The sequence below is a fragment of the Manis javanica genome, chromosome 14 (assembly GCF_040802235.1).
Source record: "Manis javanica isolate MJ-LG chromosome 14, MJ_LKY, whole genome shotgun sequence".
In the NCBI taxonomy this organism is placed as follows: Eukaryota; Metazoa; Chordata; class Mammalia; order Pholidota; family Manidae; genus Manis; species Manis javanica.
The window spans coordinates 74184376-74295491 of record NC_133169.1 but is presented as its reverse complement, the minus strand read 5'-3'; the positions used below and the strand labels follow the sequence as shown (position 1 = coordinate 74295491).

General features: G+C 40.5%; 1 protein-coding gene and 2 long non-coding RNA genes across 3 annotated transcripts; 2 read left to right on the top strand and 1 right to left on the bottom strand.

The window, feature by feature from the left end:
* Positions 1-23611: 23611 nt before the first annotated feature.
* LOC118967507 (uncharacterized) lies at positions 23612-47470 on the top strand. Its single transcript, XR_005054600.2, has 3 exons — positions 23612-23803; positions 38569-38687; positions 43828-47470. It is a non-coding gene; the product is annotated as an uncharacterized lncRNA (long non-coding RNA).
* Positions 47471-47480: 10 nt separating this feature from the next.
* Positions 47481-84559, bottom strand: LOC118967508 (uncharacterized). Its single transcript, XR_005054602.2, has 5 exons — positions 79194-84559; positions 59487-59614; positions 58108-58148; positions 56504-56556; positions 47481-55703 (listed from the first exon to the last, which is right to left on the bottom strand). It is a non-coding gene; the product is annotated as an uncharacterized lncRNA (long non-coding RNA).
* Positions 84560-84742: 183 nt separating this feature from the next.
* On the top strand, positions 84743-94419 carry TMED7 (transmembrane p24 trafficking protein 7). The gene is made up of 3 exons (XM_017643290.3): positions 84743-85170; positions 90118-90363; positions 93640-94419. The coding sequence occupies exons 1-3, from the start codon at positions 84979-84981 to the stop codon at positions 93874-93876; spliced, it is 675 nt and encodes a 224-aa protein (XP_017498779.2). The 5' UTR covers positions 84743-84978; the 3' UTR covers positions 93877-94419.
* Positions 94420-111116: the final 16697 nt, after the last annotated feature.

Genomic DNA, 111116 nt, shown 5'->3' with positions numbered 1-111116 from the left:
TTGCTAAAATTTGCTAATGTTTCTGAACTCTTCTTATCTGGAAGGGATTTTACTCCTAATGGCCTTGTAAGCAAGCGTGTTTCACAAGAAAAATATTGCACAAGCAAAAGGAAAAATGTTTTCCAATTGTGATCATTTGCATGATCCAGGAGCTGCTGACCCAGGAGCGGGAAAAGAGCTCTTGCGGAAGACTCTTGTGGGAGCAGCTCCTCCCGGACACGTGGTCCGCCCCGCCCCGCCCCGCAATCCCTCGAGGCAAACTGCAGTCAACAGAAGCCAAACCCACCGACATGTACACACAGAGCCACAGATAGAAAGGATAAGCACACACCCAAGAATCACCACGGAGAGATACCAACCCCAAGAACAAAAACAAAAACACACAAAGGAACAGTTACTTGAACAAACAGAAAAGACCCTGAAATCATTATAATTAACATCCTTGCATGATAAAAGAGAAATCTAGGTATCTATTCATATCTAACAAGATAGGCAATTAGGAAAAAAGCCCCAAATTCTTACAAATTAAAAACGTAATCACAGAAAAATTTAAAGCTCAGTAAATAAGCTTACTAGAAGAATGGACAGAACTGAAGATCAAACATTGGCTGGATGATCTAGGTGAAGAATTTGCTTATGACCTGGCGCAGCCCAGAAGTTCTGATGTCTGCCTGGGGAAGGGCCGGAAGGAGGGAAGAGGGGTGGCCGTGGGAGAGGGAGGGAGGCTCTAAAAATTAAACATTTTTTTAAAAGATTTAAGTAAGGAATTAAGAGAAGTGAAATGACTTTATGAAATAAAAGGTCTTTAGTAGATATTAGTGTATATTAACACATTTTATATATTTATTTATGGACTTCATGTAACAAGGTATTTTTCTTCTCGGACAAATGAGTCAAAAATGACCATTCCTACGTGTGAACTATTTATAATTATCCAAAAATAAAACATTTTGGATAAGTATGAGCAGATTCTATCAAACTGTGCCTGTAAGACTTGTTGATGGACATTGAAGTCTAAATACATGTGGGGAATGCTTTATCTGAATGGGGAACATACACAGATCAGATGAAATGAGTCATGTGCTCTGTGAGAACAGATCCGAGAGCTCTGAACGCGCACAGACGCGACCGTTACTTGGACGCTTTACCCTTCCATGTCAGCTACCTGCTTCCGGTGCTTCTATTGGATGAATTCCAACACCTTCTTCTATCTAATTTTGCCCCCCTCTTTCTTCAGGATTCTCTTGCCCACCTCCATTACTGAAGCATTTCATTCTAATTTACAGTCTGTTAATTCTGTTAATTTCCCTTGAATGTTTCATTTTCATTTGTTCTAGTTTCTAACTTCTTATCTGTAGTTCAGCCATTTTTTGAGAAATGAAAACTTCTAGATCCAGGTAAAACCACCATAAAAATACAGTTTTTATAAACATTTTATTATCTTGAATTTAGTTCAATATGATGAGTTTAACATCATGTGCTTCAGAAACTCAATGACTAATTTATAAAAGATTAAATAATTAAGTGATCAAAACTGCTGTAATCCCTATGCATATTATATAACCCATCACCTCTCACTGACAACATAAGTTAACAAGCATAGTTCATACTATTGGTGAAACACATTTACTGGATAAAGTGATCAGATAAAACAAGGTCCAGATGTTCCTTGGGGAAAAACAAACTTTTATTTATTTGTTTTGTTTTGCTTTTTAGTGGGCATACAAATGAGAGAGAGAGAGGGAAAAAAAAACGAAAACAAAAATACAACTTTGAAAAATCTGGTAAAGAAAAGAATGTATAGAAATAAGGTATGAAACTATTATATATATATAAAGGATATATATATCTTATAAAGTTTACATATAATTTTAAATCTAGTTTTTTAAAATAGAAACAGTAGATGGTAGAGAATACAAAATATGTTAGAAAAATAGAAAAATCTGTATAAACCAACATCTATAGGAAAAATAGAAAAAACATTTCAAGAGCCGAACATCCACAAAAAGGTCACCACGCCCCATTATTGTGTGCGAAAATCTCCCAAGCCTTCAAGGAAGGGAACATTACGTTGTAGAAAGTGTTCCAGGCGTACACAGAGAAAAGGTGTCCTGCCTCATTCTGCTAGGCTAGAATACCACCACCGCCACCAACAGGAACACATAAAACTATAGCCCAACCTCAGTTGGTTATCCAACTGTAAAAAGTGCAATTAAAATATTCGAAAATGAAACTCAACAGTGCATTAGCAAGTAGAGTTTATCTCAGGAATGAAAGGATAATTACATATTAGAAAATACATTAATGTTATCTACAACAGTGAGGGATCATAGAGAATACATTTTATGATCTTGAGTTGAGAAAGACATCACTTAAGCAAGGCTCAAAGAAACCATGAAGGTTAAAAAGGATATAAATCAGATTTAAACTGTAAACATTTACAACTCTATATGACAAAAGTCACCATAAACAAGTAAAAGACAACAATCAACAGATATTTCAGAAAATATCTGAAACATAGGGCTAATATCTCATATATAGAGAGTTCCTAAAATAAATTTTTAAAAAGACAAGGGTCATAGACGGTCAACAGGCACATGAAAAGATGCTCCACATCACTGAGCACCAAGGAAATGCAAATCAAAACCACCATGAGATACCGCCTCACACCAGTCAGAGTGCCCACTGTCCAAAAGACAAGAAATAACAAGTGTTGGTGAGGATGTGGAGAAAAGGGAAACTTCGTACATTTTTGATGGGAATGTAAATTGGTACAGACACTGTGGAAAGCAGTGTGGTGGTTCCTCAAAAAACTTAAAATAGAAATACCATAGGATTTGTAATTCCCCTTCTGGAAACTTACCTGAAGGAAACAAAATCTCTGATTAAAAAAGATATATGCACCCCCATGTTTATCCCTGCATTATTTACAATAGCCAAGATATGGAAGCAATCTAAGTGTCCATTAATAGATGAATGAAGTTGCGGTAAATATAAATACAATTGAACATTACTCAGCCATAAAAAAGAAAGAAATCCTGCCATTTGTTACAGCATGGATGGACCTAGAGGTTATTATGCTAAGTGAAATAAGCCAGGCAGAGAAAGATAAATACCATATAATTTCACTTATTTGTAGAATCTAAAAACAAAGCAAAACAAATGAGCAAAATAGCAGTAGACTCATAGACATTGAGACTTGACTGGTGGTTGCCATGGGGGAGGGATTGGGGTGGGTGGGTGGGGAGAGTGAAGGGGATAAAGGGGCACAAAAATTCTTAATCATAAGTTAGTCACAGGGATAGTAATACAGCACAGAAAATATAGCCAGTGACTCTGTAACATTTTTCTGTTGACAGATAGTAACTGCACTAATTGGAGTGAGGATTTAATACTGTGGTTAATGGGTAAACCACTGTGTTGTATACTTGATACCAATATAAAAGATTGTATATCAACTATACTTCAATTAAAAAAAAGACAAGGGTCATATGGGAAAAAGAAACTCAATTAGCAAGTCACAGAAAAAATTCAAGTAATTAAGAGAAAAATCAAAAGATGCTCAAATTCACCAATAATCAGCAAAACGTCTATTAAAACTGATATATTCTTCACTCTCCAGACTGACAGAAAGTTGGAAAAGGACCATTTTTGCAAGTATGGAGTAAGAGGTATCCTTTCATCCTTTCTGTGAGAATTCAAATTGATTCAGTCTTTGGTGTTTGTTGTCTGGGGGTCAATCTGGCTGAATCTATCAACATATTAAATGTGCACACCTTTTAAACCACCAGCTGCACTTACAGGAATTTCTCCTGTGGAAATTCTAATTGTACAGGTTCTCAAAGATGTAGGAACAATTTGAACAGCTTGGGGTAACAATCTGAAAACTCGGACATTTTGCCGCACTTTTTACAGTGTCTATTCCTTCTCTCTGATGTTGAAAGTGGCAGGGCAATGTGGGGGAACAGACCTGAGTGCCAGCAGTGGGCCTGAATGCTCTAAGGGTAATCCCAACCCCATTGCCATTGTTGGTTCAGAATTAGGCATGTGACCCACATTTAACAAATGAAATGTGAGGAATCTTTAGTGCCCGCTTCTGGGAAAGTTCTTTCTCCCTCTTCAGAGAGAACGGGTGGAAGCAAATCTCCTTCTTCATTTTGTTATATAAATAAGAAAGCCTATGGTTCTGGCCACTACTGTCACTCATTTTATATCCAGATGTGAACCATCCTTGGGATGAAATGGATGCTGAGAATGGGAGGGCAGAGAGATGGAAAGTACCCTGCTCCATGATGGCATTGTTGCGCCATGAATCAATTAGCAATAAAGTCTGCTTTGTGTCTGGCATCCTAATTATGTGAGCTAAAAACTTATTTATTGTTAAAGCAGTTTGAGTCAGAGTTTCTCCTCCTTTCAGCCAAATGCATCCTAACCAATGCATGTACACTGCAGCACCGTTGCTAACAGAGAAAAGCAGCCAACCCACTGAAGGCCTACACAGCAGCGAGCTACAAAATACCTGTAGCCCCCAACAGAAGGCTCTGTCAGGGACTTCTTCATCCCAGATCCTAAGAAATAGAATATCTTTTTATCAGATTGTTCTTAATCCTTGGGAATTTGGTAACCAATTTTCATTTTCTTTACATCAATAATTACTATTAAAGTCAATTTAAACGTAAAAAAAAAAAACTGTAGCTCCGTACTGTGTATGCGTCTGTACTGTAGAATATGAAGCAGTCACTAAAATAAAAGAGGTAGATCTGAGGGCATGGATTTGTGAAATTCTTCAAGACATTGATAAATGAATAAAATATATCTTGAAACAATACATAAGGTACATTGATGTTTTAAAAATTACATATGCAAATATCTGTATCCAAACGCATCAAAATAGAGAAAGGATACACTGAGCAACAAAGTAGAAGCATGCAGGTGGAAGTGAAAGAGCTCTATTTTATGTTTTATTTTATGTAATTATTCTTGAATATTTTACAATGTGAAGGAAGCCATATATTAATCTTGTGTTTACAAAAATGTACAGTACCCTGTACTACACAAAGCTGCATGATAAATCCTTCTTGCAATTTTATTTCTTTTGTAACTTTCACATGTGACCTCCTAAGTCTGTAAGAAGAACCATTTATTTTTTTCCCTTTCTTTTAATAAGTGGTGATGGAGAATGCTTCAAAGTGGTCCCATGTAATTGACAATCACTAATACTAGTCTCCAAGAAAGATTCTGTATTTTCTATAAACACTAGTCTCTGATAATAAGATCTGTCTTCGCTGGCTTTGACCCTAATGTATAATCCTATAGGCAAGGAAGATGTGGCTCCCACCCTTAGGGACTCTCACTGGTCGGTGGTGTGAACAAAACCAGAAAACATGCACCAAACTTATCCCAGAAAATGTTTACAGCAAGTTAAAGTCTCTAGCTGATTCTAAGACTAAGTAAATTTCAATTTCCCCTGACACCAGTTGGAGTTTTTGCTAACCTCAAAGCTGATTAAATGTGAACGAACTAGCATGGCAGCTTAAATATATGAAATTCTTTTTGGTCCCTATTCAGTGGCACTGAGTTTATCCCTTAAAACATCATCGTTGTCTTGGTCTTGTGCAGTAGTCTATTTACATGTTCATGTAAAGCAATCTCCTGTGAGATTATTTGCTCCCTGACAGCAGAGACTCATTCATTCATCCAATAAATGAATTATTGCATGTTGAGGGGATTAGTTTCATGGGTCACCTTGGCTAGGCTATAGTACCCAGTTTTTCAATCCAAAACGAATCCAGGTGTTGCTATGAAGGTATTTTGTAGATGTGATTAACTTCTATAATCTGTTACCCTTAAATCAAGAGAATTATCCTCAATAATCTGGGTCGACCTCATCCAATCAGTCGAAAGACCCCCAGAAGCAAAACTGAGATTTCCTGAGGAAAGAGAAATTCTGCTTGTAGACTGCAACTTCAGCACCTGCCAGAGAGTGTCTGGTCTGCTGTCCTGCCCTGTGCAATTCAGAGTGGCCTAAAGGGCTCTCACAATGCATAAGCCAGTTATTTGCAGTAACTTTTACATATATATGATATGTAATTTCCTACGTATTCTATTCTCTGGTAGAAACCTGAGTGACACACACGTCCATGATATGATGGGCACTAAATATTCGATGATAAAATAAAGATGGAATTTACAGTTTAGTATTGGGGAAACAATAAATAGACAAGCAATATATATTTGCAAGTATTTATGGAAAAGGAAAATAAATAGGTTATTGAGTGGAAATTATAGGAGGGACTTAATTTAAATCAGGTGATCAGAGATGGTCACTTTAATGAGGTGACATAAAGCAAAGTGTAAAAGTGTGAAAAGGAATTTACCAACTTGCAAAATGTAAAGAAAAGAGGGAAGCAGGCAGAGGGAATAGTATGTACAGAGGTCCTGGGAGCCAGTGAGTGCTTGACCTGTTCCTGGAATTGCCAGAAGACTGAAATATAGTGTGTCCTGACTCCCCCTTGGCACACCACCACTACGTCAAGTACCTGTTTGACACACATTTATTTGTATAATCGGTTGTCTGTCTCCTCTCCGCTAGAAGAAAGTTCCTTAAAGGCAGGGGTTCTGTCTCTCTGGTTTCCCTTCTCTGTCTGCTAAATGCTGAAAAGTTCCTGGTACTTAGCAGGTACTCATAAATATTAAATGAACAAACAGGACAGTTAGGAACAATTGCAGGAGTGCAGGCAAAAGGAGATGGTGGCTTGGTCACAGTGGAGGTCATGGGGGTAGGGAAGGGTCAACGGGCTTGAGGTATCTTTGAAGTTAGAGTCAATAGCACTGACTGATAGATGAGAAGTGGGTGTAAAGGAAAGGAAGAAGTTGAGGGGCTCACAGGTTTCCAGTCTGAATAACTAAGTAGATGGTGGTGCCTGTGGCAGAAATGAGAGAGCCGATAGAACAAATATATTGATATTTCCAGGACCTAGGATGCGAGCTTGATTACTATTTGATAAATCAACGAATGAAATGGTGGATTTAGCTGCCATGACTGTGTTTTGCAAAAGACAGGTACCTTAATGTTCATTGATTTTCCAAGTCCTTATTTTGAAATGTTTACTTTTTCTTACTGTGTGTGTTTTAGTAAGCTTTAATGATATCTTTAGCTCCTTCTGGAAAAAAACATTTTGTTTTTTTACTTTCATGATATTAAGTAAATATCTTATTAGTAGGTTGAAGAAGTGTGTTTGGATGACTTTAAGGGACTTTTAGCTATTGTGAAAGCCAGCTGACAGACAATTCCACATGCTGCTTGCTTCTGAGAACAAAGTCTTGGTACAATAACCACAGAATGAACCCATGGGTATCACAAGAAATGAGTCTCCCTTTTCTTGGTCTCTCCCTCTGTTTTAGGTCAGATATTTGCTTTCACTTCAAATTTAAAATGTTCATCTCACTTAAATGTGTTTCAGTTTTGCAAAACATGTAAGTTGTATCTTTTGCTCTAGAACAGTTTCTTTTCAAACAATTCACTGTGGAATAGGATTACCTGGGGGTGGAGAAACTCGAGTGGGGGCTTGTTAAAAAGTGCACATTCCTTCCTGAAAATTAGTGCATCAGCAACTTTGGGGATCAAAGCCCAGAATCAGCATTTTAAATAGCATGTAAGGGATTCTTAAGTATATGCGCTAAAAGTTAAGGAACACAGCTAAAAGAAGATGAAAATATATTTTCAGATTGAAACTCAGAACATAGTTTACTTTCATTTCCTTGTTTTTTGATATGAATTTATGGCTCTTGGAATGAACTAACAGTTCTCAAAGTGTGGTCCAAGGGACCCCTGCAATCCCCAAGAGATTTGCATAGAATCCACAGATCAAAACTACTTTCATCATAATATTAAGATGTTGACTTTTTTTATATTCATTCTCTCATGGATGTACAGTGGAGTTTTCCAGAGACTAAATGATGCATGATAACAGTGAACTGAGTGCAGAAGCAGATAGAAGGATCTAGCTTTCATCTACTAAGCTAGACATTAAAGAGATTTGCAAAATGTAAAACAATGCCACTCTTCTCATAATGTGTTTGTGTTTGTTTATTTTTCACAAAAATTTTATTTATGTTAACATACAATGCATCTTGTATCATTATTTTAAAATAATATGTTTAAAATTACTTAGTTTAGATTCTAAAACAGTAAATGTCAATAGGTATAATTCACACAAACAGAAGCTGTTTGGGATGTTCAATAATTTTTAAGATGGTTGTCCTGAGCTGAAAACTTTGAGAACTATTGTCTCAGATTTGGTTTTCCTCTGCAAAAGAATCTTAAGGGATCACAACAGGAATGTTTTCCTGGTCCTTGATCTGCTACACACTCTGAATCCTTGTGATTTGTGACTAACCAACTGTTTGACCAGGTGAACAAATACACTGTTGGGACTTTGGTGAAGCCTTTTTGTCTATTCAAGAGTAAACAGTGATGGTTTCCATGAAGACAAATAAAAAACTAGAAAAACAAGTTTTCAGAATTCCATTCAAGTAGCCAAGTCTAGTCAACACTGAAAGAGGAACAGATGGGGCATTATCTAAACAAAGATGTTTCAGGCATGCATAATATGACACGGTGAAAACAGCATTGACCTTGAAGCGAGCATTCTTGGAGTTCAGATTTCGCTCTCTTGCTCTCTGCTTGATTTAGACAAATCAGACCTTTCTGGGCCACAGTTTTCTCATCTGGGCTTTATACTCTCTGTCTGTCTGTCTGTCTGTCTGTCTCTCTCTCTCTCTCTCTCTCTCTCTCTCTCTCTTTCTTTCTTTTTTTTCTTTCCTTTTCTCTCAACAAATATTATTAAACATCTCCTCGGATCCAGACATATTAAGTACTGGAGATATAGAGGCAAAAAATGATCTAATGTCTGAGTTGGAGGTATTCACAGTCCATGAGGAGGAGGATTTATTTAAATTACTTAAGTTACTCTGACAACTTTTGATCTCTTTACCTTGCTAAATATTTCTTTATAGTACTTATCACTATGTATTAGATATGTATGTATTTATTTTGGGGGAAGGGCACTTACTGTCTTCTTCACTAAACTATAAGCTCTGGAAAGACCAGGACTATGTCTGGTGCACCAGTGTTCTTCCTGGCACGTGGTGGATATTCAGTCACTGTTGAATGAATGAAAGAAAAAGAGCCAAAAAAGAAGATAAATGTATGGGGAAAGAAAGAGAAAAAAGAGAGAAAGGGAATGCATAGGAAAACAAATTGATGTATTTATTGAGAGAAGGATGAGTTGAAGTTAGGTGCAGTATTGGAAAGACAGAGTGTTCCAGGTGGAAGTGTTCCCGAGCTGGTGGGTTGTGGAATTCCTCTGCTTCTTGTCTTCTGGAAGGAAAGAATTCAGTCGAGAGACAATAGAGAGTAAAAGCCATGAGGGGTTGTTTATTTAGCAAAGCAAAAGGAAAGTAAGCTCCAGAGACGGAGGAGCTTACCTGTTGCACCAACGTGTGAGCTGCCCTGGAAGGGGATTCTCCAGCCCCAGGCAAACCTTCAGATGACTTAAGCCCCAGCCGACATCTGACAGCAATTTCATGAGACAGAAAATCAGAACTGCCCAGCCGAGCCAGACCTGAATTCCTGACCCACAGAAACTACAAGGGATAATAAATGATTATGGTTGTCTTAAGCCACTAAATTTTGGAGTAATTTATTATGTAGAAATAGATTATTAACACAGTTGGGATTAGAACTCAAGTTATGTCTGACTTGAGAACTATTATCTCTCAATCTTTTTTCCCTCACTACCCCTTTAAAAAAATGGTTTGTCTTATTGAGTGCCACCCGAAGGGGCTCCAGTGGTAAGGTATGAAATCCAGGAGAGTATTTGAGTTATAGGACATACTACAAATTCTAAAATTACTCAATATGCCTACTTAGAAAGCAACTCCAAACAAAAGGTTGTTTTTCCTAATTTCTCATTGAGATTAATGTTTTAAAACTTTCAAGGGACCACCTTGAGTATATAAACTTCTACTGAAGTAGATGAAATTTTTAAATGTTTACTTATAAAATTTCCCTTATTAAATCTGCTGTACATATTTAAATTACATATTATATAATGCACTCATTTAGAAACGTTTTTTTTTCTCCACTCTATTAACAGCTTTGGTATCCCCTGGGAGCTTGTTAGAAAAGTGGAATCTTAGGTTCTGCCCCAGACCACATGGAATAAAAAATATGCATTTTAACAACATTCCTCAGGTGGTTGGTATGCACATTAAAGTTAGAGATTGTGGATAAAATGAAAGTTCCTGTGACCAGGATTCTCACCTGGCCCTGGTTGGCTAGCTCACTACACACATGTGGGCAATATGTTGCTATTGACTCTATATAAAGAGCTCCGCCCAGTGCTCTGGGTGACACGGTGGCACGGCTGCAAGGCTGTCGGAGAGCAGAGCAGAGGCTGGAGTGGTGGCAGCACTGAGGACAGAGGCCCAGAGGATGGCTGTGCAGGACAACTGTGCAGAGAGGCCCAGAGGATGGCTGTGCAGGACAGAGGGGCCCAGAGGATGGCTGTGCAGGACAGAGGGGCCCAGAGGCAGAGACCAGCTTGCGGCATGCAGACTTGCTCTGAGTGGATGGGATTTTAGTGACTGACCTGCCACTGTGGGAATAAAGTTGGGTATAACCCTTTCACCCCAAGAACGTTCTGTCATTTCTTTGGTCACATTGAATCCATAGTGAACTTGCCCGGGGCTGAAACCCATTGGCAAGACAGAGATGCATGGTTTACAGAAGTGTCTTGAAACAGTAGCATCATCTGTTGTTCAGGATACATAAACTTCACTTCCATGTAAGCTTCTTGCTTTGAACCTCTGTAAAATGCTATGGCAGACATTACCCATTGCTCTCCCCAGAGCTACTGCTCTTAACCTTAGCTATGGAACTCCAGTATTGTTCAGGTGGAACAATGTGACCAGTTAGAAGCAGTCAGCTTCCCAGAGTCCTTTGCAGCTAGACTAGACTTGACTGTAACACAGGTCAATTTCTGACCAATGAGAAATATGCATGAATTGCTGTGTGGAGCTTCAGGAAAATTTCTTCACAAAAGGGGTACTCAGCTTGCATGTACTTTTTCGACTTTTGCCTTCTGACCCTAAACCTTTCCTTTTATTTCTACCTTGAATGTGGATATGAAACTGGGAGGTGGAGGTGTCCTTTTGTAATCATAAGGACCGAAACCACACCATGAGGATGGAGAAGAGAAAGCGAAAAAGAGTCTGCATTCCTAATGGGACTGTGTTAGTGCCATACTTGGACTGCCTGTATGCAAACTTCTTGACATGTGAGAAGAATTCAGACTTTTTTAAGTCATTGTAGTCAGACTTCTATTACACGCAACTGAGCTCAATCCCAAACTAAGTCACAAATGTATTTACATAAAAAATCAGGTATTGTTTGTATTGTTTTTCATTCCTCCTGTAGACGTGTATTTCCCTGATTGCCAAAATTTAACCACTTACTATTTCTTCTTCCATAAGAAACTGAAAAGGCTTGTTGACAAACACGTTTAGTCACAACTGTGTGGTCATATACCCAGGAAAAATAACTAAATCTGTTAATTTATTTTCCTCCTTTGTTTTTAACTAAATCCATCAGGTGACCTTCATAAGGAGCCAAAATTAGTATTGATTCGGTGCTTACTCAAATAGTGCTTTGTTTTCCAAAATGAAATAACTGAGATACCTTGTAACAGACAGACTGTAAAATCTCCATGTAACTTCCTCTTTTCTGATAATCCTAAACTTCTATTTAGGCATTTATAGGCATCAGAATAAATCTGTGTATCCAGCATTCTGAATCCAGGTACAGTCAATAGTAAGGAGGCTGATCTGAGCAGGGTTCTCTCCAGCTAGTCAGGGTGATTTCTTTGGGATCAGAAATTAAAGGTAGAATTAAGGATGGAAATACACTTTTGGAGTTTAAACTCAATGGGTTTCAGCCCTGGGCAAGTTCACTATGGATTCAGGTTTAAGGTAAAAACCGTGATGCGGAGGCAGTTTTCCATAGAAGCAGCTGAATTCGTTTTAGGGGCACAACAGCCAATATCATGCTCTTTGGGGAAAGATGGAAAAGAAGCTGCATCCATAATGTAGCAAAAGTGAACCGGAAAGAGCACTACCAAAATGGGAGTTTCCTCCCAGAAACTTTGGCTTTGGGCTTCCAGAGTAATATGGGGTGGGGCTGTAGTTGTGTATTTAGGTCTTAGTGGGCAGGCTGACCTTAGGACATCGGAGGATTTGGGCAGGTCTGGAGTTGCATCTGTAAAATCCCCTAGCACATGAGTCTGCCTTGCGGTAGGTAGATAGCCGCTGTCGGCTTGTAAAGTGTGATTGGATCTGTTTGGTGTATATCCAAGGAGAGCCACGGTGCCATCTAAAGCTTACCCAGAATATAAATTGCAACAACAGGCCTGTCAAGCCAAATGTATAAAACTCCAGAATTCGAAGTATAGATTCAGATTGAACAACCATTTATCTGCTTTGTGCCAAGCACTGTGCTTTTACATGTGTTTTCACCCGTTCCTCGTAACAGTCCCACCTTAGAGGTTTACTTTGCTCATCTGGTCCAAACAGAATCCTCGGTGCCGCTTCTGCCAAGCCCTCCCATGCTGATCAAGCCTGGAATATTCTACCTGTGCAGGGAAGCATGTGTCCCACTGTGCTTCCCTCTCCCCAAAAAGGCTGCTGGGGAAGAATGAACTATTTCCTTATCTTTATTGCTTTGCTTTAAGAGCTGTATTTATGCCTCAAACAATTAATGCCCCCCATTAGGCCCACATCTTTCAACTCAAAGACCTGTGGCATATTCACTTCACTGGATCTTATATTTCACTTAGGGGAAGCAGTGAGACATCATTTAACAGAGATAAAGGAACTAATCCCAAATTATACTTAGGTATTATAGTTCATTTTTTTTTAGTGTGCCAGACTAATGTTTCTCAAATTTGAGAACAATATTAACCTTTTCAAGGGAAAAAATTCTTATGAAGTCCCAGGAATATATCCACTTATTTTAGTGGGAGAAACACTATTTTCAGAAATGAGAGTCTTATTCTACAAAAAATGTGTTTCAGATGCAAATTATGACTACAAATTATCTCTTTATAACCAGTAGGATGATTCTTACACTATCTTTCAAATGAAAGCACAACTTTTAAAATTCCTCACAAAACCCCCAAGTCTCTAAGAATGCACCCAGTTCTCTCACTCTCTGCCCTGTTTGAGAAAACTTACACCAGCCACAAGTTTATTTCTATACGAAAGCATGCCCATTTGGATATGGGGTCTTTGGAGGCCCCCACAGTATATGGTACCACACCTATTTCCCTTCTGTCTGGATTTAAGGGAAAATATCCCAGTGTAATGTTTTCAATTTGTTCCCATAACATAATTAATCTGCGTTCCACTGTCTGGGTTTACTGGGTGTGTGATGGCTGATGTCACAGGGCCAGGCAAGTTCTTCACCTTTATTTTGCACAAACGCTTTAAGGCCCATTTGCGTTCTCAAGTGTCAGACACCCACTGAAGTGGGTTCTTCCACATGGAGATGCTCATTCATTCCACCCAGTGATCTGCGTTGCATGAGCTCCAAGGCCGAGGAAGAGCCTTGTCCTCCGAGGCTACTGGCTGCCCAGAAACCTGACTCATGCTTTCGTGATGACATCTGGTTGCTGGCCATATGGTGTCTCAAGGGGTCTGCAATCATTTTCTGCAAGAATGCAGCAGAATCGTGTTACAGAGGCCAGGGTATAAAGAGAGACACTTGGTACTAATGCAAGAAAAACAGTCTTGGGTGACCTTCAGCACCATATGGAAATGGGACAAACCCTGGGAGAGCTTAGGTTACCCACTAAGGGGCAAAGGAAGGACAGGATTGCCTGGCACTCCCAACAAAACTTTGTAGTTCAAAGGGCTTATAGTAAGACTGACATGAAATGTTGGCCAGATATTTCAGGTATTTATTAATAGTTCATTGGCTTCTATTAAAATCATTGCTTCAAAAATACAGATCACTAAAAATCTCATAGAAAATCTATTATTTTTATTACTGGAAGGAACAGTGTCAAATCTGTGATGTTGTCTTTCAGTGGTAGCACGACTGTGATTTTTTTCCTGCTTCTATATGTTTTCTCTGCTTTCCAAATGAGCTACAATGGTGCAGGAGGAGGGATTTAGACTCAGAGCGATGGGTTCCATTATCTATGGCTCTATTACCCTGGGCAATTTACCGGTCTCACTCTACTTTCATTTCCTCCTGTAAAATGGGGATAATAATACTAACAATATCTATTTTCTTGAGGCCCTCGTGAGGATTACAGGAGACAGTATAAGTAAACTGCTTAAACACTGCCTGGCGCGTATTAACTACCCTCAAGTTTTAGCTTGTATTATTATTACTCCTATATGTCATTGACTCTAAGACTCACTTTGGACAGCACTTTTTAAAAATCGTGATGATCCATGATCCTCTCAAGCCGGTGGTATTACTTTGCGCTGGATGGCGAGTTAGTTCCCAGTCTGCTACCGCCTGTGAAGGATGTGAAGCGCCAGCATTAGCCCTGGTGGGTGGGGGTGGAAGCTGGGCTGCGGAGCCCTCCCCCTTCCTGGCCGGTCCTCAGGGGACAGGAGTATGGGGAGGAAGCTGAATCTAGAAGAGTGTTGGGCTTGGTGGCATTTGCAGCAAACCTGGAGAAAGTAATGAGTGAAAGGAATTTGGGGAGCAAAACGACAGTCTTAGACGGAACTCTGGAACGCAGGAGGAGCTCGAAGCAAGGATGCAGCCTCCTTCTCCTCGTGGTGCCGAGTCTCTGCACGGGTGTCTGCCAAATCTTTTTGGTTTGAACTAAGCACTGAGCGCCAGGAATATAATTTTAGGGACTATAGTCTGGAGATTGGGTCATTTTCTAAATTTGGTAGACGTGGGGCCAGTGCTGTGATTCTTGTGCCCTCTAACAGCCAACTCTGGACTCTTTCCAAGGGTGATTCGTGAAAGATTTGGCATTAAATAGAACCACTTCTCACAGACTTTATTGTTTATGATATAAGCTATAGCTGCTGAAACAGTCACAGATTTCCCTAAATGTAGACTCTCTGTCTCAAACCGAACAAGGCAAGAAATCGGGAAGGGTACATTTTGAGCATGACTGTCTTTGAACTTTAACACTGAAAGAAAGACAAGAGAAACCGGTTCTGGACTTTCAGTGCCTTTGGGCCATAACGGCATTCAATTCACTTAGTTATGGATCCCGGTTGCTCTTTGAGAACTGTTAATGTTGGGGGTTTATATTCATATTTCTGTGTTGAGCATTTCCTGCTGGATTATCTTAATGTTGTCGTTTGCTGTCATTGTGAACCACTAACACACTATGTGGGACAATGAGGCTGCTCAGAATTCGTGATGGGAAACAGAAATAAGTAGCCAACTTTTATAATTGGGTAGAATGTGGCCTTGACTTTAATCTCCCTAATCTATTGTTCTGATGCATTTATGAGCCTCTGTAAGCAAAATCCAAACCGCCCACTGGTGGTTTCCGGCGTGCTATTCAAAGGGGAAGACATGGGTATTGGGACGAACTCATAACGGGGAAGCATGGGACTCTACTGACAGCCCGCTGGTATTTCCCCACAAGGGGGTGGCCACACCCTAGGATTAATGGTTAATAGAACACAAAACTAGAAAATGTGTTTGGGAAACAGTGCTGATATTTCCTTCCACGTTTTCTCCACCCTCTCACGTATCAGACCCATGAGTTTAGAAAGAGCAAATGGGCATGGATAGCACAGACTCCTCATTTCCCTTCCTTCCCAGCGTGAGCTGCCCCGCGAGGGCACGCGCCTCCCCACTCCGTGTACAGAGGGCGGCCCTGGCCCACGCTACGGGGTTCCAAGATCAGGTTCCAGGATCAGAAAGCTTGTTTGTCCACAGACTCAAGCCACTTCTCCAGCATTCGTTTTATCAGTAATATAGATGATAATTTTATCTCACATCTGTTTTCTTTTTTAATTTTATTTCAAACCCCAAGGAGAAGGAGGGTGTCATTTTTTGGGCTTTCCTCAAATCCCAATATTGTATGTTACTATCTTTCATGGTAAGTATATTATATTTAAAATGATCTCTTAATTATTAAAAACAAATGACACTCCAGATCAGCCCCTTTTAGCTGAAATTAATCCCAGAATCAGTATGTGTCCATGCATGCACACACACACCACACACTGATTTTCAATATTAGAAGGAGAGCTAATTCACCTAAGGAGATATTTTAATAATTTATCCAAGAAAGATAACAGCTTTTTATAGAAAATAAACCTTTTCTAAGATCCCAGGATAGAGATTTAAGCAAACTTCATCTACACTATAACAATTTTTTTAGAATCTCAGTCTCCAAAGACAAATAACTTCTCTTATAGTGAGACACAAAAGACTGAACATGTGCAAATAATTACACAAGTACATGTATAAAAAAATTTCAGCTACAGATTCAGGACACTGAAACCCATTTTTCAGACCCTCTTTATCTCTATGATTTTTGGTTCTTTCAGCCATTTGCTCCTATTTTATCCTCCTACATTTCCCCACATTACTTAAGAGAATATATATTATTTACATGCATTCACACATATACATATGTGTAGATACATAATATATGTATACAGGCATACACACACTATACATATATATATATATATACACACATATACACATTTACACATATATATTTATATCTTTCTCTTTTCTTCACAATTAATTTTACTTTTCCTGTGATTTTACTTTTATATCAGGTAGCTCTAGATATATGTCTTTTATTATCAGAAAAAAAGTATGTAGAATCTAGTGTCACCCATGTGAAAAATAGAGTGTAGGGGAAGTGGGATCCAAATAGCAATGCACAGTAAAAATCTCAGCTCTCCAGATCCCCAGATGAGTCTGAGATCCGTGTGCCACAGGCCAGTCAGTCTGGGACATCATGAGGGCAGCAGAGGATTTCACTGGCTTCTACCCACTATTGTGGGTTTCTAGCCCTTTCCAGAGCCCTGGGGTGTGTCCTGTTGCTTATACACAGTGCTTTCAGCTACCGCCTAATGGATGCTTGTTAGAACTGCACTCTCTAGCGCTTCCTGAGATCTGCCCCTAGGGTCGCACTAGCAAGCAGTCCAGGAGGACAGGGAGGAGGTGGACCAGAGAGCAGGAACAACCATAGCTTCTCAGAAATGCCCTCTCTTGCTGGGTCACCGCTCTTCCAGCGCCTTTTCTTGCAAGTGTTCCCTTTTCCTTAGGTGCGTTCCTTCTGCAGGAGCCCTGAGGTCCCCTCCATGGGCCTTCCTGCCATGATCACACAGCTCTGAGGCATGGGTCAGGCCCCGCTGAGGTTCCAGCTAAGGCCCTCATTGCATTTTCTCATTGGTAGAGTTTCAAATAGTTAAACACTTATTCATTGAAAAATCAAAATTTTTTTAAAGTTTTGGATAGAAAGGCAGTGCTTCACTAATGCCTTAAACAACATATCTGAACATGAGTCAAGCTTTCCTTAAGGACTCAGGGTCAGCATTATGAACGTGACCTCTGTCGCTGTTCTGTAACAGCTGCCTTCTGCCCTTTGAGGTGTGTTACTGTTTGCCCCACTCCCAGGCTGCTATGCTTTTGGGTGTCCTCTGTCTTCCATTCATGGTGATGGGGCCTCCCAACCCGTTGTCATGTCTTATTGTAGTCAACGTCCTTGTGAATTGGAACTAGAAAAGAAATTGTGATGAACCATGTGTAAAATAAGAGTAAACGGGTTCTACCGAGAACTGCTGGAGTTCTCCTACCAATGCAATGCGTGACCTCCAGTGAATCTGGAGTTTTCATTTTTGCTCCTCAGCTGTTGGGTCACAGCTGAATCTCTGATCTATGATTACACATCCTGACTTTTCTAACAGCCCTGATGTCCTGGAATAATATAGTAATAGTGTCTTCTTTCATTCTCAAAAGTGTTCCAGATAGGATAATACTAATAGGAATAAATGGTCACCTTACAGATGAGTGATAACATCAACATGATTAAACACTGTGCTAATTTATTTCCCAAGTGATTTATATTTCAGGATTATACTCGGAATCAGAAAAACATTGAAAAGAAAACATGAAAACATATAGTAGAGTTCCATTCTAAAGATTTCTAGATTTGTCTGCTCAACAGACAACAGATGGAAGGAGGAAAAATAGTAAGTACCTATTCTTTACTTTGCCCTACGTTAGACACATTCATATTTACCAAACTCATTTAATCCTCATGATAGCTATAATTCCCTTTTATGTAAAAGGAGTCTCTAAGAATGAGCTCACAAACCTCAAGGATGACAGAAGGAAAGAAAAGTTTTGTACCACAGATGGACTTATGTCAGATTCCCAACCACAATGTATGATGGTATCAAACAGCCAGCTGGATAACATTCTAGCACTGGCCTCACACTTGGTAAAGTGGCAAAAGTAGGGTAGGAAACAAAAGGCTTAATTCTGAAATATTTGGACAGCCTTGGTTTAAGGAAGGGCTGAATATTATAGCTTTAGTTAATTGCAAACCCTGCCCAACTAATTACTGCTCTGCTTCCTAAGGTCTGTGATTTTCAAGAACATTTTCAAGCATGTTATGAGTCAAAGGAAGGGAAAATCATTGCGAAAACTATGACTTTAACCATTCTGGGTGTATCTGAGAATTCAAGCCCTCATTTTAACAAATGAAGGTTTGGAGCACAAAATAGAAGGATTCTGAGGAAGATGGGATAGCACGTAGTCTATCCATAATCATTTTGAAAAATTTATTGATATGTTAGGGCTTAAGTAAGCCATTTTGGTTTCTGATGTTGTTTTTTCCATGTTTTTTCATTTCTGTTTTATTTTCCTTCCTTTCTGTAGGTTATTTGAACATTCTTCGGAATTCTATTTTGATTTATCTAGCATTGTTTATTTATCTGGCATTATACAGATTTTTTTCATGGTTCTATTTATTGCACTATACATACATAAATTATCATAGTCTACTGCTGTCAAATTTTACCAATTCAAGTGAAACGTAGAAATCTTATTTCCCTTTAAGTGTCTTCTCTCTCTCCCATTCATGAGTTATTTCCTCTATAAACATTGAAAACCATATCAATGTTATAATTTTTGCTTCAATATTCAGACATAATTTAGAAACTCAAGAGAAGCAAGGTGTATTGCACTTACCCATATTTTTGTTCTTTTTCTTGTTCTTCCTTCCTTCCTGATGTTCAAGATTCCTTCTTCTGTCATTGCCTTTCTGTTTCAACTTCTAATAGCCATTTTTTAAGGATAGTTCTGCTGGCAACAAATTCTCTTAATTTTTTTTCATCTGAGAACGTCTTTATTTCCCTTTCATTTTTGAAGAGTATTCTTGCCAAGTGTGAGATGCTGGCTTGAATGTTCTTTCAGTATTTGAGAAATGTTAGCATTGCCTTCTGGCCTCCGTGATTTTGATAACAACTCTAATATCAGTTCAATCGTTTTTCTTTTATTGGTCAAGTGTTGTTTCTCTCTGGTTGTTTTCAAGATTTTCCCCTTATCTTTAACTTTTAGAAGCTTGGGAATGATGTCTTCATGGAGATTTCTTTGGGTTTATCCTGTTTGGAGTTCAGGTAGCTTCTTGAATGCGTAGATTTATTTCTCTTGACAAATTTGGGGAATTTTTTATCCATTATTCTTTTGAGTGATTTTTTTTGTTCCCATCCTCTTTCTTCACTACTTCCAGGACTCTAATGAAAGGAGTATTAGAATTTTTTTCTCTTTGGATCACATTAGGTAATTTTTGTTGTTCTATCTTCAAGTTCACTGATACTTTCCTCTTTCCTCTTCATGCTGTTGAACCCATACATTGAGCTTCTAATTTTGGTTATTGTATTTTTCAGCTCTAAAATTTCCATTTGGTTCTTCATTGTACCTTTTTTTTCCTTTTGAAACTTCTTATTTTTTCCATTTCTTCAAGTATGTTTATAAATCTCATGGAAGCAGTTCTATGACAGCTGTTTAAAATCTTTGTCATATGATTCTAACATTAGTGTCTTGTCAGTGTTGGAATCTGTTTATTGACTTTTCTCATTCAAGTTGAGATTTTCCTGGCCTCTTGTATAAAGAGTGATTTTCTTATTGTACCTGGACATTTTGGGTATTTTAAGACCCTGGATCTCATTTAAATCCTCTGTTTCAGAAGACCACCTCTGACACTACACCAGCAGGGGAAAGGGAGGTACTAACCATCACACCAGCATGGGAATGGGATGCAGGGTATTTTCATATAGGATTAGAGGTGCAGCTTCCAAATTCAGCCTCCTTTGACATCCCCAGGAAGGAGAGGGCACCTAATTACATCTGGGTAAGGGTGGAATTCTAAGTCCCCCACATGCTCTTTCCTGAGAGAATTGCGGAGGGCTACAGTTTTCCCATGGTGTTTGGCTGGAGTTAGGTAGTTATTGTCAAAAAATTTCCTGTCTTACTAGGCTTGACCCTCGGTGTTTTGGCTAGGCAGAACAGGCTTTTCTTGGGCCTTTGCTTGCTGATGTTTCTGGGCTCCAGGCTTCTCCAGCACCTAGTCCAGAATACATCAGGCAAAAGAAAACCCAGGGAACTCACTGTCATGTTGCTTCTAAGGTTTCAAGGTCTCTAGCTTATCTGTCTTCTTCACTCAGTCTTTCAGAGTATTCTTAGGTTTGCTTTATATACAGTGTACAGGGATTCTATAGCCTAGAGGAAGGAATAAGGAAAAGTATGTTTATTCTATCTTCCAGCCATCATCTTTCAACTCTTTTGATGCATCCTCAGGGTTCAAATATTTTGAAATAACTCTGAGCTGCAGAAATATCTGTTCTATAGCCAGTGTGAATATGTAGATCCCCGTATCAACAGAGCCCATCAAATAGTCACATAAATTTGAGATGTCATTATAACTGCATATATTAACTTAAGAGGAAATTTACATCGGCTCTCTTGGCCTGGTCTAATTTGCTTTTTCAAACTGCGTTCTGCCAGATTATGTTTGACCAGATGTTTTTCTTTTCCCAAATCGTATGTGATTCTTTGGTCTAATTCCCTAGCCTCTAACCTCCTGAGTGTGTATTCACTTTTTTCCTAATTGGTGATACCATTTCAGAAAAGTTTGCTTAGGTTTTAGAAATGAAACTGCTTCCTCTATCTCAAAGCTCATTTCAAATATGGGCTCCATTTACAGAGTTTACCTGTGAGGTGTGGTTGGCTAAGTAAATTACAGGATATTGCCTGTTCTTTTTCATGGGATTATAAATCTTGCTCTCAATAACGTGGGTTCTGAAGTAACGCACATCCAGATTGAGAACCTAGAGTTTGTGCTTGGATAGGGCCTCCAGCATGGTGGCTTTGGTGGTGATCAGGGAAGACCCCCAGTGATACATAGGCTAGGGGACAACAAGGAACGAGGGGAAGGGGTGTCGTGTAAGAGGTGAGAGAGCAGACTGGTGTGGTTGAAGCCCCAAACGCCAGAGAAAGGAGGCTACAAAAGTGACATATCCCTGCAAGTTAGTCAACATGATGACTTTGTCTATCAGGGTGTAGAAAGCCAGGTATTTTGTCCTGGATTATGAGATTCAGATAAACTATGTCAGGAATTGCCAATTCAGATGTCTCCAGAGACCAGGGGGATGGCATGGTTATAAAAAATATTTCTCTTTCTTCTTAGCTTTACTAAGATATAATCAGTAACTCTACCCTAATTATAGTGAACACAACTCTCCAATGGCTTCCCATCTCACCAATAAATGACAAACTCCACCAATAGTCTGTAGGACGCTACACCATCCCTACCCTACTCTCCAAGCTCGTATTTTACTATTTTTTTCCAGATCAGATTAGTTTTTCATTGAAGATTATGGCAGTCTCTCCGGCTCACAGTCTCCCCCTGGGCCGCTGCCTCTGGCTAGAATGCTCTTCCCTGGGATATGTGTATGTCTCACTCCTCCCCCTTCAGGTTTCTTCTCAAAAGCCGCCTCTCTGAATTTTTACCTGGGCTAACATTTGATGTTATGGGCCCAGTATCCATAACTAACATTTTAGCCCTGGATTGCTGTATACTGCTTCCTGGCTTTATTTTTTCCCTTTGTACTTATCTCTCCATCTGATACACTATATACATACTATATATAGTATATATTTTACTTATGAACTTGTTCAATGTCTGTCTTCTTTTTTCCAACTCCATGAAGATGGAAACATGGCATCATGATGGTTAGGCGTTTAGTCACTGCGGTAACTCCCACACCTAGAATGAGACCTGATAGGTATTAGAGGTTCTCAACAGCTAAGAGTTAAACGAATGACAAGGCACATGTAATTAGTATGGGTTAAGAGTCGGAAGTACAGAGGTCGGCGGCACATTGGAAAGGGCGTGCCCCTTCTAAATGGCAGCTGCTACCTATTTTCTGTGATAAACAGAATCATGCCGCATATGCTCTTATTTCCTGGCCTATTTCACTAGCATAAGACCTTGAGATTCAATCACTGTGGGTGTATATTCATGTGTTTACATTGCCAAGTAAGGCTTTATTGGATGGCTTTACTACGATTTGTTTATCCATTCACCCGTTGATGGACATCTGGGCTATTTCTGGTTTTGTCAGGTACAAAGAAAGCTGCTGCGGATAGTTATGCATGAGTCTTTGTGGGAAAGCAGCTTTTCGTGTCTGTTTAACAATGATTTTTAAATATTGGTAACCAATATAAAAACATTCAAACCCAAGCAGGCCAATAAGGAGTGGCCTAAACAAACACAGCTGCACGCCACATCCTGCCTGAGATGGGCCAGTTTGCCCCAGATACTGAGGTGCTATGTTTTTCTCTTTGGTTCTGCTGGCCCTTTGAGACTCGCCCCCGGATTTCGTGTATCCACCATCCTGAGGTTGTTAAGTCATGCAGAGACTGTGATAGGGGGCCATAACTGATGGCCTTTCTGGTGCTCCTTTCCCGGGGGGCCCTGGGCACGGCCCAAGTGTAAGGGGCTGAGCTATGGAAGCCTCGCTGGGCTCTAGGATGGGGAGAGGGCATACTGGTGCACTCCCAGGACTGCACCTAACAGGACAGTTGTCATACGTCCCCTTTTGAAGGGGGTGCTTAGTGGGGCACTTCAGCTGGGTTCATCATCCCTCCGCTAAGCAAGCCGACTGGGGGTCGGAGGGGCTCTGTCATTTCTGTGGGAGGGCCAGCTCCCCTAACTCCTCCAGGCGGAACTGCTGACAGGGCCTTGCAGTGAGACAGCCAGGAAGAGAAGAAGACAGGGATCCTTTGTTCCCTTTGCCCTGACAAGGAGGGACAACTGCAGGACGGGCTTGGACAGCAGGCCCTGTTTATTTTTGTATTTCCTTTCTATCAAAGATAGACAAAGGGAAGCTTTCTCCGTGGTAGCTGCACAGGGAAAGCCAGTAGAAGGTCAGCTTGGGCAAAGGTCAGGGAGGGTGGCCTTGCGAGACCTTTGCTCCCTTGGCTGAGGTGCTGCTGGGCACCTACCCAGCAGGGCTGCAGAGTTCTCTCAGGGCCACGTGAGGACAGCTGCCCTTTGAGCTACTGGCAGGGAACATCGCCAAAGGAGGGTCAGTGAATGGGAGGTCTCCACGTGCGAGACCCAAGTGGTAGCCAAGATGGTGGCCCCAGGCACACATGGGACCCTCCTGCGGACTCCTCAGGCAGTTTGTGGGAATTTGAAGGTGCTGGGATTCTGCAGAACAGGTATGGACATGGACAGACCCAGAGAAACACGGCTTTGTCGTCAGTCTTATGTTTTATCTTTTAAAATGGAAATAACTTTATATATTCTCCTTTTATAATAGTATTGCATGCTTGTAAAAATATCAGAAAATGCAGTAAAGTATGAAGAAGAATGTGAAAGTCATTGATGGCCCCACTGTGTGGAGATAGCCACTGGTAACTTTTAAATAGTAACTTCCTGAAGTTTTAATCCAGGGAGCCAGGATATATGTACACATATACATGCAATGTACATAACATACTTAACGTACATAAGATCCATACATCTAATAATAAGGAGGACATCTAATTTTCTTCCCTGCCCTTCAGGCTGGAGGTTGGCTGATCCCAAAGCTTCCCAGGAGTCAGGCAGGGGTAGGGCTGAACAGCTGTTGAGATAGCAGTTCAGCGATCACCCCCCATGCTCCTTAAGCCTTGGATAAAATCAGCAAAAACTCACAAAAGGCTCACTGGGAAAGAATTTACTGGGAAGGGACTAAGTTTTATATATGAGGAGTTTCATGATACAAAAGAAGGCCAGCACATAAGGGCACAGAAACGCAGAGGCAGACAGAAATATGAAGAAGTGAACCTCACAGGAGGGTGCTGACCTCTCGAAGGCCTTGGAGTTGGTGTCAATCTAACCCAAGTTGCACCAGATTCAGAGCCATTTCAGACTAGTGAGGACGAGGACCTTAGTTACTACTGTCTGGCTCATTCTCTCTTTGTCTCTCCCCACTGATCTCTTTCCATGTAGATGTATATATTAGTACATATATACAATACATAAGTACATATGTATTAATATATTAGCACATACAAATATATGCACACACGCATATATATCATTTTAAAAGAAGTCATTACACAAGCTGTTGCATGATACGCTTTTTTAAAAAAGAAAGTATACAAGTTGTTGTTAATGTGATTTTCTCTCACTTAGAATATATTAAATAACTTTCTGTGTCAACAAAAACGTACACAGGTCCTGATATGTTAGTGACATGATGCCCTACTATATGACTGGATCATAGTATATATAACTCTTCCTCGACTGAACATTTAGATGATTTCAGTTTTTCACAGTAAATGTTTGCACATATATTGATTTATATTTTTAAAATAATTTTCTAGGATAAATTCTGAGAGGTAGGATTGCTGGGTCACAGAGTACGTCCATTGTGAAAGTTTTGTGGTACAAAGGGCCAAAGTATCCTTCACAAAAATAGTAGGAATTATTCTCCCACGAATCCTGTACAAGGGCTCACTTTCCTGTATGCTTACTGTCACGGGATATGGTGACTTTTATATTTTTGGTAGCCTGTTAGCTGAGAAATTGTAGGTCTTTTCACAAAATTGTTTAATCTGATTATAGCAAGGATGTATTTCCTCCTTTTTGAATTGAGCAGCTGTAGAAATGTAAATTCTTCAACACCTATGTTTTAAATATGTTCTTCCAGATTTTCATTTTCATTTTGACATTGTTTTATTGCTTTTGTTTTGGCAGCATGAAAGTTTTTCTTTTCTTTTTCCCTTTTGAACATACTTACATATAACCTTATGCTTCATGGTTCTGCTTTTAGTGTCATGCTATAAAACCTTTACTTACCCTAAGAGTGTAAAATTATTTACCTATTTCACATTATAGTTTGACATATTACTAAAATTTTAGGCATACCCACTATATTTTCTTCATGGAAGTTTTAGGCAATGATGTAATATTATTTTTGCACAAATAGCTAGCCAGTTCTACCAATGCCATCATTTCCTCTGATTTTTAGTGCCAGATTTATGACGATCTTATTCTGACTCCAGACTGGGGAGACTGAGAAATGTTAAGAAACACATACGGAACCTGCTGTCCACACCAAGGCCACCCTGCTCAGATTAAAGCTTTGCATTCCAAGAGCTGCATTCTACACTAAGCCCACTACAATATCTGATATTTTTATTACACCCTAGTAGCCTTGGATAATTTTGAGCAGACAACCCATTACTGTCTTTTGGCAGCCAGTAGGTCATGCCTAACTTTTCTTCAAAAGACCAGTTTTGTGATAAACCTTTTGAAAACAAAAAGTTACAAGAAACCTATACTATTTCTCTTGGCTTTAAAAAAAAAATCACTTTTTGTTTCTTCCAAGCCACAGAGAAGCTGCCTCTTTTCTACCAACTTATAAAAGACAATAGAATGGCAGCATCTTTTAATGGCACTGTTTCTACTCTTGCCAGCCAGCAGTTAAGAATCACTCTTAGGCAGCTTGGATCACATTCTCACCCTTCCTTCCTTCATGTGCTTCCTTCCTTTCTTCCTTTAAGAAACACTGAGCACCTGCTCAGGGCCAGACACCATGGGATGCAACATAAAATAATGACTAACGTAGGAATGGCCTTTGCTGTCCTGGAACTGCTTTAAGATTAAGAACAAGAAGAATGGGTATGGTGCACGGTGATGGAATATAATGTGAAATAGGTAGAAGAAAAGAGAGATGGGTAGGACTGGGCCGGTATTGTTCAGTATCAGACTCAAAAATGACGTTTAAGTCTGTTATGTGGTAAGTGAGGCAAAGGCGATGTGCGTCGTTTTACAAAGCAGGATTGGTTATCAATGGAAGAAAAAGAGGAAAACAAAGGAGGTAGAAAAGGAATGAAAAGGAAAAAGGAGATTCAGATGCAAATTAAAATCAGCAAATAAGAGAAGGAAGGGGCAGGGAACAGGCAGGAATTTAAACTAGCAGGTTAGCTGAGGTACGCTGAGAAGGGCATCAGGACGTGGGAGTGTCACTAAACTAACTGGAAACACAGCTGGCAAATCTCATGTACTCTTAACTCACCCTTCCTGGGTCCCGTGAGCCCTGTCCTTCTAGCTTAGACTTTAGTGGTGGAACATGAAGGGGCAGGACACCAAGGGTAACTCAGAGGCTGGGGACTTGTGTGACTGGCGGAATGATGACGCCATTCATAGAAACAGGAAACTTAGGCACAGAAATTAGTCAGGTCTCAAGCCACTAGTTGGAGGTTGGAATGTAAATTGGGGAACAGGTCTCATTGGAAATACACATTTGAATGATGCACATTGAAGTCGTGGCATTGGATAACTCCTGAAGGAAAGGACAGAGACAAGGATAAGCCACAGAGTCAGCAGTGACTTTGAGGGGCGTCCTCAGGGTGGTGAACAGGTCCCTTCAGGTGGTACGAGGAGGCAGAGCCACAATCCGAGGAAACTAGAGTTGCCTCGGCATGAAGGGCCCAAAGAATACGGAGTCAGCAAGCCCAAGAGAAGAAGATCTTAAGAAAAGGGAGGTAAGTAACCAATGGTCCTTACTAAGTGACACCGTGAGCCAAGAAGGTGAGGAGGAAGGACAGAGCCGCTGGGTTCAGGGCAAGAAGCACGTGGGGGCAGTTAGGAACCGCCTCAGTGTGGTGGAGGAAATAGGCGTCCGCCGGTGGGGGTGAAGATCAAGGTGAGGGTGGTGATCAGAAGGAAGGCACTGCCGGGGTCCTCCAGTGTGGGTGCCCCCAGGGCGCTCACCAGAAATGCAGGTCCCCAGGCCCTTACTGTCCAGCTCCTGCTCTCCTGCACGGTCCCCCGGGCGGGCCACCCGCACAGCTCTGTGGGAGGAGCCGTGGGGGTACTTGCTCAGGGGGACTGGAGGGAAAAGTGGGCAGCAGCTGGAGGCGAGGGCGCAGTGTGACCACAAGGGCCTCTCAGAGCTGGGGAGGTGTGCAGAGGCGCCCCATCAGAGAGTGGGGAGAGGGGGCATTCAACAGGAGGAGAGAGTGGAAGAGAGGAAGTGGCTGGAAGCAGGAGCCGGGAGGAGCGGGTACCCCTGCAGGAAGGAAGGGGGTGCGGGGAGGGGCGAGGCGGCGCATCCTAAAAGCGGAACAAAGATGGCCCAGCCTCGAGGACAGGGGCCGGCGGGATCAGCCATTTGGGGGCCATCCTGAGACACTGTTGTACCTTAGTAGTGATTCACAGAGAGACGGGTGGGGTTGGGGGTTGGGGGGTGGTGGCCGCTGTCATTGCTGTGATTTCTGGGGCACTGGAAGGAAACTCTTATCGGAAGTTACTTCCCCAATCTCTTAAAAATATTTTTTTTTCTTGTGAAATGGCTTTATTGCATCTTAAGTAATATTTTTCAATAATGTGGCTCTCTCACATGTGGTTTTCTTAAAGGTGAAGGTCACACGAAAATTAAGTTTTCCTGCCATAAATATGAATTTAGTATTCAAGCTATGTGCACAGACCAATAGTGATTTGCAAACGTTTTTACAGGTACCACGAAAAAGGATGAAAAGGGATACAAGCTAAAAAGGAACTCTGAAGAGATTTTTAATGGAAAAATTTAAATAGGGTTTCTTTTGCTGTTCCTTTTGCTAAATCCAGGTCTGCTACATAATTAAAAGGTGTTTTTTCAGGATTGCACAAGCAAACCATGGCGAAGCACCTCTGCTGATGCAGTGGACGTAACAAGAAGGTGGGAACGTTAACAGAACAATCTGAAGGCCTGATGCTGCTACTTAATATTTAGTTTCCTAATGAAAACCACAAAAGCTTTTCATTGTTAAAATGATTGGCATCCTTTGAAAAATTTGCTCCTGAGGAAAAACAGGTCATAAGAATTCATGTTGTAAAGGGGATGATGACTTTCTTCCCTTGACCTTCTTTCCCTCATGGTCTTAAAATCAGAAGCAATCTTTTGAACAAGAGCTTTTTAAGGACTTTTTAAAAGTTTCTTGTGTCTTTGGCCCATATTTTGATACAGGACACAGAACTGTGGGAGAGAGTATGATCGTGGGAACTGTGTGGCAAGTGGTACTAAATAGAGAAGAAAAGTATAGAAAAGAGAGATTTTGCACACCAAAAAGAAATTTCTCGTTTCACCCATTTTCTTGGGGTCACCCCAAAATGAGTTTTTCTTTTATTCATGTGAATTTGGTATGCCAGTTACGTGAAGGGCCCCGTAGTTACTTGCAAACTTGTCTTTAAAAGAATTCTAACTTTTGACCCATGCTTTTCATTTCTACTAACATGAAAGCTCAGTTTTCCAAAACCCCACTTGGAGTTAAGATTAAAAATATGCTCCCTGCCCCCTTTCTTTCTTACCTTTTTTTTCCAAGTGATTGTGAAATAAAGCAGAGGCAGAGTGCACTTTGTCCCCTAGGCGGGGTTTGAGATTTTTTAATCCAGTGCAAATATGGCGAGTTGATTGGCTGAAATATATCCAGAGTCTTACACTGTTTGTCAAACACTCGTGCCAGGTCTGCTTCCAAGGCACAGTGCTTCCAGCTATTTCCATGTTACTACATTGGTTTCATGCAATTTCACAGCTGAGATTTTTACATAAATTGACACTGAGAAATCTTAACTCGTTCTCACTTACTTGGCTTCGAGTTAAAACCTTCTTATAATTAAGGCAGATGGTTGCAGAAACAAAAATCTACCTAGAAAATGGAAATTATAAAAGTTGCTATGGCAACATGCCTTTGCCCCTCTTGCTGGGAATGGGGCTTTGTCATCACTCTGTAGAAGGCACAGCTGGTGTTATCTGCCACTCCAGATCTCTTCCTCAGGGCGGTTTCAATGAACTAAGTATGGGCAATTCACCCAAGTGGAAAATTCCTGTCCTTGACATGTGCCAGCAGGTTGGTGGGGTTTCAAAGGCTTGCGACAGCTCGTTGCATTGAAATTCTGTTGAGACAGAAAAGCATGCCTTGCATATGCCAGGATTTATTGTCTTCTTTTGCTCCGAGGAAAAGACAAATTGAAAGTTAGAACATGTGTGGACTAGGACAGCAGAGTTTTAATGAAGCTCTAGTAATGCTACTCACTGTGCAAGAGCACAGCCCAGTAGTGTCTGTCTCAATTAGTGTCAGAAGCTTCAAGCAATTAAGTCAACACCATCATCTCTGAACTCCAGAATCAAGGCCGTCCTTGCTTCACTAGTGGAATGACTTCACTGCGGTCTAGTCAGTAGACCGTCTCACTACCAGAGCCACCAAGCCTCTGAGTAAGTGCTTGGAGGGAGGGTGACAGCATTTGAGGTCTCTCAGGAATTCTAGTCAAAGTTTGTAGACTCAGATGCTTCCAGGGGACAGACAGATGCTGTAACTGAGCAAGGCAGGGAACGGAGACTTGGAGAACCAGAGAGCTCCTGCCCAGTATAGAGGTCCTGGCTTGGTTGAAAGTGGCCAGCCCCCTCGCAGCTCCAAGTAGTTGTTGTCCTATGGGAATGTGGCTTCTTATTGCCAGATCCTTGGATTTGTTAAGGGAAGCCATCTATTTATATGAAATCTATTCATTATAAATCTTTGACCTCAAATTCATAAAATATTTTGAAAACTTTGACAAGGGTTCAAAACCACTTCACCTCCTTCAGTTCTTGGCTCAAATGTCACTTTGTCAGTAAGGATTTCCCTGACCCCTGTATTTTAAATGACACTCACTACCCGACCCTGGCACTCCTTTAACCCCTTCTCTGCTTTATCTTCCTGCATTGCACTTACTGCGATCTGATACTCAGGGCAGAAACTTTGCTCTGATCACTGCCCTTCAGTATGTCCAGCCACAGGAACACACAGAAGGTATTCAAGAATATTGCTGAATCAGTGCAGATCTGGTACCCAGGGACAGGACCAAGGCTAGGTGAGTGAGGCAGTTCTAGGGAGCGGGACTGAAGCAGGCCCTGAGCTTGCAGGACCACAGGAGTGAGCACCCAACTGCCAGTCATGAAATCCCAGTCCTAATCCCAGTCATGCCCTCGCTGGCACCTTTGCAGTCCCAACATGATTCTGAGGATGGGGCGAGAGACTGGGAAAGTGAATAGAGTGTTTAAAAATTAAGACACTACTGTTACGTGAAATTTTATGAATTCTTGATTTGCCCAATGAATCTCTCATAGGCCCATCAACAGCACAGGAGATACTGCCAAAGAAGGATGTAGTGATCTTCAGTTAGAATGCACAACTTCTGGGGATGGGGAGAACTTCAGTTTACACTCTCTTCTGCAGTTTTTACATAGAGAAAAGTAAAACACGATGAGCGCATATGAAAATTTTGCGGCAGTCATGAGAGAGAGATTGATTTCAAGTCTAGGCACAGGATGCCCAGAGTTAAGAGTGCCCGTTGATTGGAAACCACCCAAATGTGGAACAAATGGAAAAAAGAATCAATGTCTGTGGAAGAGGTGTTCTAACCCATTCCCAAGTTAAAGTCGAGACAAAACTTTGAGTCAAAAGTACTGACTATAAGAACATTTTCAGGAACTGTAACAGGGGCCTGCCAACATTTTTCATACATAGTTGTGCTGGCTGAAAGGAATATCATTCTGCATTCATACCTGCAGTGACAGTGAGCCTTAATATATAGGACGTAACTATTATAGGTTGTTAAATAGGAAATTGGGTGGAGGCCTTGAGATATGATAGCTTTCATTATCAAAGGGAGGATAATGCGGCAGATCAAAATGCAAGTTGCTGTAGGAATTTGCTCAGAGAACTGATTTCTCTAGCAGAGTTGCAGCGGGAGGCCTATCAAGAGTATTCCTCAGGAACCCACACTGGTTTTTGTAAGAGAATCAGCTTTAAGCATCTGCCAGGCTAGAAGATGCAAAGAAAGCCCTTTAGAATGACGCTAGTCAAGGAAGAAGTTTTTGTACCCTTTCCCCTTCCCTCAAACCCTCGGGCCTAGGAGCCTTGCTTAGCAGGTTGAGAGAGAGCATAAAGTCCCACTAGGGCTCTTTAAAGCCTGCCCTTGGTCAGGGAGGGGGACAATTCAACACTAAATCAAAGAAAGGGCTCTGTGTATTATGTGGGACTGGGCGTTCTCATTATTGCATGGAGACTGCTTTACAAGGTAAAGTGAACTAGGATGGTCTTTTTCCTAAGAGTGAGCAGAAAAGTCATGGAACATGCTGGATTTCAAGCAGGAAAAGGGGAAGCTAAAGGAGTGTTAAAGGGAGAGAGGGAAACAAAGCTCAAGTTTCCTTTTCATCCCACATCATGAGTCGGCTTGTTCCGTGTACTCACTGAGAGCTCAAGCTAGCTTTGAAGTAACCCTATGGCCTATCTCTGTAATTACTGTTAAATTATCTAGAGAACTTGCTTTTATGAAGAAAAACAAGTAAGAATAGCTTAAAGTGAGAAGATGATCAGGTGCATTTGGATGGCTGTGTAGTAACTAAGAGTTAAAGAAGCTTCTGTGTCAGGCTTCTGTAACAAATAAAAATGACAGAGAGGTTTAAACAACAAACATTTATATCTCGCAGTTCTGGAGGCTGGGCAGCCGAAGATCACGGTTCCAGTGGATCTGGTGTCTAGTGATGGCATCCTTCCTGGTTTGCAGGTGGCTGTCCACTTGCATCTTCACATGGCAGAGAGAACACAGAGGAAGCAAGCTCTCTTGTGTCTCTTCTTAAAAGGGCACTAATCCCGTTATAAGGGCCCCCCCCCATGATCTAATTACCAACCAAAGTCTCCAAATACCATCACACTGGAGATTAGCCTTCCGACACATGAGTTTTGTGGGGGACACAACTCTCCTAAGTAAGAAGTGAAGGAGCTTAGAATAAAAGTCACGGAAGGAAGAATGGACCCAATTAGTCCTGGCGAGCTTGGTGGTGGGGTCTACCCCTGGAGGATTCATCCCTTACCAACTACAAAAGATGAGGTTCTCCCTTGCAAATAGAATCCATTGCTCCCAGTTCAGATTTTTCAATCCAAGTGTTGCAAAATGAGATACTGAAGCACAATTAACAAACTCTAGTAAGTGAGAGAACTAGTAATATATTGTTGAATAAGGTAAGGACATGGAGGGAATGTCATCTGGGAAGACAGAGTCAGTTCTGCCACGTATGCATATCAAGTTTCTTCATCTTGAAAAAATATGGATATAAATACTGCTTTTAGGATTTTTGGATGTCTTGTACACTATTAGACCACAGCCAATGTTCAATAAATGAGTGCTATTATTATTGAAGTAAATCCTAGAAGATACACCATCTCTTAGGAAAAAATCCCTTGTGTCATTAAATTACTTCTCTGTTGTCATCATTATTATACAAAGAAAGGCTTATGAACATTCTTGTAGAAAGCTGATATTGAAACACCAAATGTTTTTATTTAGTGTAATTTCCTTGCCTAACATGAATAATACAAGGAAGCACATGACAGAAGACTTGTATTATAGCCAAGGAATGATCTCCACATATACTGTCCTAGAAAATTACCTCTTCAATTTTATTTTACACCCTAAAAATGTATTTGGAGGGTCTCAATAATGACTTCAAAATTCCTTGAGCAGATTAGGAGGTCTGTTCTAAAATGAGTAATATTTTTTGTTTCTAGCCTCTTTGCCTTTAAAATGGAAAATGCTAGTTTATTCTAGGGGTAGTAGAGACCCGTTCTAATGCAGTAAAAGTAAGAACTCTTAATGCAAGAGGTTTTATGCATTTCTTTTGTGTTATGCCATCTTGGTAAATATTTGTAAGACTTGACAAACCAAATTGGGCTGATTTCCCAGAGTCCCAGAGGATGATGAGACATTTAAAAAACATTTTAAAAAAATTTTCAAGTAGTTTTCAAATGTGCAGATTTCAAGAGTTAGAAAAAGTTACATCTTAAATTGTGGCTAATTTAAAACAGCTATCATCAGTCCATAAGCCAATATGGTTATCAGCATCTCATGCCATCAGATGGTAAGAAGGCATGATCGGGTTCCAAGCCCTTTCTTAATCAGTAAAAAAGATATAATCTTGATAGCGGTTACATAAATTACTACATAGATGGATGTGTGAAGGCTGACATGAGACTGTTCAGGTATGCATTACATCCCTACTGAAGTCCCTGCTTTTCAATATGCCAAGCCTTTTATACCCAAAGTGCTTTGGGGACTGGTCTCTCTCCTTAAAGCTCAGGTTTTGGGTCACTCAGTGAAGTGCTGATACATTTTGCAAGCAGAATTGGGATGCTCTGAGGTTGGGAAAGCAGGATGTATAGTTTCAGAATTTTTCTTTGAACTACCCAAATTGTATCTTTATTAGAGTGGTACTTACATGTGTATATATACAATTGCCAAACTCACTAAACTTTACACTGAACCATGGTGCATTTCGTTATAATTTTACCTCTATTTAATTATACCTCAATAAAATTGATTAAAATAGTCATGCTCCAATTAGATTATTAAAAGTACTAATTGGCATTTAAAATAAAAAACAAAGAAAAATACCTTCAGTGTTTCCGGTTTGCCTATAAGATTAAATTCACACTGCAAAAGAAGATGTTTAGAGCTCTGTGGTCCCAAGCTACCTACAGCAAAGGTTTTTAACCTGTTCTGTGTCATGCACCCTTTCAGTGGTCTGGTAAAAACTATGGGAATCCTTCTCAGAGGCACGTTATAAGTGCACAAAATAAAGCACATAGTAGCACAAAGGAAGCCTATTATACAGAAATTGTATCAAAATACATATAAAATTGGTGATATAGTAGTACATTTACTTCTTTATTAACTCATTACTCAAGAAGAGCTAAGTCACATAACTTAACTGTAATTTCAAAGCAGTGATAAGCACAAAAGGTGGTTTAAGACATCTGCAACAACTGAGACCTGAAATGAAATAATCTATGAGTTCCTTTGTCATCTTATTGGTGACATGCTGCTACTACTATTGTGATTCTTTTACCCACATTTCAAATGGAAGGAAATGCTAAATTCCTAAGTTAGAGGCTACTGAAAATAAAGGTACATTTTCCCCCAAAAAATTTAGCTTCCCAGTGCACACACCCTCTCTTACCTCTTTCTTGCCTTAATTCCAGGTTAAGCATCCCTCCTGCCTGTCCCCTAGTCCAATAAGCCCCAAGACACTCTCTGCTTTGCGCAAGGGGCCACCCGTCCCAAAACCCACAGAGAAGCAGGTAACATGAATATGTGAAAGAGTGGGTAAGTCAGACAGTGGAGAACAGTGACTGGGACTGAGCCCATGTCTCCCTCAGGGCATTCAAATACAGCAATTTCTTGAAAAAAAAACAACACACATAATGATGTACTAGCTAAATGAAGATCAGCCCAGAGCTGGGCAGTGTGCAGCGCCTGTTTAATCACCCAGAATGAACTGGCAGTTGTCTTCCTCCTGCACTCCCCCACCGAAGGGCCGAGAGCTCTGCTTACGTACAGTCCTTCTCTAATCTCCATTAATCAAAATAGAGCTAGTTCAGAGGCTGGCATTTCCTGCTTCCCTTAGCAGGAGGTCATCTGCCCCTCTCTGTGCTCCCAGAACACTTGGCTCATATCTTTCTCTCTCTCACACTCTTTTTTTAAGCACAGGGCACATTTTTCCTGTATTGTGTGTATTGATGTATGTGCTTCACCTTCTCTAATCCATGGGGAGCCCCACTGAGGGCGGGATGCCCCCAAAGTTCCTGCTCTCTGGTGTACACTCTACCAAGCGGCACAGCAGTCGGACTGGCTGTGCTGGACCAGCCTCTGACTCCCCACCTCTCAGCCTCCTGTCTGTGTCTCTTTTACAGATGGGTTTGAATTCTTCAGCCACTAGAAATAAAGCCCTAACATATTTGTTTTTTCGCGGGAAAGCTTACAATGTAACTACAAACCTCCGACCCAGAAAAGGACTTAATGTCATTTAAAGTCCTTCTTCAGGAATGGATATTCATTCAACCATTCATTCATGTTACCTTTCATTCTCCTCCGGTTGGGACAGCAGCATGTACACACCAGGATGCATGTTTGTGAAACTGTTTCTTACTCGCCTAGAGACAAGGAGATAAATGCCTCTTGTTGGAGGGCACTCACTCCTCTTCATACGGGGCAGATTTGCCCAGTAGCATTTTGTTACTATGGTGGGTCTGCAGTGCCCATGGCCCTATTGGATCCCCATAGCTGTGGACTCCACGACGTTACACTTAAAAGTCATGGAAAACAATAAATTCTCGGTTGTATCCCAGCTTTTTAAGTTCTTTGCTGTGGGATCTTGAGCAAATTACTAAAGATGTCTGAGCCTGTTTTGTCATCTATAAGCTAAGGGTGGTAATAGCATCTACTGCACCATGGCTGTTTGATGGTTCACGGAGTTGATACAGGTAGAGCCCTTAGAGCAGTACTTGGCCCATGGTAAGTGCTCTGTGAATGTCATGAGTTTAGCTAAAACTGAGCACCTCCCAAATCTCTATTTCTTAGTAAGCACCTGATCTGGGGTATAAGGCTGAATAAAAAGTGGCTTTTTCCTCAGGGAGCTCATAACATAATATTTTTCAATCTTTAGACTGGATATTCCTTGGGAATCATTTTCCTGAGAATATCTGTTCATCAGACTGAATAAATAATCTGCTTCAGACATATATGCTTTATTTTTAAAAATATATGTAGTTACTTTGGAATTAATACACTTCAAAATCATTTATAAGGACTCCTCATCTCATTATATTTTGTCATTACATATCATCTGAACCAATGTTTCTGGAACAAATGTGATCATGAGGTGGTGCCCAAGATTTTTTGGAGGATATTGAAGAACAGCTTCTTATGCCCAAATTGGCTGGATCTGCAGATTGGGTGGACAGTACAGTCTGATAGAAACCCAAATAGTCGTGTCTGCTTAGGCAAAAGAAATTCTGCCCCTGGAGAGTGGCTGTCAATACCAAGATAAGGCAGGGTGGAGACAGACTCTCAGGGAATAGTCAATCAAAAGTTTCTAGGTGCTTCCCAAAAGTTGCGTACCCTTCTCCGCGAAAAAAAAAAAAGAAGTAGAGAGAAACTCCCAAATTGACCCCACAGAAAAGGCTTCTGTTCAAGAGCAAACTCTACCACTGTTTCTCTTATCCAGCCAAAGAGGGAGAAGGTCTCTGAGATTGACAAGATCAGAGGGGACAACCTGTGGCTCTGAATGCTGGACTCCTGGGAGTGTGGCTACTAATGGGGGTCCCCCAGTTGAGATGGAGGTTGCAGAGAAGCATTTGACTCCCTTCTCCCTGCCATTGTTCTGATACTACAGAATCTATGGGAATCGTTCATCCTCAAGTGGTCAGGACTAACGGGCAGGTGTAAGTTCTTGAAGCAGCTCTTTTTAGAATAGGTGGCAGTACATGGCTACGGAGGGGGGAAGAGAAAGGGAGGACCTGAGTGAGCGGGTCCTGGTCCCTGTTGTGGTTTGAATTTTCTCCCTTGGCAGGCCTCCTAGGTAAAGTCTTTAAAAGACAGCAGTGACCTTTCTGGCAAAATTACTGGGGACTACTGCCAATACTAAGAAGCTCATACCAGCAGAGATTGGATGTGAGAGAAACTCCTACCTTTTTCTTTAAAGTCCCATGCCTTAAAATAGTTGTGGTGCAATGTTCCTTTAGAGCAGAGATCAGTAATATTTACTTTCTGGTCCAGAACAGATCAGTACACTCCCCTGCAGAAGGGTCCTGGTGACCGTCTGGGAGCTAAATCATTCTCAGGCTACTCGGTGGTCTCCGTGGAAAAAGAAACGTTCCTGGTTTTGCTTTGTTTGATTTTTGATTTTCTTGTCTGGGAGCTAACATTTTTGGCTACTCCCAGAAAAATTGTAATTCAGTATCAAGTTTATTGGCAGGCAAATAGTAGCCACTCAGGAATTTTTCAAATTATCAGTCAAACTCCAAGCTTCCTTACTCACATTCCCATGTCAGAGGTGTTTTCTTTTAAGCACTTAGATTGTTTTACTCAAAAAGCTGCTGTGGATCTTTTGAACAGTAGTATTGTTTAGCAGTCAAGGGTATAAACTTTGCACAAAAACACACCTGTGTGTGACTTCTGGCTCTGCAAATAATTAGATGGGTGCTTTGAACCTCAGTTTCTCCTTCAGTAAAATGTACTGAATAAAACCTACCCTATGAAGTTATTGGAAGAATTCAGTGAAAAAATTTTCCCAGTCGTCTGCATCTTGCTTGCACCATTTTGACATATGAAAATACCACCTGTGCTGTTATCCTTTTAATATTCTCTACATTAACTCACTTTTTAATAAACTTTAAAAGATGAATGGACATGCATCTCCTCCCTGACAACAGAATTTAAGTATAAAAACAAAAGGAATGGAGACTAACCAAGATTATTAAATTTCAGCTGGAAGAAAGTTTATTTGGTGTTATAGATTAGCCCCCAATCTGAGACATTCTTTCTTATTTAACCAGAGGAAGTGAAAAATTATTAAAAGGGAATGCTTTTTCACTATTTCAGTTGATGTAACTCCATATGTTGCTGATGCACCACGTGATACCTTCTCAGGTATCCCCCATGTCATGGGCATCTTAAAAAGCTGAGATGAAATCTGTGAAGGTTTTGTGTCCCTTACTTGATCATGTGCAGCACAATATCTGCTTCAAAAGTGCAGGTTTGCCATAGAAGAGAGGGAAGGAGAGGCTGCCGTGCGTTCCCTCTGCCTAGTGCTTGAATTTCCACAAAGGAGCCTGAGGTCAAATTCTAGACCCAACCTGGGATCTCAAATTAGGAAACCACTCCTGGCCTCGGGGAAGACGGGGAACCTTCCCTGACAGAGCTCTCAGCACAGAGTGGTGTGCTGCTGAGTACAGGGGAAACTTGAGAGGGAGAAAACTCCCCTCCTGGGCTCCACCTCCTTGGAGTCTGTTAAGGGCTAACTAACTCCCAGCACCTCAGAATGTGACTGTGCTTGGAGACAGGGGCTTTAAAGAGGTAATTAAGGTACAAGGAGGTCATTGGTGCAGGTCCTGATTCGATACAATTTGTGTTTTAGAAGAGATGAGCACGCAGACACACCCAGGGAGGAGGCGGCATCTACAAGCCAAGGAGGGAGGCAGCAGAGGAAACCCACCCAGCTGACATCTTGATCCGGGACTTCTGGTTTCCAAGACGGTGAGACAATAAAGTTCTGTAAGCCACCCAGTCTGCGGCACTTTATTATAGCGGCCCTGGTAAACGAATAATATGAGTCGCTGTTTCCCACCTGAATGAAGGGGATAAGGGTTCAATAATTCATAAGGGTGTGTTTGAGAGCGCCAGGACTGTCTGACCGTACACACGTTTCCTCATTTACCATCCTCTCAGTCTGGCCATCCAAATTCTTCAGTGAAAAAAAAAGAGGGTCCATAAAAGAGTTTACCTTGGCAGCTTAAGAGAACAAATTTTAGTGAAGTTTTATATAATCTTGAGGAGTTGGATTATCTTAAATGTCAAAAAAGAATTCTGTTTCTTAGCCTGCTCAAGTCCCACGTTATTTTCTTTTTCTTCTTTTTGATCTTTCTCTCATTTTTACTCTTGATGCACAAAAATAGCATTCAAACTTGGTTGCATCTGGGTCTCATGCAGAAGTTCTGAGGTGACCCCCGCTTACTGTCTTTGTGTCCTTTCTCCTTTTCCACTTTTTCTCTCCCTCCTTTTTATCATCATTGTGCCAACTAAAAGCTTTACCCTAAAGCTATGACCATCCTCTTCCCCGACTCTGGCACATTTCCGAACATCCTTGGCATGCACCACCTTCGCCTCAAACGCCAGGTAACCTTTCAGTCCATTAGGTTCATTATGTACCCGAGGTGCACCCAAAGAATGCAGTACAGCCAGCATCTCAAAGGCTCCTCCACCTACCCCTATGGGGAAATCTCATTGTAAGGTGTATCTTTATAGCTAGCTCCAGGAATTCTCACTGTCCCTAATTAGTTTTTAAATGTTTGCCATTGTACATTCTGTCTCTTGAGGTAAGGTCTCCTAACCCCATGCCTTCAAGCAAGGCTCAAATACTATTTCTTTGAATATCATGTATCATCATACACATCGGTCAGATAGGCGAGTGTTTGAGGAGGTTCTAAGAGTTTCTTGGTGCCCTAGGTAGGTAGTTGGGACAGGAAGCTGAGTGGTTTATGGAAAACAAGTGTTCTGAGGCCTTCCATCCAACCAGGTCACCCAGGGATAATGGGTGAACGCTAGAGATAAGCAATGTGACTTATCAGCTGTGAAGCAGGGATAGGATAAAAGGAACAAAGACCTTCCCACAAACGGTGGGTGGCGTCAGTCCCCAAGAGCCTCTGCCGAGTTCCTGTGAGCTGCCAGTGGCTCAGAGGGCGAGGACTGCATGTTGGAACCCCTAGAACAAACGGCAGCTCAGTCGGGGCTGGGAAGGCAACAGTGATCATTTGCTGGCTTTTTGTTTGTTTTATGTGGCCAGTGTTTCTTCTCAGACATGCATCTCTCGCTCTGAGAGTTTTCTCTGGCTGGATTTCAGGGCCTGCCTCTTAGTTATACAATATGTTCTGATTCATACATTTTTGTGCAGGTTTGGCCTGTGAATAGATCCTGTATCCTGTTTGAAAGTTTCTGTGCACTTGGAATTTAGAAAATCTGCTGAATGGGGGCCAAAGGCCAGCTCCGGGTTCTGCTCCTGTGCTTTTCCTCTCCCACCTGGGTCACCGTCGGGGGAAAGTCTAATGCTTTCTCCTCCCTCCTAGAGGGCTCCTGTTCCTCTCCTTCTCAGTTTCATGATTTACAGAAAGGGAAGCTGGGCATGCCCTCTGGGACGCCTGTGTCTACCCTTGTGTGTACACACTTGCCCAGGGACACACCAACAATGAAAGTTGAAACACCAAACTTGTCTGGCATGTGGCCATTTGTCAACCAAACTGCCCTGTTTCTGTGTGTTTTAAGTGAATGGCAAAGGTCACATCCTGAATGTCTGCTGCCCTCTTGTCCTGTGTCCCTGCTCCTAGTAGGTTCCCTGACCATGGCCTTGCCATCTGGATCAAATTTAGTGCAATGTGACCAGCGCCATCCGGAAATGCTCTGTGAAGGACAATCAGGTACTCAGTGGCTTCAAGCAATACCTGGCTGTGATCTTCGGCTGGATCTTGGAGCCACTGGAACGTAAAAATGTTCCCTTCTCAATTCAGCCTCTCTCTGTTTGCATACTCTTTGTGTCCCATGTTGCCACCTGGAGATGGAGACTCAAAGAAAATTATATCTGGGGGTTTATAATTTATAAGAAGAAAGACATAACACCTTTGATAACATTTCTGCAGCACTTAAGAAATTTGTGAATAGCAGAACCAAACAGAATGACCCAGTAGCCTGGGCGTCAAGCTTGACGCCCTCTTGAGAGCAGATGGATTTCTACCCACCAGAAAAGATGCCCTCACATACGGTCCAATCCTTTTCCCTTACCTCTTGGCTCAATTGTCTACACAATTTATTTGGCAAGGACCTGTTGTCACAGGAAACAGACTGGTTAACTAGGAGTAAATAGTAGTAAAGGGCCAGAATACTGGTCAGCATGTTCTCTAGCCTCATTCATGTTTATTCCTTCTCTTTACAACAAGCCTGACACCAGAAGTCATTCACTCATTCTTTCATGAACAGACATCCGTTGAAGAGGGGGCACTGTTTTAGATTCAAGATACTTCTATGAACACAGAAGACAGGGTCCCTGATCTCACCTGCTCATATGATCAGTGACTGCAGCGCACAAAACGGCCTGCTGAACCTCTTGGAGCTTCCTTCAAGAAGGTCCTGAGAGGCCGTGGCTGATGGACTCTAAGAAACCCATCTTCTGGGACTCAACATTCTCTACCTGAGTATGGGCTAGAACTGGGACTTCCAGAAACAGAAGAAGCAAAGGTGTTGCGATGCCATTTCAGTGGTTGCAACAGCATATCTAGGATTCCATCTCGCTTGCATACTTGCTTAGAAACTTCCTGCTGATTTTAAAGAAGGAATGAGCTGTGTTGAGAGGCCCACGTGGCACAGAGCTGTGGGCTGTTGCCATCCAGTGACCAGCAAGCAGCCAGGGCCCTCAGGCCTACAGCTGAAAGGAACTGAGTTTGGCCAGCAACCTAGGTGAGCTTGGAGGTGGAGGCTTCCCCAGTCAAGCCTCCAGATGAGAACGTGGGCTTGGCGACATTCTGACTGCAGACTGTGAGATCTAGATAACCCTTTCCTAGACTCCTGACCCAGTAAAACTGTGAGATCATACCTGGGTTTTGTTTTAAGCTGCTAAGATTGTGGCAATATGTTAAGTAGCATAGAAAACTAATAGAGACCCCACGGACAAGAGGAGAAACCTGGCCCTGCACTGTCCTACAGGCCCCTGGAGCTGCTCTGGCTGGCTTCCTCTACTCTGCTTTAATCCAATCCTTAGGTCCTCACATTGCACAGTTGTCACTGCTCTGCCTGGAAGTTGTCACTTCCTGCCCTGGGCAAATGTGTTTACAACCTCCCTGATTCCTGGAACTCCTTAAAATTGGAAAAACAACAAAGTTGTTGGAAGCAAGATCACAGACAAGGGGAGATACCTGAAAAATTGCATAAGTTGGGCACTGTGGCACTGAAGGGACTAAAAGACTGTCATCTCCCACCCCAGCCCCTCCCCTCCCCCACTCCAACCCCCCTGCCCTTCCTCCACTAGCTGCGCTCCCCCACTCTCCCATTCATCCCCCCTGTTCTCTCCCAAGTACCTTTCTGGACCCCAAATTACCACTGTTGGAGGAGTTGTCTCAAGATAGTCCATTTAATGACATATGGTAACCTTCCATTCTTTCATTCATTAGCTCAACCAACAGATTTAATTTCCTCATTGGTAAAATGAGTTTAATAATAGCACCTAACTCATATAATTGTCATGAGAGGAAATGAGTTAATATATGTAAATTTATGAGTACTGGATTAGCACATTGTAAATACTATATAAATGTATACTATTATTATTGATGTGGTTGTGGGGTTGCTATTTATTATTACAGCTAGACAGTGACCTAGACTTTGGGAATACAGATATGTGTAAGACATAGACCCTTCCCTGTCGCTTGTTCCTTATCTCTCTGTTAGAGAGCTAAATTCTAAACAGAGAGGTAAACAGGACAGGACGTTTATGGAGTGGGGGCTTGAAATCAGCAATGCAAATTCTAGAAACACATAATGCACCCTGGCAAAAGCACACACATCCTAGGTGGGTGAAGTCTGGAGGTGGAAGTCATAAAAGATAGGTGCAATAGCACCTTATGTGTTCTTCAGATCTTAGGAGTCAGTTGGTGCTGAAGGAAAGGAGATGGGTGAAGACGAACTCCATCTACATTATCATTTTCACAGCAGCCATCTGCTAATGCAAAAAAGCGAAACTACAAACACTCACCATAGCCATAGGATTATTATTCATGGCAAATATACATGGGTACAACATGGTGGGGTGGGCCGCAGGGAAGACAATGTAGCACAGAGAAGACAAGTAGTGACTCTGTGGCATCTTACTACACTGATGGACAGTGACTTCCATGGGGTATGCGGGGGAGGACTTGATAATATGGGTGACTGTAGTAACCACATGTTTTTCATGTGAAACCTTTGTAAGAGTGTATATCAATGATAGCTTAATAAGAAAAAATATATATATATATATATACATGGGTACAATAAATACTCATTTAGGCTTCAATAAAAGTGTAAGCCTCCAGGAAGTAAGATTTGATTGGTCTTCCTTCAGGAATGCTAGTGGGAAATCTAAGGGTGAATAATCTTTGGTCGGGGGCGGGAGCGGAGTGCTTGGAGTACAGTGTGGTCCCTGTCCCCGGGAACACAGCTCCTTTTTTGTGAAAGGAACGTGATGAAGCAAAGGGGAAGTGGGCTGTCCTGCCCTGCATGGGACAGTTGTTGAAAATGAATCTCTTAGGGACAAGATTTGGCCTCCAAACAAACAAACCATTCAGGATTAAATCCATGTTTCTTTGGTGTTTCTTGATTAATGTATCTCCCAGGATAAGGATAAAAATGAGATTGCACCTGTATGAGATCATGCCACGTTCCAGTCGGTGTTTCTCAGTCTGTGGTTAAACTGTGAATTCCTTTTTATTACCCCAGTACCTAGCATAGTGCCTGCACATAGCAAAATATTCCATCTGTATTTATGAATAATGAGTCACTGAATGCTGATTAATAAAATTAGACAAAGAATGGTTAAATACGGTCAAAAGAGGGGCAAAATAATTCGTTACTCAGTCACTTTTATTCTTATTTGCAGGTTCCTACACTGAGGGAAAATTTTGTCCAATTTGGGTACAATTCTGGTAAGAATAAAATTCCAATCTAGAAGTGGGAAACTGTTCAAATTTTGTATCTATAGCAATAACCAGTTTTATGAGGCCTCCCCTAGACCTTCTTCCTAACCCTTCCATACAACCAGGCTTTGTTTTTCTGGCATAGAAAATCGGAAAAACAATTCTCCGGCACTTTTCTCCTCAACTCCTACTTTGCCAAGCTCTACAAATGAAACCACACGTTTTTATTTCCTCTCCTGGTCTATCACAAGATGTTTTGATTTTCACTCTTGGGGTTGTTCTCCAGATCTTGTTATGAAAGACCTGGGGATGGTTAATTTGATGTGCCAACTTCACGAGGCGGAGGAAGGCCCGGGAGAACTGGTAAACATTATTTCTGGGTGTGTCTGCGAGGGTGTTTCCTGAAAACATTAACATTTGAATTGGTAGACTTAGCAAAGACGGCACTTGTCAGTGTGAGTGGCCATCATCCAACCCGCTTGAGGGCTTGGAGAGAACTAGGTGGTGCTCTCTTTGCCTGAGCTGAGGCTTCCATCCGCTCCTGCTCTCAGACCTCGGGGCCCCGGTTCTCCCAGAGCGTGGGCCTCCTGAATCTCAGGCCTTTGGACTCCGACTGAAGCCAAGACTACACACCACTGGCTTTCCTGGGTCTCCAGCTCGAAGACTGCACATCAAGGGACTTCCCTACCTGCATGATTGCATGAGCTAGTTCCTTTAACGAATGTTCTCTTATTTGTGTCCATGTATATTTCCTATTGGTTCTGTTTCTCTGGAGAACCAGTACAGACTTCTTCACATATCAGCTAGTGAATGTATAAGCCTGACTTAGGTTGTGTCTATTTTTGGGAAAGGCAAAAACACGGCACCACCAGGAGGTAGGGTTTTAATGATTTAAAAAGGGCTTGTGATAGAATACGAGTCTACTATTTACTATCTTGCATAGGCTACTTAAACTTTCTAAGCCTCTCCTTCCTCTAAAATGAGAAAACAATTACTTAACTGAGATCATATAATTTAATGAGATGGTTTATGTAAAAATATTCAGCAACATAAGTATAAAATACTCAAAGAACTATAATAAAGCAATCTATCGTTATTAACTATTGCAATTGTGCTTTGATTGGGAGGCAGGAAAAGGAAAGAGAAGGAAGGGTTAAGGGCTTGGGTATGGTCTTGCACTACATGGAGGAGGGACGGGGTGCAGGAGAGAGAAATTTAGAGTGGTGGTTGTAGAGAGCCACAAATTGCTCTAGTATCATCTCTCAAAGGGCCAACTCTGGCTAATGCATTCTACAAGAACATTATACCTGTTCCCCACCAAATTCCTGGGGGATTCAGAAGCTTTTAATATACTTTGTCCCATAAAGTATTGTAGGCAGAATAGTGGCTCACCAAAGTTGTCTGTGTCTTCATTTCTAGAGTATGTAAGTATGTTACCTTACATGGCAAAAGGGACATTGCAGATGTAATAAGGACTATGTACCTTGTCGTAGGGAAATTATCCTAGTTTATCTAAGATCCATCTATCCATATAAGCCCTCAACAGTGGAAAAGGAAGGCAGAAGAGTCAGTCAGATAGATGTGGCAGAAAGAGAGAGGCGAGGGTCAGTGCCTGGAGGTACTCACCCCCCTACAGCTGGCTTCGAAGAAGAGGAAGGGGGCCATGAGCCAAGGATGCAGAGAACCTCTAGAACCCAGGTAAGGCCCCCAGCTGACAATCAGCAAGGCAATGGGGACTGAGTTCTGCAGTAATGCACATGATGGAACCCACTTGTCCTCTAGATTCTCCAGAGAGAAATGCTGCCCTGCCAATAACGGGGTTTTAGCCCCGTGAAATCCATGCTGGACTTTTGACATGGAGAATTGTAAGATAGTAAACTTGTGTCATTTAAGCCACTAAAGTAGAGGTAATTTGTTTTGGCAGTAATATGAAACTAATACACGGAGGTAAGGATAAAAGCTTTATTTGATGTCATCCATCCATTCATTGGTTCATTTATTCATTTTTCAAACATTCATCGAGCAGCTATAGTGAACCAGGCACTGAGCCAGTTGCTGATAATAAAAGCGTGAGTAAGATTGCAACAAGTATGAGTAAGGTCCTTCCACTTACCAGAAAAAGCTTTCCAACTCCCTAAACAACTTGTTCTGCCTTAATTCTCTGAACTATTTAACCTCCTCTCCTGCCTACGATTTCAAAACACTTAGTCACAGTGGCGGGGGTGTGTGTGGTGTTTTGCAAACTCATTGGCATGGATGTAGCATTGGAAAGTTAAAGAAAAACAAAAGGCTTTTCCCCTCTCGGTCTATGTCCAGTGAGATCATGGCTTTGCTGCCCTTCAATATGCAGCTTTGGTCACTCAGTAAACAACGATATCGCACTGCAGCTGCTCAGTGACACCGTGACGTCCTCCTTGCTCAGAAAAGCACTCTCTATACGACTGCCTAGGCCAGGGCTTCCAAATCTTGGTGTGCCTAAGAATCACTGGGAAGGCTTATTAAAACACAGGCTCCTGGGCCTCAGCCCCAGAGATTCTGATTCAGTAGGTCTGGGCTGGGACCTGAGAATCTGAGTTTCTAACAAGCTCCCAAATGATGCTTTCTGTTCACAGGCCATACTTTGAGTGTCTTTGTTGGGTCGCTTCTTATTTATTTGTAGAGTTGATGGAACCAGGATAGGCAGAAGTGGACAAACCCCAAGAACACGTAGCATATCGGCTAGTTGGTGCCATGCTTTCGAATACCTGAGCCCTGAGAGTTCTCCACCCTGATCCCTCCCATTTTCTTCCCAGACGGGACTTCCCTGCCCTCCTAGGGTGACCTGGGATGCTCTGCAATTGGCACAATCTCAGACCACTAAGAAGTAAGGGAGAAGAGGGGAGAGTGAGTGGTGTTTCCCTAGCCCAGAGTCCAGACAAAGGGGCCTGATGACCTTGCCTTCATAAACAGCATCCTTATTGATAATGTAAAAAGACAAAACAAAACAGTGAACTTACACAACTCGGTATGAGGACAGGTCATGTGTCCCACTGAAAGGCAAGCAAGGTGATCACACAAGGTGCTCTGTGGACACAGAGAGTGTCACATGCCATTGCAGCATCTCCCCGTCCCCAGCCTCTGTTAACATCCTCTCACCAAATTCTGCTGCCCTTTATTTTCCATGAGCTTTTTAAAGTCAGAGGGCACACTAGAATGTACTGACACAGACACCTGAGTACACGTACAGTGAATCCAGGCAATCTTGAACTTCTAAACTGAGTTCTTGCATATGTCACATCACTTTGATTGGCTGTATAGATTCTCGTTCTTCTTTTTAAGATTCAGAAAGATAAAATGAGGCTTTGGGGCTTTGGTCTATTATTGGGAAAAATTCTAAAAGCAATTGAAATACTAAAGCATCTTCTCCATCGTTTGAAAAAGCAGAAGTGTCATAAATGTCAGGACTTTGTCAAATACTGTTTGCTTCATTGAAAGGAAATAGATCACCTTGTTGTAGAAATTGGTTTTTTTGCTTAGGTCCTCTTTCTAAACAAAAGATATTTCTAGACCTTCAGAAGATAGTTTACCTCCAGATGCTTGTAGCAATGTCATTTCCTTCATGCTAGGTCTCTGAAAAATGAAAAAGACTTGATGTATGAACTTTTACATATCTATAAATCTCTTTTCTTTTAACAAGGGTAAAAGACCATTATTGCTTTTATTTGGCAAATGATTGTTTAGTTTTGTTTAGCTCTAATGCAGGGATTCCTAACTTGTTTTCTGCCATGAGCCTCTCTGGATATCTGTTGATGCCTACAGACCCCTTTGAAGAATTTTGTTTCGAGAGCATTAAAAACACCACATATAGGTCTACAAATAAAAACAATAATCTATAATTGCAGTTACCTAAATATTAAGTCAAATTTGTGATATGGTAATACATGCACTTCTTATTGATGCATTAATTATGGTCTAGCAGCCAGGCTACTACCTACAATAATTTTGAAGTAGTGATACACAAGAACAGTATTTCAGGTATCTGTAACAATTTTGATTGGTATGAATGAATATATCTGTAATTTCCACTGGAAATAAAGACACAGTTGTTTACTACTATGGCTTGTTGTCTACATTCTTAAATGAAGGAAATTTATAAATTTCAGATAGAGGTTAGTGCAAATAAAGATACAATTAGTCTCTTCCAGGTCCACAGGCTCTGTGAATTCCATCCGTAGACATCCTTGAGGATCGGTGGGCCACAATTTGACAAAATCTGCCTGAAGCACCCTCACTTCAATGTCTTCCTTCCCTCTGAGCTTCGTTTCATGAACTGTGAATTTTAATGAGCTCAAGAAAAGGATTTCTGTGCATCAGCCACCCTGTAACAAGTGGATGTCATCGTCCTTCCGTGGGGAACACTTCTAGGCTCCCTATGAAATTCCAGAAACTATAATGATGAGTCTCTGACCCTCAGGGAGTTTGAATTATTCAGGAACATACTGATTCATTGTCTTTGAAACTTTTCTAAACAACACTGAAGTATATCTACTAAATACAAAAAAAAAAGTTTATTCTCCCTCCCCTCGTCCACTCCCTTGCCGAGATGGAAATCACTGTTGCCAATGCATTTATGTATGATGTATACCTCTTAATTCTCTGACCTTCATATGTCAGTGGGAACATGGATATATTATCATACTTAGCAGTAACTGGGAAAAAAGAAAGTACTCAACTTATTTCAGCAAGTTTGATATCTTCTGGTTGAAGCCCCCAAAGATTAGCAATATTTTCTCTCACATGCAAAAAATCTCAGGAAAGTTCGCTCAGACCCATGGGTCAGATGCCAACTTTTGGTCCAGTCACTTGACAGGGATGCATGTAGAGTTGTTACCTGGCTGTTTCTACAGCAACCATGTAAATGCATGGGTTGAGCAGTTTTGTTCTTCAAAAAGAACCTAGCAGCTTGCCTCCACTAACATCCTTTAGAAGGCTGAAGTCTCCTCCACCTGAAACAGAATGGAGACCTACATGGGAAAATGAGAGCACTAGGCTACCCTCTTCCTCTGTGATAAACAAGGACTCATTCTCTTTTAAAATACTTGTAGTGTTACCTTCTCTGAATAAAAAGTAATGCACAAAAGGCTGAGAATTGGGAGACATCTTTTTAAGTGCAGTAAAGTGGTAAAGCATCTCCCATTTCTTCAAGAAACCTTCTGTCAACTCTCCGGGTGGCACTTTCTGCAATTTCCTTTGACCATCAGGGTTTGAACATTTAAGTCAGTTGTCATCGCCCTTGACTACACATTAGCATCACCTGGGGAGCCTTTAGAACTACTCATGCCCTGTCCCACCTCCAGAGATTCTGACATGGTTGATTTGGGATATGCCCTGGTTATGCGTGTTTTTTTTTTAAATATCCTCAGGTGATTCTCACATTCAACAAAAGTTGAGACCCACTGACTTAGGTTGTCCTCATATTCTTTTTAGTTACAGAAATAATGCATAAATATATTCTTGTTAATTATTTCAAGCACAGTTCTTAATTTTTAAAACATTCTTCAAAGTACATAGAATAAGGTTTTAACTCTGCCATGCCGCAGAATCACCTGGGAAGCATATTTAACATGCAGAATCTCATGCCTGGGAGTTGGGATATACGAATGTGTGTTTTTTACAAGCTCCCCCCTTTTCCTTTTTTATAAAAGCTTTCATTTTGAAGCAAGTTTATAGAAGAGTTGCAGAGTACTCTCCTATACCCTTCAGCTGGCTTCAAGCATCTTATGTAATGGTGGTACACTTAATCAAAATGAAGAAATTAACACTACTCAAATACTATTAATTAAACTACAGCCTTTATTTGGATTTCATTTTTTTTAATACTGTCTTTTTTCTGTTCCAGGATCCAATCTAGGATACCATGTTACATTTAGTTGTCATTTCTCTTTAGTCTTCCTTGACCTGTAACAGTACTTTGGTCTTATCTTTCATGCCCCTGACACATTGAAGACTATTTATTAGTTATCCTCTGTCTCGCCTGAGGGTTTCAGCACTGGGCAAGTTCACTCAGGATTTGATGAGACTGAAAAACGGCAATGGAATGTTGTGAGTAAAGGGGTTTATACCCAGCTTTATTCTCGAGGTGGAAGGTCAAGCACTAGAATCCTGTCCTTCTCCAGAGACGTCGGCATACAGCAAGCCAGTCTCTGTCTCTGGGCCTCTCTGCTACCTTGTAGCCCCAGAGCACTGGGTAGAGCTCTTTATATAGGGTCAGTGATAGCCCACTGCCAACATGTGTGCAAGCAGGTGCTTGCAAGCATTGCATGTGCACAGTGGGCAAATATATCCGGGTCAGATGAAGATCCTGGCCATAGGAACTTCCATTTTTCCCCACACTCCACACCTCCAGGATTCTTGCCTCACGATCTATGCACCCTCAACCTTCCATGATGGACCCTGTGCAAAAAACCTGGAGCATTGTAACAAGATTCCACAATAGCAACAGAGGATACAACAATACGCAAACAACAAAATTATGATGCAGACAACAATAACAAAAATATAATAATCCTCAAACCTGAGGAGATCAGTTGCCACCAACTGGTCATACCAGCCATATTCACACCAGTTCTACTCAGATAAGTTCATGACTCACACTTTCTGTGCTCACCCAGCAAGCAGCAGTTCTTGCTAGGGTGCCTGCCCAATTCACACTGTAACTGTAAGGGTGATAACACATGTTTTAATGACACCAACATAGGCAAGTCTTGTCCATCAGGTAGGATACATGCAAGTATGTGGTCCTGTGATAGGACTGTGGCAGGAAGGGTGTCCCATCTGGGTCTAGTATACCATACCTTTACCCCTCTTCCCATGGGGGTTACTGAGGGGTCCATATATAGTGCTACTGGAGGCACAGGAGCTCATCCTTCCCCACCATGGTCTTTTTTAATACTGTGAGGATAGCCAACCCATGGCTCCTGCCACCTTGTGGGCTTATTGTTTCTCTAAGGATCTTCCAATCTCATGGAGGGTCCCTATCACTGCTCCAGGCATCACCTCCACCTCCCCCAAGTCCCAGGGAGGGGCCCACCCCTTTAGGAATAAAACCACCTTGGCCCACAGGTCCACTTGGGGATACCTAAATTCCTCCTCATCCGTAAGGGATTCCTGCAGTATTTCTCCAGCCAAATAAGGGCAGTCTGCTGAAGCACCCCTCCCAATGAGGGCAGCTTGTGCCATTTTTTGGTCCATAGTGAATCCTGCCAGCTTCACCAAATGTCTTGCCTGAGGGTTTCAGCCCTGGGCAATTTCACTCTGGATTCAGTGAGACTGAAAAATGACAATGTTGAGGGTAAAAGGATTTACACCCAATTTTATTCTTGTGGTGGCAGATCAAATGCTAGAATCCTATCTGCCTCTGGGGCAGTCTGCATGCAGCAAGCTGGTCTCTGCCTCCAGGCCTCTCTGATGACTCGCAGCACCAGAGCACTGGGCAGAGCTCTTTATGTAGAGTCAATAATACCTCCCTGTCAGTATGTGTGCAAGCGTGTGCCTGTGAGTATTGCATGTGCACAGTGCGTGAGTATATCAGGGTCAGGTGAGGATCCTGGCCACAGCAACTTCCATTTTCCCTACATCCCTCAATATATAATGCAAAGGAATTTAAAGAGAAATCTCCTTTTACCCTCATCTCCACATCCTACCACCTTCCTCACCCTTGAGGTAACTACTGATAAAACTTCCGTGTCCTTCCAGTTTTTTCTTTTTTAAATAAATACCCATACCAACACACACATTATATAAAAATATAAATATCTGGGGACAACTTGCTTTTATTTATGTAACAGTTTAATTTGGTTATCTTTTATGATAGTATGTAGAATGTTTAATTTAACATTCAATATGTTAAGTTAACTTAGTATGCCCTGGAAAGGATAAAGTGTGTTTTACATAGAAAAACTTCTGCTGTAGTTGACATTCAAAGCAGCAAAACCCAAATCTGAGGGGATGGTAATGTAAGGAACACATTTTTCTGATTTTGTGTCAAAATGCTCATACAAATCTGGGAAATGGATGTCACACAACAGAAGAATATACTGACTTTATCATAAACTTTTCTTTATTTGAACTCAAGTGTTTTAAATATAAATAAAAGAAAAAAATCGCAGGCTAGAGATGAAGACTTGTTCAACTGGATACTCTTTGAGAGATAGGAATCCTTTGTTAGTTCCTCAAAAAGTCATTCAAATTCCTGTTGTCCCCCCTTTTCCATGTATTTAGTGGATTTGGCTAATTTTACAATACTGTTGCGATAAAATGTTTTAAAGAAATTGCTTTTATAGGAAGACTTTGAATACACTTGAATTTGAATTTTAAAAATCTTGTTTCACTGAGAACAGAGGAAACAGCATTTTAATCATATTGGTTGGAGCAGGAATATATATGGCCTCCTCAAGAAGACAAAATTGTATTGAGGTTATATGCAGTTACGATATCAGAAGAAAAGTATTTTTCCAATTCTAGCTTGTTGTTTCTCTGGTGTATTCAGTATTTGAAGAGGGGTTTGATATAAAAAATAAAGTCCACTCCTCGGCAGGTGACACATCGAACAGCCTGTTCTGTCACTGGGAAGTCATCTGGTCAGCAATTAGGCTGAACAATCGGGACAAAGACAGCCCCACTGTGATAACTCACGGCATTCGGGTTCTCCCATTCTGGCCTTGAAACAAATATACATATTGTAATTAACAAATAAAGTGCTTTATTAAAAAAATAGATCTCGGTCCAGGCTCATCACTTTGGGTCCTTATTGTACAACATGGTGGTCCTATGAGATTAAGTTTATAGATTTGATCCTTAAATGGCTTTAATCATCTTTCCGTCGAGAAAGCCTCTTTTCTACAGGCATGGGCAGTTCTCCTAACCTTAGCCAACTTTTATGCAAATCTATTCCTGAACCAGTCAAGGTTCTCAAGAAAAAGTAAACCAAAAAAGATGAGTGGATGGGTGGCTAGCTATAGATACAAACACAAAGAAATTTAAGAAATTGACTCACACGAATTGGAAGGTCCAGCAAGTCCAAAATTTGTACAGCAATCAGACCTGCTTGAAACTCAGATAGATGCTGCAGTCCTGAGACAGAATTTCTTCCTTGGAAACCTCAGATTTTGCTCTTAATGCCTTCAACTGTAAATGAGGCCCACCACATATCAAGGGCAATCTCCTTTACTTAAAGCCAAATGATTGTAGATATTAACCACATGTACAGAAAATGTTCACAGCAACACCTAGATTGCTGTTTGAGTAAAAGGGAACTATAGTCAAGCTGACACATAAAATTAACTACTACAGTTCCCTTGTTAAAAAGAGCAGAATAAAGCTTAACAGGGTGTCTAATAAATGCTAAAATAGCTGCCCCTGCTGGAAAATGCAGAACATATTCCTAATAATGGTGGTCAATATTTTTAGATGTATTTTAGCAAATACTTTTATATATTGCTAATGTTGAAAATACCACTAATATTAATACATCATTAATATACTAGAGTGTCAACAATCAGAGGCACATATACACAATGGAATAATATTCAGCCATAAGAAGAAAACAAATCCTACCATTTGCAACAACATGGATGGAGCTAGAGAGTGTTATGCTCAGTGAAATAAGTCAGGCGGAGAAAGACAAGTACCAAATGATTTCCCTCATTTGCGGAGTATAACAACAAAGCAAAACAAGGAACAAAACAGCAGCAGACTCACAGACTCCAAGAAGGACTAGTGGTTACCAAAGGGGAGGGGTGGGGAAGGGTGGGTACGGGGAGAGGGAGGGAAAAGGGGTTAAGGGGTATAATGATTGGCACACATGGTGGGGGAGGATCATGGGGAAGACAGTGTAGCACAGAGAAGGCAAATAGTGACTCTGAGACATCTTACTTCACTGGTGGGCAGTGACTGCAGTGGGGTATGGAGGGCACGATAACATGGGCCAGTGTAGTAACCACATTGTTTTTCTTTGTGAAACCTTCATCAAAGTATACATCAATAATATCTTAATAAAAAATATATATTAAAAAAATAAAAATAGATACAACATGTGCCAATAACTTACCCTGAGGGCAGAACATGACCCAATTCACACAGGAGGATGAAATACAAGCCACCACAACACAATGTGTTTTCATCGTTTAAGTCTGTTCAAACAGGGCTGGTGTTTTAGAAACTGGTGACAACCCAACAACATAGAAAATGAGAGCTTTTTACATTTTCCTCAGACAATGGCAACTCTTGCAGCACTGTGGCTTTAAAATTGTTTGTGAAAGTAACAGACTTTTGCGAGTTGTCCTCACTACCTCACTAAAACCCAGTGCTCTCAGTCAAGGTCAGATAGACCCACCAAGGGAGCTGGCAATTGTCAAATCACCAATGACAAAATGATGGGCCAAAAAGGGGCAAAACTGGGACAAGTTCCATCACCCTGGCTTGCCCCTCCCCTCTTGCTTGCTCTGTGGGACTGAACACCCTGTAAGCCCAGGAGGGCAGCTTTGAAACACCCTCTTTTGTAGGTACCCTGCTTTTTTCTTAGGAGTCCACCTTCTCTTTCAAATTTTCTTCCTTGATGGAAGTTTCCAGGCCTTAATAAGCCACAAGAGCAAAAGGGCCCAGCATTTGGAGCATTCATTGCCTGATGCTGAGGAGTTTAGGACCCTGTATGTATGGCCCACTATTGTAGCTCACTGCCTGGCAGGGTTCCTGACCCATCACAGACATTCAGTAATATTCAAGTGCTTAAGTGAAATAAGGGTGTGTGTGTTTAATCTGAATCAGAGGATGGTAGCTTTGACAATAGTCCAGGTTTTTCCCCACTACTTCCAATTCCTGCCAACTAATGGGTTAATGGGGCTAATGATGTCAATTATAGTCCTTTTTACCTCTTTTGGAAGGACAAATTAGCAAGCACAGTCACCGTTATTACACTGCACTCTGACTTACTGTGGGTAATTTTGCAACATTTCCAGAATCTCTCCCCTGGCCTTAGTACACCTCCACATCAATAGGTGATTATGGGGAGTGAGTGAGAGCGCGTCTGGACCAGGGAGGTTGGGTGGGGCTCCTTTTCTTCTGCAGCCGGGTCACGAGATACGTGAACGAGCAGAAGTGGATGACTGCTTGCAAGCACTAAAAGGGTTTCTCCCAATTTATTTCTCCCTTTGACTGATTTTGGTTTCAAAGGTATTTTGCCCCGGGCTGAGAAGGTGTACCCCCTGGGAGTCATACTTACAACAGCAGAGCAGCTCAGGCAACAAGAAATCCCCCCTCTGCCCCCCACAAGTTCTGCTTATATTACAGACAGCATGGGTCTTCTCTTTTCACTGAGGAGGAAAGGGCTGAATTTATTTATTTTTTTTGCCTTTCCTGGATTTGGCTTCTATTGTGGGAAGGTGGAAGAAGAGAATGAGCTGGGTTCAACCCTCACCTGCACAGGCACTGGTAGTCTGGGCTAGACCTAGAGCCTGCTCCCCATCCTTACGGAGAACTGAGTGGCAGTGTGTTAAAGCTGGCAAGGTGCTGAGAAAGCTTCATGTCCACTTTGGTGGTTTTACTGAGGATGAAACAGATGTTCTGATGGATAAGGAATTCTCTGGTCAGCCATAGCAGCAGCAGGACAGGAAACTGAGTCTCTGGGCCCCACATGAGTGGTTCGGAGTCTCTTTCTTCCTATTACCTGGCATGGCAGTCCTCATTCAGGTATTCTGAAGTTTTTGTGCCAACTTGAGATTTCAAACACCCATGGAATCCTGGCTATGTGATGTGGTGGTTGTGGTTTTCCTTCTGGATACAGGAAAGTTGAAAAGCAGAGTGACTGGAGACAAATTAACATAATTATATATTTTCTGTCCTGGAAAGATGTTAGGGAAGAAAATAAAGTCGCAGAAAAATGCATAGCAATCAAGCCTATTTTGTGCACATGAATCTTAAAAAATGGGTCTGAAGTGAATTGTTAAAAGTGGCTCCCTCTAGGACATGAGTGAAACTGGATAGTGGGACATGAGGGGGACTTTCATATTTTTATGCGCAATGCTATTCTATGGTATTGTTTTTACAGTGAAAACATAATCACATATTTCATTAGTAACATGATAAAAGTTACTTGGATTCAACCAAAGACGAGTATGTAGAATACAAAAAGGACTCTCAAAACTCAACAATAACCAATCCAATTAGAAAATGCACAGAAGACATGACAGACGTTTCACTGTCATCCAGATGACACAGCACTTGAAAAGATGTGCAAAGTCATTAGATAAAAGAAAAATAAAATTAAAACTACAATTAGATGCCATAACCTAGCTATCAGCATGGCTAAAATAAAGAATTGAGAAAATACCAAATTCTAACAAAGATGTAGAAAAACTGGACCCCACTGCTGACAAGAAGATAAACTAGTGTAGCTGCACTCCGAAGTCTTTTGCCAATTTCTTACGAAGTTAAACTTTATGATTCAGCAATTGTACTCTTAGGTATTTATTCCAAAGAAACGAAAACTTCTGTTCACGATAAAATGAATGCTTATAGCAGCTTTATTCATAATAGCAAAACACTGGAAATGGCCCAGGACCCTTTGATGGGTGAAGGGCTGAAGGCACTGAGGTGCATACATACCGTGGAATATTCTGGTACATGCAATAACTTGGGTGACTCTCCCAGGAACTGTGCTGAGTGAAAAAAGCCAACCCCAAAAGATTACATAAAGTATGATTCCATTTATGGAATGTTTTTGAAATAACAAAGTTTTAGAAATGAAGAACAGATCGGTGGTTGCCAGCACTGAGGGGTGGGGAGGGTTGGAAGGGCTGGGTGTGGTCCTAAAAAGACAACCCAGGGCTCCTTGTGGTGGTGGAACTGTCTTGCATTTTGACTGTGGTTGTGGACACATGAATTTACATGTGATGAAACTGGATACAACTAAATACACACACAGTGCAAGCATAAGTGCAGTAATTGGAATATGACTGGCAGATTGTACATCCTGTCACTATCCTGGTTGTGGGATGGTTCTATAATTTTGAAAGATGTTGTCATGGAAGAAAACTGGGTAAAGGGTACATGTGATCTCTCTGCATCATTTCTTACAACTGCATGTGAACCCACAATTATCTCAGTTAAACTTTTAATTAAAAAATTAACATATGGACGTATTTGAATATATCGGTCAACCCCTTGCCTGTCAAGCTGCAGGCAGAGGGTGGCTGCAGATCCCCTTCCCTGCCTCTAGAGGGTGAGGCATCCTTCTACCTTCCCAGGAGACACTACCCTCCTAAACACGTTTACCTTGTTTTTTCCCCAAGCACAAAAGGGAGGACAGGCACTGATATTATCTCAGTGAATTAATTTCTGTAACCATAAAATCTGATCTGGTTTCAGGTCTAAATCAGAGGCTCTCAGCCCTGGCTGCAGATCAGAATCATCTCTAGTGCTTTAATGACTTGCCAGTGCCAGCACCCCTTCCCGCACTGATTAAATCAGTCTTGGGGATGAGATCTATGCATAGTTTTTTTTTGGTGCTTAAGCTCTCCAGACAATTCTATTGGGCAGCCAGGGTTGAGACCCAGCGGTCAGAGTGCTTATTACAATGATGACTTTTAAAATGCCAGCCCAAGGCCACGATTCTCAGCACCCCAGCCTACACTGCTGGGGTCAGAAGGATGAGCTTTCAGGGGCTCATTTTCCCTCTGCAGTCAAAGCTAACTTGGTGTGGGAACCTTGAGAAGAGAGCATGCTCAGGAGCAGGCCAGGAGGGAGAGTTCTAGCATGCACACAAGCATGCTCAGTATTCCCCAGGCTGTGTACTTGACTGAGCTCCTCCACACACACAGGGCTGAAGCTCTGCCAGTTTTCTCTGCTGGCCGCTTCTGAGGCTGCCAAGAGGCTGAGCAAACTGTGGGCAGAACATTAGCCATAATGAGGTTGTAGCAGGAATGGGAGAGGGCAGGGGAGGCAAAAGTCCTGGGGCAATAAAATCTTGTGGCTCACTCTGCCTCTGACGGAGAGTCTGCAGCCACGCCACTGAAGACACTGGAACCTCTCTGCAGTTCTGGGCAACATCAGGGAGGTAAACAGGGCCTGGGGACTAACCTCAGTGTCTCCAGAGTAGAAAAGAGGCTGGGAATTTTGTGGCCCCTGCAGCATCCTTCCTGATAGGGTACACTTGTAGGGTGGGTACTTGCTTACAGACAGCCCCAGAGGTGATACAAAGCAAAACTCACTTAACAACTCCGGTGTACAACTCACATCCAGCAATTAGCATCTGGAAGGAAAACAGAGCTATGAAAAACTCTGTGTGATTATATCATAAATACCACGAGAATTTCTCAAACAACCCAAGCAAATTCCTCAGACTGCTAAAAGCCAAGCACAGAGAAGTAACAGCTTTCTGGCCATTGGTGCTTTCCTTCCACGGTTATTCATGAATTTCAGACATTTTCTTGATTGTTCTAGAGATTAGTAAAGTTAGTTTCTCCTGCAATCCAACTGTGTCCCATTATCCACAGTTGTTACCATTCAGATTGTGTTCCTAGGCTACTAAGGAACCATTAAACAGTTTCCAAAAAGCCACATACTGCTTGATACCCGTATGCATTGTGTTCACAGAATCCCAAGTGGTTATGAAAACAGCTGCTGTTCATCTACACACTGGTCCTCTCCTATGTTTAAATGCTGTGCATCATTTGGAGAAGAGAAGAAAATAATAAAGTTATTTTCTCTCACTCATTTTCTTTATTTCCAATTGCAATCACTCCTGCAGAGGCACCTCTTTCCGTAAGAAGTCACTGCCGAGGGAGATGAAAGACTGAGAAGTGGCTGGTACCCAGATGCTTGCTGCTGGCTAGGCTGAGCACATGCTCTGGGATTCCTCACGGACTTGATTCCTAACTTCTTTATCTCTCCTCTCTCCTCAGTTTTGACTAAAAGTGATGACACAGTTTTTCTTTCCCCAAATCTTTGTGAAACATCAGTTGAGGCTGTAGTGGATTCCTGCTTTTAGGCCAAAGGTGCTCAGATCTTAAGCTTTAAGATTTAAAAGATCAGCTTCTGGGGTAGACAACCATGTTATATGACCAAGTCCCAGTAGCAATTCTGGACATCAAGGTTCTGCCTTTGGTGGCAGTACTCTGTGTGTATTGTCGCATATTGTTGCCAGAACAAATTAATACAACTCACAGGTCTGCTGGGAGAGCAATACTGGGAAACCCACGTGCGGAGCTCTCTGACCAGATTCTAATCTGTACCTTTTCATTGTGATAAATCATGACCATGCCCATAATACCTTCCAGTGAATTCTGAGTCCTTCTAGGGAATTCTCAAAACTGAGAGGGGTCTTCAAACCTCTGAACTTGAAATCATTGTCAGACGTGGTCTTGTGGACTCCCCTGACTTTGCAGTTCTCACTAACAACCCTGGAAAAGTCAGATGACCTTTCTGTCTTCAGTTAACTCATCTTTATAAGTCAACTCATGATTATTCCTGACCTGCTGGCCCTCATATAAAGAATAATACAACTGAAATGATGTATTTGACAGGACTTTATGAACCATAAAATGCTTGTTAAATATAAAGGATTATTACTGTCATTGTTGCATGTTACCTGTTTCAAGGAGTTCCAGGTGAGAGATAGCATAGCTCTAGAGGTCAATGGTCCAGCCAGATCTGGCTTTGATTCCCATGTCTATCAATTACTGAGGCTACTTCATCTCTAAGTTTCACATTCCTCATCTACAAAATAAAGGTAATAATATTTAGTTCATACAGTTGTTGTAAGAATTAAATAAGACTCTAAGTACTTAACACATATATGGACAGACTCCAACTTATAATGGTCCTACTTATAATTTTTCAATTTTAAGATGGTGTGAGAGCAATATGCATTCAGTAGACACTCACTTTGAGTTTTGAATTTTGGTCTTTCCCTGGGCTAGCGATGTGTATAAAATACTCTCTTGTGATGCTGGGCAGCAGCAGGAAGCGACAGCTCCCAGTCAGCCACACAATTAATCATGAAGGTAAACAACCAATATGCTTAGAACCATTCTGTTTTGCACTTTCCGTATAGTTTTCAAATCAATCACATGAGATAGTCAATGCTCTGTTATAAAATAGGCTTTGTGTTAGATAATTTTGCCCAACTGTAGACTAACATGAGTGTTCTGAGCATGTTTAAGGCAAGCTAGGCTAAGATGTCCCGGAGGTGAAGTTTATGAAATGCATTTTTAACTCACAGTATTTTCAATTTAGGGTGGGTTTATCAGGATGTAATCCCATTGTTCGTTGAGGAAGATTTGTAGTTATTATTATCACTATTATTATTTTTTATTACCATTAATTCATAAATTAACCAGCAGTAGAAGTCAGAGCAGGGAGGGTGGGGCTACATTGCCATTTTTGCATAAAACTCAACATGGCATTACTCTTGGCTTTAAAATATTACTCCTGTACTGGTTATCAAGTTGTTTTAGAATATTAACTAGTTGCCTATATTAACAGAGCTAATATAGATTCAAAACTAATTTACTACTAACGTATGATCAAGAGTGTATTTTATATGTCACTGTGGTTTTATTTAAGCATGTATGTTAATTGGCTGGCTGTGAGTTGGTTGAAGGAGATACTAATATTCTTTTTCATGCTGCTAATGAATGGAAGTGGATTCTAACAAAAACTCATAAAATCAATAAGGCAGACAGAAATTAGAACAGGGTTGGAGGAAATGATGTAAAGCTAATATGTTTAAGAAGAGGTTTAAAACTGTTAGAGGATTTTACCAATTTTTCCTCTCTTTTCTTGAAAACATGATTTCTCCCCTACCCCTGCCCTTTGCCAAAGAAGAAGTGTTTCCACTTTCCCTTAGAAGGATTTTTACCAGCCCTTCCCTGCACTCTCCTTTTCTCCAATCTTGACTCCTTAATGAGAATTTGGCACTATGTTAGGTCAAAGAGGGTGCTCATTTTCCTCTGAAAGATGCCTGAGATACTCTTTTGAATCATAAACAGTTCACTTAATGGACAAAAGTCCAGTAAGACTTTTGGTTTAATGAGTTCACAGTAGAATGGAGTGTGACATTTTGATTTGCTACAGGACAGCCTACAGAAATGTGCATTAACACATAGAATTTCTATTTTGTTTTCTTTTTCTAATTACTAAGTATCCTATGAAACAGATCTCAGTGTATGAAACAGTGTGTAAGGAGCTCTATTTCTGCACATCTCTTCACTACTTCCTGCCCATATCCCAGCCTCTCTCTACCCCTGAGCCTCACCTCATCACTAGGGCTCATCTCTTTCGTGAGCTGGACCCTATTCTTCTTCCCATCCCTGATCCCCACCCTCTTCTCTGAGATTCACCTACCCTTGAGTCCCACCCACTCTTATTTATGAGCCTAACTCTTGCTCACTCCCACCCTACAGCCATCAGGAGAGAGGGAGGGGCAAGGGCTTGCCACATCGCTTTAAAGATGAGTCCTGGAAAAGGTACACATTTCATTTTACATTCCATCGGCCACATGGTAGTTACATGACCACATCCAGCTGCAAGGGCCTTTATTCTAGGGACTGGGTGCATTCTCTGCCACTACAACGCCATCTGGCGTACAGTGATTCGTAACACCATATTTTGTACTGTTCCCTAGCATTTTACACCATTTTCCCCTGCTTACCAAAGATACATGGCCATTGTAGAAAATGTGAAAAGTATATAATGCTACAGGCAGTAAAAATACTCCCCACAATCCTAGCAGATTCCCCAAAGAGGAATATTTATTAATATTTTGATATGTTCCCTTCCAGAACTTTCTCCATTCCTTTTCTTTACCTAGATCAGATTAAATTGTAAAGGCAATTTTGTGCTTCAATTGTTCTTTAAATTTATTAGTAACTGTATCATCTAATTGGATAATGTTTTCCCATGAAAGTGTCCCTAATGCCTGAGAGAGGAAGACAGTGCTTCTGTCCCAAGTCTGGAGGAAGGAAATGGAAGCAAAAGAATGAGGATTCTGGATACTTAAGGTATCAGCCACTGTTCTCATTGCAATCCAGATGAACTATAGGGGCTATGCCCTGGGGAAATGACTACAGGCATGATAATTCAAAAAAAAAAGAGCAGGGTGAAGTCCAGGCCCTTGATAAATGAACACCAGAGGTCTTTGAGCCAAAAGCATGTGGGCTAAGTTGGGAGGAATAATAATAGCCCGTGACTTCTGCATATGAACAGTGTTCATGAGGCTTGTTCATGAGATCCAGACATCTGCATGAAGAAGACTGAGCTCGAGACATCATCAGTCTCTCAGGTCACCAGATATCAGTTCACCCCAAAGTTCATTATCCTGGCAGTGAGAAGTCTCAGCCCAGCAGCAGAACAGGACTGATGAGACTTCCAAGTTCCTGACAATTCTAAGCGGGTAGATTATGAGCAGGCCACAGTAGAAGAAAGACAGTCTCACATGGGAAAATGGAGAGCACACGGAATGTTGCCACGCAACGGTTACGGTGTCTGATTGGCAGGTCCCTGCAGCACTAGATGCCTGAGGGCTACCCTGGAGGACACCAGTAAAAAATGGGGCAGGGCTTTGGGGGAAAGAGGGCATCATAATGGAACTTTCCAAAATAACAGTGAATACAACTGAATTCTCCTCTGGTACAAGTCTTTCAAACAGGAAGTGATAAAACACTTAGGCATAATTGAGAGTTTTTTGGATCTATATTCTCAAACTTTTTTGACCTCATCAACTCTGTTCAGATAAAGGAACCCACTGTCTACCTAGATCAACTTCCCACTGGGAAAAGAACTTGGGGATTACAAAGAATTAGGAGAGGGGCAAAATTATAATTAACATGGTCTTACTGCAGTAACCGGGAGAGAAAAAACCCAAAATGATCAACATAAGCATAACCTATCAATAATTCTGCAAATATATTATTTATAAATCTTACATATTCATTGAAACCCTTGGCCCATTGAAGCCAACATTGATGATGTACGGTTAAATGTGTCTCATCTAAAATCTGTGGCAAAAAAATACAATGGAATGTTCTTCCATTTTCATTTTTCAATGCTGCCACCACTCCAGCCTCTGCTCTTCTGCAGCCCTGCAGCCATGCAGCCCAGAGCACTGAGTGCATCTCCCTATAGAGTCAATAACAACGTATTGTCCACACGTGTGCAGTGGGCGGGCCGACCAGGGCCAGGTGAAAATCCTGGCCATAGGGACTTTCATTTTCTCTACAATTAAGTTGAAACTTTAAGAAAGACTCAATAAAGATAAATCACTGAAAAACTGTTCTTCAGAGGGAAAAAATTAGTAAATATCTAGTGTTTTGCACTCAGTTTCATAAAAGTCTTCAAATGTTCATTCCACTAAAAACAAATCAAATCTAGAGATCATGTAAAAATGGATGTGGTTTAGGCAAGAAATATGAGGGGAAACACCAAACAGTGATTCAATATTCAAAGAAAAGGCCTTGGATGGACATCAAACATTTGCAAATGAATATACAGTTACAAGTTTTAAGTTAAAATGTTTAAGGTATGTGTGTATTGTTTTTTATAACTTCCCATGCAACTGATTTTTTTTCTTTATTAATTGAGTAATTTCTGGCCTCCACTCTGCCATATCCACTGGGAAGAAGCCATTCGTCCCAGAGAGGGAATTCATTGTTCACTCCATCCCAAGGCCCCCCTTTTAAAGAACTTTCTCTTACCTCCTTCTTGGAAATCTGGCCCCCATACTGGCCCAGTCCCTGTGTTCACCAGACTCAGTGTGGAAACCTGATTTCCACTAAACCATCTGTTCACTTTCCTACAAATATGGATTTGGTATCTAGAGACTCTAAATCTTCATTGAATGCAGGAACTGAAAGGGATGTATGGCTTGGGCTGGTGGGGTGGCTGTCATCTCCCACATGCTGGGAGACGCAGAAAGAGTCAGCCTGGAAGAGGGAGAATGAAGCATTTTCACAGAGAGGAACAGAAACAAGAGGACATGTGAACATGGACAGTAAATCTGTTTCATAACTTTCTAGTTCTGGTCGAAGAAGCCTAGTTTTACTTCCAACCCTTAGGGACCATCAGCTACCCCTGCATCCTTCCACTAACTTGCCTTTTTTATTCCCCTAAACTCATTTCAGTAGGCTTCTGTTAGCTGCCTGACACTATTCTAGGAACAAAAAGTACATACTGCCTGGCATCTTCATGAGCATATTGTGAACAAATTGGCACTTCTATGATAATAACTCTGTTGTTTAAAATCTGAACTTTCGGCAATTGCCGATGGGGATAGTTTACTGATTAGTAACAAGGGCCCTGACACGGAGAGACAGGACATCCCAGTGCGGAGCAGGAACAGCCCAAGTATCCATAAAAAAGCCCATAAAAAAGAGGGAGAGAGAGAAGCAGAATTTGGACAACATATTAGAGAAAAGAGATTTAGGACAGAGACCACTCTCTCAGCCATTCTTTGCCAATGGCATATTTAAAGCAATTCTTTTTTGATAAAGTAATTGGAAGTTAATATCAGGAACATTGTATAGCATCTGTTTATTATATATACTATGGTTAAATTAGTTCTTGTTCCACAGTGTGGATTCAGTTGCTTCTCACAAATCTTGTTGGTATTTTAATCTAGAGTTAAAGAATCTTCTCCACTCCTCACCTCCTCCCCCAGAGCCCTGTACAGGAACATAGACAGTCATGGACCTCACCTGCCTAATATGGTCAACACTTGGGTGCCCAGAGTGGGCCCTATCAGGTGAGCAGCCACACCCACCCAAAACTCTTTTAACAGTGCTTATTTTTTTCTGGGGGTGTGACACTCTAGAAACCACCTAGATGTAGCAAAGGTTTCCTCCTGCACCACCGTGGATAAAGTGAAGGTTTCTGTGGCCAGGATTCTCACTTGGCCCTGCTTGGCTAGCTCACTATACAGGTGTGGCCAATACATTGCTATTGACTCTGTATAAAGAGCTCCACCCAGTGCTCTGGGCAACACAGTGGCAGGGCTGCAAGGCTGCAGGAGAGCAGAGCAGAGGCTGGAGTGGTGGTGTGCCGAGGGCAGAGGCCCAGAGAAAGGCTGTGCGGGCAGAGACCAGCTTGCTGCCTGCAGACTCACTCTGAGTTAATGAGATTTTAGTGACTGACCTGCCACTGTGGAAATATAGTTGGGTATAAACCCTTTCACCCCAAGAACATTCTACTGTCATCTCTTTGGTCACACTGAATCCATAGTGAACTTGCCTGAGGCTGAAACCCATTGGCAAGACAACCGCTTTCCTTATGTTATTGCCTAACCTCATTAAGAAAGAAAACAGACGGGAAAGGTATGGCTCAGAGGACCCCAAGAAAGAAGGCAAGCTACGGTTCAGAGGAAAACTACGCCCAGAGCAATCTGGACGTTCCGCCTGTACATGGGCTGTGGGGCTTTGGGACGGAGGCAAGGAAGCTGCTGGGAGACCAGGTGCTCAGACACAGCTGGGTGGACACAGGGCCCGGGCTGGGAGGCGGGGAGGCCGCTGCCTTCCTCTTCCTCTCATCACCTGCGTCTCTGATTTGGGAGAGGAGAGATGTAAGGCTGGGATGCAGGTGGGAGGGGTGGACCAGCGAGGCGGAGGCAGAGTGCCAGAAGGACGAGGGAGGCAGGGAAGTAAGGAGGACAATGGAGGGCAAGAGAGAAGGGATTCATTCAGCTGGGTCACTGGGCACACTCCATCAAGGAACAGACTTGTAGTGCACTGATTTCAATGTAAGCAGAGCACACCCACTTCGTTTCCTTGTACTGTTTAAGAAAACTTTTTTTTAAGATTTAAAGAATTAAGTGTAGAATCTTGCGCTGGATGGATATGGTTTCAGAAACTTGCTTTGCTGCTAATTAGCTGTGACCTTAGTTAACCTCCCTAAACCTCCCTTATTAAGATTAAATCATAGTAATTCCCACATAATAGCACTTATCTGAGAAAGAAACAAGATAATGTGTATAAAGCAATTTAGTGTTTGTATGCAGTAAGAGCTATAAATGGCAGTTCTATCCACTGAACCCACCTCAGGTATTTGTACCACCTCCTTTTTACATCTGTAATATTTTGAAGCTACCATTGGTTTATGGTGTTTACACCAAGATTTATGCTTTGTCCCTGTACTTTGTTTCCCTGTGGTTTTTATCCATCCCCAGAGTTGACATGGGCACTATGAACATACTCTATATGAATCAATCACATAAAACCTGTAGTCCAAATTGAAATTTGTTACTTTTCCTGTTTAAAGAGCAATATGGTTGTGTTACATAAGTACAAATTTTTTTAGTAGATGTGTATTACACATAGAAGCATACCTATTGGAGCTGTGTAATTATTTTTAAATAAATTTACCAAAGATACATAAGAAAAAAAGCTTCATTCTTTTTCTCTTTCTCTTTCCACCTCTTCCTCCAAAAAAAAAAAATTTGCAATACTCAGCTAAAGTATTCACATTCCAATGATATTTGGTTATTTCTTAAACTCATTTGCCTCCTTAAATCTAAAATGAATTAACTATCTATTAAACCTTAATAAAATAAATAAGTTATTTAAATTTATTTAATTAAATTCTAAATTTTAAACTTGAGAAATTTGAGAGAATATTTTGCACACTGGACTGCTGGCCTCTTAGGCAACAGCTCTGAGGGTGGAGGAGGGCACAGGGAAGCTTGGCACATGAGTTAAATGTGGCACGTCACTGCGGAGTGGCCCCCACACATATCCTTTGGCTCGCCTCCCATGCCCAAGCTTAATCCTCCATGCCACTTTCTCCATATTGTCTACCATTATCGAGACCATAGTTCTATAAAAATATTTTCTTTTATTCCTGTGTGATGAGAAAGCTTACGTGAGATTACTATCCAGACCCTGAATAGTAATGAAATCAGATGAAAAAGCAAAAGAAAGGCACATTCAGATCTTAATTTTCTCTATCATCTTTACCTATAACACACTGTCTTTTTCTTTTCCTTTTGTCTGATTTCTGAAGTACAATCCAAATGAAATAGATACATATACATGATAGAGCCTAATTCAGAAACTGCATCCTACCCTATTTTAAAAGCCATTTTTGAAATGCATTATGGTTTAGGGTTAGGAAAGCTCAGTAAATGCATCCACTTTCTACTTTATCACATGTAACCAGTAAGTGAGGAACTGGGAATGGGTTCGTCTTCACAAATAATATAATCTCAGAATAGAAGGCTACCCCATTCTCTATCTGAATTAAGTAAATACATACAATATGAAATATGAAACACCCCATATTATACATAACATTTGTCAAATTACTGATGGATGTTTCTTCTTCTTGCTTAGTCAGCTGTATGGTGAGAAATTTATATGTTGGGCAGACAGCCAATAATTGTCATCTGAGCATGGCCACAAGCAGGATATTATTTCCTCAGAAAGATGAGTGTGAGGTTTTCTAATCATATTTATATTTTGAAGGTGACTATCTGCCATATTTATATCACCCTTCTGTGCCTTTTCTTGATGGGGATCAGATTCTATACCACAGTAGTCACAGATATTTAATAAGCTATTGCTAGCCTAAAGCTAAAGATATGAGTCATTAGTTATCAGAGATCTTTTCAACTTATGTGTGGCATATTCTAAAGTGAATTGAAGATGGATAATTATCAGATGACCTTCTGAGCACATGTCATTACACTTTTGGATGAGCTATGTTCTCAGAAGGGATGGCTTGTCATCATTTTATGGGGAGCTTTGGAGACAAGTCTAAGAGCTCATCGGTAATCAGCACAAATATAAAAATGCTCAATAACATAGCATTTTTATGCTGTATTTAGTCACAAGCCCCCCACCTAGCCAAATGATTGTCATAGTATATTTCATACATATTCCCTAAAAAATCAAACTGAGGAAGGGACAAAAGTTCAGATTCAGGACAGGCCAGCAGCCCATGGTCAGCAGTGGTGGGACTATTTCTGGTCTGTGTTCACCTGGGGAAAATCAGATGAAAAAGCCAAAGAAATACACATTCAGATCTTAACATTTTCCCTCAAAGCACAGGATGAACTTAAACCTTTCCAGTGATTGATGGAACTTGAAGTCACTGAAAACCAAAGAGATTAATTCTCAGGCTGCATTATGATAAGGTCAGTTAAAATCATTACCTCACTATGGCTTCTAATTAATTTAGGACAATGATCAGGAAAAATTTGGGATCCTGACAATGATAAGAGAAGTGATCAGGACATACTTAGGACTTGGAGGATTCAGAACTTCAAAAGGCTTCTGAAATACCCACCCTGCTTCATGTGCTGGGGAGCTTACCTCCCTTGCAGATGACACCTAACTATCATGGCCCAATCTCACTGTGACTTGGCTGGTCATCAGAATTCAAACTCAAATAGAGCAGAGCATAGAACCAGAGTGGGGGAAATAAGAGTTATGTTACTGTTCGGTCTGGATCAGAGATGGGAAAGCTGGCTTCCCTGACAGTTCATCCTGCCTTGAGGTAGTGATTACAAAATGCACATCAGACTCCAAAAAATCACTCCTTCCTCGATTAGTTTATGACCTTTCTTCATGCTGTATGGCCAAATTGGGGTCATTTACGGGGTGATTTACCATCTTCCCCCACTAGACAGCAGATGTATGCTGAGCCCCAACAGACGTTTCTGGGAGTTAGGCATGAAAATAGTCCAGAGAATTATGACCCAGATAAAGAGCCTTTAACTTCAGGGATGAGAAACGTGGTGCTTCAAACAGCTCCCCCATCCCTCTTTAGGCCCCTAGTGGCCATTCTTGCCCCTCACTTAGGCAGCCCATAAGTGAGGTTACCCATATGGTAGCAGACTTGGGAGAGACAGAACCTTTCAGGCAAGGCAGTTTATATTATGAGCAACTGCAGGAATTTACTAATTCATATCATAAAAGATTGCTTATTTTTGATGCAGGTGTTGCTATTCTTTGAACTGGCTCAGGAAACCAACTGTGATTCTAAAAGTGTGTTGGCTGGCCCGGCAGATACAAGCCTGGGATGAGTGGCTGCTCAGTGATACCCAAAGGTGGCAGATTCCTGTGCATGAGGCTGAGGAATGGATTCAATGATTTTGGAGGATTCAATCCATATTGGATTCAATATTATAAATCTCCTCCCACCTGCTCTCTCACCACTACTTCAGTCCTGAAGCCTCTCACTCTTGCCATAATCAGATTGGTGAGGAGAGCCCCACCCCATTAAAACCTCCTTACTAGGAAAGCTGGTAAAAGAAACTAAAAAGAAACTAAATAAAAATGGTTCTTTAACTCAGCGGGGTCAGGAAGGTCCCCAAAGGCAGTGCCCTAAAAATTATGGTTCTGCTGATTGTGACAGGCAGAAGAGTGGGTTTGTTCATCAGACCAAGGGTAGGGTGTAATATGCAGAGACGTCTGGGTCTGGTTAATTCATGGGGTCCACAGGAATGAAATTGATAATTAGCCTATGAAGGCCCTACTTGATTTATACAGTCACAGACTCCAAGTAGGTTGAAGCCTAAGAGCAACCTGACATGACCTTCCCCCCTAGAAAGCCCCCTGCAGTCTCCATTCACTTTCAGACTTGAGTCTGTTCCCAGTCCTAGAATGTTTTGAGTGAGATGTTGGATTCCTTGACAAAGGCCTTTTCCATGATCATACTGCTAGTCTCCTGCTAGTCTTCCCAGCCATTTACCTTGGAAATCGTGCATTTGAAGAAATAATTCTTATTTTGAGGATTATTAAACACTTGTGAGCTAACAGAAATTCTTGGGGACTCCACACATTACTACGATTCATCAAGCAGAGCAGGGGCTTAAAGGGATCAAATAAATGGGATTTTGATCCAAATCTGCCTCACCCTAAATGCGTTGGGCCCAAGATACATTCTGTAGTTTCTTAAGCTCCTGACTATAGGGTTGATGTAGTGACAATTGATAACATTTTCTGGTCATCTCCTGACTCATGGAGTAAAGGAAATTATGGCAATAAACTCCAGATTAAACTTATCAGAGTTTTTTCTATCAAAATACTAAATCAAAGCAATACTGAGGAACAGAGAAATCAAGGACGATTCCTAGATTTGTCAATGAAGAGATGTATCAACAAAAGAATGAGATTGTTGCTCAGAGACAGACAAGCATTCTTATTTGTTTAATGTATTTTTTTATTTTATTTTATTTTTTTACATAATCAAAGCAGATCTATAATTACCAGCCATCTCCAGTGAAGCCAAGAAAACCAGTTAGGCACGCTAGGTATTTGTGAAAATTTGTCTATGATATAATGGATATTGTCCAACTGTACTTGAACAGTCTGAGGGAAATCAGACAAATTAAAACAACCCATTCCTGGGAACTGTTCACATCCCATATGTTCTTTTAACAGTAGATAGTCTGTAGTTGTAAGATTTTGGAGCGCTAAACTTGCACTTCTCCTAATTCTTGGCTGAGTTCCAACAGTATAGATCCAGTCAAATTTGTTGTTTTACTGTATGCACAGGCCAGCTTAGATATCTACTTCATTCCAATGGCAAGTTCAGGAACCGGTGGGATGAATGCAGCTACAACTGCAGCATCGCCTGGATCTTTGTTGAGGTTTTTTGATGATTATCTTTTGGTATGTCTCTTCCAGAGAGTGCTGAAGTTGGAAGTTCTTCTTCATATCGTATCTTAGTTCATTTTCTGGGTAGCCAAATTAGGCTTTGATCCTCTGTATAAACACAAACAGACCCTTTGCCCACACTTTGATATACCCTTTATACCATTGTGTAGAGAAAGGAATGTTATCAGAAAAATGCACCTCCGTAGCCAATCATCTGACACCCTTTAAGTGATCAAAATTAAGGATATTTAAAGCATGCATTAATCACTGATTTACAGTTAGTTGTATCCTATCAGGGAGTAATCCCCCTTCCCTTTCTTTCTTTTTTTTTTGTTATCTTTAATCTAAACTTACATGAAGAATATTATGTTTACTAGGCTCTCCCCTATAAACCCCTTTACAGCCACTGTCTATCAGCATAGCAAAATGTTGTAGAATCACTACTTGTCTTCTCTGTCTTGTATAGCCCTACCCTTTCTCCCCCCCATGCATGCTAATCTTAATACCCCTCTTCTTTTCCCCCCCTGGCTTATCCCTCCCTACCCACCCATCCTCTCCAGTCCCTTTCCCTTTGGTACCTGTTAGTCCATTCTTGGGTTCTGTGATCCGCTGCTGTTTTGTTCCTTCAGTTTTTCCTTTGTTCTTATACTCCACAGATGAGTGAAATCATTTGGTATTTCTCTTTCTCCACTTGGCTTATTTCACTGAGCATGATACCCTCCAGCTCCATCCATGTTGCTGCAAATGGTAGGATTTGCCCTCTTTTTATGGCTGAGTAGTATTCCATTGTGTATATGTACCACATCTTCTTTATCCATTCCTCTACCGATGGACATTTAGGTTGCTTCCAATTCTTGGCTATTGTAAATAGTGCTGCGATAAACATAGGGGTGCATCTGTCTTTCTCAAACTTGATTGCTGCGTTCTTAGGGTAAATTCCTAGGAGTGGAATTCCTGGGTCAAATGGTAAGTCTGTTTTGAGCATTTTGATGAACATCCATACTGTTTTCCACAATGGGTGAACTAATTTACATTCCCACCAGCAGTGCAGGAGGGTTCCCCTTTCTCCACAGCCTCGCCAACATTTGTTGTTGTTTGTCTTTTGGATGGCAGCCATCCTTACTGGTGTGAGGTGATACCTCATTGTAGTTTTAATTTGCATTTCTCTGATGATTAGTGATGTGGAGCATCTTTTCATGTGTCTGTTGGCCATCTGTATTTCTTTTTTGGAGAACTGTCTGTTCAGTTCCTCTGTCCATTTTTTAATTGGATTATTTGATTTTTGTTTGTTGAGGTGTGTGAGCTCTTTATATATTTTGGACGTCAAGCCTTTATCAGATCTGTCATTTACAAATATATTCTCCCATACTATAGGGTTCCTTTTTGTTCTATTGATGGTGTCTTTTGCTGTACAGAAGCTTTTCACCTTCATATAGTCCCACTTGTTCATTTTTGCTGTTGTTTTCCTTGCCTGGGGAGATATGTTCAAGAAGAGGTCACTCATGTTTATGTCTAAGAGGTTTTTGCCTATGTTTTTTTCCATGAGTTTAATGGTTTCATGACTTACATTCAGGTCTTTGATCCATTTTGAATTTACTTTTGTATATGGGGTTAGACAATGGTCCAGTTTCATTCTCCTACATGTAGCTGTTCAGTTTTGCCAGCACCATCTGTTGAAGAGACTGTCATTTTGCCATTGTACGTCCATGGCTCCTTTATCAAATATTAATTGACCATATATGTTTGGGTTAATGTCTGGAGTCTCTAGTCTGTTCCACTGGTCTGTGGCTCTGTTTTTGTGCCAGTACCAAATTGTCTTGATTACTATGGCTTTATAGTAGAGCTTGAAGTTGGGGAGTGAGATCCCCCCTACTTTATTCTTCTTTCTCAGGATTGCTTTGGCTATTCGGGGTCTTTGGTGTTTCCATATGAATTTTTGAATTATTTGTTTCAGTTCATTGAAGAATGTTGCTGGTAATTTGATAGGGATTGCATCAAATCTGTATATTGCTTTGGGCAGGATGGCCATTTTGACAATATTAATTCTTCCTAGCCACGAGCATGGGATGAGTTTCCATTTGTTAGTGTCCCCTTTAATTTCTCTTAAGAGTGACTTGTAGTTTTCAGAGTACAGGTCATTCACTTCTTTGGTTAGATTTATTCCTAGGTATTTTATTCTTTTTGATGCAATTGTGAATGGAATTGTTTTCCTAATTTCTCTTTCTATTAGTTCATTGTTAGTGTACAGGAAAGCTACAGATTTCTGTGTGTTAATTTTGTATCCTGCAACTTTGCTGTATTCTGATATCAGTTCTAGTAGTTTTGGGGTGGAGTCTTTAGGATTTTTTAAGTACAATATCATGTCGTCTGCAAACAGTGACAGTTTAACTTCTTCTTTACCAATCTGGATTCCTTGTATTTCTTTGTTTTGTCTGATTGCCATGGCTAGGACCTCCAGTACTATGTTAAATAGTAGTGGGGAGAGTGGGCATCCCTGTCTAGTTCCCGATCTCAGAGGAAAAGCTTTCAGCTTCTTGCTGTTCAGTATAATGTTGGCTGTGGGTTTACGATATATGGCCTTTATTATGTTGAGGTACTTGCCCTCTATTCCCATTTTGCTGAGAGTTTTTATCATGAATGCATGTTGAATTTTGTCAAATACTTTTTCAGCATCTATGATTATGTGGTTTTGTCTTTCTTTTTGTTCATGTGGTGGATGATGTCGATGGATTTTCGAATGTTGTACCATCCTTGCATCCCTGGGATGAATCCCACTTGGTCATGGTGTATGATCCTTTTGATATACTTTTGAATTCGGTGTGCTAATATTTTATTAAGTATTTTTGCATCTACATTCATCAGGGATATTGGTCTGTAATTTTCTTTTTTGGTGGGGTCTTTGCCTGGTTTTTGGTATTAGAGTGATGTTGGCTTCATAGAATGAGTTTGGGAGTATTCCCTCCTCTTCTATTTTTTGGAAAACTTTAAGGAGAATGGGTATTATGTCTTCTCTGTGTGTCTGATAAAATTCTGAGGTAAATCTGTCCGGCCCGGGTGCTTTGTTCTTGGGTAGTTTTTTGATTACCGTTTCAATTTCTTTGCTCATAATTGGTTTGTTTAACTTTTGTGTTTCTTCCTTGGTCAGTCTTGGAAGGTTGTATTTTTCTAGGAAGTTGTCCATTTCTTCTATGTTTTCCAGCTTGTTGGCATATAGGTTTTCATAGTAGTCTTTAATAATTCTTTGTATTTCTGTGGAGTCTGTCGTGATTTTTCCATTCTCATTTTTGATTCTGTTGATTTGTGTTGATTCTCTTTTTCTCTTAATGAGTTTGGCTAGAGGCTTACCTATTTTGTTTATTTTCTCAAAGAAGCAGCTCTTGGTTTCATTGATTTTTGCTATTGTTTTATTCTTCTCAATTTTGTTTATTTCTTCTCTGATCTTTATTATGTCCCTCCTTCTGCTGACGTTAGGCCTCATTTGTTCTTCTTTTTCCAATTTCAATAATTGTGATGTTAGACTATTCATTTGGGATTGTTTTTCCTTCTTCAAGTGTGCCTAGATCGCTATATACTTTCCTCTTAGGACTGCTTTCGCTGCGTCCCACAGAAGTTGGGGCTTTGTGTTGTTGTTGTCATTTGTTTCTATATATTCCTTGATCTCTATTTTGATTTGTTCATTGATCCATTGATTATTTAGGAGCATGTTGTTAAGCCTCCATGTGTTTGTAAGCCTTTTTGTTTTCTTTGTAGAATTTATTTCTACTTTTATACCTTTGTGGTCTGAAAAATTGGTTGGTAGAATTTCAATATTTTGGATTTTGCTGAGGCTCTTTCTGTGGGCTAGTATGTGGTCTATTCTGGAGAATGTTCCATGTGCACTTGAGAAGAATGTATATCCTGTTGCTTTTGGATGTAGAGTTCTATAGATGTCTGTTAGGTCCATCTGCTCTACTGTGTTGTTCAGTGCTTCCGTGTCCTTACTTATTTTCTGCCCGGTGGATCTAACTTTTGGGGTGAGTGGTGTGTTGAAGTGTCCTAAAATGAATGCATTGTAATCTATTTCCCCCTTTAGTTCTGTTAGTATTTGTTTCACATATGCTGGTGCTCCTGTGTTGGGTGCATATATATTTAGAATGGTTATATCCTCTTGTTGGACTGAGCCCTTTATCATTATATATTGTCCTTCTTTATCTCTTGTTACTTTCTTTGTTTTGAAGTCTATTTTGTCTGATATTAGTACTGCAACTTCTGCTTTCTTCTCACTGTTGTTTGCCTGAAATATGTTTTTCCATCCCTTGACTTTTGGTCTGTACATGTCTTTGGGTTTGAGGTGAGTTTCTTGTAAGCAGCATATAGATGGGTCTTGCTTTTTTATCCATTCTATGACTCTGTGTCTTTTGATTGGTGCATTCAGTCCATTTACATTTAGGGTGACTATTGAAAGATATGTACTTATTGCCATTGCAGGCTTTAAATTCGTGGTTACCAAAGGCTCAAGGTTAGCCTCTTTAGTATCTTACTGCCTAACTTAGCTCGCTTATTGAGCTGTTATATACACTGTCTGGAGATTCTTTTCTTCTCTCCCTTCTTATTCCTCCTCCTCCACTCTTCACATGTTGGGTGTTTTGTTCTGTGCTCTTTCTAGGAGTGTTCCCATCTAGAGCAGTCCCTGTAAGATGCCCTGTAGAGGTGGTTTGTGGGAAGCAAATTCCCTCAGCTTTTGCTTGTCTGGGAATTGTTTAATCCCACCATCATATTTAAATGATAGTTGTGCTGGATACAGTATCCTTGGTTCAAGGCCCTTCTGTTTCATTGCATTAAATATATCATGCCATTCTCTTCTGGCCTGTAGGGTTTCTGTCAAGAAGTCTGATGTTAGCCTGATGGGTTTTCCTTTATAGGTGACCTTTTTCTCTCTAGCTGCCTTTAAAACTCTTTCCTTGTCCTTGATCTTTGCCATTTTAATTATTATGTGTCTTGGTGTTGTCCTCCTTGGATCCTTTCTGTTGGGGGTTCTGTGTATTTCCGTGGTCTGTTCGATTATTTCCTCCCCCAGTTTGGCGAAGTTTTCAGCAATTATTTCTTCCAAGATACTTTCTATCCCTTTTCCTCTCTCTTCTTCTTCTGGTACCCCTATAATACAGATATTGTTCTTTTGGATTGGTCACACAGTTCTCTTAATATTGTTTCATTCCTGGAGATCCTTTTATCTCTCTCTATGTCAGCTTCTATGCGTTCCTGTTCTCTGGTTTCAATTCCATCAATGGCCTCTTGCATCTTATCCATTCTGCTTATAAATCCTTCCAGAGTTTGTTTCATTTCTGTGATCTCCTTTCTCGCATCTGTGATCTCCCTCCGGACTTCATCCCATTCCTCTTGCATATTTCTCTGCATCTCTGTCAGCATGTTTATGATTTTTATTTTGAATTCTTTGTCAGGAACACTGGCTAGGTCTGTCTCCTTCTCTGGTGTCTCTGTGATCTTGGTTTGCCTGTAATTTTGTCTTTTCATGGTGATAGGAATAGTTTGCAGAGCTGGGACTAGTGATGGCTGGAAGAACTTCCCTTCTTGTTGGTTTGTGGCCTTCCTCTCCTGGGAGAATAGCGATCTCTAGTGGCTTGTGCTGGGTAGCTGTGGGCAGACAGGGCTTCTGCTTCCTGCCCAGCGGCTATGGAGTTTATCTCCGCTGTTGCTGTGGGTGTGGCCTGGCTTGGGCTGCTGCTCCAAAGTGGTGGAGTTGCATTGGAGGGGGAGTGACTGGGAGGCTATTTATCTCCGTGAGGGGCCTCCACGCTCCCTGCAGCCCAGGGGATTAGAGTGCCCAGAGATCCCGGGATTCCCTGCCTCTGGACTAAGTGCCCCGTCCTGCCCCTTTAAAACTTCCAAAAAGCACCCGCCAAAACAAAACAACGACCACAAAAAAAAAAAAAAAAGAAAACAGCTGCTCCTTTTTCTTTATTCTCCGGCACCAGCCTTGGGCACCTGCTCACCAGACTTGCTGCCCTGTTTCCCTAGTATTGGGGTCCCTATCCCTTTAAGACTTCCAAAAAGCACTTGCCAAAACAAAACAACAAAAACAACAACAACAAAAAAAAAAAAAAAAGAGAAAAAGGTGGCCACTCACAGTTCTTTTGTTGTCTGGTGCTGGTGTCCGATACCCGCTCAGTGGTCTTGCTGCCCTGTTGCCCTAGTATTTGGGTCCCTGTCCCTTTAAGACTTCCAAAAAGCACTCACCACAACAAAACAACAACAAAAAAAAGATGGCCGCTTGCTTTTCTTTTGTCCTCCGGCACCAGCCTCCGGTACCCGCTCACCATTCTTGCTGCCCTGTTTCCCTAGTATCCAGGGCCCCGCGCATGCAGTGTGTCTGCGTTCTGGTCCGGATGGCTGGGGCTGCGTGTTCAGCAGTTCTGGGCTCCTTCTCCCTCCTGCTCAGACCTCTCTCCTACTGCCGGGAGCTGGGGGAAGGGGCGCTCAGGACCCACCGGACCGGGGCTTGTATCTTACCCCCTTTGCGAGGCACGGCGTTCTCGCAGGTGTGGATGTGGTCTGGATGTTGTCCTGTGTCCTCTGGTCTCTATTTTAGGAAGAGTTGTCTTTGTTATATTTTCATAGATATATGTGGTTTTGGGAGGAGATTTCCACTGCTCTACTCACGCCGCCATCCTGGCTCTGCCTCTTGTTTAATGTATTTTATGTAGTAGTACAATCCAGAATAATTTGTAATTTAGAGTATCATGGAGAGTGATGTTTGCAAAGGATATTCTAACTAGGCTCATCTTAATTGTACTGCATTGTCTGCCTCATTCAGCAAGACCATGGCTGACGTTCTTTTCCAAGTGCCAGTGTTAAGCTAAAAGACACTGTGATTAGTGCTTGCTGTCCAGTTAGATAATATATTATATAGGACATTGAATGTTGTAAGCCTTGCCAGTTAAGCTCAGTGCGAAAGAACTAAGGTCCTCTCCTTAGCTTCCTGCTGGACTACCTATCTGGAACTGCTTCTTTGCGTTTTTTGATGAGATTTTGTTTCCAACTGAGATATCCTTATTATGAGAAAGATGATCATATCTGATTAAGGGTAACCTATAAATACAGTTGTTTGAAAATGGCCATGTAATCCTAATAGTTTCAAATGGTTAAAATAAGACTGTTCCATATGTAACAATATAAAAGGAAGGAGCTGGGTTCTGGGCATCGGTCTAGATCCAAACAATTATCATGCTTATTCTCCATCCACCCATCCATGCATCCTTGAACCAATATTTATTTATGTGCCAAATAATGGAGCAAAGACAGGACAATATTTTTTTGTGATGTGATTTTTTTAAGGAGGAAATTATAATAAAAATAAGGATGCTTGACTTCTTGGTATTTCAAACACTTAGCACAGTGCCTAGAAAACAGAGATGCTCATTTATAGAATGCCACCTTACAGTTTTCCTGGAAGGAATTGCCCTGTGCTCTCCACCACCAGGCTGCTCCAGTTTCTCTGGCATTACCAGGATGTCTGTGAATATCTGAGTAACTTGGTTTCTGTTAGGGAAACCTTGTCTCACCCTCAGGGAAAATCAATCAGCCGATCAAATCTCTTTCTCTCTCCCTCTCTGTCTGTCGCTCTCTTTCTACATCCTCCTCCATCTTACACCCATCCCAACGGGTGCCCATCAGTCATCACCAAACACACCATTTTATTTCTTATCACCACCATCTTTTATCTGGGTTACTGTAACAGTCTTCCAATTGGTCTCCTGGTATCTACATTTTCACTTCTCTAACTCAGTTTTCATACAGCAGCCAGAATGCTCTTTCTGCAGTGCAACTCTAATTACCTTCTTTCATGCTTAAAACTTTTCAGTGGTTCTGCACTGCCCTGGGAAAAAGTCCAAATCTGTTAACACGACATTCCAGAAGCGTTGGATCCATTAACTAGCCACTTTTCATCTTCCTTTTGTTATCCTGGTACCTTTAGCAAAGTCTTGATTAAATACTTCAGCTGTGCTCCCCAGATGGAAAGGGAACAATGGATTGTTTGTGCGTGGGCAGGAATATTCGGAAGGAAGCAGCACCCCCTGGCGGCCAGTATGGTGTTGGTGGCATCAGTGAGAAAATTGAAGAGGAGGAAAGATACCCTTTTGAAAGCCTATATAGTATATTTACAGGGCCACCTGCCTTTTTACAAGCGGAGCTGCTTCCGTTGCTTCCTGCATTTCGGAAAATGCAAAACTGGTGTTCTCAAGGAAGCTGGTGTGTTTTGTTGCTGTCTTCAAGTTCAGTGTCTTAAAACACAAAAATATTTTTCAAATGCATATATAAAATATAGCCTCATAATATTACACCTATAACCTTAAATCTTTACAGTGTTGAGACATTTCTCTGGAGAAGGGCGAATTATGGTCTGACTACAGTGCTGATGAGCTGACAAAATAGTGGGGTGGATTCCCAGCTTCCACAAATCCCATGTTTCCCATTGCAGCCACTGATGAATGACTTCTGAAGACTAGTGGCTTCGGACAGTCTGTTCTTTCCTCAGAACACAAATATGATTTGCATGACTGGCCAACATCAGGGTTTCCTAGTGGGTTTGTTCTTTACTCACTATCATGCAGTCACTCTCAGCAAGATTCTGAAGAAGTTACATTAATTCTTGAGTTTTAAGTTTAAATTTATGGCCTAGTGTGGAAAAATTATATGCTGGAAGTACTCACAGAGTTGGGTATTCATAAGAGTTCAAAAATGTGTCCTTTGCAAATATCTCCACGTCTATGTCTTCAAACAGACTGAGGCACTGTGAAGAATAAGAAGTCAGTGTGCCCATTTGATCTCCTCTTAAATATCAGAGCTAGGCAAGCCTTTCCAGGGAGCAATCTATGGGAGCTGGGCAAACATACAAGTATTCTGTACTTCCTGAATTCTCACCATCTGCAGACTGCAAACAATTTCAATCCCAATTCACTCTAAATCAAAGCCCACTGTGATGGATCTGCAAGCATCTGCCAGCCCAAATATGTATGTTAGCTTACACACCTGGATGAGAGGAGGCAGAGCACATTGCAGACCTAATTTGGATCTTTCCCAGTTAGGATGCAACCACAGAAAAAACTATGTTGAAATCCTAACTTCCAACAGTGATGGTATTAGGAGGTGGGGCATTTGGGAGGTGATTAGGTCATGAACATGGAGCCCTCACCAAGGATTAATGCTCTTATAAAAAGGGGCATGTGGGAAGGTGGGAGTTGTACACAGGAAGGACCCAGGAAAAGGGCCTTCACCAGAAGGCAACCATACTGGCACCTTGACCTTGGACTTCTCAGCCTCCAGAACTGTGGGAAATTAATTTCTGTGGTTTATAAGCCACCCAATCTGTGGTGTTTGTTATAGCAGCCCAATGGACTAAGACATTAGATTAAAGTCTTCTGGAAATTCTGCCAATTAGCTGCTGACTACAAGTGTTCTGGGGAAAGTACCACCTCAAAGCAAAAAATCACACGTTACTAAGATTATAGTTATGTGTATGTATACATACACTCACATATATATCGGCTAGAGTTACATAGGGAAAGTGTTGAAGAAATAGACAAACTTTTTCAACTTAATGCTTACTATTCGTCAGAAGAAGAGGAAGAGGAAGAAGAGCAATTCTGAATACTCAGTGCCAAGTGTTGAGATATTTTAGATCATGCACAGGAAATGACTGGTGTTGCAAATGACTATATGAGCAGAACTATCACATTCAAAATGCATTTCCATACACACTCTTATTATGATTAGGGGGTGTATAACTGTAAGATAAGGGAATGCTAACCATTTTCAGGAGCTATTTTATTGGATATTTTGGTTATTGTCCTGTTGCTTCAGGTGAGGCTTCTCAGCCATTGAGTGAGCCTGGATGGCAGAGCTGAGAAGACCGTCCACCTATTCTCTGACCTGGACAAACTTCCAGCATGTACTGTCTCACTTACCATCTTTACTAGCTCGCTGTCTCAAACTCTGCCCACTACCAAACTCTACCAAGACCACAGTCCCCATTCCTGACCACCATTAAACCTCACTTAGGGGATTGGAAAGTACCTATTTGTTCACTGCCACCTTTTGGATCACATTTTAGTTTCCTGTGTTACTATGTGTCTTTAATATAGTATGCCCTTGTTTATTTACGTTACAGTGCATATTCATTGCAGTGTAGGAGGAAAACATGATTCACATCTCATACTGTATAATCTCCTTCAGGGCCTCATACAAACTTACCATTGATTAGGTGTTAAATAATTGGACAATTTAGTATTTCATGTGCTTAAATCATGTGGAATACTTACTGGATTGTTATAGAAGTCAAACAGTGTTATTAATGATACTTAGGAAAACTGCTTGGATTTTTTGTATGGATATGGAATGCATGGTTATTTATCCCATGTAAAATACTAGCACCTAGGTTATCTCTAAAAATACTAGAAGAGGGGCTAACTCTAGTGCCTAAATTGCTCTCCAACAGGTTTTGGGGGATATCTCAGATTCAGATAACAATGCAGGTTGTAGGTAAAATAGGGACAATGTGACATTTCCGGTCCCTACACCCTTGTGTCAGGGTACTGCCTAAACTGTCATCTTCCTCTCTGCATGGGCAAGTGCTTAATTAACCCCAGGGCTTCCCCGATCTGCATCTGATGCTGACGCGAGGATCACAGCAGCTTCCCTGCCCCTCTCCCAAACTTTGTCTTATGAAACTACTCTGTATATTTACGTTGGTTCTAACCTGATTACTTATTTGATCTAATATTCTAACATATCAAAATAAGAGACCCTATAAGAGTAATAAGAAAAAAAATTTTTTTAATAGCTTTTTGAAGGAGAATTACGCATAAAGTCTCTACTCTCTCAAGCAATTTTTAGGTATTTTCTCAATCCTACACCTCACTACACTCTCTACATCAGGAAGGGGTATGAGATTATCTAGCTTCAAAGACAGTTTGGGTCAAAATTTCCATTGCTGTGTTCACTATAAACTGAACAAATCATGGTTTATTCTTCTCTTGTGATATTTTGTAGTCTCTAGTACAAATGCATACCTGACATAAAGATTGTATCAGTTTGTGTACTTTATAAAGCTTTTTCACATGTTGACTCTCTGGTTCTTGTTAGTAATTCTGGGCAAAGAAAAAAAAAACAACTAAAAATCTGAAGCAGAGCTAAATGTCTATTTTTTGGATTGTGAATCCTGCAAGGACAAGAATCTAGTTTTATTCACTTTCGCTCTTTATTCAGTGGGGTAGAGTGATCGCAAAAATGAACACAATTCTTCCCTCACCCCCACCCCAACTTTTACATAGTGATTTGTCCTTCTTTTACTGTGAAATTATACATAAAGTATATAAAAGATATATATAAATTTAACAGGTAATTGCAATGTGTAAATACATGTAACCATGCCCCAGGTCAGGAAAAGAGCATTGCTGCGCTGAATTAGCTCCTGAAGTAACCCCCACGCCATGTTTCTCTTATTACCTCAGCCTTCCCCACCATCCTGACTTTTGAAATCATGATTCCCTTGCTTCTTTGCATGGTTTCACTAGATATTAGGCAAAACAGTACCGTTTAGTTTTGCTTTCTGTCATCCTATCTGTTGGGTATGAATTTTTTGCCTAGCTTATTTTGCATTATGTTTGTAAGATTCCCACATTGTCCTGTGCGGCTAAAATCTTTCATTTTCATCACTATGTTGTCCCATTTTTATAAATATAACAAAATTTATGTATATTTGGGATATTTCCAGCACGGGACTTATTGCTAGGATTTGGCTTTAAGCATTCATATATATGTATCCTGATATACGTGTGTGGGAGTTTCTCTAAAGCAGTGGTTCTCCAAGTTTTGATCCCAGAATCTTAAAAGTCAGGAAACAAATGTAAATAAATTAATAAATAAAAAAATTTAATTAAAATTTCAATTGAGACCCGAGATGCATAAAAAGATTCATTGAGTAACTCATTTAAAGTAACAATAATAAACCCACTACCTGTTGTATTTGTTCCGAGGCTGCTGTAACAAATAAGCCACAAATGTGGTAGCTTAAAACAACAGTTGGGGAGACCAGAAGTCTGAAATTAAAGTGTTGCCAGGGTTGGTTCCTTCCAGTTGCTCTACCAGAGACTCCACTAGGTACCTTTCTCCTATAGCCACTGGCAGCTTGTGGGCAGTCCGTGGAATTCCTGAGCTTGCAGACACATCTCTCCGTTTCTGCTTTGTCTTCACATGGCTTTCTCCCTGTGAGTCTGCGTTTGTGCCTCAAATCTCTCTCTTCTTTCTCTTATAAAGACAGCAAGTCACTGAATCTAGGGCCCTAAACATAGGATGATCTCAGCTTGAGATCTTTAATGTAATCATATCAGCAAAAACCCTATTTTCCAGGTCAGATGGAATCCACAAGGACTGGGAGTTAATACTAGGAGATATGTTTTTTGGGGGACGGGGGCAAAATTCAACCGACTACATGTTAACAAAAATAACACATCTCTAAATGAAATACAGCTGTACTTTTCAAATTAAAATTTTGAGATGAGTGGCAATGCTTTACATTTTTGTAAATCTCTTTAATATCTAGACTCATAAGAAGTTGGGTGTTCATCTGCTTTTACATTCAATCCTTTAGTTGTTTTGGCTGAGATACATGATGAAAATCCAGCCTCACACAATAATCTCAGACCCTCTGAAAGGGTTTGAAAGGCTCCCGGGAGTCTTTGGAGCAGTTTAAGAAACAATGCACTAAAGCATACACTTTAAAATACAGGCAAAATGGAATTTCTAGGCATATACGTATTTTACTACTTTTTAGATAATGCAACACTGTTTTCCCAAGTGATTGTATCAATTTACATTTCCACTATGAGTGAGGGATTTTGTTGCTCTATATGTTTACCAATATCTAGTATTGTTGCATTTAAAAAATTTTGCCTATCTGGGGGTGTGTAATGTACTGCCCAGTGGTTTTAGTCTTACTCATTCACACTGTCTGTATTGCCATTTTACGTATGAGGAAACTGAGGCATAGAAATATTACTTGCTACAAGTCAAGAGTTAGAAAATAGAGAGTCCACATTTTCTACTTTGAAATACATTTTTCTTTCCACTCATGAACACAATTCTTCTGTTTGGGGCCCAGTTACCAAGAAGGTGCATTCTTCCCCATATCTCATCTCCTAGAGCTCCTTACCCCACTTCGGAGGCTTTGGGCACCTCAGGATGCTAGGGGTCCTGAACCTCCCTGTTTATCACCCTCCCGGCCCCCCAACCCCACCTGGCTCCTACACACTTGTTTCTACTTCCTTCTCATACTACCACACTCTGTTGATCATGTTAAAAAACACGAGCCTCAGCAGGGTCATTTATACGAATGCCTAATTCGTGTTTACATGCAGAAGAAGACGCATAATTTAAGACATCAATGCCTGTTATTTTTTAAACACTCCACCATAAACCAGTGATGTGATCACAGGCAACTTAAGTTCTTGGATCCTCTATTTTCTCATCATTAAAATAAGCGTAATAACTACCTTATAGGTTTGTTTTAAGAATCAACAGACAAAATATATGTAATGTGCCTAGCACAGTGCCTAATGAGTGCTCACTAGATGTTTATTTATATATAACAAAAGCTTATTTAGTGTTTACTGTATGATAATCACTCTTCTAGGTAGTTTTTCCAAAATGGTCATCATTTTACAGATTCAGACTAAAGCAGAGAGGTTAAGCTTCAAGGTCACACAGCCAGTATGTAGCAGAGCAGGGATTAAAACTCGGGCAGTCTGGTGGTGCCCGAATTGGCGCTCCTAGCTGAGCCGCTTCCCCCAAATATTTATTATTTATGACAAACCTCTCTGCTAACTGCACAACGCTCTACCACCGGTGTTTTGCCCCGTCCAGAGCAAAATGAGTTCTTCGTTACCCTCCTCTAAGCCTCCCCGGGGATCAGCCCTCCCGGGAACCAAGCCTGCTCAGTTGACTCTCCATCGGCTGCGAGGTCCGACCGCGGGCATCCCAGAGGCAGAGCCTGGCCACACCCCTTCTCCTGGCCCCGCCCCTCGGAGAGAGCGGTCGTGCGGGCAGGCCGCCTCGCAAGCTTACACGTACACCAACGCCTCTGTCCGCGGCCCGGGGAGAGCACATCCGGGTCGCTGGAGCAGGGCCCTCAGGCCCCGCCCCTCTCCCCAACACGTCGCCCCCCACTTCCGGCCAGGTCAGGCCTTTTCCGGTTGTTTGTTGCCGGTTTGCTGCCGGCTGTGTGTCCGCTTCCTGGGTCGTCCGCGGCCCCGGCCGGGTGTCTCGGCGCCCCTCACCCGCGCCCCGTGACTCACCCCTCGTCGCGAATCTCTCCGAGGCTCCGAGCGACCCTGCCGTGCGTCTTCGCGGGCGGCCTGGGCCGAGGCCTGCCGCGCCGAGTCCACGCAGACGTGCCCCGCGTGTCCCGAGCTCCGTCGAGGCCGCCGCAGCCGTCCGGGGATGGGGCGGCCGGGGTCCGCGCAGCGCTGGGCGGCCGCCGCGTGCCAGTGGGGCTGCGGGCTGCTCGCGCTGCTGCTGGTGGCGCCGCGGCCCGGCGGCGCCTCCGAGATCACCTTCGAGCTGCCCGACAACGCCAAGCAGTGTTTCTACGAGGACATCACGCACGGCACCAAGTGTACCCTCGAGTTCCAGGTATCGCGCTGCGGGGGCCCCGCTCCGGCCCGGCTTGCCCGCTTCTAGACCTTGGGCGAGAGCCGCGTAAGACCGGATGAGGCGTGAATTCCAGGAATGCTTCCTGTAGCCGAGACTTCTTTCCATTCTAATGCCGTTTATGTGAGGCCTGTTGGACTTCTTTCCTTAACAGACACCGTGTTTAAAAGTTATTCCTGTTCCACCCTGCCCAGTGTCAATCCCCGCTCTCTAATCCACATCTCCGCTTTAGTCAGATTTAAAGTGCTGCCAATATCTAAGTCTTTCCACGATTTAGCGCTTCGTTAATGCTGTTTCTGTCGTTGGAGGAGCTCCATTTGCGGCCGGATGGCCGTCTACGAAGGTGGTGTGCAAAGAATTGCTGTGATAAATGAGGCTCTTTCTTATGTTTGAGATTATATAGAAGAGAAACTTTAACCGAATGTAGTTTCTTAAGTTTGTTAGAACAATCCTTACTGTTCCTTTTTTTGTGGGTAGACATTTAACATATTTAAGCAGCCATTGTTTGGTGCTGGTGATACGGGCGTGATCAGAAGAACTAGGGTGGCTACCATCATTCCTGATTAGTACGTGCTCATTCATCAAAACTGCTTTAAGAGCAGAAAACAGGAGATGTAGGATCTGGTCTTTGAAATCTGTGAAGGCTCCCTTTAGGAAATGATTTTAAGCTGAACTGTAAAGGATGAGTTGTAAGTACTTAAGGGCAAAAGGGTCCTTGTAATAACTGACTGGGAATTGAAGACCCCATAGACCTGACCCGCGCGTCCCCGCTGCTCCATTGAGGCCGCCGCTGCGGTCTTGGGATGGAGCGGCCAGGGTCGGAGCAGCGCTGGGCGGACCTTTTGTAAGGCCCTGTGGTAAGAGTAGGAATAGAAAGGTCCAGTGTGGTTGGGAATTAGGAGCCGGAGGAAGGGAAGTCAGCAGGGGCCAGACCATGTAGTGCCTTGCTGGCCGTGTTAAGTATTTTAGTATTTCCTAGGAGTATGGGAAACCATCAGAGGGTGGTAAGCTGTGAAGTTACATGATCCAGATAGTGGTAGCTGTGTGGATATTAACTTGGCAAGTAGAGAAAGTATTACAGTCTTGCAGAGTGGATGTAGGAAACTGATTATGAGGTTGTAAAGGTCCAGGCTTAGACTAGAGTGGCAGCCTGGGGAAGGTGAAAGGTGAAAGGATTAGAGAGAATTTAGTAGGTGAAATCAGGACTGGGTGATGATTTGGCTATAGTGAATGAGAGCCGGGGACATAAGATGACCCTTATGCTTGCTGAACTTTGTGGATTAGGACCAGGGCACAAAAAAGATGGCAATAATTGTAATATGAAGTCAGCCAGATTTTTATTTTAATTTAACAGGCATTTATTGAATTCTTACATATGCAGACACTGTAATTGTGCTGAGAATACTGCCACTACTTCTCTTAGGGGCTGAAATTACCATCTGTTACACAATAGACACTATACTTAGTACTTCAGGTGTATTACTTAATTCTCAGGTCCGTTCACTAGGACATAAAGTTATTTCTCTTTTCCTGAGGAAGAAACTGAGACTTAGATAGGTTAAGACCCAAGGTCACAAAACTTAACAAGTAGCAGAATCAGCATGCAGTTCCGGGTTAAATTCGTCACTACCTTGTTATACTACCTCCCAAAGATAAATAAGACTGACCTTGATCTCAGAGAGCTTACACAAACACAGTCATCTCACATTAAATACAACAGTGAAAGCACACACTTAGATACAGTACTGACCAAAGGGGAGGGATCATCAGGAAATTCAGCTGAGGGGCTGATGTTTGATCTGAGTCTAGAGGAGAAATAGGAGTTACTCTACAAGGTGGCAGAGGGGGAAAGGATATCCCAGGCAGATGTGTTGTATTTGTGAGACTTAATTCCTGAAGTGAGCCTGAGGTGGCACTGAAATACACTGAGGGCTACTGTTGCTTTATAACTGGGTGGGAGGGCTTTCAGAGTGGTTTGTACCAGTTTTGTCAACATTGTTTATTGGTGACAGTGAGATTTGTGGTTTGCACCTGATTTGGGTGAAACCCTCAGAATCCCTGCTCTTGAGAGTGGTTACATAGCAGGAATATGCCTGCCTGTGTGACCAGGAAATAGAAAAACCCAGCCAAGACTCTTATGTTGGGCCCAAGGTGTTCTTACAGACTGAAGTGGTTCTTGATTTGAGACAGAGTGTAAGTCTGGCCACAGTCCTTAGAGGACAGAGGAGCCCACTCCTTACCTCTCCTGATCTTTGCTTTGAGACGGCTTTTGGCAGTGATGTTTTATATTCTTTTTCCTGTAATGAAGTGTAGATTTGTAAGCATTGTCACTTTGAGTACTGTAATTCTTCTTTAGCAAACAGCCTGTTTAACTTGCCACTGTTAGTGCAGAGGTAAAGCAAAGACCTGCTATGAGGATTTCTGGTAGTCTGGTATTTTGGGAACACAGAATGAGAAAGGGTTTAAAAGAGGTGCTGAGGCTTCCTTGAGACATGGGAGTGGTATGCTATTATTAACAGGTTTGCATTTTTCTATAGGCCACAGGAATTGTCAAAAGGTTTTAAGTGAATGGGATATAAGAAAGGATGGGGAAGTGGTGCCCTTGCCCTCACACCCCTAGGAGACGTGGGGTGGAGATGCTACTGGGCTCTTGTGGGTGGAGACCAGAGATGCTGCCCAGTGCACTACAATGCACAGGGCAGCACAGCCCCGCCAACAAAGAATTACCCAGCCCAGAATGCCTAGTGGAGGTGAAACTGCGAATTAGAGGGAGGAGAGGTTGGGATGTGGGAAGACCTTTTAGGAAACTGTGGCAATGGTCCTGTCTGGTTTATGGATTAGGAATAGAAGAGAGGGGTGGATCAGAGAGAGGCAATAAATCAAGAGATTGCTGTGATTAACTGGACAGGTAGGGACACTGAATTTGTGATGATTCCCAGTTTCTGTTTACATGAACAGACAGGGGTACTTTTTTTTTGTAAAGGAGTACCTTTACCTGAAATAAGAGTATTTGTTTTAATGTTTGATGGAGGAAAATTGGCATGATGATCAGTTCTGGTCCTGTTGAGTTTGTACATGTATTTGATTACTCCGAGAACAATGGTTACATACAAATAATGGGTACTTAAGAATGAAGTCATTGTGTTCATCTGGAGGAAAGGTTGTTGACTTTTGGGGAGAGGAGCAAATGCCCAATTGATAAGACACCATTTTTACGTCAAAGCATTATTTCTGTATATTAATATTTACATATTCCTATGTTCCTTACAGCTTCCTAAGTGTGTAATACTTCACCTAATTACCAAAATGATCTGTGACATAGTTCAGTTATTCATCATATCTCTAAGTGACTAAAGGTCACATAAGTGACCACTCCTTTCTCGAAGATCAAAGTTTAATCTCTTTGTGCTACAGAATTAGAATGTGAACACTGCCGACCAACAGGGTCCAGGCTTGAAAATGCAGGCTTGTGCCACCCAGTCTCATGGTTGGGAACCCTCTTCATCACTTATTTCTCAAGGTTTCTTCTCTTGTCTCCTCTCCCTCTTTCTTCCCATTCAGTTTTTTCTCATAAGGAGGCCTATCTCTTTAATCAATTTCCCCTTTTCTCTTTTACTATGCTTGTCCAATTAACTCAGGAAAACTCGCTCTTTCCTCTCTTTTACAACCCAAATGGCCCAAATTGTGACTGATTAAGTTGAAAATAGCTCTGAAATCCTCTTAAGCAGCATTTCATCTACACCTGGCTTTCCTTTCAAAATGCTTGTCCTTAAATACAAGCTACCAGATAAAAGATCTGTTTGCATTTTGTGTTGTTCTCTTTTTGTCTTAATCACAAATATATAAACAATATGACTTAATCATTTATGGTTCTCTTGGAAACGAGTTTGTAAATGATGATATATTCTTAGAACAGCCCACAAGTCTGTTCAGTTCATAATGTAGTTCAAAACAGAATATCTGAAATTCCATTTAACTGACTTATAAAGGAACTTAAGAAACACAACTCATTTGTAATGTGGCAGAAAAATCAACTTAGTTTGTACGATAGAAATATACTTGGGGTGTTGTGCTAAGGACCGATCCACTTTACTACTACAGTGCGCTGTTCATGTGCGTGTCTCGATGATGCTAATAGGAACTGGCCCAGAAAATCAGGGAAGGACGGTATTACATGGCAGTAAGCTTAAGGGTCAAGAGTATGACGTTGGAATTCAAGTTCTGCTCTGCCTCTTACTAGATGAATACAGTTGATCCTTGAACAGTAGGAGTTTGAGTTGTGTGGGTCCAGTGGATGTGGATTTTCTTCAATAAATATATTAGAAATATTTTTTAACATTTTAAACAGTTTGAAAAACTATTTTTTCTAGCTTTCTTTATTGTAAGAAAGCATTACATAATACATACACAAAATATGCATGATCAACTGTTCATGTTATCAGTAGGCTTCCAGTCAACAGTAGGCTATTAAGTTTTGGGGGAGTTAAAAGTCATACTCAGACTTCTGACTTGGTGAGGAAGGTTAGTGCCCCCAACATGCTGTGTTTACCAAGGGTCAACTATAATCTTGGGTAGGTTGCTTAACTCAGCTTCTCAGTTTGTCAAATGGACAGTGAAAACTCTTTCCTGTAGGGTTGTTGGGCAATTAAGTGATGTAAGGGACCTGCATTAACTAGAATAGTTGTCTGGCTAGGTAGCTAGTTCCATTTCCCCTGTCATAAGGAAATTCGTTCAGTTTCTGTAAAGCTTTAGTTGAACTGAAATCTCCCAAGTTCCATCCACTGTGGAACAACTAGACAACAAATAATGTGGAATTGCTTGTGATAATAAAAGACCTTTGCCTATATAGCCTTGTTGCCATTGTAATGGGAAACCTGGTTAATTTATCAGACTTATTAGTTGCAATGACCCCTTTTTTTCTCGTTATAGGTTATTACTGGTGGTCACTATGATGTAGATTGTCGGTTAGAAGATCCTGATGGTACCGTGTTATACAAAGAGATGAAGAAACAGTATGATAGCTTTACCTTCACAGCCTCCAAAAATGGGACATACAAATTTTGCTTCAGTAATGAATTTTCTACTTTCACACATAAAACTGTGTATTTTGATTTTCAAGTTGGAGAAGACCCACCGTTGTTTCCTAGTGAGAACCGAGTCAGTGCTCTTACCCAGGTAAATAAAATATCAGCATTGGAATGTTGTTGGTATGTTTAAAGGTGGAAGAAACTAATTTGATATGTATTAACTCATTGATAAACACAGAATTTTGAGACTCCAACACAATCTTTTAAGACCTATCTTAATTCTTATGTTAGGCATTTCACAGAGAATTTTAGACTTTAGTGAAGACCAATGTTAGAGGATATTATGAACTTGTAAGTGTAAAGAAAAGTAGAAACATCAATGGTGAAGGAAATTCAGTAAGGCTAACAAATGCTCCAGTCTTCTGGAGCATTTTCTGTAATTCATGGAGGAATGTTACTACCATAATTTAGCAGGTTAGTATGACTGGAAGCAAAATGATGCCCTGGTTAATGTGTAAAACACCATAAGGTAGTTTTGTGCCAGTATTCACTGTTGCTCAAGCTGCTGTTGGGCTAGCGTGTGATGTAACTTAAGGTAACATATTAAAGAATGGTAAGCAGAAACGGCTAAGCTAAATTGGGTTTCATTTGAGAAGAGTTTAATGAGAGAAACACAGAAAGAAATTTGAAGTCAAGGAACAGATAGTGCTCACAGATGGCATGGCGCTCAGTTGATGAGGCTGTGTAATTTCTAATTTAAATACAGTATGAGTGTAGATTATAACTCAGCGATACCCAGTTAGGTATACAAAGGAATTATTTACTACCTATTTGTTAAAACCTTAAACTGGTAATTCATTGTTCCCAGGTTCTAGTTAGTTCCCTTGGCTAGTCATGCGGTGATAAACTCGGTTTTATTTAAGAGTGTGTAAGAGCCTTATTTTATAACTTACTTATTGTAAACAGTAACAAGATGTATTCAGATGCTCTTATTTTTAGAAATGTTCTCTTCATTTTAGCATCCTGTGTGAACAGCACTTTGTTTTATAAAAACGTTTTTCTTTGGGGCCATTGTTTATAACTTAACCTTTATGAATTTTAACTAGCAGAAGAGGTTGTCTTGCTCTAAAAACTTAGATAAGTGTAAAACATGAGTGGTAATAAAGCAATTAATACCAGTTAACCTCCTTTATTCATATCACATTTAAAAATCTTTATTTTTCTACTTTCAAAAAGCTGATAGGTCTCTCATACAAGAGGGATAGTTACAAAGCAGCTGTTCATGCTTCTGAATTGAAAAAAAATTCTAAGCTAGCCAATACAGAATAAAAGATAGAGTTTTACTAAATCACCATTTTTTTTAACCATTAATAAAGTGATGGATCTAGAGTAAGTAGTGATCACAGTCATTGCTGAAACCATTAGTGAAAGGCTAATGGGGAGCTTTGTAATGGATGGATCAGGCTCCTGGCACCTAAATCTAATGATGATTCACAAATGGAGAAAGAACTAGACATTGTCTTCTAATAATATGCAATAATAAAGTATACAACAGTGCCTATGTGCTGTTCCCACCCAGACCATTACTCCTGCATCCCATCAAGACTCTAGTTACAACTACCAGTTTTTAAGAAATACAGAAGCTAGAGGAAGGCCAGGGGAATACAATAGCAACATCCAGGAAGTAGAATATGCTACAGGGCAGAGGACCCAGTTTCTTCAGCAAATGGATGGGAGGGAAAAAGGAAGGAAGAGAACTTACAGATTAAAGAATTTAAAAGACAAATGATTATGTTGACCTTGTTTGAATTCTGATTTGGAAACAAGTTTTGAAACATTTGGGGAAATTTGAACACTTTTTATTCAATAATTTTAAAGAACTATTTTAAGTTATTTTATAAGTGGTTATATTTTTTAAGTATTACCTTATAGAAATAATATAAAGTATAAAAATATAGCTGAAATGATAAACTATCTGGGATTTGCTTTAAAATAATTGGAGTGGAGAAGAAAATAGGTGGGGAATATAGATGAAACAAAATTAGCTATGTGTTAATAATTATTGACGTGGGGGTTCATTATACTATTGTCTGTACTTTTGAATATGTATGAACATTTCCACTTTAAAAGTAGAAAGAAAAAAAAAGGAAACACCACCATCTCAAAAATTTGTATGAATCCTTGCAAGTAGTCCCTTAATTTCTGTGATTTTTATCTATTCTGGCAGTTTTTAACTCATACTCTGTTGTCAGGCTTTAAGTAGTCCTTAAATATTCATTTGGAGAGATGGGTCCAAATAATTTGTGACATAGAGGTGTTACAGTGACTGACTTAGCTTGAGGATTTTAGGATCCCAAAGGAGAAAGAAGAGCACAAAGGGAAGTTGGGTGATTGCTAAAATAAATGTCATTATTGGTGAATTTTCCGGAATACAAGAAAGTAGAAATGTTCACCATCTTCCTCCTCCTGCTTCCTGCACTGAATGACCCCCATATCATAAAAATATTATTCCTAGTATGGGAGTGTACAATTTATGGAGGCAATTCCTTTTCCTTAGGATGAAAAAAAAGATTCGTTTTTAAAATTCTTCATACATGGTTTGTGATGTAAGTATGATATAATAATGAAGCATGTATTTCATCCTAGGATTAAGTTTTAAGCACTAGAAAAATACTAAACTCTGGCATACAAAAAAAAATTAGACACTTAATGTGTCTAAAGTAGATGATATAATTAATGTATAAAAGGTAAAATGTTATCAGATGAAGGCTCACAAATGGATTACGTGGTGAAACTGAAACTTACATCCCATTGAGAACATGTATATTGGTTTATTGGTTGACTGGCATGAGGGAGATTTATTGCCAAGCAAATTGGTAAATCCAAAAAAAGAAAAAAGACATTCCTGGTTGACCTAGCCCTTTCAGATTCAGCTGTTTTTAAAATAGCTAACATAACTGACTAAATCTATTTTTATGCCATATTTGATTTATTTTATGTATGTGTTTGGACTTTGATTTATATTACTATTATTGTTTAGATTTACTGAATTGCCATTCTCTTCCTTCTAATTCTTCCTCTTTGAGGAGCTTGGGCTTGAAATTCTGTGGCCACCGACCTTAACTGATGAGTATTTCTGCTACTGCTAGCTCCGTGTGCCAACTTCCACCTTACAGATGCCACACTGAGACACCCAGTTTGGGGCAGGAATAGGGGATCTCCAGCCTCACCAGCAGTCCCAGTGCACATGAGTCGACAGGCTGCGTGGCCAGGACCACTGGCATAATTAAGTGAGCAAATAAATGAGTGCCAGTTTAGAGAACTTGCAAATGAGGAACTGATATGAAATTGGAAGAAAAATGAATATGCTAGATGGGTTGTACAGAAAGTATTAAACACACTAACTGGAAATATTTCTCTTTAGATGGAATCTGCCTGTGTTTCAATTCACGAAGCTCTGAAGTCTGTCATTGACTATCAGACTCATTTCCGTTTGAGGGAAGCTCAAGGCCGAAGCCGAGCAGAGGATCTAAACACAAGAGTGGCCTATTGGTCAGTAGGAGAAGCCCTCATTCTTCTGGTTGTTAGCATAGGGCAGGTATTTCTTCTGAAAAGCTTTTTCTCAGATAAAAGAACCACCACAACTCGTGTTGGATCATAACTACACTTTGAGAGTCGATGCACCAATGCCACCGTAATATTGCTGTCCTCTAATTAAATTTAGGTACTGAAGAACTTAATATTAGCAACATTTTAAAAACTTTACTCATACACTTGTTGGGGGGTATTTACGACACATATATCCCCAAGCTGTGGTAAGGACACCTTTTTTTATTTGTAAAGGTAGAAAAACTTTGGAACTTATTTTGGGCTATTCATGTTAAATATTCAACGCCAGTGATGTACTGTTTTCTTGGTCGTTTATATCTACACTTCACACACTAAACTTTGGTATTTTGATTTCTTTTAGCCATTAAAAGTACTTTTCTTATAGTGGATATTTTAAAAGCCTTCAATTTAATGTCTGTCTATGTTGTGGAGGAAGAAAGTTGCCTTTTAATTGTGTGTAGTAAATAAAGTTTTGTTTTTCAGAAAACCAAATGTGATTAACTGTAGCCCAAGCCCTATTCTGCACTGTTTAATTTTATGGGGGGAAAAATGTACCATAGAAATGTTTGTTAACATTGATAAAGTTTTAAATTGACACATTATGATGTAATTTATTTCTCACTAGCTTGGAACAGGTCGGAATTTTTGTTTTCTGGGTTTATTCTATGATTTATAACCAGATGTGTTTTTTTTCCATAAAGACATTCTTATCACACAGAAAATAGTATGTTTCAGTAACATAGAGTTAATACAGGCCTTAAAAATCAGATCTTATGAGAGGTAGACTACTTATAGAATAATTTATGACACAACAGTGGGGGACAAATGAGAAAATTATTAGTGCGTCATCTGCACACATTACATTTTCAGTGCTTTTACAAAGAAAAAAGGTGATCTGTTTCATGCTGGTTTTTGCCCTTGTATGGCTTTAATGTCTCTGAATTGTTCGCGTATAAATTGGCAGTTGTGATAGTAGTATTGTAAAAGTGCCATACATTTTATCCTGATGAGTGTGATGCACTGAGGTTTCTTTGTTTTTTTGTTATTGTCTTGCACGTGTAATTTGTACAATTTCTAGTTAGCAGCCCTAAGACAATTTGAAAATTTAGAATGCTTTCTGTGTGTTTCTTTAATCTTCATGGATTATACTGCAGTTAATGAGTATTGAGTAGTGCGCATTCTATACACTATAGGGTTTAGAATGTGTATTTTATAACTTGTATAGATTGAGCTGGTTGAAAAAAGATTTTGTTTCAAGTATTCTAGAATAGAATACAAGATGATGCAAAATTGTATGGGTGTTTAAAGGTTTCCTGCTATTTAAAAAATTACAACTGCTTTTGCCACACCTCCTCAAAAGTGATGAGTGCTGAACGAGACTGTCATATTGTAGAGACTTTGATTTGTGGTGCCATAGAAGATTGATTGGGTAGCTATTCTAGTCACTTTCCATTACTAACTAGAAGTGAACTCTTAATTCTAAGCTGTTTTAAAATGCATATATACACCTCTGCATGTAAGAGCCAAGTCAAAGTTGTCATGCTGGCTAATTTCAAATGCTACAGTACAGCAAGGGATGAACATTTTTCAACCTTTCAATTCAAAAATTTTCAGAAACCAAGTAACTACTCCTTAAACAATATCAGTGGATTAAGAACTGAAGTTTAAGATTTTTGCAGATTTAGCTATTTGAGTTATTGTATTGGAGTTTCCTGCAACTTGATAAGTATCCCTCTCTCCTTAGATTTGAAAATTTTAAACACTAATGTTAATGTGATTGATAAGCATGGCATATCTTAAATGTCTCTTCTGGTTGCCTGCCTGCTCTGTTGTGTTTAGATACTTATACCATAATTAAGCAGAATCAGATATCATCAGTGTGCTGTTTGGCACAGATAATGTAGTTACTAATCTGTGCCTATCAAAACCTGTTTATACTCAATTGGGTATGTATATATAAACTAGAAAATACCTACCCAGACATAAATGTTAAGTAGGAACTTTTTTTCTTCTTCCTACTGTGTAATTTGTAGCCCATGTTTTTTCTATAATCCTTTCATAACTTGTTGCAACAGTTTGTATTTCCCAAATATTTATGTTTGGACATGTGGCTCAGAATACGTATTTAAACATCATTAGCTGTATATATTTTTAAAGTAGAATAAATGATGGAGTGGAACTTGAAATACGAGTTTATACTAAAATTTCAACTGTGTGAAGGTACATTTTAGGATACTACTTTGCTAATAATCTAAACATTCTTTTTTCTATTAAAGAAAAAAAATGGTTTGTGGTTCACAATTTTCATCCTGGCTTGATGATAATCAACTTTGAAAATACAATGGACAGAAAAGATTTTATTCTTTAAAAGATTTCATTTAAATCTCTGTACTATCCATTTTTGCTTCAGTTTGTAAATGTGTAACATTTATAGTGAAATAGGAAAAAGCAGGCCCTGTGACTATTATTTTCAAAAAGTAAACAAATTAATATATAATTCAAAGGGGTTTTTCATTTTTCATTTACCTTTTTTTTTTGTTATCATTTAATATACAATTACATGAACAACATTGTGGTTACTAGACTCCCCCTAATATCAAGTCCCCATCTCATACACCGCATTACAGTCACTGTCCATCAGCGTAGTAAGATGCCTTAGAGTCACTACTTGTCTTCTCTGTGCTGTACTGCCTTCCCCATGCCCCACTCCCTACATTATGTGTGCTAATCAGAATGCCTCTTCTTCCCCTTATCCCTCCCTCCTCACCCATCCTCCCCAGTCCATTTCCCTTTGGTAACTGTTAGTCCATTCTTGGGTTCTGTGATTCTGCTGCTATTTTGTTCCTTCAGTTTTTTCTTTGTTCTCATACTCCACAGATGAGTGAAATCATTTGGTACTTGTCTTTCTCCGCCTGGCATATTTCACTGAGCATAATACCCTCTAGCTCCATCCATGTTGTTGCAGATGGTAGGATTTGTTTTCTTCTTATGGATGAATAATATTCCGTTGTGTATATGTATCACATCTTCTTTATCCATCTCCTGATGGACACTTAGGTTGCTTCCATTTCTTGGCTATTGTAAATAGTACTGCGAAAAACATAGGGGTGCATATGTCTTTTTCAAACTGGGCTCCTGCATTCTTAGGGTAAATTCCTAGGAGTGGAATTCCTGGATCAAATGGTATTTCTATTTTGAGTTTTTTGAGGAACTTCCATACTGCTTTCCACAATGGTTGAAATAATTTACATTTCCGCCAGCAGTGTAGGAGGGTTCCTCTTTCTCCACATCCTCACCAAAATTTGTTGGATGGTGGCCATCCTAACTGGTGTGAGGTGATATCTCATTGTGGTTTTAATTTGCATTTCTCTGATGATTAGCAATGTGTGGAGCATCTTCTCATGTGCCGTTGGCCATCTGAATTTCTTTGGAAAAGTGTCTGTTCAGATCCTTTGCCCATTTAATTTCATTTAACATTTAATATACTTTCACCTTAGTATCTAAATGCTAAATGTAGCACTAATAGATATGAATCGTATACTATAATAAAAGCACTAAAAATCATAAATCAGTGGAGCACCTTAAAGAAAAATAGTATTTTCTCCCACTGAAACTCACCTCAAAAAACCTGATGTTAATTCAACAACTTGTGTACCACAGAATAAACTGATCCCTCTAGATATTCTTTTAGTGTTCATTCTTGTAAAATGAGTATTTTAACTACTGTTTTTTCTCAAATATAAAATAAAAAATTAAATCTAAAATATTTTAGATTTAAAATAATTTTTCCAAAAAATTATTTAATAGTATACCTCCAAATCCTGATACATAAAAGTGCCAGTTGTTTACTTAAGCTTTTTTCTAGTGAAATTAACTGCTATCACAAGGACAGAAGGATACACATCATCTCAGTTCAATAGAGATGATTACCTATGTTGATTACTCTGAAAAGTTGTATGATTCTCAACTCTGGCTTCATCAATACCTCAGTCAAAAGAAACAGGAGACCTGAAGAGCTTGACCATTTTACCTCTCCTGCTCTTGTGTGTTTAACCGTAGTCCAAGAGTTGTAATTTATCAAGCTGTTTTATTCCAAAGGGAACACAGTGTTATTGTTTTCTCCATTAACTTGCTTAGTATCAGCCTATACTAAATCTCACTCAATTATTAGTGCAATCAGCATGCCCTCTTTTAAGTTTGTTAGTGGCTTACATATCTGTGACAGGACTCCAGTTAATCTAGCATCCAATGTTTCAGTCATTTATTGAGTGCCTACTATGGGTCAGACTCAGTAGACTGCAATACGTCATTAGAAGCAGTGCAGTGAGTCAAAGTCCAAAGGTGAGCGAGAATGTACTGCCTCTCGCCCGGAGGTGGAGGCCTTGCAGAGAGACTGGAGGAAGAGAATACAGTGCAGTCCCAAAGGGAGGGCCCCTAACAGCAGGTCAGTTAAGAGCACAAGCGGGGGTGTGACAGGTGAGCTTGGCAATCTACTGCAGCTCCGGGGGAGCAGGGAAACAGACTAGAATATGAGTGAACAAAAAGACTTCATGATCAGGAGTACTGCACTTCATGTGAAGCTGGTAATTTTTACTGTGAGTGAGAGGAAAGACACAGGTGGTTCTGAGTAGGAGAGAAGCATGTCATGCTATACTTACCTTGATCACTCTGCTAAGTGTAGACTGTAGAGAAAGTAGACTGGGAGGAGGACTGGATGCAAATACATGTAAAGGAAATACATCCACAGATTATAAGAATTACTATTGTTAATACACTATACTACACCAAACCATCTTACAGATTCAGTTTAATCTCTATCAAAATTATAATGCCATTTTTCACAGAAATAGAAACTCATAAATCAGTATGAAATAAAAAAATACTCTGACTAGGTAGGAAAAGCAGCCTTGAAAAGAGGGACAAAGTTGAAAGCTCTCACTCTCTCATTTCAAGCATTATTATAAAACTGCAGTAATCAAAATAGTATAGTACTGGCATAAAAATAGATACATAGATCAATGGAACATATTGGCTACCCAGAAATTAGTACACTTATCAAGTAATATTCATCAAGGGAGCCAAGAAGATGAAATGAAAAATGGTATCCTCTTCAATTAACAGTAGTGGGGAAAGTGGATAACTACATGAATAAAAATACAATGGTCCCCTATTTTACAACACTCACAAAAACTTAGACTTACACGTAAGATCTGATACCATAACACTCCTAGAAAGCAGACCCAAGAGCCGCCTTGACATTGGTCGTGGCAAAGTTTTGGATATGACACCAAAAGCATAAGCATCAAGGCAAAAATAAGTAGGACTACCCTGAACTACAGTGCTTCTGCAGAGCAGAGAAACAGTAAAACAAAAAGCAATGCATGGAAAGGGAAAAAATATTTGCAGAACGTCTACCTGACAAGGAATTAATACCCAAAATACATACATGCAATATAATAGCAAAAACTAAACAAACAAAAAATGGTTTAAAAATGGGTACATGAGCTGAATAGATACCCTCAACAAAATGCAAATAAAATGAGGTATCACTTTATGGTCTATTAGAGGACTATTACCAATAAAATAAGACACTAAGTGTTGGCAAGGATGTGTGGAGAAAAGGGAACCCTTGTGCACCTTGGATGGGAATGTAAATTGGCACAGCCAGTATAAGACAGTGTGGACGTCACTCAAAAAGTAAAACTACCATATGATTCATCAATCCCACTTCAGCATATATACCTGAAGGAAATGCAATTATATTCATTTCAGAAGTACTCCAGTAACCAAGAAAGATGTGGAAACATCTAGATAATGGAAATCCTAAGTGTCCTTCAGTGAATAATGGGAAAATGTGACTTTATGTAAAATATGTATATAATATATATATGTAATGAAATGTTACGAAGTTCTAGAAAAGGAAATTTTGCCTTTCTCAATAATTTGGCTAGACCTCGGAGGCATTATACTGAGTGAAATAAGTGAGACGTAAAAAGAATAGTACTCTTTTTATTATATGGAGTCTAAAGAAGCTGAACTTATAGAAATAGAGCATAAAATGTTGATTGCTGGGTCTTGGATGAGGGAGAAATTTGTAGTTGGTCAAATGGAACAAACTCCCAGCTGTAAGACAAATAAGAGCCATTTATTTAATGTATAGCATCATGACTATAATTAACAATACTGTGTATATACTTGGGGGTTATTAAGAAAGGTCTTATATATTATCACCACACACACACATCATAATTATGTGAGGGGTTAAAGGTGTTAACCTTATTTTAGGAACAATTTTTCAATATATTTGGGTCTAATTATAACATTGTACACTTTAAGCCTACTTACGTTTTGTGTCAATAATACCTAAGTAAATCTAGGCAAAAATAATGAAACAACAAAAGGAGACACACTGACAATTTGTGTCGCTAATTCTGATCACTTGGTTGAGGTGGTGTCTGCCAAATTCTCTAGGAGTAATGATCAGTACTAGGTGGGCAGATACCAGTCCTCTTATTAGACTGAAAGTTAACATTCTGTTTTCTAATCCCTTAACTTTTTTATATGCTGTATACTCTCCTGAAATTCTGTGCAATGTGCTTAGTGGTTTTTTTTTTAGTGTATAACACATTTTTTTTTATTAAGGAATCATTGATATACACTTCTATGAAGGTTTCACACTGAAAAACATTGTGGTTACTACATTGACCCATATTATCAAGTCCCCACCATAACCCATTGAAGTCACCATCAGCATAGTAAGATGCCACAGTCACTACTTGTCTACTCTGTGCCACAGTGTCTTCCCTGTGATGCCCCCACACCATTTGTACCAATCACAATACCCCTCAAGCCCCTTCTTCCTCCCTTCCCACCCATCCTCCCCCTCTCCTCCCCTCCCCTCTGGTAACTGCTAGTCCCTTCTTAGAGTCTGTGAGTCTGCTGCTGTTTTGTTCCTTCAGTTTCACTTTGTTGTTAATCTCCACAAATGAGGGAAATCATGTACCTGTCTTTCTCTGCCTGGCTTATTTCACTGAGCATAATACTCTAGCTATATCCATGTTGTGAATGGTAGGATTTGTTTTCTCATGGCTGAATAGTATTCCATTGTGTTTATATACCAAACTTTTTTATCCTTTCATCTACTGATGGACACTTAGGTTGCTTCCATATCTTGGCTACTGTAAATAGTGCTGCAATAAACATAGGGGTGCATGTGTCTTTTTGAATCTGAGATCTTGCTTTCTTTGGGTAAATTCCTAGAAGTGGAGTTACTCGGTCATATGGTATTTCTATCTTTAGTTTTTCAAAGAACCTCCATACTGATTGCACCAATTCATGTTCCCACCAGCAGTGTAGAAATGTTCCCTTTTCTTCATATCCTCACCTTCAGTTTTAAATGTTTGTAGCAGTGGAAAGTGTTCAAAATGTCAGATTCTATATGCTTTTGAAATTAGAGCCAAGACAATTTGCTAATGTGGAATGTGCAGTTAAGGGATCCAAAAGAAACAGCAAGTGTCCATTGCTCTCCAGGAGGCAGGGATCTAGGGGTCCCTGCGCTACAGACATGCTTCTCCACACCTCTGGGGAGTCATACAGGAAGGGGACCCGTGAGACCTGACTGTTGTTGGAACACCACTCTGTCTCTCCTGCCTGTGTGCACAGCTCCTCCTGGTTAGTCTTCCTTTGGATGTATGTCACAACATGGAGCCTTGTAAATCCCTAAATGTATAAACACATGGCTCTGCAAACTCATTTTTCTACCCCATATCTACTCCTTCAGAAGTGTTAAAAATCTTCCATGCCATCTGGAAATTATTAATCAGCAAAATCCTTTAGAGTTTAAAACTTTACCCTGAATGTCCATTCAAACATCATCTCCTTAAAGCACGGGGCTTCTCTGAGAATACATCCCACCCTGAAGTCCTCTCAAATGGTGTTGATACGTCTCTGGAAGAAGGACTTGCTGCCTAACTGAGGTCAGCAGACATGCTCAGGTATCACCATCTCAAGACCTACCTGGGGAAAAGCAGTCCATGCCCTGCCATGACAGCCCACTGTGACTGAGCAATGTTGGGGTGAAGACACCACGTAGAAAGTGCTGGCTCTGAGCCCTAACTGGATGTTGGTTCATGACCTTGGAATTCTCCAGATGAGATTCAAACTGACCACCACTCAATGGAGGGCAAGGAAAAACTAAAGAAAGAGGCAGGCCACTCCATGTAGGTAGGCTGCAGGTTTGATAAGCAAAGGAACTTACATACATTGTTATTCTTGGGTGGCTGCAAGATGAATATATGTCTGTGCCTGCCTACCAGTATCTTAAAAGTGTACACAGAGGTCTTAATGGCTTCAGGAATTTATAAGATCCAGATGGTCTCAATAACACATCTGTCATGGCTGTATTCTTGAATCAGCTCCTACAGTGGGGAGGTGGCACAATCTAAGGAGAAGGGAGAGAGAGGAGCTTCCACTTCCCGGTTCCAGCTTGTTCATCAGTAGTGGTTATGCCCTTTCCATGACCTCCTCCAACACTAGGTAGGGAAAAGTTTTGTTGACTCACCCTCTGCCCAATCCTACTTCTTTCTAAGTCTTTCCACTGGTGGTGGTGATTTCTGGAGTATATCCATCTCAATTTAATATCTGTGTCCAAGCAACCCTACCTGCAACACAGGAGGGGGCTGCCTTCTCTTTAACTCCCTTCTATCACTCAGTCTAAGGAAGAACAAGTCTGCCTTGCTGTCCATCACCAGTTCTAGATCCTTCTCCCTGCTTCTTCCAGGGGTGATGAGTTGCTTGAATATTATGTCATAAACCTATACTTCCTTCTCACCACTTTTGTTGAGTCGTTTACCCTCCAAGATTCCCCACCTGGATGATCATGCCCAGTTTGACTTCTCATTGTCATTATCCTACACAAAATGAAAGATGAGGAATGTGGTATACCTGATTCAATCAATCTATGAAATGATAGGTTCTAATGTAAGGTTAATCTGGTTATTATAAAGTTATGAATTCATACTATTACATTTAAGTATCAGTTATAACTCCTTAACACCATTGTATATTTATTATCTACAGAAAGCCATGGGTTATTAACAAACATTGTTCTAAATGCAAATACTCCCTCTACAGTGTTTGAATAACAGTCCCTCCAACCAACACTTGGTAATTTTCATATTTAATATCAGGTTTTGTTCCTGAAAACATACCACTTTTTTTTCCTGATCCGTCAGTGAAGATGCATCCATTGCCTATAATGGAGTTTATGTGCTCAAAGTCTAAAAGGGATTCCATTTTTATTTTTATCTTTCTTAAATGAGTCATTAAATTAAGATTATTGTCTGTTCTAATTTATTTACTTACCACTAAGTTTCTAATTTGGATTGACAACATGAATGTGTAAGGCAACACATTTTAAAGATACATAACTTGAATTTTCTCCAAATTACTTTTTCCTTTAAAAAACTATATGCCTTTATTGAATTAGCCAGAAATTTCGGACCTTTTACTGTCCCTCTTTCTTTGTTTGTTTGTTTAATGGGAATAGAGAGAAAATTATTTATTGGTTTTGCTTTGACCTCATAGGAATTGAGATATAGCCAGCTGTTAATTTGGATGGAGATTTAGATATTTCAGATCTGAGTCATGAAGGAATTTGTGTTTTTCATATATGCACTGAGCATGGTGTCACTGGGAGTGATTTGGTTTTGGTGTGGAACATACATAGAATCAACAAGAGTAGGAAGATAGTTCAGCTACCTGCTTCAACAGGACACAAAGGGTCCACAGCCGGGCAGAGATCCTTAACCAAACCACAATTCTGCCCTCCTCTGATGGCTTGAAACAAGTCTTGGTATGCAAAGTTCTCCAGATGTATTTATTTTTAATTATTAAAACTCATATATAAGAAACATCGTTAATACTGGAGGAAGCCCCTAATGAAGAATCCTCCTAAGTTTCAGTGTAAATACTGGTTTCCATTATGGTGTGTGGATGGTAATAGATTCTCAAAAATATTAATTGAGGGTGATCATCAGAATTTACTGAGAGTTCATTGTTGGCACATGAGTCATTGATGTAATTGTTGCTAGAAGCCTTTGAAAGCCTATTTCAAAAACTGGGAGCAGCAAATATTTTCACCTGCTCCATCATAGTAAACTTAAGGATGGTCAATGAGTGGCAATGACTAAAACATCAAACAATTTTTCAGTTTTGAAAACTACTGTTTAAGAACTTGTTTGGTGGAAGAGGTTAAGAATGGAGCGATGAATGGTTGGTTAATGCCAACTGCTCACTTGGGTTTTGATATACACTTTTATCTTAATTTAAAATACTATTATGTTCACTATTTAATCAAAAAGATAATTTATCATTTATGTTAATTCATTATAATAAAAACTAGGCTGTTTTTCAATACTAAGGAAAATATTTTTTATATTTCTTTGCTTAGAAAATAAATTCTAGCTCTTGACTTCAGTGTATACATATTCATAATCATGATTATAAAATAAAAATGATGTAAAAATGTGTATTAAATATGAATTGATTACATCACTGATTTATAATAATCAAAAATCACAAATATTAAGACATTTAAGACATTTAATTGCATAATTAAGTTTGTTAAGTAAAAAATTTTAATTAAAGAGAAAACGACAAAATATATAATGTAGTATGTGTTAGTATCTATAACTTTATAAAAGCACATTCAAATAACCATCAGTGTTATGATACAAAAAAGTAAAACATGTGGACTATTGAATAAAAAATTATAAATGAATGTATTCTGGATGGTGGAAAATAATAAATTTAAGTGAACTAGTTATATTACTATGTGAAAAAATATCCCATGAAGTTAATATTGGATCATAATTTACAAAACTTGAATGAAAATAAAACCACACAAATTAATATTCAGACATTTGGGATAAACAAATATCCATTTCCTTTTAAGAAATATTTCCAAGGACATATTGTATAATAATCAATATAAATATTGGGAGATATAATTATCTACTCCCAGAGATAAGCTTGAGAAAAAAAGACATCATATCTACAGCTCTACATCTTACATTTCTTTAACAATATTGTGGAACTTAGGTATTCATAGAACAATGCCGAAGAAGAAAAAAAGTTGACATATTGTGTTATGCTTATTTTAACAATATTTTACATAATACAAGATAAAAACTGCAGTAGTAAAAAAATGTAGCAACATAAGATATCCATAAGCAAGCCTGTCTCAAAGAAAATATGTGATCAGACATCAAATTACAATTTAGAAAACAAGTGGAAACCTCAAAAAAAACCTATGAGTAAGCATCTTAAGAAATAATAGTTTTTAAAAATAGGAATGTGGGTTTTTAAAATAACTTTATTTTTATAGATAGTGCATCAAAGAAGTAAAGTCATGCTAGAATGAAAATAAAACCACACAAATTAATATTCAGATTAATTGCAGGCTTCAGTCACAGTGCCTCTTCCCATGGAATACTTATATCATTCTCTGACAAGATTCATTTAAGGTATATTTTCTATTTGTACTTTTACCACATCTACACATATCTGTTAAGAAATAAAGACTCCCCATTAATGATGACCTATTGCATATTAACTCACTCAATTTTGAACTACTTATCCTCCTCAATGATATTTTATCAAACAACTTGATTACAGGAATACGTAACATTAACATGCCATAGATTATACATTTTAGTCATGTGAATCATAGTCATAAGAGATAAATTTGTTTTTATCACTGACATTTCACTTTTGTAAATACTGTTAATGTGTGATAGTGAGTTTGAGCACATTCACTTTATATTGAGGAACATGGAAGAAAATGCAAAATCTTAGTGTACAGCCTGATGAATATGTACATGTGTATACATTCATGTGACCATCACCTTGATCAAGATAACATTCTCATTAATTTTTTACCCCCTTCACCTATTTCACCCATCCCACCTTCACCTTCCTCTATGGCAACTTCAATCTGTTCTCTGTGTTTTGACTCTATGTCTTTTTTTGTACATTTACTTTTTTTGCTTCCACATATAAGTAAAATCATATGGTATTTGTCTTCAGCTGTCTGAGTTCCTATACTTACATGATATCATCTAGATCCATCCATGCAGTAACAAATGACAAGCTTTCAATCTTTTTATGACACGTTTTTCTTACACAATACTTTTTTAAATCTAGGATTCTACTTACGAATACCACACAGGGAAGTGTTTGGCAAACACATACATAACTAGGAATCTGGAGGTGTAGTTGATAAAATGGGTATAGAGGAAACATACCTCAATATAATAAAGGCCATATACAACAAATCCACAGCTAACATGCTCAGTGGTGAAAAGCTAAAAAAATTCCCTCAAAAATCAGGAACAAGACACGGATGCTCACACTCACCACTTTAATTCAACATAGTACTGGAGGTCTGAGCCACTGCAATCAGACAAGAAAAAGATAAAAGACAGCCAAGTTGGTAAAGAAGAAGCAAAACTATCACTATTTGTAGCTGACATGATACCATATATAGAAAACCCTAAAGACTCCACCAAAAAACTATTACAACTAATAACTGGATTCAGCAAAATTAAAGGATACAAAATATACAGAAATCAGTTACATTCCTATATCCAAACAACAAACTAGCAGAGAGAAATCAGGAAAACAATTGCATTGAAAACTGCATCAAAAAAATAAAATGATTAGGAATAAGCCTAATGAAGGAGGTAAAAGACCTATACCCTGAAAACTATGAGACACTGATGAGACAAATTAAAGAAGACACCAATCAATGGAAATACATCTCATGCTCAGGAAGGAATACAAAGAATTACTATTGTCAAAATGGTGATCTTGTCCAAAGCAATGCACACATTCAATCCAACTCTTATCAAAACACCAATCATATTTTTCAGTGAACTAGAGCAAATAATACTAAAATTAATATGGAATTATTGAAGACCCCAAATAGCCAAGCAGTTCTGAGAGAGAAGAATAAAGCTGGGGGTATTCTTCCTAACTTCAAATTACACTACAAAGCTATAGTAATCAAAACAGTATGGTATAGGAATAAGAACAGACCCACAAATCAGTGGAACACAATAGAAAGCCCAGAAATAAACCCATACATATATGGCCAATTAGCATATGGTAAAGGAGCCAAAAATATACAGAGGCAAAAAAAGGCCTCTTCTATTAACTAGTGTTAGGAAAAGTGAACAGCTACATGCAAGAGAATCAAACTGCATACCAACACCATACAGAAAAGCAAACTTGAAATGGATTAAAGACCTAAATACAATACAGGAAACCATTAAAATCTTGAAAGAAAACAGAGCAAAAAATATGTTGAACAGAACTATAAGCAAGTATTTTCTGGACACATACCCTTGGGCAAGGGAAACAAAATCAAAAAATGAACAGGTGGGATTATATCAAACTAAAAAGTTTCCATGCAGCAAAGGACAACATCAACAAGAAAAAAAGGCAACCTACATTATGAGAGAATATAATAATAAATGATTAATCTTATAAGGGGTCACCATCCAAAATATATAAAGAACTCATACACCTCAACACCAAAAAAAAAAAAAAAAAACAAATAAAATGGGCAGAGAACCTGAGCAGATATTTTTCCAAAGAAATACTAATGACCAACAGGCATATGAAAAGATCCTCTGCATCATTAATCATCAGGGACCTTAATTCAAATCAAAACCACAATGAGGTATCACCTCACAACAGTTAGAATGGCTGCTATTCAAAAGACAAGAAATAATAAGTGTTGGTGAGGATGTGGAAAAATGAAATTCTCCTACACTGGTGGGAATGTAAATTGGTGCAGTCACTATGGAAAGCATTTTGGGGGGTCTTCAAAAATAAAAATGGAAATGTATGACCCAGTAACTCCACTTCTAGGAATTTACCCAAAGGAATCAAAATCCCTGATTTGGAAAATTGGAAAAATACATGCTCTCCTATGTTTATTGTCACATTGTCTACAATAGCGAAGATACTGAAGCAACCAAAGTGTCCATCAATAGAATGGATAAACAAGGGGTACATGTAGTAGTATTCAGCCACAAAAAAAAGAAACCCGGAGGGGTGGAGCCAGGATGGCGGCGTGAGTAGAGCAGTGGAAATCTCCTCCCAAAAACACATAGAGCTATGAAAATATAACAAAGAAAAATCTTCCTAAAATAGAGACCACAGGACACAGGACAACATCCAGACCACATCCACACCTGCAAGAACCCAGCGCCTTGCGAAGGGGGTAAGATACAAGCCCTGGCCCGGCGGGACCCGAGCGCCCCTCCCCCCAGCTCCCGGCGGGTGGAAAGAAACCGGAGCGGTTTTTTTTTTTTGGCGAGCGCTTTTTGGAAGCCTTAAACGGACGGGGACCCCAGTGCTAGGGAGGCAGGGTGGTGGGACTGGTGAGCGGGTGCCTGGGACCGGTGCCTGAGGACAAAGAATATCCCACGTTTTTCCCTGCGGGACCGGTGGGCGGGTGCCTGAGACCGGTGCCTGAGGACGGAGGAAATCGCGCGTTTTTCCCCTTTTCTTTTTCTCTTTTTGGCGAGCGCTTTTTGGAAGCCTTAAAGGGACAGGGACCCCAGTGCTAGGGAGGCAGGGTGGTGGGACTGGTGAGCGGGTGCCTGGGACCGGCGCCTGAGGACAAAGAATATCCCACGTTTTTCCCTGCGGAACCGGTGGGCGGGTGCCTGAGACCGGCACTTGAGGACAGAGGAAATCGCGCATTTTTCCTCTCTTTTTTTTTTTCTCTTTTCTGCGAGTGCTTTTTGGAAGCCTAAAAGGGACAGGGACCCTGGTGCTAGGGAGGCAGGGCGGCGGGACTGGTGAGCGGGTGGCTGGGACCAGTGCTTGAGGACAAAGAATATCGAGCGTTCCTTCCCTGCGGGACCGGTGGGTGGGTGCTTTTTAGAAGCCTTGAAAGGACAGGGACCCTGGTGCTAGGGAGACAGGGCAGCAGGACCAGTGAGTGGGTGCCTGAGACCGGCAACTGAGGACAGAAAAAAAGAAAAAAAAAAATCGCTTGTTTTTTCCTTTTTTTTTTTTTTTCTTTCTTTCTGTTCCCTCTCTCATTGTTGCTGTTGTTGTTTTGGTTTGGAGAGTGCTTTTTGGAAGTCTTAAAGGGGCAGGACAGGTCACTTAGACCAGAGGCAGGGAATCTGGGGATCTCTGGGCACCCTAACCCCTGGGAGCAGGGGGCACAGAGACCCCTTACAGAGATAAATAGCCTCCTGGCCGCTCCCGCTCCAAACGGGGCTCCACCATTTTGGAGGAACAGCCCCAGCCAGACCAAGCCCACAGCAACAGTGGAGATAAACCCCAAAGCAACTGGGCAGGAAGCAGAAGCCCTGTCTGCGCACAGCTGCCCAGAACAAGCAACTAGAGGTCGCTATTCTCCCAGGAAAAGGCTACAAACCAACAAGAAGGGAAGCTCTTTCAGCGGTCACTTGTACCAGCTCTGCAAACTATCTCTATCACCATGAAAAGGCAAAACTACAGGCAGACAAAGATCACAGAGACAACACCTGAGAAGGAGACAGACCTAACTAGTCCTCCTGAAAAAGAATTCAAAATAAAAATCATGAACATGCTGACAGAGATGCAGAGAAAAATGCAAGAGCAATGGGATGAGATGCAGAGAAAAATGCAAGAGCAGTGGGATGAAGTCCGGAAGGAGATCACAGATGTCAGGAAAGAGATCACAGAAGTGAAACAATCCCTGGAAGGATTTATAAGCAGAATGGATAAGATGCAAGAGGCCATTGAAGGAATAGAAGCCAGAGAACAGGAACGTATAGAAGCTGACATAGAGAGAGATAAAAGGATCTCCAGGAATGAAACAACACTAAGAGAAATATGTGACCAATACACAAGGAATAACATTCGTATTATAGGGATACCAGAAGAGGAAGAAAGAGGAAAAGGGATAGAAAGTGTCTTTGAAGAAATAATTGCTGAAAACTTCCCCAAACTGGGGGAGGAAATAATCGAACAGACCATGGAAGTACACAGAACCCCCAACAGAAAGGATCCAAGGAGGACAACACCAAGACACATAGTAATTAAAATGGCAAGGATCAAGGACAAGGAAAGAGTTTTAAAGGCAGCTAGAGAGAAAAAGGTCACCTATAAAGGAAAACCAATCAGGCTAACATCAGACTTCTCAACAGAAACCCTACAGGCCAGAAGAGAATGGCATGATATACTTAATGCAATGAAACAGAAGGGCCTTGAACCAAGGATACTGTATCCAGCACGACTATCATTTAAATATGATGGTGGGATTAAACAATTCCCAGACAAGCAAAAGCTGAGGGAATTTGCTTCCCACAAACCACCTCTACAGGGCATCCTACAGGGACTGCTCTAGATGGGAGCACCCCTAAAAACAGCACAGAACAAAACACACAACATATGAAGAATGGAGGAGGAGGAATAAGAAGGGAGAGAAGAAAAGACTCTCCAGACAGTGTATATAACAGCTCAATAAGCGAGCTAAGTTAGGCAGTAAGATACTAAAGAAGCTAACCTTGAACCTTTGGTAACCACGAATCTAAAGCCTGAAATGGCAATAAGTACATATCTCTCAACAGTCACCCTAAATGTAAATGGACTTAATGCACCAATTAAAAGACATAGAGTAATAGAATGGATAAAAAAGCAAGACCCATCTATATGCTGCTTACAAGAAACTCACCTTAAACCCAAAGATAAGCATAGACTAAAAGTCAAGGGATGGAAAAACATATTTCAGGCAAACAACAGTGAGAAGAAAGCAGGGGTTGCAGTACTAATATCAGACAAAATAGACTTCAAAACAAAGAAAGTAACAAGAGATAAAGAAGGCCACTACATAATGATAAAGGGCTCAGTCCTACAAGAGGATATAACCATTCTAAATATATATGAACCCAATACAGGAGCACCAGCATATGTGAAGCAAATACTAACAGAACTAAAGAGGGAAATAGACTGCAATGCATTCATTGTAGGAGACTTCAACACACCACTCACCCCAAAGGATAGATCCATCGGGCAGAAAATAAGTAAAGACACACAGGCACTGAACAACACACTAGAACAGATGGACCTAATAGACATCTATAGAACTCTACATCCAAAAGCAACAGGATATACATTCTTCTCAAGTGCACATGGAACATTCTCCAGAATAGACCACATACTAGCTCACAAAAAGAGCCTCAGTAAATTCCACAATATTGAAATTCTACCAACCAATTTTTC

Excerpts from the sequence above, each read along its gene's own strand:
- TMED7 (XM_017643290.3), top strand. The coding sequence starts at position 84,979 with ATGGGGCGGCCGGGGTCCGCGCAGCGCTGGGCGGCCGCCGCGTGCCAG. Across the intron at positions 85,171-90,117 it reads AGTGTACCCTCGAGTTCCAG|GTTATTACTGGTGGTCACTA; the intron begins GTATCGCGCTGC and ends TTCTCGTTATAG. Across the intron at positions 90,364-93,639 it reads GAGTCAGTGCTCTTACCCAG|ATGGAATCTGCCTGTGTTTC; the intron begins GTAAATAAAATA and ends ATTTCTCTTTAG.